Source organism: Urocitellus parryii, chromosome 6, assembly GCF_045843805.1.
Source record: "Urocitellus parryii isolate mUroPar1 chromosome 6, mUroPar1.hap1, whole genome shotgun sequence".
In the NCBI taxonomy this organism is placed as follows: Eukaryota; Metazoa; Chordata; class Mammalia; order Rodentia; family Sciuridae; genus Urocitellus; species Urocitellus parryii.
The window spans coordinates 120,890,542-120,991,844 of record NC_135536.1 but is presented as its reverse complement, the minus strand read 5'-3'; the positions used below and the strand labels follow the sequence as shown (position 1 = coordinate 120,991,844).

The following is a 101,303-nucleotide window of genomic DNA, read 5'->3' as shown; positions in this document are numbered from 1 at the left end:
GGCACTTAGAAATATTTGTAGAGCTGTAAAAATCTAAGGACCGATCAGTCGTTGCCCGGGACTGAGAATGGAAGCAGGGACTGACTGCAAATGGGCACTAGAAATATTCCCATGTCAAAAACTGGATTGTGGTGATGGCCGTTCAACTGTTTACATTTACTAAACAATCATCGAACTGTACACTTACAGCGAGTACATTTTTTTAAGCCTTTATTTTATTTATTGTTATGTGGTGCAGAGGCTTGAACCCAGCGCCTCGCGCATGCAAGGCGAGCGCTCTACCACCTGAGCCACAGGTCCAACCTCCAGAGGGTATAGTTTAAGATATATAAATTATACCTCAATAAAGCTGTTAAACATAAAAACTATGATTTGTGGAATGAGTAAATGATTTCTCGGTTCACGGGATTGTAAACTCCCGCGCGTGAGAGGCGCGATCTCTCTCCAACTCTAGAAAACCGGCACTTCGTACGTGCACAACAAACATCTTACTGAAACAGCGAATCAATGAATGAAAAAGGTGGTGGCTTCCCGGAGATCCTGGACCCGCCGCTTCCGGGTCGCAGAACTGTTCCTGGATCGGTGCGTCACCGCGAGACGAGCCCGGCGATTGGCCAATAGGAACAGCAGGGAGTGAGCGCGGAGAAATACCAAGGCGGGCCGGAGGTGGGGCGGGGCATTGGGGGCGGGGCCACGCGGGGCGGGCTCCGGAGGCCGGTGGCGCGCACGCGCCCTACTACCACCGCTGTCGCTGCAGTGAGAGAAGCTGGAGCGATGGCCGGGTCCGCGTGGATCTCCAAGGTGAGTGCTGGCAGGCCGGCATGTGCAGGCTGGCAGCAAGAGCAGGCAGGCCGGCGAACCGCGTGCTGGGTGAGGACGGCTTACGGGACCCGATGGGCAGGTGGCTCGCGGTCCTCGTAGACAGTTTGGGAGTCTGTTCTCGCTGCTGCTGCGAGGCGCTTGGTGGCCGGCACCCAGGGTCTGGGCAGCCCTGAACCCGGACAGCAGCGCCTCAGGCGACGACGACGTCAAGGTCAAGGCGGGGGTACCGGCCCTGCTCCGGATATTACCATCGACCTTCTCCAGGGCCACCGCCTGGCCTCGCGAGCCGGGGAAGGTCACGGAGCCCCCGCCTGGGCTCCGCGGTCCTGGCTGCGGCCCTGCGGATGGTACCCACAGCCCCAGAGCACGGCTCAGGCCTTTCTGGGGTCTGCTTGGCTCTCGGCAGGATAACCGCAGGATCAGGCGTAGGGAAGTGGGATTTCCCAGGTGAGGAAATCCCGGGGCTGTTTTTCATGCCAGATTTTGTCCTCCTTGGAGTTCTTCCCAGTCCGACTCTGTGCTCTTGTGTCTATTTCCCCTTTAAAGGGCACAGGGCATTTACATCTTGGCATTACTATTTGAACCCTGGGAGAGGGAGACTCACAGCGTCTTCCTTTTACCTGTTTATTAGGGGAATCTTGCGATCTGGAAAGCTCAGTTGCTAGAACTGGAAAGGATTTCAGATTATCTTCGCAGTTCCTTGGTTTTTCAGAGGAAAGAACCTAACAGATTTGCTCAAGGTCACACAGGAAGTAGGTGGCAGAGCTGGGAGAGGAACCCAAGTGTCTTGGTTCACATTTTCAACCTTTTTTAAAAATTTTTTTTCCCCAGTACTGGGTATCAAACCCAGCAACACATGCGTGCTAGGCAAATGCTCCGAGGTAGGCAGATGCTATAGAGCTACCTCCCCAGCCCTCTCACTTCCATTCTGCCAGCTCTGTGGCCAAGGTCACATAGTAAATTATGTGTAGTACAAGGAATAACATGATTTATTAGTCTCCTGTTGCTCTTAATGGGTGGTCCCCTTGGAGTCTACCATAAGCAACTTAATTTTTCTATAAAACTTGTTACTATTTTTCTCCTTTTTTTTTAAGTTTAAAGATAGGTTCAGGGATACACTGTTATTTAGTGATAATATTTCTACACTGGAATTTAGTAATCCTAGGTTTAAATCCTGGCAGTGCCATTCTTTGGTTGCATGACTCTAAGCAAATTACTTAACTTCTCTGAGCCTTAATATGCACATCTGCAAAATATGTGTACTTGTGTCGCCAAGTTGATGGAGAATTAAATAAAATAATGAATGTGAAAACACCTAGAACATGCAGAAGGAACACAAAAATATGAAGCTTTTTTAGCCATCAGAATATTTATGTTGGCAGTCATCAAGAACACAGTGGTTCGTGGGTATCAATAACTGGGTTTTTTTGCTCAGTAACTAGATTGACTTTGTCACTCTTCTCAGATTGGGATTTGCTTGGGATGGTAGCTGTTATATTTACTTCTAAAGGTAAAATAACCTCTGTTTCACTGTTAAAACAATCCCTCAATCACTGGGCTTGCACTTAACACCTAATTCATCTTTGGTAGGTACACTAAACCTTCAGAATGAGGGACTAAAGCAACACAGTTGATAATGAATGTGTTGATGAATTTGTTCTGCTTTTAGTGTGATCTGCAAGAAAAAACTCTCATATTGGGAGTGTAGAAAGCATCAATCTGTGGGTCAGAAGATGAAGTTCTCTGACATGAACCCCCAGTGTGATCTTTGGCAGAGTCATTTGACCTCTGGGCCAGTTTTTCCCTTTAGGGATTGGTGCTTCAGAGGTTGACCCTAGGATGGTGGGAGTGCTAAGTTGGATGCTGGGTTCAGAGCAGATCCTTTACTGGGTTTTAATTTATTTATTTGAAAAAGGGTATCTGTACCTTAAAAAAGCTTTTCACATAGAGAAAATAGAGGGGTTCTAAAGACTTCTGACTGTGAAATACTATAATGTCTGAGTTGCCATTAGCAAGCACTTATTGAGCCTACCCTACATCCATCCAACATTGTATCTATTATGTTTTTAAGATGGTGTATTAAGGTTTAAAAAGGAAGTGAGAAGCCAGGGATTAAGATGGCCCAGGGCCTGAAGTTCAGGGATCCAGTAAAGGCTCTGCAAGCCTGGCCTCAGTTTTCTCATCTGAGAATCTCTCTCTCCAGGTTTTATCAAAATACATAATGTGATATATATCTATATCTATATATATATAGATATAGATATGTGTGTGTGTGTGTGTGTAAAATAGGAGATAGGGCTCTAAAAACTCTTTAAAATTTTTTATTTAGTTGTAGCTGGACACTATCTTTATTTTTATTTATTTATTTTTATGTGGTGCTGAGGATTGAACCCAGTGCCTCATGCTTGTGAGGCAAGTGCTCTACTACTGAGCTATAACCCCAGCCCTAAAAACTCTTATTTTATTGAAGGTTCTAGGTCATTCTAATGTCTTTATTGATGGAGTATTGCTTTAACAGCTTGGAGGAAAGGTGACAAACATGGAAAAAAACTGTTATTGAGGAAAATTGTTTCATGTATTAAGTCTGGGTTACAGGCTATGGCTGTGGCACTGTGGCGGAGCATTTGCCTGGCATGTGTGAGGCACTGGGTTTGATTCTCAGCACCATGTATCAATAAGTAAAATAAAGGTCCATTGACAACTAAAAAAATATTTTTAAAAATTTTAAAAAAAGTCTGGGATAGAAACAGAAACATGATTGAGGCTGGCCTCGGTGTTTACAAAAGTTTATTGGGCACCTCCTATGAGGCAGGCAAGGTCTAGGTACTGGAGATTCAACAGCAAACAAATCATAAAAAAAATCTTTGCACTCTTGGGGTTATATTTAAAGTTAGGTTTTTGAAGTCTTGTATCACAAGGATGTGAGTCTATTTTGTGTGTCTTTCCCTCTTTACTGGATGAGGTGGTGAGGTGGAGAGTGGGGAAAAGAACTTTTAAAGAATAGCTTTTAATTGGCCTCTTGTCCAATAATCCACCTGCTGGGTAGATGCATCTATGTTCTAGGATGATGATTTGGCTGAGAGCTTGGCATAGACCATTCTTTCAACTTGGCCCTGTCTTTTATTTTCAATCCAGAGACATGACTATGTATATATAGGATTATAGAATATAATTCATACACACTTTCTTGAATATTAGTTTTTGTCCCATCATTTGTAGGGCCAATATTTCAACAAAGGTTCAGGCTCCATAAGGGAAGACTAAGATAGGATGTAACAGATGTCTCTTTGCTCTTGTATTTAGCATGAAAAAAAGTTACATTTAGCATTTTTAGTGAGTTTTAATGCCTTTATTATAATGTGACTTTACCAGTCCTCAAAGATTGAGTTATTAAAGTTTGAATTAATCTTTTAAAATTTATATTTTTGATGTATGATAATGTTGATTGGGGGACATTAACAGTGGTGATGTCTTGGAGTGGTGGGATTACTGGGTGCCATTTTTTGTATCTTTTTCTAGTCCGCCCAAATTAGCAATAGTGACCATATTATCTGTATTAGCAGAAGAAATAAAGTTATTTAAAATCTTCACTCTGCATGGCACAGGCATCAAGTGGTTAGGAATAAACTTTCTTAGATTTCAAGATTTCATCATACAGTGTATTTTCTTTCTTTCATTCTTTTTTTTTGTACTGTGGATTGAATACAGGGGCACTTAATCACTGAGTTACATCACCAGCCTCCCCCCCTTTTTTTTTTAGTTATAGATGAATACAATGCCTTTATAATTTTATTTGTTTATTTTTTATGTGGTGCTGAGAGTCACACCCAGTGCCTCACACATGCTAGGCAAGTTCTGTACCATTGAGCCACAACCCCAGCCCATTTCCAGCTCTTTTTATTTGTTTTTATTTTTTGGTACCAGGGATTGAACCAAGGGGTGCTTAACCACTGAGCCATATCCCCAGACCTTCTTTTTTCTATTTTATTTGGAGACAGAGTCTTGCTGAGTTGCTTAGGACCTCACTAAATTGCTGAGGCTGGCTTTGAACTAGTGATCCTCCTGCCTCAGCCTCGTAAGATGCTGGGATTATAGCTATGTGCCACTGCACACAGCTTTATTTTTTGAGACAGGATTTTACTAAGTTGCTTAGGGCCTCATTAAATTGCTGAGGCTGGCCTTGAACTTGGCATTTCTCCTGCCTCAGCCTCCCGAGTCCCTGGGATTACAGGTGTACACTACCACACCTGGCATAAAGTGTAACTTCCTAATATTCATAGGAGAAGAGTAAATGTAAAGTATGGTTGGAGATACACTGGTCAATGAGGCAGAAGACCTGGATTCTGGTTTTCCATTTTGCCAGATAGTTGCTGTGACTGTAGGCATATTGCTACCCTTTGGACCCAATGATTCCACCTGTGAAATAAATGAGTTGTGCTTTGGATTTCATAAGCACCTTCCAGGATCTAAAGTTATTGGTACTTTTCTTAAAGAATATGTTACCCCTAAATTGACCTGGAGGTTAAGAATGTTGATGTAAAACCATTCATATCAGAGAAATTTTCAGTATTTGAGCTTAAAAAGTATAGTTTTATTCTCAGATCACAGATAAAACATGAAATATTTAGGTTTTCAAATCTGAACAAGCTAGCTACATTGAGCTAAGATGTGATAAAGGTATTCCTGCGAAGTGCCCAAATTTGCAAATTTGCAGCACTAAATGTTGTTTAATTCTGTGGATAACATTTCTCTGTTGATATTAATGTAGGTCTCTCGGCTGCTGGGTGCATTCCACAATCCAAAACAGGTGACCAGAGGTTTTGCTGGTGGTGTGAGTATAATTATGTCTTTTATTTTTCCCTTTTAGAAGTTTCTCAAGAAAGATGCTCTAATACATCTATTATATAGCATTAATCTCCATTTATTTAAATCTAGGGAAATTTGACCATGCTTTTAATGTATATTAAAATTATTGGCTAACATATACACAAACCTATTAGGTCACTTGCATATGTAAAAGAATCATATTACAGCTGGCTATGTAAGCCTGTCACATTAATATCTTGAAGGAGCCTTGTTATAAAAATAGAATTATCCTTGAGCCTATTACTTTATTTCACAATCTCATTTTGGTAAGACAATTTTTTTTCCTTAAAACTAGTGCAAATTGAGAGAAAATTGTTGAGAAGCTTCAAAACCTGCTTTGCATTTTTAATTTGTGAGCTTTCCTAAAAACAGTAGATTGCCAATTAGGAATTTCTCAAATACTTATAAGCCCTGTAGGCTTATACTTTCCTTATACAGTCTTTATAGACTATCATTTTAGTGGATCATCTATTGCTCATTAAATCTGCTGCTTTTAGAATTCCTAGCATTAGAGTTCTGTGCTTTCAGAACTGATACCACATTTTTGGAACATTCTGAGACTGTGGGTCAGTGATTTCCTGTTCATTTTTATTTTATCCCCTTTTTATAGAATCTGATTTGATTTGAATTTCATAATTCCTATACTCCCATATAACATTTTATGCCATGAAGAATTTATAAGACCATAGTACATTTTTTCCATTTATTTACATTTTGTGCTGTGGAAGAAAATTCTAATTTTCTCATGGCCTGATGACATTGGGAGAACAGGAAGAAGCCAAAGGGTTCTTTTGGTTCTGCTTATGCAAAAAATGCAGAATGAGGCTTGCACTTCAAGCTCAAGGATGGCTAAGCTGGCATTTCAAACATGTTCTGAAAGCTGATAAAGATGATCATTGCTATCTGCTGTTATTTAATTTTCAGTTATCTGTTCTTTAAAAATATTAGTTTGGTGGAAGGGATTATTTTCAAGAGAAATAAGAGGAGATATTTATTTTTAAAAAAACTTCTTCAACTGTATAGAAAAATTGAGAATTAGTCCACCTGCCCAGGAGGGATCATTGGAAGGCAAAAGAGAGAAACTTCTTTCAAAAAACATATAGATCAAGCAACTGGAGCCTGTTGAAATGAAGTTCCCAACTAGTAAAATGATAGTTCCCATTAAAATCTTCTGATTTTCCCCCCTTATGTATTTTTATTTCTACATTTGAAATGCTGGCTAGTTTTGGACAAATCATTGATATTACATCATAAGTAAACTTACTGTTGTTCTAGGTCTAATTCAGGCTTTGCAGGTCTGCTCATGTTTTATTTTTATTGGTTACAAATCACATTGCTTATCATTTATATTATACTTACCATTAAGAAGGCAGTTTTTAGGGGAACTAAGAAAAGTGAAGGCCCTCTCTTGATGTAAGGCCTGTTTTTTTTTTTTTTTTTTTTTTCCTGAGTGTCAAACAGAGCTCTGATATTTTAGAAATGTGTCTGAAAGAGCTTTGTAAGCCTGAAGAAGTTGCAGAGGGAACTTTTCCAGGATCACATGGACAGGAAAGTTGTCTTCATGAGGAACTCTCTAAATTTTAGTGTGAGAACATTGTTGAAATGTTTTTGCTATCTTTGTTTTATAGAATTAATTAGTCTGGGAGCTTGTCTGTAAAGAAATATCAGTTGGGAGGTCTACTTGGTGGTTTAATTTATTTTTGTTTTATTTAAAAGAGCATGATTTGGGTTGTTAAAAACCTCTGAACTCAGATAAAGAACAGTCAGGGAAAAAAGAATGTGCTGGAAGATGGAATCAGGTTTCCCAGCCTCACACAGCAGAGGAGGAAGTGAGGGAGAAAAGCGTGGCAGTCCCCATGAGGAACCAGGAAGAAAAAGGAGCAACTGCAAATTCAGACTTGAGGTGTCTGAGGTCCAAAAAGCGGGCTTGCAGCCTTAACTGGAGAGTAAATCTGAGCAGAGAGTCACTGGAGGTGCCAAGAGATGTGCAGAAAACCTAAATAAGGATAAGGACACAGTATACATCAAGTAAATAGGAAGCAGAAGTCACCGGGACAGTGAAGATATTTAGCAAAGAAATTTTAGAGGGAAAAATATATAATAAAGTTAGTTTAATGATAAATTTTTAGTATAATTTTTGATATCAGTATAAAAGTGAATTCTTTAAGTAATGATATGGGTGTGTTTAAGGGAAGGAAGAATTTTTGGACTCTGGTTTGTCTTTAGAACCCTTCAAGGGGTCCACAAGGGGCATTGCTGCCCAGTTCCTCAGTGGTTACAGTTTATGTCTGGGGCAGCTGGGCAAAGCATGTTTCCTTCATATTGTAGAATAAAGCCCTGCTTCCTGAAAAAAAAAAAAATAATAGAATTGTGGAATATCTTGTCTATTGATTCCTATCTCCACTTTGATTGTCTTGGGGAAGGTTTGTCTATTTTCTTAGCAGCATTTGAATCTTTCTGAAGCACCCCTATAAAGTGGATTTCTGTCACTGATTTTTTTTTAACCCTTCAAAAATCAATTCTTACTATTTTCCTTTAATGATTTCTTGTATTCAGGTTCAGACAGTAACTTTAATTCCAGGAGATGGAATTGGCCCAGAAATTTCAGCTGCAGTTATGAAGATTTTTGATGCTGCCAAAGTAAGTTGGCTTTAAAAAAAAAAATCTATATAATAGCAATTTGTGGAAGAGTTTCTATGAACTCTTTGGATGAATTGCATACATTTATTTCCATAGAGTTGGTAAGGTCTGTTAGTCTCCATGGATTTTCAGTTTAATAATGCATGTTTCAGCATTATTTGTTACCCACCATTTTATTTTTGATATATTTCACAGTGCTTATCACTGAGAAGCTTAGTGTTTACTAGGTTTTAAAAATATATATATCCCTTTAATGGATATTCAATACAATATTGTTAATATAATTTACGCTGATATAAATTTTGCCAATATAGTTTTGTTCATGATCATGATAATACTTAATGACAGACTGAAGCAGTGGGCTTAGAAATAGAGTAAAAACTTCCAGACCTGTCAGACCTAAAATCAAATTAGGGCTTCAGCTCTTACCAGCAGCTGCCTCACCTTAAATAAGTTGTTATATCATTATGGATAAATTTTCACACAAGGTTATAAAGATTAAATATTAGGAATGTAAAGCCCTCAACTCAATAATCTCATCCTTCATGATTCCTGAATAAATGTGTTTTCTAGCTGTACCAAACATCTAAGTTTTAGATGGTCAGTGTGTAAATCTTAATGCTAACTTGAGCCTCTACTGCTTGACGTTCTTTCTCCCTGTGCTCTGACTGGAGCATGGCTACCTTCTGTCCTCCGACACAACAGATACTATCTGAGCTGGTGGTGCCAATGGCAGTGTGTGTGGCAGAATCTCAGCAGTGTCTTGGCACTTAGTCCCATAGCAGCTTTGAATTTGTTCTGTGAGCTACTCCCAATAATTCTTTTTATCTTTAAGCAAACAGTTCTTATTGCTTCTAAACAAGACCCCTAATTTGTATACTTTCATAAAACGAATGAACTAAAAGTAAATTAGAAACAGTGCCATGAAATTATTCCAATCTTTTCCTTTGTGACTAAATATACATAGACAATGAAATTAATGTGTTTTTCTGTTGTAAGAGAGGTGCAGTATATCAAATTCCACTTGTTGAGTTTTATTCAAATAGTCCTCCAGAGAAACATTTTTTCCCCTTACTAGGGATTGAACAAAGGGGCATTTTACACTGAGCTACATCCCTAACCATTTTTATTTTTTATTTTGAGACCGGGTCTCACTGAGTTGCTTGGGGCCTTGCTAAATTGCTGAGGCTGGTCTTGAATTTACAATCCACCTTCCTCAGCCTTCCAGGTCACTGGGATTACAGACATGTGCTGCTGTGCCTGGCTTGCATGAAGATGCCTTATACCCAATATTTCTTAAATAAGGAAGAGAGTCTAAGTGTTTTTAGTGTAACTTTCAAGTTTTTGGATTTTATGATATGCTTCATCATCCATATTTTTTTCTCTTTCATCAATGATTTTCTTAAGCCATCAGTTAGATTATGTCTCTGACAGCCTTTCATAGCTCCATGGTCACAGGCTGATTTTTGGTGGATTATTACAGTATATATTTTTCACATTTTTTTTTTTTCTAACACTGCATTCATAGTAGTCCAATTGTTTTCTCAGACACTTTCTCAGAGTCCTCAACTAGCCTGAGCCAGTTCTGCATTGAAAACTCTCAGTGCAAAAGCAGAGCTGGAATTCTGCAGGAAGCAGCCAGGAACATAAGTAACTTTCATAATCTCATTTCTACAGCAGCTCCAGGCAGTAGTGGTCAGTACCTGAAGCATTCTCAATCTGCTGATTTCCACCACATTCTGCTGGTCATAGTATAGGTGTTCAGAAACCCCAGGGCTCTGGCCATCATAGGTACAGGTGGTCGAGGCCAAGCCACAGCAGGCCAGGCAGAGAACCCAATGTGGAGGCTCTTGTTACTGTCATTGTTGGTAGTTTAAAATCTACTATATATTAAGTTATTGAAAGTAGTACTGCTGTATTTGTGGAACTTTGAACCCTGCCTGGATTAAGGTCCTTAAGCTCTGCCAAATTACCTGTCTATCTTGGTATACCTTCATGTCAAAACAGAGAATATAATTGATGTTTAGTTAAATAGAAAACTTTTAAAAAATCTTTTCTTTTTTTTTGGTGCTGGGAATTGAACTCAGGCCCTCATGCACATGCTAAGCACATACTGTATCACTGAACTATGCACCTCTCCCCCAACCCCCTGAAAGAGTATTTAAAAAAAAATTCTAATGTAGTATTTTCATTAAGACTGGGATGGGTTGTATTCTATATGTGTAGTAAGAATTGTAATACATACTGCTGTCATGTACTTAAAAAAATAAAATCAATTAAAAAAAAAAAAAAAGACTGGGATGGGGTATTACTACTTCTGGTAGCCCAGCCGTAGATTTAGGTAAATATTTTAAAATACTTTTGGGGGTTTAGGAAACTTGATGTTTTATTATTATTTATTATTATTCCTTAAACATGCTAGGTGAAATAATGTATAAAATGAAATAAGTGCCTATTATAATACTAATAGTTATAAGCTGAGCAATGAAATCCACTTAAATTATACAAACATTTTTTTTCCTATGTTTCTAATTAAAACTCCTATAGGTCTGAGGTTGTGGCTCAGTGATGGAGCACTTGCCTAACATATGTGAGGCATTGGTTTCAATTCTCAGCACCACATACAAATAAATAAATAAAATAAAAGATCCATCAACAACTAAAAAATATTTGGAAAAAAGCAAAAACAAATTCTAACAGAGGACGCAATGCTTATAAAGTGACAGATTCCCCAAGCAAACTGCAATATGATTGCTCAACTTGCTCTTAAGCTCTATAGGAACAAAGACCTTGTCTTATTCTGTACTTTTGTCCCTAGGACTTGCTCGATGTGTTGGTTGTTGAATATGTGTGTACATACACACAAGGATGTGGGTAGAAAGAAAGGGGACCCTGGTTTATACCTTAAGTTGGTGCCTTTAGGTTATATAACATTTCTGATTTTTTAAAAACAGTTTTATTGAGATATTATTCTCCATACTTTTCTATCATTAAACATATACAATTCAGTTTGATAGTTTTAGGTATATTCACAGAGTTGTGAAACCAACTACAGAATTTTGAAACTTTGTGTGCATGGGGGGTACTGGAGATTGAACTCAGGGCCTTGCACATGCCAGGCAAATGCCCTACTACTGAACTACACTCCCAGTCCTAATTTTGGAAAATTTTTATTTTTCTTATTTATTTTTGGTACTGAGGACTTAACCCAGGGGCACTTTACCACTGAGACATATCCTTAGCCCTTTATTTTTTATTTTTTGAGATAGGGTCTCACTATGTTGCTGAGGCTGGTCTCGAACTTGAGATCCTCCTGCTTCAGACTCCTGGGATTACAGTCCTTCACCACAGTTTCCAGCTTGAAAGATTTGACCAACCAAAAAGAAAACTATTACCCAAGAGCAAATTTTTATACCCTGATCCCTGATCCTTTCCCCTCCCTTGCCCCAGGCGACCACTTATCTACTTTCTTTTTTTTTTTTTTAAGAACTTAACCTTTATTTTACTTGTTTTTACGTGGTGCTGAAAATCCCAGTGCCTCACCTGTGCTAGGCAAGTGCTCTATCACTGGGCTACAACCCCAGCCCTACTTTCTGTTTCTATAGATGCCTTTTCTGGACATTTCATATGAATGAACTTCTATAACTTATGGTCTTTGGAGCTGGGGTTGTAGCTCAGTGGTAGAGTGCTTACCTAGCATGTGTGAGGCCCTAGGTTTGATTCTCAGCATCACCTGTAAACTTAAAATATTAAAAAAAAATATGATCTTTTATGATTGATTTCTTACACTTATTGTAGTATTTTCAAAGTTCATCCATGTATCAGTACTATAAAGTGTTTCTGTGAACCACAATTCTCCACTCCTTAGGATATTTTAATTACAGCCACCTTAAGAGTTCTTGTAAAGAAAATAAGTGAGCAGATGGCAACTGGGAACATTGACTGGGCCAGAATAATGTGGAGACTCCCTGTGGGCACGCTAGAGAATGACACCTCTGTTCTTATGCCAGGAACTATTTGGACCTTATTGTATGTGTTTTTACCAGTTGTGCCCCAAATTCCAAGTTTATTTATCAGACCATATGTTATAGAAGTTTATCATTGTAGTGTGAATGTCAGTCTCATTGAGTCTTTCCAGTTCACTGTGCTCTGGTGTGGCATCTAGGCACCTATTCAGTGGGAGGAGCGGAATGTCACTGCCATTCAAGGACCTGGAGGAAAGTGGATGATACCTCCGGAAGCCAAAGAGTCAATGGACAAGAACAAGATGGGATTGAAAGGTAGCACTGAAGTGGAAATGATGGTTATTATTGATTTCTGCTCCAGGTGTCACATTTTCAAAAGTTCCTGCACATAAGCTAAATAAGACCTGGCATCAATTAAAGTAAAGCAATCCTTTTGTAAAGTCAACCCTCGGAGTAAGATACTTTGTTTTTTGAGACATTCTTTTCAAACTCCAGAAAAAACATTGAAGTATTACTAGCCAATACCAATGGACAGTATACAGTATGTGTTTATCTTCAACTAGATTTGTCTTGTGCCTAATTTCTACATTTTTATTTTAATACACATTTAAGGTCATGATTCAAAATTACTAGCATGTGACATAGAAATTTGGCACAGGCTGTAAATCCATAGACAGATCCACATATGAATCTCATTTTGCCACTTACTGAGAAGCTTGGGCAAATTTCTTATCTTGGAATTGGTTTTCACCCTTCATTTTTGAATGACCCTTGTTCAGTGATTGAGGTTTGGATAATGTTGAGCAGCTGATACAGTGCTTGTCCTCAGGATGTTCTGAAGATGAGAAATGCAGTTCATGTTCTAGAAAACTCCTGGGAGGATATGTTCCTCCTTACCTGGATCTGAGGGAGTGGGTAAAGTTCGAGACAGAACACAGTTTATAAGGGGGCTTCTAGTGGGATAGTAAGACTAGAATGTATTCTGTTGTCATCTGGGTATTCTTTATTACAGGCCCTTTAAAGACCCCAATAGCAGCCGGTCACCCATCTATGAATTTATTGCTGCGTAAAACATTTGACCTTTATGCCAACGTCCGACCATGTGTCTCAATTGAAGGGTATAAAACTCCTTACACTGATGTAAATATTGTCACCATTCGAGAGAACACAGAAGGAGAGTACAGTGGAATTGAGCATGTGGTATGTTCACTTCAGATACTTTTCTGTTCTTAAGTTGCTTTCTGTGTACTTGGGACAATTGTTCAAATTCTCAGTTGAAAATGTCTCCCAAAGACAGCTCAGCTTTACCATGTGAGGAGTTGTGTGTGTTTGTCTTGGTGCTGGGTCTCTGGTTGACTCTACTCAAATGGAAGCCAGGAGGAACAGAGCTTGGTGTGGCTTAGGGTACGGGCCTGGGCATCTGGGCATTCCCCATTTCTCAGGTATGCTTTTGGGCAGGTGACTACCTCTGTACTTCAGTTTTGCTTCTCTGATACCTACCTCAGAGCCTGGTTTAATGTTAACTCCATTGACATACTATCTGTGTGATGTGGCCATGCTGGCCGACCCCATGCAAGCATGCCACAGTGATGTGGTTTACATGTGGCTAGCCAATGAGTTGTTGCCACATCCTTTCCAGTGTTCAGGGCTTTTTCTTCTTTCAGATTGTTGATGGAGTTGTGCAAAGCATCAAGCTCATCACTGAGCAGGCGAGCAAACGCATTGCTGAATTTGCCTTTGAGTATGCCCGGAACAATCACCGGAGCAATGTCACAGCTGTGCACAAAGCCAACATCATGTGAGTTCCTGTAGGGGCCAGTGCTCCATCTTGCTTTATTGAGGGGAGAGCAGTGACCAACCATCTCTTCTCTCCACCTTGCTCCTCCATCTAGTATATCTGAAAAAGAACCCTGTACCAATCAGAGGGTCCAGCATTTCTCTTCTGTTAATCTGCTATTTGCTGGGTCTCACTGGGTATATGACAGGAGCAAAAGGCAAGGGACAGAATTGAGATCCTGGAAGTTAAGAAGGGACTAAGGGTTATCTGAAGAGAAAGGTGGAGATGATTTGGGGTCCTCAGATGCTGTGTCCAGTTAGCAGAGGCCATGTTATTTATGCTTTAGAAGTAAAATAGTGGGGATGTTTTAGAAATGACCTCATACTCAGGGTCTTAAAATAGTGCTAATGCTGTCTGATATGTTCCTCTAAATAGTTCAAATTATCCTCATGCCCAGGCTATTAAAGGCCATCTCTGAATATATAAACACTTCCTAACAAAGAAAAGTATGAAATTACAAAATAGTTAAACCATTTAAATAATGAAATTAGATTAACCTTTAAAACAATTTTAATAATATTAATGGGGTCTGGGAATGTAGCTCATTGGTAGAGTCCTTGCCTAGCATGCCTAAGGCCTTGGATTCAATCTTAAGCTATACACACACATACATACAAGTTAATAATATTAATGGTTATTTCTTAGATCTTGCTGGGTTAATATTATAAAGATCTACTCTTCTCTATCATGATCAAACTGTTTTACATTTTTATTCTTTTATGCTTTCAAAGGGATCCCAAAATATTTTGAACTTGCATTTTATTAACTGCCTAAGAAACCATTTTGCCATAATGAAATCAGACATCTTAGCTTTTGGAACTTAAATTTCTTGCATATAATTTACTTCTTTGATTTGATCCTTTTCTTTCTACAAGCCTTTGTTTTTCAGCAGTTTTTATTTAATTAAATACAGGCGAATGTCAGATGGGCTTTTTCTGCAGAAATGCAGGGAAGTTGCAGAAAACTGTAAAGACATTAAATTTAATGAGATGTACCTTGATACAGTATGTTTGAATGTAAGTATATATTTATACTTTCCTTTCTTTGAACAGTGTGCATGGTGTGCAATTTTTGATTGCTAAACGCACAATTATATTCCTTGTAGATGGTACAAGACCCATCCAAATTTGATGTTCTTGTTATGCCAAATTTATACGGAGATATCCTTAGGTAAGTCTCCCCCTTTTTAAAAATTTTTTATTACCAATAATTTATAAATATTTGTGTTAGCTTTCTGTTGCTGTGACAAAATACCTGAGATAAATCAAGGGAAGAAAGGTTTATTTTGGCTTACAGTTTCAGATATTTCAGTCCATGGTCTCTTGGAGCTATTGTTTCTGGGCCTGTGTTAAGGCAGAACCTCATGGTGAGGAGGGCATGATTGTTGATTTGCCATGAGGTGAACCAACTACCTTTTGACATAATTTCAGACTTCTAGTAAAGTTACATGAATAGTACAAAGAATTCCCTTATAGTCAGCACCTAGATCCCCCAGATGTTAACATTTTACCTTACTTAATCTTTTCCTCTTTCTCTCTCTTTCCCTCCCTTTTTACTTCCTCCCTTTCTCCTCCTTTTTCTTCTTCCCCTATTTCTCTCTCTCTCTTGCACGCGTGTGCGCACACACGCACGCACACACACACACACACACACACGTACACAAATATGATGTTGGGGCTGGGAGTATAGCTCAATGGCAGAGTGCTTGCCTAGCATGTGTGAAGCACTGGGTTCAAGTCTCAGCACTACATAAAATAAATAAAGGTACGTGTCCATCTATAACTAAAAAAAAATATGATGTTGGCCAAATGGTGTCTTTCAAACCCATCTTTCTACCTTTGTTAGTTGGCATTTTAATATAAAGATAAACTTTCCTTCTCATTTATTACTTGTTTACTTATTTATATCAGTGTGGACTCGTGGTTTTCTGTTTTCTTGAGTGGCATGTCCATGACTGTCATCACTAATTGATACACAGATTGTTCCCACTTGGCCAGGGAAGCTCCTTTCCCCATGGCTCCTGGGTCCTTTGAACTCAGCCCTTCTTTGGGCCTCATTTTGCTTCCTGGCATAGTAAGCTGCTTCAAAATTATCTGCCTTTTTCTAATCTTAGCCTGGAATCAGCCATTGCTCCAAGGAATCCTGGTTCTTTTAGTGGTGAATAGTATTTATAAACTAAAATTTCAATGCTAGAGGTGAGATGTTTCTTTTTAAATGTTTTTTCTTTGAAATGTTTTTCTGCCCCCAGTGACCTGTGTGCGGGACTGATCGGAGGTCTTGGTGTGACCCCAAGTGGCAACATTGGAGCCAACGGGGTCGCCATCTTTGAGTCGGTAAGAACGCTCACACATAAGCAGAGTTGGAGTTGGATTGTCATGAGAATTCGGGAGGGGTTATCTGTATGCATAGGCTTTAACTTGGGAGTTTTGCCAATGTAAAAAAAAAAAAATGACACTTTGTGTATTTTTTTTTTTTTAATGTGGTGCTAATGATCGAACCTAGTGCCTCACACATGGTAGACAAGTGCTCAACCACTGAGCTACAGCCCCAGCCCCTGTATATTGTTTTTTATATAGCCTTGTTTTTGATAATTTCTCTCTAGATATATCTTTATATATCCTTCCTCACTTACAATACTTTACCAAAAATTGACTGGAAAAAGATTGTTGGTCTATATTTTTTGAAATTAAATTTAAAAAGTAGCTCTGTTTCTCCAAGGCTTTTCTTTTCTTCCTTTCTTCCTTTCCTTCCTTTTCTTCCTTTCCTTCCTTCCTCCCTCCCTCAGTACTAGAGATGGAACCCAGTGCCTCACGCATGCGCTGAGCAAGCCCTCTACTACTAAGCTATATCCCTCCAGCCCCTTTTATTCTTTAATTTTTATTTCTATGATTTGGTTCTTTTTTATTGGTATCGGGGATTGAACCTGGGGCCCAGCATATACTAGGCAAGTGCTGTACCACTGAGCCAACTCCAAGTCCTATTTCTAAGATCTGTGTCAGATGAATTGCACATAGTAGTTTTCAATAATTTTTTTTTGTTGTTCTTGATGAGGAAAGATGATTGAGACCCCAGCTTCCCTAGAAGTAGGCAGCTTGTTTTTTTTGTTTTTTGTTTTGTTTTTGTTTTTGTTTTATTACTCATGCTGGGGATCAAGTCCTGGAGCTTCTGCCTTCGAAGCCCATGTTCTACCACTGAGCTCATCCTCAACCAAGGGCTTCTTGTTCTTGTCTCTCTCTTGCTAATGTTACTTTTCTTGATGTGTAGGTTCATGGGACTGCCCCTGACATTGCAGGCAAGGACATGGCCAATCCCACAGCCCTGCTGCTCAGTGCCGTGATGATGTTACGCCACATGGGACTTTTTGACCATGCTGCAAGAATTGAGGCTGCGTGTTTTGCTACAATTAAGGATGGAAAGGTATCTGTAATGTGACCTACTTGTGCTAGGTAAAATGCATTTCTTCCATATGCATTATCTGCATAAAGGGTACACATAATAGTTCTTAAGAGAACCAGAAGATTTGACATTAAACAGGTATTCTAACTGTGGACTCCCTGAAATGTGCGCACACACATGCATTTTCTGAGGTGAGGATCTGAACACTTTATCTGAACAAGGTTAAGGAGCATTGATGGACAGTGTGCAATGGAAAGAGCAGTGGGAGCCAGCCCAGGTGCAGGCCCGGGTATCCTGTTGTTAACTGTATGATCTTGGCCAGCTCCTTTTCTTCTTAGCATAATGTTGTCAAAGCTGACCCCATTAATGAGAAACAAGGAAAGAAAGAAAATCTTATAATTTGAGATTACATTTTAGTCAAAATATAAGAAATGCAAGCTTTTGGGGTTTTTTTGTTTTTGAAGTGCTGGGGTTTGAACCCAGAGCCTCTGGCCTCTTGCATGCTGGGTAAATGCTCTACCACTGGACCACATTCTCAACTTGAAGCTTGTTTTTAATAAGCTGACAGTAACTTTAGGGGTGTTGTCTTTTTTCTGAAGCTATATTTGAAGAATTATGTTCTAGAACCCAGCTAAGAAATGCTTGACTTAAACAATAGACCTTCTTAATTGTGTAGAATGCAGATGTAAGATAATTAAACATATCAAAGTCTGTTTATAGTAAAGAGAGTGAGTTGTTAGAAAACAGATTGGTTGTATGAGAGATTTTTCTTGCAAAGAGTGAAATGTCAGAGTTAGTCATTTAAGTATTTCCTTGGTATTTGTTTCTCAGCCTCCAAAAATAGATCAGAGCCTGTCTAAAATTTTTTCAACTTTAAAAATTCCCCAAGGACTTTTCATGAAACCACTTGTTTAGATTTGTTTTCATTTAAATATCCATGATCAAGCACTATTTTTCTTAGGGTCTAATGTAAGAACAAAGGGAAAATTTTGGAAGATTTTCTTGGTTACTCCCTTTGTAGCAGGAGCATCTCATTTTTTTAGTGTTTTTGTGTATGCTAGCTAGTTGGATTTTCCCAGGCCTTTCTGGTGGGTGGATGGCATGTGATGGAATGACTTTGAAATGAGGAACTAAGCAAGTTATAGCAGGCAAGTTCCTTGCTCAGTTGGCATCTCACTGAGGGCTTTAAATAAAAAATCTTTGCTTTAGTGTAGTATGTGGAAATGTTTTTACTTTTGCTTTTTTCTTTCCTCAGAGTTTAACTAAAGATTTGGGAGGCAATGCAAAATGCTCAGACTTCACAGAAGAAATCTGTCGCCGGGTAAAAGATTTAAATTAATGTCTCTACAGATGGCACTAGCTGCAGTCACTCCCAAGGGACACCACCACATAAACCTCTCTCTAGAATACCTGCTATTATATGTGCATTTGGTTTGCTTGTTCCTTGACAGAGTACATTTTAGATCTGACCTTTTCTTAGGAAAGTCTGTGCAAAGGATGCAGGTGTGATGTCCCTAGGCCTGTTTTCAAAGGACTTTTTCCAAGTATTTCTTTTATTTATTAAATGTCTATCTGATAAACCTTTTTTGTAAACTGTACGTGGACTGTATCATTTGCCATTGTTAACCATTTTACACTTCAGTTAAAATAATTTTTCTTCAACTGTAAATATTATGATACAGATTAATAAGAGAAAACATCTAACTTTTTAAACAAAAGTCCTATTTTCTTTGGTATATGAAAATAAACTGGGATATTGGCATAATAGCACAAGATGACATAAAACTAAATGGGCATAAGAGAAACTTCTTGGGAAAGTTCATATCAAAAATAGTGAAATGATATATTCCTTGATGGTATGGAAAATAACAGATTTGTCCTTTACATGAATTAATATGAATAAAAATTTTAGATCCAAGAAATATATAATGAGCAATGTAATTTTGTTAATAAGATATATAATATATTGGGTTCAAATCCAAAACTGCATTGTGTATTCAATTATTTTGTTAATCTTAAAATTTAATATTCTTTGCAAGAGCTCTTAGTGAAGCAAAGTAATTCTTTTTCACTGGACACATCATATGTATCATGAATTGTCACAGCCTATGAGCCCCTGTACTGACACCCTGAGTTCAGGCCAAGGAGCTAACCATTGTGCACACTTACTCTTGCATGTCACTGTCTGGAAACAGACTGTACTCCAACTGGTACTGCCCAGGTGACACTGCTTAGTGGCCTGATCACTTTTTTGGCTGCAGTTAAGGAACTTGGGTTGTTGGCTCTTGATTTTGCATTTCAGTGGCTTCCCCTTCGCCTCCCTCTAAGCACCAAATCACTGCCCTCTGCCACAACAGCACCAGTAAAAGATGCCATTGCAGAGACAGGAGCTGACAGCTCAAGCTGATTGACAGAATCATGCCATAATGGGTCCTGGGCTTATCCGCTTATGACCTTCAGGCATCTTCTTTCCCCAGCCCCCTCTCTTCTGCTACAGCATGAATAGTTACCCTTTGGCCCCATACCAAATGCAACTCATGTCCTCCCTTGGCTCTTGTGTAAATCTGCAAACCTGTGGCTTTGCATAATGTACCCAGGTCACAAGGGTATTTCTTAACAACAAATATCCCTGTCTGGGTCAGTTTTTAAGCTTGTAACCAGACTTATAATCTTATGTATATTTTACTTTGTTTTAAGCTGCCGCTTCCTCTGATTTATTGGAATGTGCTATAATAATCAGTGGCTCTTGGTTTCACAGTAATAAAGAATTCCAAAACCAATTGAGATGTATGCCTTCTCTGCCTGTTTCCTGGTCAGGTGCCTTAGGGCATTTTGGCTCAGCTTGTTGCTAAGAATGGAAGGGGTGGCCTGGTGGCTACAGGCTAACATTAGAATTGGCGGTTCCACTTGACCCTATCCCTGCACCTTTGTTTATTCCAGGGCACTAATGGTGCACTAATGGTCACTCATGCCTGTTGCACATAGTCCTGTGGGTTAAATACTACTCTGTCCAGCCTGCTCAATTGACCCCCTCCAAAAAAAAAAAAAAAAAAAAAAATTCAGGTACTTGTTGACAGTTATGTTAAAAGTTTAATATTCAAATTACACATTAAATACAGCAGCAGTTTTATTAAGCATCAAGTCGGTGTGTGCATGGTAGAGGAGTGCCTGGTAATGGATAATGGAATTGGCAGTGTTCAAGAAGATTCCAGAGTAAGTCAGACCATTAGGTGAACTATGACTTTTTGCTTTCCTTGCAGCCCACACTAGTAACACAAGCTGTCTTCCCCTCATTCTTCTTCCCCAATAGCCTGTCACTGGTTGACCTGTTATGTGAGCTTGTTAAATCTGCCTGGAACTAAGGCCAAAAATTAGCCCTTTAGTTTTGGAAGGAGAACCAATCTCACTTGTCACCTGAACATGAAACAATTACTTAAGCAGGATTTAAACTATCCACACATGAGGCTTCTCAGATTTGTAGATGAAAGTGCCATACCCTGGCCTTGAGATAATAGATTTTGACAGTTCCCAGGCCCAGATTGAAGAGAATCTAGAGCTCAGGAGAATGCTGGAAAAGCCTGCCATCTATTCAGTAGAAACCACAGGGATGACTCCTGATTACTTGTTTTGCACTTGGTAAAAGGAATCGATAATATCTTTGTACTTCTCCAGAACTATGAGCCGTTTTAATTTCATGGTGGGACCTAAAAGAGAAATTGGAAGAAATGCATGAGAGCCAGGCTCTGATAACTGAGGTGTATGTCAAAGATGCAGACTTAGTGAGTCCCCTAACTCAGGAAGCCAGACAGGTATTGAAGAGCAGCTGAATATCCCACCTCCAAGACAGTGGGCCCCCCTCTGCATCACACCCCTTGCCGTGTTCCAAGGCACCCAGGTCTGTGTGACCTTGAAAAACAGGAAGCGATGTGATGTCACTTCCAGGAATAGGTTGGAAAAGACTACATTTTCCAGTGCCTAATAAAGTGTTGTAAACCACATGCACCTTACCCATTCCAGATCCTCAATTTATTGCAATTGTCTCGTAAATGAATACATGCCTTTGTATCCATGGGGGATTGTTTCCAGGAGCCCCTTTGAATACCTAAGTCTGAAAATGTTTTTAGGTCCTTATATAAAATGATGTACTATTTGCATATAACCTATGCACATCCTATATATTTTAAATCATCTCTAGATTACATAAAATACCAGATACAGTGTAAATGGTTGCTACACTGTATTGTTTATGGAATAGTGACAGGAAAGAAAGCATGTACTGTACATGTTCAATACAGACATATTTTTTTTTCCCGAAATTTTTCACTTGTGGTCTGTTGAGTTCACAGGTTGAAGAACCCATAGACACAGGGCCTATTGGATATTCTACAGATTCTATAAAACCACAAGTCCGTGCACTGAGTAATCGCTGTTCTCCCACAGGAGAGAGATGGTGTCATCCAAAGCCTTGTCTGAGACCCACTGCCCACGGCTACTTCCCAGCACTGCCATAGCCACTGTCTTCCCACACAGCCCCTGGAATAACGAAAAAGAAAAACCTACCCAACTCTCCTCCTGAAATGGAAAAGTCCCTCTCGAGAATGGCCCACTTCTGGATGTGGTAGGGCCGGGCTGCTGCATTGGCATTGACCCTCTGGATCCCCTCTTCAATGGCCTGATACACAGCTTCATCCTTCTTCCCCACGATTTCAGACACGGTGCTGGCTCTGCTGCCCACCCTCTGGCAGAACTCCACAGCTTGTTCAGTCAGATTATCAGTCGGGTCAGAGGTGTCTGGGTCCAGGGTGCACTGAAAAGCCAGAGGACAGATGAAGACCAAGCCTTGCTCTATAGGACACAACCCATGATCTTGGAGGTCTTATTGCTAAAAGCAGAGGTGTGGACCACTGTGAGCTATTTCAGAGATATGGGTCTATAATGAGCTGGATGTCACCAGGTTGGGCCCTGTGGTGTGGTGGAAGGGAATGTGATCTGAGAGAGACCTCAATGAAGTCATCTGTGAAACGGGGCTATCCTCCTGCCTGTCTGCAGCCCTGGGAGCCTGAATCCTTGCTGCAAGGAATGCAGATGGGCAGCAGCACTTTGCACAATGAAATGCACTGGCCTGTTGGGGACAGAGGAATTTACCTGTGTATAACTGCTCCTGGAGTGCCAGTGGCACTGACTGCAGTGATTCCAGAACAAAAAGCCTTGAGATCCAGACGTCTCCTGGGCTGAATGCAGATTCTGCTAGGCCCAACCCTTAGAGCACCTACCAGCTGCTCCTCCAGAGCAGTGTCCACCCCACACATACCTTCAAGGTGAGCAGCATGGACAGGAACTTCCTCTGGTCCCCGATCAGCATGGCATTGCTGATGATGGGCAGCTCCATTTTCACAGCCTCCTCAATAGGCACAGGGGGTACATTCTCCCCTCCGGCAGTGATGATCAATTCTGGGGAAGCAAGACCAGGCTGCAGCATAGCCTATAGTCCAGGTGCCCTGGCTAAACATGACCTGACCTGAGTCACAGCCTGGGAGGCTGGGAGAACAGGAAGCACTGCTGGGGATGCCTCTGGAGGAAGAGGCAGGGCCAGGCTCTCCAAAGCACCTCGTGCCTGCTGGGGAATGGCAGCAGTTTCCCAGAGGACAACTGCCCACCCAGTATTCCCACTCTTCAGCTCATCTTTCAAGACTTTGCCTGCTCAGACAGTGTAGCCCCAGGCCCCTTCTGTTCTTAAACAGTCCTCCTACCCCATCCTCTGAATAGCTGTGTTGTTCCCCTCCCTCCCTGTGCTTTACCACCTCTCCATCACTCACATGGCACTCGCCACACACCAGTCACCATGCTAGATGCTTCAACAGTCATTCACTCAATCCTCGAAATAAGACTAAGAGGGAGGCTGTCTTATCATTTTGCAGATGAGGAAACTAAGGTACAGAGAGGTTCAGTAACTTTTCTAAGATCACATACCAATAAGTGGTAGAGCTAAGATTTAAATCCAGTCCAGTTCCAAAAGTCCAAACCCACTCTGCTATGGTGCTTCTTGCTGTCCTTGTGTCTCTCTCGGTATGTCCTCCTCCCTTCCCATCTGTCCAGCTCCGTTGCCTCCATCAAGAAGCCTTCTCCAACTCTCCCAGCCACACTGACCTCACCCTTCTCAGAGCTCTTCTAGCATCCTTCTGCCCAACCATTAGTGATAAAAACCCTAAGCAGGTGAAATATGGAAAGAAACTTTTTAAATCTGATAAAGAATACCTATAAAAAATCCATAGCAAACATACTTAATGATAAAATGTTGAGAACTTTCCCTCTGAGATCAGGACTAAAACAAATAACCCCCATCACTTTTTTTTTTCTCCCTTAGTGCTAGGAATCAAACCCAGTGCCTTGTGCATGTGTGCATGCACTCACCACTGAGCTATACCCCCAACTTGACTGTTGCCAATTCTGTTCAACATTCCTCTGGAGAGAGGCGCTAACCTGTGCAATAAGGCAAGAAAAATTCACAAGGGATGAAAGAAAGAAATAAAACTGTTATTATATACAGATGATATAATTGTGTCCATAGGAAATTTAAAGTAAGACACACAGTACTGAACTACTATGTGAACTCATCAAAGTCATTTGATATGAGGCCAACTACCAACAAAAAAAATTGCATTTCTATTACCTGCAACAATTTCCCCTGTGAAATGGGGCTATGGGATTCCCCTGTTGGTGCTAGGGGAATGACACCCATTTGGGCAATAGGATGGAAACATCTTTCCGTGAAGGAATCTCCAATTTACTTTCCTTTCTCCACAGGATAATTCTTTGAAGTTTAATGTTTTACTTTAAATCTAATATTTGATTTGTGTGTTATTCTCTATCACATCTATGTTTGCATATAAAACTACATAAGATTAATGCCTTGAATGTTCTGAAGGTCTTGCCTTTTTGCTCTCTCTCTTGGGGGAGGGTATTGGAAATTAAATCCAGAGGCGCTGAGCTCCATCCCTAGCTCCTTTTCATTTTTAAAAAAATCTTAATTTTTTTTAAATGTCTCACAAAATTGCTAGGTTGGTCTCAAACTTGCTATCCTCCTGACTCAGCCTCCAGAGTTGCTGGAATTACAGGTGTGCACCACTGCACCTGCCCTTGCCTTGTTTCTCTCAGAAATGTAAATCCAGCTCTACCATTTACCAGCTAGGTGATCTTGGGTAAGTTACTTAACCTCTCTGGATGTCCTCATTAAGGCAGGGTAGTAATAGTCCCTGCCCTAGTGGAGAGTAAATAGAGTAAAATTATGTCAGGAAATGTGTGGCACGTAATAAGGGCTCAATGCAGGTAGCAGGTATGAATAATGGTGGAAGCAGAATTTCTCCCATACCTCACTGTGGCCTCCAGTGCCCAGCTGCAGCTGCCATGGGGGCTCACCTTTGAGGCGCCCAGTGATGTAGAGGAAGCCATCGGTGTCCAGGCGGCCAGTGTCACCTGTGTGCAGCCAGCCTTCAGAGTCTATGGCCTCACACGTCTTGTCCTCCATGTTCAGGTAGCCCATGAAGATGGTGCGGCCCCACAGGCAGATCTCTCCAATGCCCTCAGTGTCCTCATTCACCAGCTTCACCCTGCAGCCTGGCACCACCTTACCTGAGCTGAGGTGGAGAGGTGGGCAGGAGGGGGTCAGAGGATCCCATTAGGGAGCCTCAAGTCCCCAACCTCTCAGTCTTCACTGATGACCAGGTATCCCCTGCCAGGGTTTTGGGGGTTTAATGGGGGACTTAGAGCCGATAGGGCCAGCTAAAGGTTTTTCAATGAATAAATGAATGAAATGCTAATGTTAGAATTTGGAGCTCTGTGATAGGCCGGCCAGGGAGGGAGGAATTGGAGCACAGTAGATAAGCCTTCACACCACTCCCCAGCCCTGACTGCCTTCCTTGCGTACTGGAAGGCTGGCCCTGACCCCTGGCTCCCACCTCAACTGGAGCCTGGCCATCAGCTCTCCTGGGACCCCCTCCAATACACCCCGTTCTACTGGAGGCAATGGGGGAAGGACCTTCCTTCATCAAGAGAAGACTGTTCAGGGGATGCTTGAGCTGTTAAGGCTGTTTTCAACCATAGATCCACATGTCATAATGGAAAAGACCCCACTGCACCAAGGAGGACAAGCAAGGGGCCTGGCCCAAGATGATGATGTTGGCTCTTGGAAGCTCCCAGCCCAGGGGCCAGATGTCCAGTGTGGAAAGAAGAGCCAGCTCTTGGGGCACTCAATAGGTAGGCACACATGGGTGTCATCAGGGACATGCGGGCATACGTACATGTTACAGCTTGGGACCTCACCTATAGAGCCGGTAGTTGTAGGGGCTGGACATGAAGTGGGGGCCTGTGGTCTCACTGAGGCCATAACCCGCATATAAGCGGATGTTGAGGCCCAGGAAGAAGCGCTGTGTCTCTGCAGTCATGGGGGCAGCCCCGTAGAAGCTCTTCTGACACTTGGCAAAGCCCAGTGTTTGACGGACCTTGGCTAGCACCAGGTAATCTGCCAGTCTGGTTGTGAAGGGCCTCAGATCACTGGTGGGAGAGGAAGAATGGTCCATGGAAGAAAGGGAACACACAGTCATGTGAAAGGGTGTGTATTCCATGTGTATATACTGGCACAGCCATTCTGGTTGTCTATTCTAATTGTTGATGTCAATGCTGAACCTGTTGTTAAATAATTTGAATATTGGCCCTGCCATATCCTTGTATGAAAATGAAGATGCAAATACATATAGTTTTGGGCAAATATGCCTTGAGCCAGGAAATCAGATAAGCAGGTTCAGCTGTATACAGATACACAGGCAACAATCCAGATGCATGCATATTTGCAACCCTATAACACACACATACAGAGATTTTAAGTCTATATTCACAGACACACAGGTATAATTATACACACAAGTATGATCCTATTTGAGGTCCACAGATATTTGCACGCATATTCACTTCATGTGTATAAATGAAGCTGTAGGTGCATAGATGTGTCCACAATTCTCATGAAACATGATACTGTTTCATAAACATACTAGTAACAGAAACTATTGCTATTTAAAATTGAAACCTCACTAGATTTATACGGTTACCCATGTAACAGTACTTTGTGAGAATTTAAAAAGCAATCAGAAAGGGTGGGAATGCCAGACACGGTGGTGTATGCCTACAATTCCAGAGACTTGGCAGTCAGGATTGCAAGTTTGAATCCAGCCTGGGAAACTTAGCAAGACCCTGTCTCAAAATAAAAAATTAAAAGAGCCAGGTACTGTGGTGCATGCCTGTAATCCCAAAGGCTTGGGAGGCTGACAGAAGGATTGTGAGTTTAAAGCCAGCCTCAGCAACCTAGTGAGGCCTTGAGCAACTTAGCGAGACCCCATCTCAAAAGAAAAAAAAAGAAAGGGCCGAGGATGTGACTCAGTGGTACAGCGTTCAAGCCATAGTCTGTCTGTCTGTCTGTCTGTCTGTCTCTCTCTCTCTCTCTCTCTCTCTCTCACACACACACACACACACACTCACACACACACGGGTTGGGGGTTAAGGAGAGGTCTGAGTGGTCGTGTGGGATGCCTGAGAAGGCTGGAAGGGATGAACCTTCATAACAGTGGGCTCTTCTATCCCCACCTATCGAGGTCAAGGGACCTCAGGAGACTGGTAGGCTGCTGCCAGGAAGGTGGACTTCTCTTTAGAGGGAGACAGTCTTCCCATCCAGAACCCAAGATGCCAACTGTCCCCATAAGGGCTGCAATGAGTAAAGGAGTGCAAGTCCCACTTGTTGATGTGGCCTCTGCGCAGGGGTCCTCAGAACTTACAGGCCCCTGGGGCTGGGATGAGCCTATTGGATCTTTGGTGTATACTAGATTGTGAGCCACCCCTGCTGGCTCCTATCCCCTGGCCCTCTGTACCTGGTAGGGCAGGTGAGGTTCTGCTCTAAGGTCACCGACATGGCCCACAGCAGCATCTTACGACGGATGAAGCCGGACTGAGCCGCCACCTCCTGGATCTTTTCCATGATCTTCTCCCACACGCGTGGCACACCCATGTGGGAGGTGGGCTCCACTTCCCGCAGTGTGTTCACCAGGCTCCCCTGTTCACCAATTGGGAGAGTCAGGCCTCTGGTTCAGGGCCAGCTGGGTCCTGCATCTGATCAGGTGTGCACACACTACACAGCGCAGCTGCTGCACACACCCACACCCAGCCTGCAGCACGGGCTATTGGCTGTGGCTCAACAGTTGTCCCCTCACACTCCACTAATAGGAACTTGGTGTCATTTGGGTACCAGATGGCCAGGTGCTTCAGAAGTACCTTGGTCTCTTTCTGCCCCCGAGGTTGGTGACTCTTTGTTTGTCTAACTTAAATCTAATAACCTCATTCCTCTGAGTAGCAAATGCTTTAGGATTGAACATGGTCCTGAGGACATGTGGCATTGTGTGGGCCACCCAGATGCTGGGAGGAAAGCCTGCTGAAGGGTTTCTGGGAAACTTCTCTCATGGTTAAAATAAGAATCCAAAGAATAGGTGTAGTTTATGCAGCGGGAATACAGGGAGGGGCTGTGGCCACCTATGATCATCTCATGATCCTCCTCTGAGGAGGTCTCCTTGATGGTGCTATAGACCCAGCAAACCATTCTGACTCAACTTACTGTAAAGCCATCAGTTTCCCTATTTGTTTGGTCATTGGAGTCAGGCTATGCAATTTGCAGCTGGGAGAATTCTGCCAGATAAATGTACAAGGAACCAGCAGACCCACAGATGTACACGCAAGGTCCCAGATTGGAGTATGGATCAGGCATGCTCTTGCTCATACACTGGACACCCACATGGCAGAGAGGCAGACTGACCTTCAGGGCATCGGGCTCAGCAAAGCAGACCTGCGCTCCCCACTGGATGCCTGTCCACAAGTCATAGATCTGAGCAGCAATGTGGCTGAGGGGCAGGTAGCTGACCACCACCTCCTGCTGGACTTCCGCTGGCTGGATGTCACCAGCCTGGCTGCCAAATCGTGCTGTCCACGTGATCTGGAGGGCAGGCAGATGGGCCCCAGCAGTGTTCACAGCCATCTCTGGCAGTGCTCACAACTGTAGCCATGCTGGGGACTTGGAGCTACTTTTTTGGGGACCCACTGAGTGGCTACCCTCCCAGGTCATTCTGCAGTTCCTGGAAACAAACCTCCAGGGATGGCCTCCCCTCACTCTTTCCCCTCCCCATTTCTGTGTTCAGTCTGGACCATAGACCTGTGGGCTCTTACTTATCCCAGCTTCCTGAGCTGAGAACCTCCCCAGAAGTTATTGGGACAGAGCCACCCAAGCCGCCCATCTTGCCATCTGTCCTACATTGTCCTGACTCAGCATCACACCCTTGGGGTTCCCAGTGGTGCCCGACGTGTACACTAGTACGCAGCACTGGTTGGGCTGCTGAGCATCGATGATGGTGTCCAGGGTCTCTTCGGATATCTCTCGCCCCAGCTCCATGAATTCTTCCATCTGTGGCCAGGTGGGGGAGAGCAACCAGTCCAGATCATCTGGGTGGTCCCAGACAGCCCCACCTGTCACCCAGGGGTATACACACTACCCTACCGTATACACATTGGTTATCTTCTTTGGAGGAGATTCTCCGTATATCACTACTGCCTTCAGATGTGGCAAATTTTTCCAGATCTGCATTGATAGGGAAAGCAAACCAGGTTTCAGCAAGAAAAATGTTACTTTCTGAAAAGAAATCCCATTCTCCCACCAGCAACAGTCTGCTTGGCAGGCGCTGTGTGACAAAAGTCTCTGGGTTCCCCATCTCTGATCTTCGACCCCAGCAGAACAATTGCCACCCTTTGTCCATAGATTTACATCATGGGAACTTGGAAGCAGTGACAGTGGGGGCAGGCCGGGGCAGGGGAAACCACCAAATGATACAGGATCTGGGTGAATACAATGATCTAGCTGCACAACGGAGCACTAGGTAACTACAGGTTCTAGAGAGGGACAGTGCTAAATACTGGTATAGAGTGGGTTTTTTGAAATATTACTGACAAAGAGAATGTGTACAATAAGCATGTAGCATTCTACCTTTGTATAAGAAAGGAATACAACTCGAACATACATGAATATATGTGTATATATATATATGCAAACACGTATTTGCTTATGTTGTCAAAAGGAACCCTGGAGGGTTAAACCCCAAACTAACAGACTGTGTATAAGCAGAGAAAGAAACAGTGGTAAGAAGCAGGGGGGCAAGGATTCTTTGAGTGCCTCATAGAATTTTGATTTTGTCATCATGTAAATATTATAATCATTTGAAAAACAAAATTATGTAAAAGATGGAAACAACAATTCTCTAAGAGTCAAAAAACAATCTGAAAGAAACTAAGACTATAGACCAAGTTGGTGACATAATCATGCATATGCACACATGAGCACATGAGCACAGACACACAGAGAATTACATGAAGGGATTTTAAAACGGCGCACTTTGATTCTTCTTTCTTAGTGGAATGCACTCTAAGGACAAAAGAGAATTCCATACTTCATTCTGCAGTCTTCTTGTTGCGAATAATATCTACATTATTATTTGGAAATTATTTGATATATACCATAGAATTAGGTTGATGTAATTAGGAAGTAGGATTTTTAGGGACAGATAAAAGAAATGCAAGAATAAATCAAAGAAAGTAAGTTAAAATCCTTCCGTGTAATGTTTGAATCAGAACTATCATTGTGAACTCATTATATATATATATATATATATATATATATATATATAGAGAGAGAGAGAGAGAGAGAGATCAGAGCTCAGAAAAGTCAAGGTGGCTCAAATGTGTGAGACACTACACCAGAGGGGAGAGAACTATGTAGAGAAAGTTCCAGAAATATTTCTAGGGTTCTTCTTGAGCAGTGTTCATAGCCAGCTCTGGTAAGCTGGGTGGGCCCAGATAGCCCCATCTATCACCTAAGGGTATACACACTACCCTACCATAGTGTCCTACATTGTCCTGAGTCAGCATCACGCCGAGTCTTATCTACTTGCACAGACATAAGGGGAAAATCCATGAGGCTGGAGGAAGCTAAGGACTCGACTGATAAGACAAACAAGGAGGCACCTAGGAATTCTTCAAGCTTCCACCAACCAGTCATGTGGGACCTCCTGGGGCATTAAGCAGAGACCCAGAAGGGTCATGTCTACTGTGTGAGGCTAAATTAGCCTTGGTAGAGGCTATCTACACCAGTACTATAGTGCCTCAAAATGAAGTTTAGAAAAGAGAAAAATTATTTGTAGGACAATATCAAGACATCTAACATCCATGTAATTGGAGTCTGTCTCAATTTTTTTTTTCAAAAAAAATTTTTTAGTTGTAGATGGGCACAATACTTTTATTTTGTTTATTTATTTATTTATTTTTTTGCAGTGCCGAGGATCGAACCCAGTGCCTCACACATGCTAGGCAAGCGCTCTAGCACTGAGCCACAACCCCACCCCCCAAAATCTGTTTTAAAATGAAAAAAAGTCTGAGAAATTTCTGAGTTGGATTAAAACAATAAATCTACCAATTCTAGAATCCCAAGCAAAATAAACACCAAGAAAACCTATTCCAAGACCCAACACAACCAAATGGCTGAAAACTAGTGATTTTAAAAGCTGTCGGAGAAACAGGCACATTCGGTGGAGAGGAACAAAGATAGGAACTCACAGACTTCATACCAGAAACCAAGTAAATGGGAATGAGATCTTTAAAATGCTGAAAGAAAAGAGGAAATCTTGTCAACCTAGAATTCTATACCAGACGAAATTATTTTCTTAAATGAAGGCAAAAATAAAAACTTTTCAGACAAAGAGACGCTGAAGATATCTGTTGACATCCAGCCTGGAATGTCAGCAAGGGATGTTGAAGGCGGTTCTTAAGTCAGGAGGAAGACGATATCCAATGAAAACTTGGATCTGCACAAGGAAGGCAGGGTCAGGAATGGCAAAAATGTGGGTGAACGTAAAAGACCCTCTTCTTTTAAAATTTCTTCACAAGATATTCAACTGTTTAAAGCAAGAATAGTACCAATGTATTGGGGTTTACAAGCTATATGGAAGTACCATGGATGATGATAAAGACGGTGGGGGCGCAGGTGGAAGTGCTATGGTCTTCTGCATCAGAAGGGGATTGTGTCCAGGACTCCCCGGTATTGGAGGATACCAAAACCCAAGGATGCTCAAGTCCCTTACATAAAATGGCATGCTATTGCATGTAACTTTTGCACATCCTCTCACAGACTTTAAATAATCTCTATATGATTTATAATGCCCAATACAATGTAAATAGTTATTATTTATTATTATTATAATTGTATTGTTTAGGGAATAATGACAAGGGAAAAAGTTTGTTCACATTCAGTACAGATGCATTTCCTTCCCAATTTTTCCATATGAGGATGGTTGAACTGCAGATATAGAGGAACAACAGCCTGTTTTGTGAGTTCCACATTACATGTGAAGTGATGTGATATTTAATAGTAGTAGCTGGGCGCAGTGGCACACTCCTATAATCCCAGTGGCTCGGGGGTGGGGGGTGGAGGCAGGAGGATCATGAGTTCAAAGCCAACCTCAACAGTGCTGAGGTGCTAAGCAACCCTAAACCAAATACAAAATAGGGTTGGGGATGTGGCTCAGTGGTTGAGTGCCTCTGAGTTGAATCCCTGGTACACCCCCCCCCCAAAAAAAAAGATTATACCATGATGGAGGTTGGGGATGTAGCCCAGTGGTTGAGTGTGTGATTAACATGTGTGAGATCCAGGGTTCAATCTCTGGTAAACCTCCCTACCCTGAAAAGAAAACTAGAAAAGAAAGGAAAAAGAAAAGAAAAGCATAATGTGATAAATTAAAGATGTATATTTTCTCAGGAGATTGAGACAGGAGACAAGTTCGAGGCCAGGCTAAGCAACTTAGTGAGACCATCTCTCAAAATAAAAAATAAAAAGGGTTAGGGATGTAGCTCAGTGATAGAGCACCCTGGGTTCAATCCCCAGGAATGAAAAAAAAAAAAAAAAGCAAGCATATTGTAAGGTCTACAGCAAACAATGATATAGAGGATAGCTAATAAACCAATGGAGATAAAATGGAATACTAAAACAAAACAAAAACTCAATACAGAACAGGAAAAGGGAGAAAAGGAAAACAGAACAGGGCTGGGATATTGTAGCTCAGCGGTAGAGCATTTACTTAGCATGTATGAGACCCTGGGTTTGAGCCCCAGGACCTCAAAAGAAAAGATGGAAAGAAAGAAGAGCAAATGGGAGACAGAGGAAATAACCTAGTTATATGCTACCTACAAGACATAGCTAGGTTAAAAATAAATCTAAAAATGTATTCATGTAGGGCTGGGGTTGTGGCTCATCGGTAGAGCTCTTGCCTTGCGCTTGTGGGGTACTGGGTTTGATTCTTAGCACAGGCATAAAAATAAATAAAGACATTGTGTCCATCTACAACTAAAAAAATATTTAAAAATGTATCCATGCAAACATTGATCATAAGAAATTTGGAATGTCCACATCACTTGAGGCAAAGTAGTTTTAGAACCAGAATTATTACAATGGAGAGGGAAGGGTTAATTCATCAGGGACATAACAATCTAAATATGTGTATGTCTAATAGCAGAGCTCCAAAATCTGTGAGGTGAAAGCTGGTATAACTGAATGACAAAAATACATAAATCCAAAATAACAATAGAAGATTTCAACACTCCCTTTCTCAGGATTTGTTCTTGTGTGTGTTTGTGCTGAATATGGAATGCCACACCTCACATATGCTGAGCAATCTCTCCACCACTGAGTTACACCTCCAGCGCCTTTCTCAGTGTTTGATGGAACAAGCAGGTGAAGAATCCATAGGTATACAGAAGACTTGAATAACATTATAAACCACAGACCAGCTCAACATAATTAATATTTATAGAATACGAAATAACATATTCTTTCTAATCCTCATGGAACAATCGCCAAGATGGATCATTATTTCTTCTACCACACCTGCTCTGTGCAAACAGTATTTCAGGTACCAAAGAGCCTCAGGAGACAGCAAGTTCTTCTTTTGGAGAATAATTCTGGCTGATGCATTAGCAAATCAAATCACCAGCAAATCAACATTTTCCACCCCTCATGAAATAATTAGTTCAGCCAAAGCAAACCAGTGGATGCTAAAAGCATTAGGGAAAGGTTGCTAGGGAATGTCACAATGAAAGAGCAGGTGATCACCACCTGGGTCCAGATGTTGCTCAGCGTCACTGAGAATGCTAGCACCTGACATCTGAGTCGCTTGAGGGCCAGCATTATGAAGTACACAGCGCCACCTAGGGGATGTCCTTGCCAGAAAAATTCTCATCTGAAACACATCTAGCTAGCCCTTAGGAAATATAGAGGTTACAAGAACAAGTTAAAGGACAGCAAGAGAAGACACATCCAGACGGTGAAGCCTTCTGCAAGATGGCTGACCTGGCTTCAGCAGCACCTCTACAGCAGAGGTTCTCACCTCCAGTGTGCTTCAGAACGCCAGAAGGGCTGGCTAAACACAGTGGTCCTAGAATATCTTTAATAGGGCAACAGGGGTGAAATAGAATTTGCTTGACTCTGTCTCATAAAGGAATAATGGGTGATCTATTACTAGGGCTGTAATAATGAATGGTAAAATGAAGAGGAATGTGAAGAATTGTGTTCGAGTTGCTTTATCTACAAAAAATCTACCTCAGATTCATTCTAAACTAATATAAGTAATAGCTGAGAGATTAGTAATTATGGTTCCCCTCAGAAGGATACTTATCCTTACAGTAGTATGTAGCCTACAAATTCTGTTGCTATTTACTGTGAATAAAGAACAATTCTGATATGTCATGTGTTGATTTTCTTTCTTTTTGATTTTGGGGGTTGAAAGCCCTTTTTGTTTTTTATTTTGAGACAGTGTCTACACTAAGTTGCTGAGGCTGGCCTCAAACTTGCAATCCTCTAGCCTCAGCTCCCAGGTCAATGGGATTACAGGTGTGTGTCACTGCACCCAGCTGACATTTAATGTTTTAAAATAGGTATAAAAGTCATAGTAAAGGTCTAAGCCTATGTGTAGGAATAAACAGATAAACAATATGAAGGCTCCATTTGCAAGTAGAAATCAAATGAGTCAGTCATACATTATGTCTCAGAAAATGTGAGTGATAGAAGAAAATGTAGTTATTGCATCGGACTTATAACTATGGCTAGAAAAAAATGCCATGAGAATTTGAATGATGAGGCATACTCCTAGGAAGGAGCCACAACTTCATCAAGCCGAGATTTTAGATGGGACTGGTAAGTCAGTGAATGAGTGGTTGATAGTTTTGATTAGGGGGTAGGTTTTTTGAATGTTAGTTATTAAAGTTTCTATAGTTGAATAACAATGATGATTTTCATGTCATTAGTCATGGTTAGATTCCATGGAGAATAATGACACATACTATATTTTTATTAAGTATACTTAAAAAAATTCTTTTGTAGTTGTTGACGGACAGCATGCCTTTATTTAATTTATTTATTTTTACATGGTGCTGAGGGTCAAACCCAGTTCCTCACACATGCTACCTATGGGGTGGTCCTGCCACTGAGCTACAGCCCCAGCCCTTAAGTATACTTTTTTTTTTTTTTTTCACAAGATCTTCTTCAAAACCTCACCAATTCATGGTGGGTTGGGTTTAATTATTAGTGCAGGGAGGATTGGTTGTGGGATTGTGTTATATTTTGGTGGGTCTTTTTTAGGATTAATAGTCTCTTAAATTTATTTAAGGGGAATGTAATATTTGGGTATAGTACAGTTATAGCTATGGAAGGGTACCCTGAAACTAGAGGGTCTGATTTGATAATTTGAAGTGCTTTGTTGTTGGGATTTTTTTTCAAAGTTTCCATTTAGCAGATATTTTAAAATGTTTCTTATTATAGATGGACACAATACCTTTATTTATTTATTTATTTATTTTTAAAGAGAGAGAGAGTTTTTTAAATATTTATTTATTTTTTTAGTTTTCGCTGGACACAACACCTTTATTTTATTTTTATGTGGTCTTGAGGATTGAATCCAGTGCCTCTCATGTGCCAGGCAAGTGCTCTACCACTGAGCCACAACCCCAGTCCCTGTTGTTGGGATTTTTAATGGAATTATTAATAATTGTAATTTGTCAAGAAATGGAAATTGTTATTGAATTTAAAAAGTTAGAGCTCAGTTGGTAAGTGCTTTTCTAGCATATACAAGGCTCTGGGTTCAATCCCCAGCACCACAAAACAAACAAACAAATAAATAAAAATTTAAAAAAAAAAGAATTTAGGGGCTGGGATTGTGGCTCAGTGGCAGAGCGCTCACCTAGCATGTGTGAGGCCCTGGGTTCAATCCTCAGCACCACATTAAAATAAATAAATAAAATAAAGATACTGTGTCCAACTACAGCTAAAAAATAAATATATATAAAAAAAGAATTTAGAGGATTGGGTTATGTTTGAGGGTGAAGAACTTGGTTTCACTCATGAAGATTCTATGGGTGTGGCTGCACTGTATAGTTATGGAAGTTGGGTAATAGTTGATTTTTGTTTGTTATTTTTTCATTGTGATTAAAATTACTCATGGAGGGCTGGGGATGTGGCTCAAGTGGTAGTGCGCTCGCCTGGCATGTGTGCGGCCCGGGTTCGATCCTCAGCACCACATACAAACAAAGATGTTGTGTCCGCCGAAAAAAACAAAAACAAAAAATAAATATTAAAATTCTCTCTCTCTCTTTCTCTTTAAAAAAAATAAAATAAAATTACTCATGGAAAAGTGTTGAGACTAAGATTATAGAGAGTATAAATGATAAGAAGTAAAATTTAATTAGTCCCTTTTGATTACAGGTGAAGGTGGAAGCTATAATTTGAATGTGGGAGACAGATTTGGGGGTTGTTTTTTCTAGTCAATTAATTAAGTCCAGTATCTAGGAGTGGTGGTAGGTGGTGGATAATTGTTGGAAAGAATCCTAGAAGATTTGAAAATTTAGAGACATTAGAGTAGGGTTTGATTTTAAGATGAAAGGTCAGCAGGTGGAGTTTTATGGCAATGGTAAAACCTAAAGTATTAACTACTAGAACTGTCTATGGTGAGTAGGGTGATATAAGTATAAGTGGGACGGTTACGGGGGTGATGTTACTGAAGATGCAGATGCCAGCAAAAATGATGCCAATTGTGAGATGCTTAACTGAGTTGATTAATAAAAAGCTATTTTCATTAATACAAACTAATGTTAAAAATGGTGTCCTTGTAGAGGGAAGGAAATGATGCGTGTCCTCTGAACAGCTGTGAGGGAAGCAGCAGTGAGCATGACTGGTAGTGGTCAAGGTTGGTATAGGTGTGTTTGCTGTTGGTGGACTCGGTGATGAAGTCTTTGGAGTAGAAAATGCTAAGAAATTATGTTCCTGTGAGTGGCCAGCCCCACACGGGACCTGGGTGGGGCCTGAAAACTTGTATTTCTGGAAAGTTCCCATGCAATGCTAATTTGGGGACAACACTAGTCCATGGGAAATGGAAGGCAATGCTTTGCTCTTAATTAATAGTCACCTAAGAGACACCCCACATGCAATGTGTGGGCCTGCTTTAGAGCCTGATTCAAATAAATCAACTGTAAAACGATTGTCAGTGGGGAGACAGAAAGCAGAACAGTGGTTGCCAGGGGATGGGAGCAGGTGTAATGGGGAGTTTTTGTTTTGGGGGGTTATTTTTTTAATTAAAATTTTAAAACGGACACATGATAATTATACCATGTGCTTTTTGGATACATGTAATCATCGTGTAAGGATCACATCAGGGTACTTCGCATAATAATCACCTCAAACATTTAGCATTTCCGGTGGTGAGAACATTTCAAAATCCTCTTTTTTAACTATTTTGAAAGGGAGCTGTTTAATGGGTACAGAGTTTGTTTTGCAAGATGGAAAGACTCTTGGAGATGGACAGTGCCTTCTAAGAGATATTGCCCTGAAGATCTGGATCATAGCCTGAGCCTGTCCTGGGAAGGAATCCTGCTGCCATCTATTTAGGAGTGACTGGCTCCAGACTGTGTTTTTGTTTTTTCTTTCGGATTTGAGGAGACTTCCCACTAAGGATGAGGGAAAGCACCCACCCTGGCCTCTCTGGAAATCCTGTGGTCCTGGAAGGTTGGAGACCACTAGACCTTCAGGTACAGATGGGGAGACTGAGACCCAAGTGACATCTTCAAAATCAGAGCCAAGCCAATAAATCAATCTGAACTCTCCTCTGGAATGCAGGGAGACCTGGCAGACCTCACAGGCTTCTGGGTGCAGCTGGGGTACACAGGCGTCACCAGGCCACTACAGGCCAGAATGGAGCATGTGGGATGGAACCAGTCACTGGCCGGCTTTAAATGAATTAGGGAGAATTGTCAATGCTCCAGGAAAGATCCAGCTGGCTCAAGAGGTACTTCGAGCTCCTGCCATTGCCCATCATTGGAAGACACTGGGGTGCTTGCTCTGACTTGGAGTCACCCCCACCCCGTGGCAGCCCTCATCCCCATTCCCATTTAGACAGGATTGCTCAAGCTGTCAGAACCCAGAGCGGCCCTCATACACACATCCTTCCCACCAGCAGAGGGCCCCACTGCCCACCACTCTTGTTCCCCTTCTGGGGACACCCTGTCCTGAGAAGTGCCAGCTATGGGAGGCAGTGGGCTGCCAGGAGTCCTAGTCTAAGACCTGACCACTCATTTCCTGAGTGACCTAGTCCCTTTAGCTTTGTGGACCTCAATTTCCTGACCTATCAAATGGGTAGGTAACTATTGCTTGCTCCATGCACGGGTGTAGGTCATGGGAGATCGGAGTTGCTATTGAGGATCAGGGGAGACTCTGGATGGGAGCGGGGAGCATCCTTGGTAGGCTAGAGTAGAGGTCCATGATAACAGCCAGCCTCTGACCCCATGCCCACTTCCCCGTTCCCCCAAACCTTCTGGATCTTCTCCAGCTGCTTCTGTGTGTCGACCACAATGATGTTGGCACGGCAGTCACGGGCGATATATTGGCAGGCCTCAGGAGAGCTGGTCGTGTAGATGCCGGTGACAATGCCCCTGAAGGAGATCCGGGAGGATTCATATCTGGGCAGGTTCCAAGGGGGCATCCCTTGGCCTTCACTCCCCCATAACTGTAGCCCCCGGCCCTAAAGAGCTCCCATGGCCAGAGCAGCCAGGGTTCCCTTGTCATCTCAGCACAGCTGCCCCTGGCAGAGAGGGGACAAGAGGAAGGTCCCAGGGAGAGAAGGGATGTTGGGAGTGGGGGACCGCTACAAAGAGAAAGTGATCCTTTTTCTACTTTCTGCCTACCACCAACCCACTGGAGACACCACCCACCCCTACCCAGCCACTTACCCTGCAAATACTGTGCCCACTGCCGAGAAGAACCACTCTGGGGAGTTGAAGCCGAGAATGGCCACGCTGTGGGCTCGCTCCAAGCCAAGCTCCAGGTCAAAGGCAGACAGTATAGGTCAGCCAGGCAGGGAAGGGAGCCTCACCCCACCTCCCCTGTGCCCTGGGACCCTGCAAGTTTATCCCAGTCAGAGATCCCCCTGGGGGATCACACAATAACCCTTGTGCCCCCTCCCAGGGCTTTTCTAGGGAATCCAGCCCAGCACACGAGGCTTCCCAGGCCTCCTTGAATGTGATATCAAATGTAAAGCTTTATGGAGTTCCTGGTACATGAGGAAGGCTCAATAGATATGAAATCCTCAGTAGAGGTCCTAGCACAATGTATTCGTTCAATGAATGGGGATGTTTTTTAAGATTATGACTTCTAAGGGCCTCCTTTGGCAGGGAGTCAGGGAGGAGGCCTTTGAGGGCCCAAGCTGGAAGGCAGGTCTGGGGAGAGGAAAGGGCATGCTCTGAGGGGCTCCTCACCTTCAGGAAGCCCTTGGCGACTTTGCGGGCAATCAGGTAGTACTGAGAGTAGGAGACGTGCTCCCACTTGCCCTGGCGCTTGAAACCCAGAGCACTGAGGTCCCCATATTTGTCCAGGGCCTCATAGAACATCCGATGCACGGTGTAGGGAAGCTGTGGGCAGCAGGGGTCCAAGCGCAAGCGGACATGCCCATCGGCCTGAGTCGTCCATAGTGCTTCTTCTGCAGGGAAGAGACCACAGCTTGGTCAGGCCCTTTTGGGGTTGTCTCCAGGGGAACTGCTCCTGTCCTGGGAAGAACTTCCCTGCCCTACTGGTGCTAGAGGAGGAAGTCAGACTCAACCTTCAAAGATGAGCAGAGTTTAGGGATGCAGCAAGGAAGAGGAGAGGGAATGGCTACAGGAGAGCTGGGGGCCCCAGGGACGCTGAACTTCCAGACCTCGTTCACCCCAGCTGGGGTTTGCCTCCCAAGTTTGGGTGGCTGGCCGCGGAGCTTGCACTGTCTGGGAAGAGTAGGACTGTCAGAGCTCCAGGGTTTTCTTGCTTTCTGGGAATGGGTGGGGACAGGTTCAATTGGACAGAAGGTCAGAGAATCAAGGAGAGAGAGCATCCCAAGGACCTTAGGGGTGGTGGGCTGGAGACCAGCCAGTCCTGGTTCCTAACATGTAAAGTCTTCAGTGCTGGAAAGTAAGAGCAGCAGACTGTTCATTCCACCTCTCTTGAGCCCTCTCACCCAGGCTTCATAGGATGGGCTTGGAGAGGCCCCATTCACAGATGGGTGGCTGCAGCTCAGACAGGTCAGGCACTTGCCCAAGGTCACACACCAAGGAGTGGTAGAGTCAGGACTCCAACACAGGTGTGCCTGATGCTTCAGCCCATACTTGGGACACTTATTGAGGCACCACCCAGCCTCTGTGGCTTTCTTACTCTGTATGGCAGATGGGGACACAGACTGGCAGTTTAGTATGTGAGATTTCAGGCCAGCATCTCACCCCTGAGTCTGTTTCCTCAGGGGAAAGGTGAAGATCCCATTCTCAGAGTCGATTTGATGGTTGAAACAAATAGTGTACATCAAAGAGCCCTGGTATATAGTTGGTGCTCAGTAAATGCACTTTCCTTCTTCTTCCTTTTCCAAGTTCTTCAAATTGTTTGAAAAGGAAGGTTGGGGCTAGGGTTATGGCTCAGTGGTAGAGCGCTCGACTCGCAAGTGCAAGGCCCTGGGTTTGATTCTTAGCACCACATCAAAATAAATAAAATAAAGTTAAAAAAAAAAGGAAGGTTGGATGAGTGATCTGGACCCTTTCAGCATGACCACAGAGAAAGGAAGGGGCAGGGTTGGCCAGGACAAATGGGGTTGCACTGCTTTCTGCTGGCCAGACCCCCACCACTTATCCATTTTGGAGGTGGCTCTGAAGCCAGAATTAGACAGGCAGTCAGTATAGATAGGTAAATAGAGTCAGGTCAGATCTAGTTAGGCCAATTTTGAGTGAGTCCTGGGAAGCTGGAGACTGTCCCCTGAGGGATTGAAATATTCTTTCCTTCAGAGCCCTTCCTCCACCCTTATCAAGAATCTCCCCCTGCTCCAACCTGTTGCTAAGGTAACCTGTCCCAGGAATTGCCCCTCCTACAGGGAGCTATTAATTGTTGATTAATGTGTCCTGGGCTGCTCCATTCTGCCCTTCCTCCTTCAGCCCACCTGTTTCCTACCTTTTGGCCAGCCCACCCGAGCATTCCTGGGCCAAGTCAAATGCCTAGTCAGTATGCAGGAAGGAGAAAGATAAGGGGAAGAGGGCAGGAGAACAAAGGAAAACTAGGTCTATAAAAAGGCAAAGCACTCTTGCTTTTTGGGATACCAGGATACCAGCTATGGCCTCCTCCCTCCCAGAAGAAGTCTATGTTGTCCCTTTTTAAATAAGCCATGCTTTATATGCTGGCCTTGGCCTGCTTCTCTAATGTTCAAACTTCAGCATGTGAGGAAGCAGAACTCCACAGATAACTGGGGGTATCAGCACCAACAGGGTGCCCTGTCATTGGTCTTTATCCAAGTTAGAGGGCTGGATGCCCTCATCCCTTCTCTTTGATACTCTCAGGTTGCATGCAGACTCTGAGGTTGGCAGAGAGAGGTAATATCTGGGGTCAGAGGTAGGACAGACCATTTCTCTTCTTCTGGAGGGCCAAGTGTTGGGGACGAGGGGACATATCCAGATCCAAATAAGAGAAGAAAATATGCCTATGGCTACAATTCCAGATACTCAGGAGGCTAACGCAGGAGGATCACAAGTTCAAGGCAAGTCTCAGCAACTTATCAAGGCCCTAAGCAACTTGTTGAGGCCCTATCTCAATAAAAAGTAAAAAGTGGGCAGGGATTGTGGCTCAGCGGTAAAGCGCTCGCCTAGCAAGGGCAGGACACAGGTTTGATTCTCAGCACCACATAAAAATAAAGGCATTGTGTTGTGTCCATCTACACCTAAAAAATAAGATAAAATAAAAAAGTAAAAAGTGCTGAGATGTAGCTCAGTGATAGAGCATCTCTGGGTTCAACAATCTCCAGCTCCAGAGGCGGGGGTGGGGGCAGTGTGCCTCTGTATATATGAGGCAGGAAGGTGACAGTCTGTGGGAAATGCAGATTGGGCCAGGGGAGGGCAAAAGAGAGGTCATTCATCAACAGCGCTGTATTGGTAGAAGACATCCTCTACACCCTATCTGTTTGGGACTGAGTTCCCTGGGCTGGCCACTGCTGGAATCCAGTGCATTTGGGCTGCTGACCCTCCTCCAATCCCTCCTCACACTTCCCCAAATTCTTTTTCTACATCCTGCAACCTCAACCTGGGCAGACCCCATGATCAGCTTCAGAGTCTCCAACTCCTGCTTTTTGCTAAAGTCCACGAGAAAGCACAAAGATAGAAGCAGGAAGGACCATGGAGCCAGGGAAACTTGGGTTCCAAACCCTGATTCTGTCACTCCCTGCCATGACCTGACAAGCCATTCTCCTCTTGGCAGCCCTGTAAGCAGGTAGAATGATCTGAGAATGGGAAGGGGTTGGCAGGGAGAAGCTGGAGCTGAGACTTGCCTTGAAGCTGGAGCCCTTGTGCCAGTGAAGATGTAAGATGTACAGCCGTGTTGGCAAACAGTTTAGCAGTTTCTCAATGCATTATAGACTTATCACACTCCAGCAATTCCATTCCTGGTATTTACCCAAGAGAAACAAAAACACACATCCCTGCAAAGACTTATATACATATATTCATAGCAGCATTGTCTATAATGTAAACATTATATTGTTTATGTAAACATCGTTTATATATAGTCAAAAAATGTTAACAACCCAATGTCCATAGACTGGTGAATGGAAAACAAAATGTGCTTTATCTCTATAGTGGGATATGATTACACGCTAAAAAGGAACAAAGCTATACTGGCTGCAACATGAATGCAACTCAAAACATGTCCAGTGAAAGAAGCCAGATGCAAAAAACGATGGGTCATATGATTACATTTGAATGAAGTACCCATAAAAGACAGAAGCATATTAGTGGTTGCTTGGGGCTGGGGGTGAGAGTGAGGAGTGACCCCAACACAAGTGCAAGAGACCTTTTGGGGAGAAACATTCTAGAGTTGGATTTTGGTGGTGATTGTGCAAGTCTATAAATTTGCTAAAAATCTTTGAATTGCACATTAAAATGGATAAATTTGATGGCATATAAATTACAATTAAATAAAGCTGCTTAAAAAAAAAAAGGAAGAAGAATGTTTACCTCCCAAACAGTGCAAGGACCCTAGGGAAGGCCCAGGTAGTGTGCATGGAACCTGTGTCCTGTCTTTGCCCCTCTGCCAATTCTTCCTTCCCCAGCACTAAGTCTTCCTGCTGCCCAGCCTAGAAAAGGTAATTTCCTTCTGAGGCACTTATAGAAACTCATGCACCACTGCACTCACCTCTACCCCAGGGTTGCCAAGACCAGCAGAGGTAAGTTCAAGCCTTGTGATCTGGTCCTAAATCCTCCCTCAAGCCAAAATTCTTAACTTGAACATTCATCATCTTTTTTTAAATATTTAATTTTTAGTTGTAGTTGGACACAATATCTTTATTTTATTCATTTATTCTTATGTGGTGCTGAGAATAGAACCCAGGGCCTCAAATGTGCTAAGCGAGCGCTCTACCACTGAGCCACAACCCCAGCCCCTCATCATCTTTTTAAAACATTTTTTAATAAAAATATGATACTTGTTCTAAGAAACATAAAACAATTCAGTAGTCTATGATATAAAAAGTGATAGGTTTGGGGCTAGGATTGTGGCTCAGTGGTGGAGTGCTCACCTAGCACGGGCAGGACCCAGGTTCGATCCTCAGCACCACATAAAAATAAAGGCATTGTGTTGTGTCTATCTACACCTAAAAAATAAATTAATATTAAATAAATAAATAAAAAAAGTTATAGGTTTGTCTTATACAAATATAAAGCTAGGTTTTATTTTGTTGTTGCTGCAGTTATTATTTTTTAGTTATTTTATAAGTAAAATAAATATATTTTACAATATATTTATTTAACTTATTTAACTTATTTTACATATATATATTTACAATATATTATTTTTACTTATAAAATAATTTACTTATAAAACTTACTGGGGGGTGTGCTTGGAGCCTTGGGGCCTCATGCAATTGAGCCACACCCCCAGCTCTGCTCTGTGTGTGTGTGTGTGTGTGTGTGTTTTAGTTAGAAAGGGGGGAGTCATACTATTAACATATTAATCAAGGGTAGCAAACTCAAAATGCCCATGAGACGTTTTGGTGGCTACTGTATCAGCACCATAATAAATAATGTATAATAATAAATAATAAATGAATAAAGTGTTCTAGGATTTGCAAGTGAAACCAGAGGCACAGTCTTTATTTTCACAAAGAAACAGGCTCCTTCCTATCTTCCTTGAGATGCACAGCCATCAAGGTCCACATTTTGTTTCTCTGCCTTTGATAGAAACCTTGAACAACAAGATATTTCTCTATTATGAGAAAAGTTTCAGAGATCTATTGTACAACACGAAGGCTGTAATTAATAACTATGTTATATTTTTGATAATAGCTAAGGATAGATTGTGTTCTTATTACAAAAAAAAGTCTGTGAAGCAATGCATATATTAACTGGCTTAGTTCAGCCATTCCACAATGTAACATCCAAATTGTATGTATTTGTGGGGGCCAATATATTTGGAAATATATACATATTTCCAAATATATTGGCCCCCACAAATACATACAATTTTAATTTGTCAATTAAAAAAGAAATAAAATATTTTAAAAAGGAAAACAAAGCAACAATACAAGAGCAATGATAATTGTACTGACCAGCCTCAGTGTCAAGGAGACAACGGGGGACTGAGCACGTAGGAGAGTGTGTGCCCCATCAAAAAGGGATGTTGCTCCACAGATGTAGGATTGGTGCCCAGTAGGAGTGGAGACCAAGAGTTGCCAGAAATCTGTGCATTTATATTTTTTAATTATGATTTTATTTGAATACTTAAATATTTTTACAATATTATGTGCACTGAATCAAACATGGCCTTTTGCCAAAGTGTCCCTTTTTGGCTTTGGTGACATCCATATGTCTTTCTCTTCATGTGTGTAGGTTCATTTGGCTGCATAATATGCTATTATTGAAACTTATCAAGAATATCAAGTGGTTTCCTCACCTACTTCCCCATTGAAGGACTTGGTTATTTTCCAGTTTTCAGCCCTTGAGCTAGGATTTCCAGAGGCTAGATTTTTACGATTGGTATCACTGTATCAGAAGGAAAAATGCTTAAAACTTTTGGGAGAATGGTGCTGGGTGTCTCAACCAGGGCCTCCTGTATGCTAAGCATGAGCTCTACTCCTGAGCTACATCCCCGGTGTGTTTAAAATTTTAAGGATGTTTTTGGACATAGTTCTTCATCTAATCTTCTTCCTCTATTAACTACATGGCTCTGTCTTTTTCCTGTTGTAATCCTGGGGTTTTGTGTGAAGTCATCTCACATTCATCTTAGCCCAGCTGTTTCATGATGGATGTGAGAGCCCTGACCCCTATAAGACCCCAACAAGGCAACAAGGCTCACTGGCCAGCAGCTTGGCCCCGCCTGCTTTGTCGACAGGACCAGTGGAGCCAATAGGACCTGTTGAAGCCCCTAGACCAGCCAGAAGCCGAGACTCTATGGGAAAGGGCCTGCCCTCCCTTTCCTGAGGCCCCAGTATTTTCCACAAGAAGGATTTAGCAAAGTCACAACTTCTACCAAGCCCCTGCCATTGTCAGGTGGACTTTGTGCCATTTTGTTGTGTGCCCACAACCTTCTGTCACCTCCTAGATAAAGCTGTTGGTCTCAGAGAGACTGAGTGCAGGCAGAACTGGGATCCAAACCACACAGTCTGTCGCCCATACAATCTGTCTCCCAAATCCACCCATTCTCATCAGGCCTGCTGCCACAGGTGCTGATCTTCATGGTGAACCCCAGCACCCACATTCTCTGGGAAAGGACCATCATGCCTCCTGCCTAAGTCCTGTGCTGGGGTCCAGACAGAGTAACCTTGGGCAGCCATGGTTTCTAGCCACTGGCCTTTTCAACACTCCTGAGGCACCTGGAATGACCTTTCTAATTCAGAGCTGTCCTGCTCAAAAGCCTCCTCAGCTTTCCTTGGCCACAGGGTTACATCCACCATGGCCTCTCAGACAGGCCCTCCCCAAAGCGGTTCACTTGCCTTTCTGGGACTTAACACACCCTCACAGCCAGCCTTCCCAGGTCTCTTTCATTCCCTGCCTTGTGCCTTTGCCTGTGCTCTGACTCTGGCTAGAATGCCCTTCCCTGCATCACATGGTCACTTTCTACAGGGCTGCAGGGTCCACGCCTCCTCATTGAAGACTTTGGTGCCTGAGTCTAACCGAGTGCCCAGTCCTGGTCCAGCTGCCTCTCCTGCCACACTGGAGCTCTCCAAGGCAGGTTGCCTCCAAGGGTCCTGATCGCCAGCAGCAGCCTGGCCCAGAGCAGAGGCCAGAGGGTCTTTACAGAAGAAGGAGTTGGTCTCTTTCCATCCCAGTCCCAGGAGAGCTGGGCCAAGTGACTGTGTATCATCTTTCTCTGCCTCACCCTTGTCCCTGAGGATGGCCTGGTCATGAGGCAAAACATTTTGCTGTCCAGGTGCAGCGAGTGACACCTGCAGAGCAGGTGCACATGCCAGGACATGCCAGGCTGAATCGCCATCCTGTTGGGCCAGGTGAGGCCCTAGCTGTTCATTGTCCCTCTGACCTGAATCCACCACAATTCACTGGCCTCTCAGTTTCTGGTGTCAGCTGCTGAGCCTGCCCTTGGACTTGAGAACTGAAAGAAGGGAGGATAAACAAATCCCTCATCCTCCCTGATTCTCATGTCCATGAATTCCCATCTCTGAGCCTATGCTCAGTGCCCACTTCAACCTCCAACTCTGTGGATGAAGAAGAAATCTCTGGAGAATGAGTTAGAAAGCCTCAGCTCAAGCATTAGCTTGTGCCAAATGTAAGAAAGAGCAATCTGAAGGATCCTTGACTCTGACTCTGACTCTCACATGTGCTGAGCCTTGGATAGTGGCTCTGCTATCCAACTACACGAGTGAATTCAGGGCTCCAAGCCCTGGCCACAGGTCTATGAAATTGCTGTGCAGGAATGCAGACCAGCAGGAGTGTTGTGTAGGTGGTGAGTGACACAATCAGAGCTTCTCTCATACAGAGTTTGGAAGTGACTTGCAGATATCAGAAGGGACAAGCTTAGAAAAAGAGGTGGTAGAAATCAGAGCATAGTGTGTGGAGTGGAGAGAAGCAGAGGGTAGCAACGATGCAGAGAGGAACCATGCTGCTCCAGCAGGCAACCATGGAGGCCTACATCTTTCCACTCCCACTAGTCTCTTTCTGAGCCTCTTTTCTTCCCTACCTGTCCTCTTGATAACTCCCATTCCCGGAAGCCACCTGAACCCACTTACCAACCTCCCTACCTCCCAAGGATTCTCCTGAAGGAAATGACCTGAAACAATAAAGATATAGCCAGGCAAACAGGCAGTCCCCATGCATGGTGGGACCTAAATTGATACCCCTTTCCCAGGGATTATTGGCAATGAATATCAAAGGGCTTGAAAAAGGACTGTCCTTGGAACCAGGAACCACACTTTTAAGAAGTTATGCAAGGGAGACAACCAGAGTCAAGTACCCTAAGAATGTTGGGATAGGCATCTTTACAGCCCCAGTGCCTAAGAGGAGACTGGTAAAATTTATTATGGTAGGGCCATAGCATGGATTTCCATGGAGCCAGTAAAATAAGATGTTAAAAAAATACTTGATGATATTAAGAAAGGTTCACAGTACAGCATCAAGGTTAAAAAAGAAGCAAACAGCATATAACGTGTGTAGATGAAAGTGAAAATATTTGCATCAACATAGTGTGGCTAAGAGGCTTAGCATATTGTAGGGCCCAAGATTTGGCTCTCTAGCCTTTCTTACTAGACTTGGCCTCTGGTGTAAGCATTAGACTTGCAAAAGGTGTTAGCCAAAACCACAAATAAAATAAAGCATGTGATATTTCTACCCTCTCTGGAGTACAGCCTGAGCCCTCAGGAGATGGGTCATCCTTGAGAAGTGAGGGCAGGGAGTATATAGTACATGGAGACGGTGCTTTCACAGATAAGGAAACTGAGTCAGGGGAGGCATGGATGGCCAACATCACAGCAAATTAGGGGGAGGGTTGGGACAAGATCTAGATTGGTCCTGGAAACTGCCTTGTGTCCAGTGATTGGGGGGAGGGGGAGAAACTGGGCAGTGAATGTGGTATAGCTATGGGCTATGGTAGGTGGCTCAGAATCAAGCAGGAGGAAGGCATCATCCACCGGCCCAGGTCTGCTGTGGGCATCTCTCTTGGCCATCTATCTAGGGGTGAGTGATCTGCTAGGGCAGGTTGGGTTGTCAGTGTTTGAAGGACCCCCCATCACCCCCGTCAAAGTTCAATAGGGGCACAACCATCATCTCTGTCCCATGTCCAAACTAAGATCACTGCTGCAGTCATAGTCAAGAACACCACCAGGACCAAGTCGAGATCTCTAGCACCCAGCAAGGCTCCCATAATGCAACCAGAGCTGATTTCAAAAAGCAACCAAAGCCGGTGCGGTGGCGCATGCTTGTAATCCCAGCCGCTTGGGAGGCTGAGCAGAAGAATCACGAATTCAAAGCCAGCCTCAGCAAGGGCAAGGCGTAAGCAACTCAGTGAGACCCTGTCTCTAAATAAAATACAAAATAGGGCTGAGGATGTGGGCTCAGTGGTCAAGTGTTCTGAGTTCAATCCCCGGTACCCCAAAAAACAAACAAAACCAAAACAAACAAACGAACACCAAAACCAGATCTAAAATGCAGCCAGGAACCTAGCTAGCCCATAGCCTGTGCCAACCACCACAACCCCGGCACACAGCTCAGGAACCCACCTCACCCACCAAGACCAGGTGTCTGAGGGTTTCTGGTGGTCTTCCCCCAAGCCCAGGCTATATTTCTGCCACCTTCCTCTTCCTCCTGCTCTCTCTTATGTTGACCACTTGACTTGACTGGACCCTAGCCTTTTTTTTTTTTTTTTTTTTTTTTTATCATTCTGCCCACTGTGCTGGGAACAGCTAGGCAGGCAGAGATCTGTGTTCTCTGGGATTCTGAAGGGAGGCATCTGCACAGCAGAAGAAATTACTCAATTTGCTGGGAAGGAGAAAAATACCAGCTCAGAGAAAGGGAAGCCAGTAGGGGGTTGAGGGTGGGGTGGTGTTTTCTGTAGTGTGTGGGATCAGCTTTAGCAAAGAAGTGTATTATGCAGATGGAGGGATAGAACCAGGTGGCACTCTGGCCACGCACTGATCTCTGTCCAAGAGTGCTCTCTCAAGGCACCAGATGCTGCAGCCCCTCCTCCAGTGGCTAGGAGGGCCTCTCTCCACACAGGAACTCTGGCACCAGCACAGCCCCATGCCAAGCAGTCTTGGGAATATAGAAGATGAAGAAGTCACACTGACCTTAGGACATGACGAAAGATAAGGATAAGCCTGGTACAGAACAAACTGTCAGGACTTTGGCAATGTGGTACAGAATGTACTGACCGAATGGCTGCTGATTTTGTCCTGTGCTTGGTGGGAGAAGACCTTGCAGCTGTCAGCCACTTCCCCCCAGCCTTCTCGCTGAAGGGTCAAGAGCTCTGAGTTTGGGCCACTACAGTTACAGTAACCCTGAGCAGACAGATCCTTGCCATCCCCGGGCCTCTCTCCTCATCTGAATTACAGTGAGGATAGTCAAAATAATCTCTACAAGCCCCTCCAGGTCACTGTTCTAGGTTTGATGGCCTGCCCCCATGGTTCCACACATCCTGGCCTGGACCACTGAGTTGGGGTGCTGAGATGGGCTGGGCTGCCCCTGTGGTAGGAAGACTTAGGAGGAGACCCTGGGTTGATTGTCCACCTACTAGGGAGGAGTGAGGTCTGGGAGATGAGTTCAGACCTTCCTTGCACAGGAAGGGTCACAAAAGGGGACAGTGGGTGGAAGACACCAAGCAGAATCTGAAGAATGTCCAGGCAGGGGCAGAGTGGGTTCCTTGACCCCTGTGGAAAGGTGTCTCCAAGGATCCCCAGAGGCTGGCAGGACATGGATCACCACCCATTCCCATTTCACAGAATAGGAATCACCTACCCTTGTTTCCTCCCACTTCTGGGAAGTCCTTCCTACCTTCCTCCAGTCCCACCCCACCAAAGGCTGAAGCAACAGTAGGTCCTTTGCCTCCTTCTGTTCCTTAGCCCTCTTCTTGATCCTCAACCTCAGACTGTGATCTCCCGAAGGACAAGGTAGTATCCTGCTCCTTCCTGGTTCCCCAGCTCATAGCTCCAGCCCGAGACACCACTTATACCCTTAGGACATTGACGAGGATGGGAGCAAGGGACAGAGGGAGGCACAGCAAGATCCCTGGGCCTTCAAGAACCTTACTGGGCTGCAGACCAAGCAGGGCTGAGCATCTGGCTTCCTAGTCTTTAGCTCGGTGCTCTCCAGTGGGTGCTGGAATTTCCTAGGGAGAGTGGGGGTGGAGAGCTGGCCCTGGGCAGCACCTCTACCAGCTCTGGTCCCAGAAGTTGCTCTCCCTAGGTCCCCTCCCCTTCTTCAGCCTGGGTTCATGCTCAGCCTTGAAAGGCTAGAAAGAAATGTGTCCCAGGACCTGGCACAAGGCTGCCTTTGTGTAGAGGTCAGATTCCAGTAGCTCATGGCCTGGCTCACTGGGGCTGCTCCCTGGGAGCACAGCTGTTTGGGCAACTTGGAGCCTAGCCTGGGGACCAGAGTCAGAGACCCTCAAGCTTCTTGGGAATTCAAGGAGACTAGGTAGCTTCCAAGGACTCCAGGTGAACCCTGATTCCTATAGGCAAGACTCTAGGAGCTCCTCTGAGAGGCCACCAGCTCAGCAGTCAGGTAGTATGGAAGCAGGAGCTAGCCAGACCTGGAGGGGGACATACTGTGCATGACACAGTCAGTCTAGTTCCCAAGAGACAGGATGGCCAGTTAAGAGTTTTTTTGTTTTGTTTTGTTGTTGTTGTTTTTAAGTACTGGGAATTGAACTCAGGGGCAATGGACCACTTAGCCACATTCCAGCCCTATTTTGTATTTTATTTGGAGACAGTGTCTCACTGAGTTACTTAGCACCTTGCTAAATTGCTGAGGCATGATCCTCCTGTCTCAGCCTCCTGAGCTGCTGGGATTATAGGCGTGTGCCACCAAACCTAGCAAGAGCTCCATTTTTAGTAAACTGTGTGACTCAAAGAAAATCAGTAAGCCTCTCTGAGCTGTTTCCTCTCTCAAATGAATGGCCAATGTACCTTCCCCACAGCTGCCATAAGATAAAATGCAAGACTTAAGAAAGTCCCTTAGCACAGGGCCCAGCTCATAGTGAATGTTCAATGAAAGTTTGCTCTTCCTACTAAGGGTCAGTTCTGCAGGAGAGGACATTCAGCCTTATCCCAATCCTACAGATGCCCCTCTCCAGGTCTTTGAAATGGAAAGTTGCCTTTTCTAAATCTTATGAAAAGTGCGTTGAGAAAGAGCAGCTTCAAGCTCCCTCTCAACCTGTGACTGCTCCCATCCCCTACTCCAGCAGCACCTAGAGCCCAGGGCCCTGGGACTTCTGGGCAGACAATGAGGTCAAGGACTCCTAACTCCAGGCCTGGCACACAGTGGGCATTCAGTCTGTGCAGCCCCATCCCAGCACCTTCCCCTCGCCCAGGGCACCAGGGTTGCATTAGAGGACTGGGGAGAATGTGGCTATACACCAGGTCTGAAGGAGCCCAGGAGCTGTTCAGCACTGCTGGGGCATCACCTAGGCCCTGGGACCCTCTGCTCCCAGTGCCTGTTGACAGCCATGGTGCCCAAAGGCCCGTTAGTTCCTCCCAGACTGTCCCTTCCTTCTTAGCACCATCCCCAGATGCTGAACCCAAAGGGCAGACCATGCAGCTCAGACCCAGGCCTAGATGGACAAAAGGTTCCAAGGACACCTGGAGATCCTGTTCATCCCTGATATCCCCCTGACCCCCCAGTTTCCAAAACGCAGGCCTGCCTTCCTCTGTCTGTCCCTGCCTTCAGACTGGCAGTTCTTCAGGGGCAGAAATGGGTGTGTTTAGCTCAGCAGTCCCCAAAGCCCAGCACACAAGAGGAGGTCCTGGTGCACATTTAGCCAGGCCATCCCTGACAGTTTCCTGTAGTCCCAATAAACTAGACTGAAGTGGCCCTGCCACTGCCTCTGCAGTGGCCTACCCAACCTAGCCCAGCTACTCTCCAGCCCCTCTGTTTAAAAGCTGCCCACTCCTGTGCCATGGCTGCAGATCTGTCATGTGACAATGACTCAAGTTGAACAACTGAGGCACCCAGGGCTGCTCCAGGCACTTTTCAGGGGCTCCAGGGGACACTGAGCTTGCCACATCAGCCCCCTTCCTGCACTTGAGTTACAAGAAGATCAGTGCTACCTTCACACCCAGCATTCCCAGAGCCCCAGGGCTTCACTGTGCCCACTTCCCCTGAAACTGACACGTGCCCCTTGAGTGCCCCAGGGAAGCGATTAGGGAGTCTTGGGTGTCTGGACCGGAGCCAGCAGTGGGGCTGTCTGAAGAGGCCAGCAAGTCAGTGGGGTGCCCCACATCCTGGGAAGATGGACACTGAGGCTGCCTGGGCCTTGCTGGGCCCATTCCTGGCCTCCTCCTAAGCCTTTTAATCCACTCTCTGAAACCAGGGAGTCCCCACCTAGGCTCACTTCCTTCTTCACCTCTGAGGAGGGGCATGAGAGGCAACGTCCACCTCTGGAAGGCACCTCACCCCTCAGCCAGACCACCAAGCCCACCCCGAGACACTCAGCCTGGGAGAAGGACGTCTTGCCTGATAGTAGCAGCAAACCCAGCTGGAGCAAGGGGACTGGCATTTGGTCTCCAAGGAGCCGAGTGGCCTGGGGAATGGAGTGCCCAAAGCCCTGACCCAGGGTCTCCATTATTATACTTCTGTACACCTTAGTGTCCTCACTGAGAATGAGCATAGTAACCAGTGTCCTTTAACCCATGACGATGCTGAGATATAGCAGAGGAGGCCTGGCCCTGGCCTTGTCCTCTGCCCTCATCCCAGGTTCCAGGAAAACCTGGTCAGAAGAAACCCCAAGGAACGAGGACTCGGGACAAAGGCCTGATGCCTGCCCTGCTTCCCTGGCCCTCTGTTCTAGCCTCATCACTCTGCTGGTTCAGAGACCCTTGGAACTGGCCCTTCTCCAGCGGGTCTCACTCCAAACACTACTGCCCACTCCCCTCAGCCATTTGCCCTCTAGCTGTGAGCAAAACGGCCACACTGAGCGCAAGGACATTCTACAAGTCGTGCCAGTCCCAACATGGCACCCAACAGGCAACCTGTCTTCTCTGCAGCCAATTTCCAACTAAAGGCCCAAAGACAGGCGGCCTGGGGTGGGGGTGTCAGCCTGCCTGCTCTAAAGTCCAGCAACACAGGGAACACTCTGCCCCTGAGAGGTGACCCAGGCCAGGGGCAAGAGTTAAGATCCCAGGGCAGCACCGATAGCAGGAGGAGGGACCCTCTGTGTTAGGCACTTTCTTTTTCTTTAAAAAAAAAAAAGCTGTTGTTGCTACAATGTTGTTGTGCAGCCAATAAAGTGAACAAAAACTGTATTGTTCCTGTTATTATCTTTCAAATAACTTTTCAGGGTAAATGATAACTCTCTCTTCCTTGAGATGTACATATCTAAGAGGAAGGTCACTAAAAGAGCATGTGACTTTCCAGCCTTCAAAATAAACCCTGCTAGCCTCCACCCATCTTTCTGCCCTGTGCTCCAGTTATCCAGGCCAAAACCCCAAGGTGCTGCTTATCTGTGCTTCCGATGTCCCCCACAACCCCAGCAGCTGTCATTTCGCCTGGAGGCCAAATGTGCCCATTCCCTGGCTTCTCTCCTTCCCGACCTTACTGAAGAACTCTTCCCGCACTCTCTTCCGCCATGCCTGGCTCTGATGGTGTCAATAGTGGCCATGAGGGAAGAGCTTGGTGGGGTCCCTGGGAATGTGGAGATGGCAGGGTTTGTGCCTGCCCCTCCCCCAGTGTTATGCAGTGCTCGGCAGAACCCCTTGTAGCACCCCAGCGTAGTTCCAACCTCCCTCCAGCCTGCCCTGCTCCGCCCAGCTCACCTGGACAGTCCAGCTGGGCATGCTTGGTCTTCTTAGGGGTGGAGAACTCAAGATCATGGCTTAGCGACTCTCTGGAGAGCGTCTGCCTGTCTGTCAGGGAGCTGGCGGGGGTTGGGGAAACAGTCATTAGAACATGGTGCATGACCTGGGCTCCAGACTCTGACCCGGCACAGACCTCAGCACCCCCAGGAACCATCTAAGAGAGGGTCCCCACGGGGGCCAGGGGAGGAGACTTCAGACCTTGACAGGTTAACAATGCTCTTCCCAGCCACCCCCCATAGGCTCTAAAGGCTCAGTAGAAAAAGAAGTCAAGTCCCACTCTGCTCTAACATGCTGTGTGACTCTGAGCAAGATCATACATCTCTCTGAGTCTCAGTGTCCCTATCTGGACAAGGAAGGCGTTGGAGTCTGGCACTCTCCCCTCACCCCCCAATACCCACTAGTCCTCAGCCCTGCTTAGAAATTGAGTGGAGCCCAGGACATTGCTGAGATTCTCGGGGGTCCTAAGTGGGTCCCTAAATGAAGGCCTCATCTTCTCAGTGGTGCTTAGGGGTGCACCCCACGTCTGTTCACCTCATGGAGAGAACAGGCATAGACAGGGAAGGCTGGAGCCCAGTGCCATTCACCTTTGCCCCTGGCCCATATTTCTCTTGGTGGCCCTGGATAAAGGGCCTTTTCTCTTAGCCAGCACAGCTCTGACTCCCATTATCATCTCAGCTTCACTGTCCCTTATTGTTTACCTGGCTCCACCTCCACCTCCAGGGTGGATGAGCAGATACGTGTTAGTACACACCTCAGGACCGCATAGGGATGTAAGATTGCACAACCCGGAGGGACATTACGAAGTCATCAAGTGTGTAAACAGAGCACCCAGGAATTGTGCAGCGGGCAATCTGTGCAACTGGTCACAGCAACTCTGAGAATATGTCCCTGGCTCCTGGGAGTCCCATCTATGTGTCAGGGTGGGGTTAACCCCATCCCTGACTAGTTCCCAGGAAGCCAGGCCCATTACCTGCTCTGTACATTCAGCCTTACTCCTTGCTGGTACTGCAGGTGCAAACTAAGTTTCCGAACACACCGTGGCCCACCTGGCAGCAGTCTGCTTAAGAACCTGGGGTAGGTTTTAAAGCAAAAGACATCAGGAGGTTATGCAGGGGGTGAGACCGGGGGAGGGGAAGGAGTGGGGCACCGAGCTGGTCCCCCTTCTTGGGACCACAGGGCTGGAGCTGCTCTTCTGTTGTTATGGCAACCTGCTGCAGAGGAGACAGGGTGACAGCACATGTTTCTGAGCCAGGCCACTGTGCTGGGCAGAGGGAGGGGAGGTTTTCGGAATGCTGTGGGACTAGACCATCAGGTACCTCTTCTACTTTCCAGGGTTGTCAGGGACAAGCTGTCCTCACTGGGGGACAAAGGATCCTGTAATGTTCAAACTAACAGCCATGGAGCACTGAGCAGTGTCCCGGTAAATGCAGGGAAGTACACCAGGGGGTTGGGGTCCCCTGCTGAGCATCCAGGGAAGGCACTGTGAACTTGGTTAATGTCCTTGCTCTATGTCAGCCTGTATCTTCAAAAGATGGGGCCCAACAGCAGGACAAACCCTGTTCTTAGAGCTGATAGGCCTTTGAAATCACCAGCTGGTGGGCCACTCCCCAATTAGCAGAGACTGTAATCTCCCACCATCTTAACTGCCAGTTCACAAACAAGAGTGTTTTTAAACCCTTACCATTAAAGGTACAGGCAGCATTTTCCCCACCTGGTTTTAAAATAGCTAAACACTAAATGAAAAGACAGCCACCTCAGGAAGCCAAGGGCCAAGTGTGCTCACGAAGATCAGTCTTCAGTCTACGGGGGGGTTGAGGCTGGTGGAAGTGCCCCTGTCCCTGGGGGCCTCTTCCCTGGTATCTGGCACCCACTACCCCGAAATCTGTCACTCGGACACAGTTCTTGTCCAGCCACCCTGTTCTGCCTTTTCCCTCACTGGACCCTGGTCCTCCGCCAGTCCTTGGTGTGACAGGGACTGCCCACTTACCCTGGGGGCTGGCCCAGGGAGGCTCTTATTTAACTCTTTATGCTTACAGAATTTGGGGTGCCCAATGAAGAGAAAATCGAAACCTAATTTTCCCAAAAGAATTAAGCTTACTCCGCCCACTAGTGGCCCTGAGGTGGGTCCTCTGAGGAGGATCATGGGGATCAGCATGCGCTGGGCCTCGCTGCTGGCCCTCCCTGCAGATGTCTCAGGGCTCTACCCAGAGCTGACTTCCTGGCCCACAGAAGTGGGTCAAATGGCGTCACAGCTGGAACCGTCCCTTCCCAGCACGGTAGCTGCCTGAGCTTCCCTTGTCGTCGTTGGCAGAGGCTAGCTTGGTTTTCTTTCTTTTAATTTTTAATCCTTTCTGACATTTCTAGCAGTCACTTCTTGCCACTGTCCCCTGGCTGGCTTCTAGCCCCTCAGTCTCCCACCCCCTCTTGCAGAAACGAAATGAAGCTCGCTGGGATGGTAGGACAGGAACCCATCACGTTTTGCTCAAAACCCTATTGTCTTTTGGCTCCTTAGAAGCATTTGGGGCCCTTCTCCTGATTCTTGCTGCTATTTCCCACGCAAGGACAGGTGGCTCATAAATGGCCCCAGCAGGCGAGGTGACACTGCTGTCTTCGAGGTCCCTAATGAGCCTGTCAAGGAAGGCGATTAACACTTCATTCCTGTCATTCTGGAAACTCATACCCTCCTGGAATGCGGTGCTTCCGCAGTTGGCAGGTGTCCCAGAGGAGGAAGCCATCTAAAGTAAGAAAGGGACAAGAATGGTGGAGAAGGGCCTGAGGAGGCCGACTTGCTTCTGTCTGGGTTTTGAAATCCCAGGAGGGAGAAGAAGACCCTGAGAAAGGGCAGGTGAAGGCTCCCTTCCACTTGGTGAGGACTCGGTCCGTGCTCATTCCTGACACAGGGATGCACTGGGAGCGCCTCTGCTCACCCTCAAAAAACAGATGAACAAAGCCCGGCTTCCTCAGCACCTCCCCAGGGGCACTGGAGCAACATCCAAAGGCAAGCTTGAGCAAATGCACGTGGAGTGTGTGGGGACAGTGTGGCAGAGCTGGTACACCACAGTTCTCCCTCCCGTCTCTTCGTCCTGTCTTGCCACGACACACAGCCTCTCTCTTTCAATGCCTCCTTCAGGAAGCCCTCCCAGAATTCCCCAACAATCTCTCACCCCTGTGGCCCTTGGACACTCAGGTTTGGGCTTGGATGCTCCTGGAAACAGGGGTCACTCTCGACTCTGCTCTGTCTTCTGGCTATGAGTACTTGCTGTGGGAATTTAGTAAATATTATTTGGACCTACCCCTTCTCAAGCCATCCCTCTGTGTGTGACATGTAAATCACGGAGAGCCCCTCATTTTCCATATGAATTGCTTATGGAGGAGGACCCATTTCTCATTTGTTATTCTTTCTTCCCATTCAGTTCTCAGCAGCCACACCATGGCTCTATATGGAGTAGGTACTCAATAAATGTTTTCTTGAAACAACCTAGGATTGCAATTCACCCCAGGCTCTCTGTCTGCCTGGGTTCAACTCACTCTATTAGCTATATGACTGTGGCCAAGTCACTGCACCTCTCTGAGCCTTGATTTTCTAACTAGATTGAGGAGATGAGGTGATACCTGAAAAGTAAAAGTGTTTAGTGCACAGGGTGCTCTTGTTGTCACTGGTGGGTGCTCATGGACCTTTTTAAGGAATGAGAAGAAAATTCTCAGTGAAATGGGGAGGTGACTGAATGAGGTTAAAAATCCCAAACCCCAGTCTGGAGGTCCAGCAGCTATGCCAAAACCTCCTCCTGGGCGACAGGGTGGGGGCTGGGAGGCGGGAGGGAGGAGGGACCCTTATTTCTTACACAGTCCTCAGGATGGAGCTGGCAGACCTGAGCAGAAGCACCTCTGGCATGATCCCTGTGGGGCAGCTGCCGCCCTCAAGCTCACCCAGGAGAGAGCGAGGACCTCAGAGAATGTCCCCCGGCGTCCCCCGGGGAGAGCCACAGGAGCCCCAGAGAGGCCCAGCGCCACCAAACCGCCCTGCAATAGAGACACTGTGTGAGTCACAGCCCCAGGCCTGGTTGGGAGAGGGGTACTTGCCCTCCTTTCAGGACATGATTCACTGCTCCTGAGGCTGGCACCTGGCTCTAATTTACTGCCTCACAAGCCCACATGTTTGTAGGATCAGGCCGACAACAAGGGACACCTCACAGGAGGTGGCTGCCTTGGGGCTCTGGCCTCCCAGAGGGACAGTCACTCACCAATAAATCAAATTTCTAGGACTCCTGCTTTGCAAAGACTTCTGACCACCCTTCCCTACCTTGCCTGTTCTCCTCTCCTCTCTGCACAGGGTGTAAAAAAAGAATCCATGTCCTAGAAGGCCAAAGAAAATTCTCAATGGAAGGTGCTGCCTAAGTACCTTCCCCTATTCTAAAAGCCCCAAAGAGAGGAGGGGTGCCTCCTCCACATCCTATGGCCCTGGCCACATGGGCCAGCCCCGGCACTAGCTAGCATTCCCGATAGCCACAGCCTCATCTGCAAGCTTGATTTCACCCTGGCCTCCTGTCACCTCGCATGGCAGACCCCATGGCCCCCACCACCTGCCTCTTCCCTTTGGTTTGGATGGACTACCTCAAAATCAGGCCTCTGGCAGCTCTCTCCTGATTTCTGGCTTGCAGACCCCACAGAAGACTCAGGGCAGAAGCAGAGCCAGGGGGGTCTGGCTGTCCCGGGGAGCTCACCTTCCTCCTCCTCGAGGCTGGCAGGCACTGGGCTCGGCATCCCTTTGCTCCTACGGCTAAGCCATGGCAAGTCTGGGAGCCAGTCGCCTGGGTGCCCCAGGTTCTGGGTGATGAGGCAGTGGGGCTGGGCGTGAGTGGGGACCCGCCCCAGACCGCCCTGGGGTGGCTGTCAAGGTGTGGCCCCAGATACCTCTGACCCACATGGCACAGGTCCCAGCTGCCCACCTGTGTGACTCTTACATAAGAGGGACGGGAAGCAGGACAGGGACCTGCCAGTGCGCGTAAGGGAGGTGGTTTGTTGGCTGTGATCCTTGGCAGAGTCTTGGAAGAAATTGCTCCGTCTGCTGGGCCATTCACCTGGGAGCCACCCCCAGGCCTCTGGGGCTGGGTGGGAAGCTGAACATTTTGTGCACGTGCCATTTTTACTTCTCTCTCCCAAGGACACACACCAGATCAAGTGGTTGGCAGCTTGCATCCTCTCCAGGGCCTGCATAATAGGTTTTATCAGTAGTCCCATTTTCCAAATGAAGCAATGGAGGCCCAGAGAGCTCTAGACTTGCTCCCTGTTACATAGTCAGTAAGAGGCACAGCTGGTGTTTTAAACCCAGGTCTCCCCCACTGGCTCTGAAGCCAAGAAGACATCACTAGCTTTTCCCCTTACTTATTATTTGCATCTTTACATCTTGCCCCACCTCTGGTAATAAAGATTCCCATATCTTGCCCTTGGCTAATGCCCCCTCCACCTCCTTCTCCATTCCAGGGTCTAGGACATTTGTGACAACAGCCGGCCCTTTTCAGCACTTTCTAAAACCAGGACCTCTGCTCCTGGGAGAGCCCCTTCTCACCCTGTGGCCCTGCCTTCCCCTCCCCCCACTCCAGAGTTCCCTAGGGGTGACCTAGTGCTTGGCCCCTGTCTCCCTTGGAGGGGCTCATCTACCTTGTCTTTAATTATCACCTGGGAGCTATAACTCCAAATCCTAAACTGCCTCCAAGGTGAGTGGGTGTTTAGATGAGGGGAGGATGGCATTGGGGAAAATTTCAAATCCTCATTTTAAGGCCACGGGGCAGGGCATAGAGGCAGCAATGGGGAGAGGAGATTGTTGTTCAGTGGCCCTGGTGGAGAGCCCCCAGATTGCTATATGAAGCTGGTAGGTCAATGCTAGCACCTTACTTCAAAGGAATTGGGCCCTTTAACAAATTCCAATCCCATAGTGATCCCTGTCTATCGCCACTCAGGACACCTGAGTATTAGCCCACTCCTGGCCCTCATCCCTGCATTTCTGAGACTCGTCCTGCCTCAGATTCCCCTGGGGCTCTAGAAGCCCAAGCTATTTTATCCATACCCACCCTGGTTGGGTCACCCTCAAAGGAATCCAGACCTCTCCCCTGTCCTGGAGAGCTCAAAGTGAAATTGTTCTTCCTCTTTTACACTAACTTTACCCATCATAAAACTCATCCAACCACTCCATCTTGCCCCATTATGGTAACAAATGGGAGGGCTGAGCAGTGGTGTTCATGATTGGCTTGTCGTGGGTAAAGATTGGCAGCATAAATGTCTCCACTTCAAGGTTAGCAGGAATTCCATATCCAGAGCCTTAGCCCCTGGATGGCTTGATGACCACTGTGGATGTAGTTTCTAAATTGATGAGATTTTGAAACCTCAACAGTTGGAAAGCGAGCACATGCCTCCTTCTGAGGCCAGGAGACCTGAGAAATGTGTAAGTCCCCTTCTATCCCCTTGCAAAACCCCCCAGCTGGCCTACTCTGGCAGAGCCTCCTAATTCTTCAGTCCCTTCTTCCTCTGGGAAGCAGTCATAATTCCAGGTCAAAGCAAAGATGACTGGAAGATCTCCATCTTCCCATTGGTCGGCGTGTTTATTTGAAGCAACACGCTTCAATATGAGACCCCAGCTCTCATGCTTCTTCCTGAAGCTGCCCTGACTGATCATCTCCCAGGACACTAGCATTTAGAGACTGATATTGCTTTCTAAAACATAATTATATGCTATGCAATAAAAATATTAATTAACTTCTTGCTCCCAGAGTTGGGAATGATCTCTTCCTGTCCCAATGACTGACAGTTCCCTAAGGATCTTCTTTTCCTACAATGAATATTGATTTAGTGCTTTTTATGTGAGGGATAGAGGTGAGCAAGCTGGCTGTAGCTTACAGAGGATGGAATGAAAGGTCAATTAACACAGATGCATTCAAGGTCACTGAAGGATCATCAATCCCAGGTTGGGGTAGAGTACATTAGAGTTAAAGGGAGACAGATGACAAGAAGTGAATTTTGATTATTCCATGTGAGGCTGTGGGACAGTGGGGGAGGCTGGTGCAGAAGTTCACAAGGGGTAGGGCTGTGGGCTGAAGCAGTCATCTTCTGGGATGCAAGGTCTCTCTCAGAAACTGTCAGGGTAGGGCAGCAGTGGTCCAAGATATGTCCCACAGGTCCACCAGAAGGAACACATTGGCCCACTGAAGTCCTAACAAGACTGTTTATTGAGAAGCTTCACCCTCCAAAGGCTCACCCAGCTTCTCCTCGGCTCTTGCCTTGGTGGGTGGGGCAGTCTAGTTAGACAGCTCACTTTTAACCCACTTGGCAGTGCCTGGCGGGTCCAGCCCTTCAAGCCAAATCCCACTGACTGCTTTAAGGAAATAAATGTGTCATTCATCAGGTGCTACTACAAAGCCCCAAAACAGTCGGCAAGCAATGTGATTAGCCGCAAGACAAAGTTCTCTGGGCACTTGGGCCTCTGGATTCTAGCTCATACTCTGATTGTCATGTGATCTTGGGCAAGTCCCTTCTCCTCTCTTCGACTCCATTTCCTCAGATGTCAGAGACAAAGGGCCTCACAGTTTTCTGTCTGTGATTGATGATTTCGGCGCCTGGACTGATAGTCTGCTGTACCAAATGGAGACAAAGCTGGAAGATTTGGTGTTACTGGAATCCCAGGGGGCTGGGGAAATCAGGCAGGAATAATAATAATACTTCTACTAGCTGGTTGCTAACATGTATCCTGCATTTCCTGGGTGCTGGGTGATGTTCTATGCACCTTGCATGTACAATGACACCTCTGACTTTCACTATACTCTAATGAAATGCTATCACTCTCTCCATGTTACAGATGAGGAAACAGGTACAGATAATGGAATGGTCTTTTGCTTAGCAGAATCAGGATGCAAACTCAGGCAGATGGGCTCCGGAGATTATGACCTTATCTAACCATCTATATGCAAGAGCCTCAGGTCCTTTGGGTGATTGGTATGAAGGGGGTGGGAAGGAGTGGGGAGATGTAGAGAAAGAGGCATCTCAGAGTCCCCTGCTTCCAACCACCCGTCATTAGACCTTTTTATCATACCCTCCCCCATCAAATGTTTGGAAAATGCTGTGTAAAGGCAAAGTGCATGCATTAAGTCATAACTAAGCCATTTTCTTAAGTTGTATTTGTGATAGACACAGATAATTGCCAGTTGGTGGGTTTGATCAGCAGAGAGAAGGCAGTGTGAAGCTGAGAGCTGACATAATTCCAGCCCAAAGCAAAGGTGACTGGAAGATCTCCATCTTCCCATTGGTTGGCGTGTTTGTTTGAAGTAACACAAGCATGGCTTTGGGCATGTTCCTCTTCCTGTTAGGGCCTCAGTTACCCCGTCTATGAAGTGGGGGGTGGATGGGGACAGTGTCTAAGTACCAGCTCTGATGATAGGTGACGCTCCACGTTTCTTCCAGGGAGACAAGAGGAAGGAAGAGCACTGCCTGTTATTCCTCAGGCTCCAGAGGTACCTCATGGTGCAGGGTGGGGTGAGGCTTCTGCCACTGTGCTCATCTGCTCTAGAGGAGCCCACAGTCTACAGAAGAGGGTAAAGAAGAAAACCATACACCTGGTCTACACACGTGAGAGGTGTCTCTGAACAGGGCAGGTGAGAAGGGCATTCGATGGGGTCACAGAGCAGCAGGAGACAGGTCTAAAGAGGACTATAATTTCGCTTTTTCAAAACTGAGAACTCACAGTTATTGAGCACTGGCACTATCCCAATGGCTTTACATAAAATGAGTAAATGGTATTTACTTATTTAGTCATCTCAATCCTATCAGGGAGGTAGTGATTATGATCCCCATTGTATAAGGGAATGGAAGCATAGGGAGAGATGACATAAAGAGCTAAAGGTTGCTGGACATGGTTGTGTGTGCCTGTAATCTCAGAGGCTTAGGAGGCTAAGGCAGGAAGGAGGATGGCAAATTCAAACCCAGACTCAGCAATTTAGCAAGCCCCTAAAGCAACTTAATGAGACCCGGTCTCTAAATAAAATATATAAAAAGGCTGGGGATGTGGCTCAGTGGTTAAGTGCCCCTGAGTTCAATCCTGGTACCCACCACCTCAAAAGAGCTAAAATTTAGGCAGCTAGTAATGGCGATAGCTGGGATTCCAATCCAGGGAATCTGACTCCAGATTTCATGTTCTTAACTACAATCTGCACTGCCAAGGTTGAGTGAAGCTCTGTGGATCCCCTGAAGCTTCTCTACATGCCTCAGCAACATGGGATTTCCTAGGAACCACTGACTCAGAAAGGCAGAATGCTGTGACTAAAGCAATATTTTAATGTGCACTTTTGTCTTTTTTAATTGACATTGTAATCCAGGTATTCTTACATTTTTTATATCTTTATTTCATTTTTATGTGGTGCTGAGGTTTAAACCCAGTGCCTCATATGTGCTAGGTGAGCATTCTACCACTGAGCCACAACCCCAGCCCCTTGTTTTGTTTTTTTAGTACTGGAGACTGAACTCAGGGGTGCTTTACCATTAAACTACATCCCCAGTCCTTTTGTTTTTTATTTTGAGATAGGGTCTTACTAAGTTCCTGAGGGTCTCACTACATTGCTGAGGTTGGTTTCAAATTTGCAATCCTCCTGCCTAAGCCTCCTGAGTCACTGGGAAAACAGCCATGTACCAACTATCATGCCCTGCAATGTGCATGTATTTTAAAATTCTTCAAATCAGTGTAGTCCTGATATCATTCATGATATCAGCATACAACAAAAAATGACTAGACAGCTGAAAATTTTGAAACTACGAAACAAAACTAAGGAAAAAAGCAGTTAACACAAAGAAGCAAATCTTTCTATGACACAGATGTTGGAATAAGCATAAGGATTTTTTTGTGGGGGGGGGTACTGGGGATTAAACCCAGGGGCACTTAACCACTGTGCCACGTCCTTTTTAAATATTTTATTTAACTCAGGGTCTCACTGAGTTACTTAGGGCCTTGTTAAGTTGCTGAGATTGGCTTTGAACTTGTGATCCTCCTGCCTCAACCTCCCAAGCCACTGGGATTATAGGCATGTGCCACCAAGCCTGGCAGCACAAGGACTTTGAAGCAGTTATTAATACAAGTTTGAGAATTAAAGGAAAAACTAGACATAGGTGAATAAAAGGAGAATCTTATTATAAAAATGGAAGTATAAGTAACGTATAATCTCTGAAATGAAAACTTCACTAGATGGGGTTGATTTCATATTGAAAGCTGAAAAAAGAAAGTGTTAGTGAGATTGAAGGCAAAATGATAGAAATTATTTAACCTAAATTAGAGTAGAAAGAAAAATTATTTTTAAATTGAGCATAACAAAACATTGCTGAAAGAAATCAAAGATTTTATGTCCTTTTTGTGGTACTGGGGATTGGACTCAGTTATTTTTACTTTTTTTTTTCTTTTGTAGTACTGGGGCTTGAACCTAGGGCTTCATGCATGCTAGGCAAGTGCTCTACTACTGAGCTACATCTCCAGTCTTGAATCCAGTTATTTTGACATAGGATCCCACTAAATTGTGGAGGTTAGTCTCAAACTTGCTATCCTCCTATCTTGACCTCAGCTGAATTATAGGTATGCACCACTGCACCCACCCTGAAGTTTTAAAAATTAAGTGAATGGAAAGATATATAAGGATCAAGAAAGTTAATATTGTTAAGGTGGTAATATCCCCCCAAATGATCTATAGGTCAATACAATTTCTATCAAAATCCCAGCTGGCTTTTTGCAAAAATGGACAAGCTAGTCTGAAAATTCAAGAAACCTAGAATAGCCAAAGCAATCTTGAAAAAGAACAAAGCTGGAAGATTTCAAAACAAAATGCAAACCAGAAATAATCAAAGCAAAGAGGTACCAGCATAAGAGTAGACATATAGATGAGTGGAATGGAATGAGAAAAGCAGAAATCAGTTCAAATTTACAGTGAATTAATTTTCAACAGGGATGGCAAGACAATCCAATGGAGAAGGAAAGTCTTTTCAACAGGTGGGGGCAACTGAATAACCAAAAGCCAAAAAATGAAGTTGGGAGTCCTTCCTCACACCTTACACAAAAAATAATTCAAAAGCTAACAAAGATCTAAACGTAAGAGCTAAAACTGTAAAAGTATTAGAAGAAATTATAAATAAATTTTTGTGACCTTGAGTTAAGCAAAGCCTTCTTAGAAATAACACCAAAGCGCAAGCAATAAAAGAAAAACAGATAAATTAGACCTCATCAAAAATAAAACCATATATACTTCAAAGGGTACCATAAAGAATGTGAAAAGTACCAAGTGCTATGGTACACACCTGTAATCCCAGCAATTTAGGAGGCTGAGGGAGAAGGATTGTATATTCAAGGCCAGCCTTATAAACTTAGTGAGATCTTGTCTCAAAATAAAAAAATAAAAAAGGCTGGGGGTGGGCTGGGGTTGTGGCTCAGTGGTAGAGTGCTCGCCTAGCATGCACGAGGCACTGGGTTCGATCCTCAGCACCACATAAATATAAAAGAAAGATATTGTGTCCGCCCAAAACTAAAAAAAATAATAATAATAATTTTAAAAAAAGGGCTGGGGGTATAGCTCAGTGGTAGAGTGTCACGGGGTTCAGTCCAGTCTCTAGTACCACACACACACACACACACACACACACACACACACTCACACAGATACCGTGAAAAGTCAGCCAAGAAAATACTTGCAAAGTGGATATATGACAAGGGAATGATATTTAGGGTACATAAAGGACGCTTGCAATTCAGTAATAATAATAAATAAGACAAATAATCCAATTAAAACTGGGGAAAGGATTTGCATGGACACTTCTCCCTAGAAGATATTTATATAGACAATAAGTACTTTAAAAGTTGCTCAATATCATCAGCCATCAGGAAATAACAAATTGAAACTGCATCAGAGACACTTCATACCTGCTAGGAGTGCTGTAATTAAAAGGATAATAGTGTTATCCAAGGTGTGGAGAAATTAGAACCTTCATACACTACCAGTGGGAGTGTAGCTGCTTTGGAAGACAAGCTGTCAGTTCCTCAAAAGGTTATGCCTTGAATTACCATATGACCCAGCAATTTGGCTCCTAGGTGTATACCAAGAAAAATGGAAACAGATGTCTAATAATAATGTCGATAGCAGCAATACTTAGAATAGCCCAAGCATGAAAACAACCCAAGTGTCCACCAACTGATGAAAGGTAAACAAAACATGCTATGTAATGAAATATTATTCAGCCATAAAAGAAATGAAGTATTGCTACAAGCTACAAGATGGATGAATTGGGAAAACATTATGCTAAGTGAAAGAATTCAGCCACAATAGATCATATATTATATCAGTCCATTTAAATGAAATGTCCAGAAGAGGTAAATCTATAAAGATAAAATGTAAAGCCAGGAATGGTGGCACATGCTTGTAATCCCAGCTATTCAGGAGGCTGAGGCAAGAGGAGCACAAGTTCAAGGCCAGACTGGGCAACTTGGTGAGACCTGTCTCAAAATTAAATAAATAAATAAGTAAATAAGTAAATAAGTAAATAAATAAATAAATAAATAAAAAAGGACTGGGAAAGCAGTATGGAGATTCCTTAGAAAACTTGGAATGGAACCACCATTTGACCCAGTTACGTCACTCCTAGGTCTATACTAAAAGGACTTAAAATTAGCTTACTAGAGTGACACAGCCACATCAGTGCTTATAGCAGCTCAATTCACAAAAGCTGTGGAACCAACCTGGATGTCCTTCAACAGATGAATGGATAAAGAAAATGTGGTATATATACACAGCCATAGAGATGAATGAAATTATGGCATTCAGCGGCAAATGGATGGAATTGGAGAATATCGTGCTGAGTGAAATAAGCCAGTCCCAAAAAATCATAGGCCAAATGTTCTCTCTGATACATGGATACTAATCCACAACAAGGGAGGGTAGGAAGGGGAAGAATAGAAATTCACTGGATTAGACAAAGGGAAATGAAGGGAAGGGAGGGGGATAGGAATAGGAAAGACAGTGGAATGAATTGAATATAACTTTCCTATGTTCATATATGAATACAAGAACCAGTGAAACTCTACGTCATGTACAGCCACAAGAATGGGACCCTTATTAGAAGACATCATATTCCATATATGTAATATGTCACGGTATACTCTACTGTTATGTATATCTAAAAAGAACAATTTTTTTAAAAGGACTGAGTTATAGGTGAGTGGTAGAGAGCCCCTGGATTCAATCCCCAGTATAGCAAGGGGGGAAAAAAAGTAAATTTATGGTTTCCTAGGGCTAGGGAAGTCGAAGGGAAATGGGAAGTGATTGCTAATGGGTATAGGGTGTCTTTAGGGGATGATGAAAATGTTCTAAAATTGTTTATGGGGATTGGGGTGTAGCTCAGTGGCAGAGTGCTTGCCTAGCATGCATAGGCTCTGGGTTCCAGCCCCAGTAACACAAAGATAAAAAGTGATGGTTGTATAACTCTGTGAATATACTAAAAAGTATTAAATTGTACACTTTTTAAATGGGTGAATTTTATGATGTGTGAATTATATCTCAATAAAACTGTTATATTTTTTAAAAAACTGAATCAAGCCATAGTGACCTAACGAGATTATATCAAATGGTATAATATACATATACACACACATATATTTTTGGGTACCAGGGATTGAACCCATGGGAGCTTAACAACTGAGCCACATCCCCAGCCCTTTAAATTTTTTCTTTATTTTGAGATAGGGTCTCAATAAGTTACTTAGGGCCTCAATAAGTTGCTGAGGCTGGCTTTGAACTTTTGATTCTCCTACCTCAGCCTCCATAGCTGCTGGGATTACAGGTGTGTGCCACCATGCCTGGCCTCTCTCTTCTCTCTCTCTCTCCTTCCTTCCTTCCTTCCTTCCTTCCTTCCTTCCTTCCTTCCTTCCTTCCTTCCTTCCTTTCTTTCTTTCTTTCTTTTCCAGACCTGGGGATCGAACATAGGCAAGCTCTACCACTAAGCTATATCCCCAGCACTTTACATTTATTTATTTAATTTTTGAGACAGGGTTTCTCTAAGTTTCCCAGGCTGGCCTTGAACTTGTGATCTTCCTGCCTCAGTGTCCTGAGTAGCTGGGATTTCAGGTATGCACCATCACACCCAGCCAGGACTGGTTTCTAAAAAGTACAATGTGGAAGAAGTAACACTATATGATTTCCAATGCTACTTATAAAAAGTGATATATGTTTCTTCCTGACTCTCTTAGATCACAGAGTTTTGGATTCCTTTTTTAAAAAATACCTTTATTTTATTTATTTATTTTTATGTGGTGCTGAGGATCAAACCCAGGGCCTTGCACGTGCTAGGCGAGCACTCTACCACTGAGCCACAACCCCAGCACCACCCCCCCACCAACTGTTTTGGATTCCTGACCCACCTTGTCAGAAGTCCATCTACCTGGAAGGCATGAAATTGGAAATCATAAGGAGAAACCACATAGAAATAGAGTTGTCAAGGAGCCCCAGCTGGTCCAGGTCCTAGTTTATTAAGTCTTCCCAGCTCAGGCACCAGCCATTGAGTAAGGAAGAGTCTTAAGTGGCCCTAGACCCATCACAAGCTGCCATGTTGGAAGGACTCCAGCAGCTTTTGGGGAGGCTCACTGGCGGAGAACTAAGGTATCCAGTCATAGCCAGTATGTAAGTTGAAAATATACCCCAATATATCCACATCCTAATCTCTGGGGGGCCTATGAATATGGCCTTATAAGGGAGAGAAGAGAGAATTTTGCAGATGTGATTAAGGGGGAAGAAAGTCTATCCCGTACTATCCAAGTGGGGCCTAAATGCAACCACACATATTCTTGCAAGAAGGTAGCAGGGGGAGGGGCTGTGGTTGTGGCTCAGTGGTAGAGTGCTTGCCTCACATGCTTGAGGTACTGGGTTTGATCCTCAGCACCACATAAAAATAAATAAATAAAATAAAGATATTGTGTCCATCTACAACTAAAAAAAATATTTTAAAAAAAGAAGGTAGCAGTGGGTGTGCAAAATAATGGACTATTGAAACATTCAGCAATATGGATGACTCTCACAAATGAGTGAAAGGATTCAGACCAGAAAAGTGCATTCTCTACAATCCCATTCATGTGATGTTTGAGAACAGCCAGAATAGTGGCTGTTCAAAAGAGTGGCTGCTCATGGGAGAAGGGGGTAGACATGAAGGAGCTTTCTGGGGTGATGAAAATGTTCCATATTTCAATTGCAGTTTTGGTTACATGGATATATACATTTCTCAAAAGTCATCAAATAATACCCTTAATATATGTACATTTCATTGTATGAAAAATTGGACTCTGTGAATAAAAACTTCACAATCCATTCATTACATTTTACAGATGTAAACTCTGCAAATGTGAGTTCATAGTTCACAGCCCCTTGGGGCCAGAGTCTGAACAAGGCCCCAGACGTCCTTCACATGGCCGGTGACCCTTTCCATTTCCTAAGCACCTTCCCAGTCCTGTCTGGAGTGTTCTTCACAGCCTCTTTTGAAAGGAGTCAGAGCCAGGACCCAGTGTGAGATAGAACTTCCTCCCACCACCCATTCCCCAGATGAAACTGGTTTTTATTTTTTATTTTGTGTGTGTGTGTGTGTGTGTGTGTGTATGTGTGAAAAAGTAGGTAGCAAGCTCCTCTTCCCTGAAGGGATTCAAGTCAGAGATTGATAACAAGTGGATGTTGTAAAAGAGTGATTTGGACTTTGTGACCTAAAATACCCCACTGGCCTGGAGTCTGCCACTCAGAGGCGCTTGCCTGGGGACAAAGTGCTTAGGTCTAGCATCCTGACTCCAGGCAAACTTGAGTTTTGCTGCCCCTGGGCAACAACCGGGCAGCCCTGTAAGGACCTGGAACCAGCCTGGGCTGGTGTGTATCCTTAAGACTTCCAGATCTATTCAGATGTCTGGAACCCAGGCTAGTTTGCCCCAGGAACTCTGACTTCCGGTTTTGCCCAGGTCTTTATTCTGGCACTCTTGACCCCAGCAACTCACCTTCCTGTCGCTCTTATAGTTCCAAATCTGTCCTGTGGCCACAAGCCTTTTACTTTCTTTCTTTCTTTCTTTCTTTCTTTCTTTCTTTCTTTCTTTCTTTCTTTCTTTCTTTCTTTCTTTCTTTCTCTCTCTCTCTCTCTCTCTCTCTCTCTCTCTCTCTCTCTCTCTCTCTCTCTCTTTCGATTGAACCCAGGGACATTCTACCTCTGAGCTACATCCCCAGCCCTTTTTATTTTTTATTTTCAGAAAGAATCTCACTAAGTTGCCCAGCCTGGCCTCAAACTTGCAATCCTCCTGCCTCAGTGTCCCAAGTTCCTGGGATTACAGACATGTGTCACCACACCTTGCTAGAATGGGCTTTTAGTTTCTTAGATACTACAAGCTCCTTCCCACCTCAGAGCCTTTATACATGATGGGCTTTTTTTCTCCCTACGAAACTCCCCCCGCCCCCAGTACCTATGTATCTTTCAGGTCTCAGTTTAAATGTTGCTTTCTTAGGGAAGTTTTCTTTAACTCCCAAGACTAAGTCAGATCTCTGTTAGATTCCATCCATAATTTTTTTAAAAAAATTCCAACATTTAAAAAAATTTTTTATTGTAATATATATATAACAATAGTTGTCATTTTAACCATTTTACTTGTATAATTCAGTAATATCGATTACATTTTCTCCACATATTTTTAATCCTTCATGGTACCTATCACAATTATAGTTAAACAGATAGCTGTATAATTATTTGTTAATGTCTGTCTTCTCTGCAAGTCTGAAAACCCTTCATGGCAGGAATTTGCTTGATGTTCTGTGATATTCACCAGTGCTTAGCACAGTACCTGCCTATTCAACAATAAATAATTTTGAATACATGAATGTATTATTCTTAGGAAAACAGAAAACAATGAAGATAATAAATAATGAAGAAAAAAAGCCAATCATGTTCATCTAACGTGGGAAAACAGGTTGTGGGAGTGGGAAAGAATTCCAGAACTAGAAGGTCCTGGTATTCCATGTTCCGTCGGAGTAGCTATATCCTTTTAGATACATTTTCATTATGCTTGTTCCTCCTGGGATAGCACACTCCTGAGACTGGGCGCTCACTCTGTCGTCCTTGGAGGGTTTTGCCAGTGAGAAGGGCCTTGCTCGCTGGGCTTGCAGCAGCCTCCTGTGAGTGTCCCACATTCTGAGCTCTCGGTCTTTAGCAGGCAGGTTGGGACAGGCAGCAGGCAGCCCTTGTGAGTAGGTCAATTCAGAGCCTGTCATCCTTTCCTGAGCCAGGCAAGACCCTCCTGGGGCTCCCATCTCCTGGCCTCCAGCCTCCAGCCCACCCCAAGTCTAGCCTGCACTGCACTCACCACTATGAGCCCCCCAGATCAGGCTCTCCCAGGCTCTGCTGCTTCCACTCCTTCTCTGAGCTTCTTCATCAGGCCCCGGCTGTCCTCATGCCTCGCTGCCCCTAGCCTGGCCACACTAGCATCTCTAGACCCAGGACTAGAGAGACCCAACCTCTCTGGTCTGGTGATCACCTATGACTCCTCCATAGCACAGCTTCAGCCAGCACAGTGCCCCCTGCCTGCCATTCTGGGCATCCGTAATCTTTCAAACCCCGGATGTACTGTCCTCTTTTCAATTTCCTTCAAAGACTTTCCTCCATCTTGTGCTTCTCCAGGCTCAGTACAGAGGACTTAACAGGCCCAAGACCCAAGCCCAGGTCAACAAGTGTCCCTGATGGGTAGGCCTCAAAGAGCACAGAACACAGATTGAGCTGTGCCAGATGGGTCCAGCTGGGGCCCAACAGGTACTGCCTCTCTTGGCTCTGGCCTGTCTGCCTCTCTCTAGAGCCCCTCCCATTCCCAGCCCTGCAACTGGGATGGCACAAAAGGAAATTCACATGGGTCAGGCCAAGGTAGAGATCCTCCTCTGGCTCCCAGACTCCCTTCTCTACCTCCAGCCTCCTGCTCTGAAGTGCTGGGGAAGGAATGGGAGCTAAGTCCCTCTCAGGCTGTTGGAGGATGCAGGCTCACCTTTCCCCAGATGCAGCTGACTCTAGCTACATACAGGCAGGCCTGGGATGGAGCCTTGCTGCTACACTTGGCCTGCAGGGGCAGAGGAAGCGAAAGTATCACAGCAGATGCAGCAGCAAGTGCCTCTGACCTTAGAGTGATGCTTAACGAGGGTGCAGTGTCCTTTCCTTGCAGTAACTCTGCAGGGCTGGCAGAGCAAGTTTATCTGCCCCATTGACTAACAGCTGGAGGAACTAAGGCTCAGAGAGGCTGTCTTGCCCAGGGTCACAGAGTAGGTCAGGAGGGTGTCTTGCCCAGGTCAGGAGCAGAACTGGACTAGAACCAAGGTATGTGCCTTCCAGCCTTCTGCTAAGAGAGCTGGGAGGTGCTCCAGGGGTTACCAGGCCTGTGACAAGTTTTTGGAAGCACTTTAATATTCGCTAGTGGATACAGTCCATTCAACCTTTCCTCCTGTCATGGAGGTCAGGCCTTTTACTTGCATTTGCAGAAGGTGATATTAAGGCTCAAAAGGGTTCAGCAATGTACCCAAAGTCACTCGGTAAGAAAGTAGTAGAATTCTTATTCCAACCTGGGCTCTTCAGCCCTTCTCTTCCCTCTCTGGGTCCTGAACCTATTTACCCTGGCTTAAGGGAGTCCTTCCTGCCCCAGGCTGGGCTTTGTCCCAGGTTTGTCCACGTTCCTTTAGTGAGATTTGCAAAACAGTCCTAGACTTCTGGTTGTCTTCCACATCCTTCTCCCTGGGGGTCTGGGAGCCCAAGTGCCTGACCTTCCCCAGGAGGGGCCAGCCCTTATCAGGTGCCACTCTTCTGCACATGAGCCTCAAAAACCTCTCAAAGAGCTGGGCGCAACGGAGCAATCCTGTAATCCCAGCAGCTCAGGCCGCCCAGGCAGGACGATTGCAAGTTCAAAGCCAGCCTCAGCAATTTAGCCAGGCTCTGAGCAACTTAGTGAAACCCTATCTCAAAATAAAAAACAAAAAGGGTTGGGAATGTGGCTCAGTAGTTAAGCTCCCCTGGGCTCAATCCCAGGTACCAAATCAAACAAAAAAACACTGTGTTCCTGACCTCCCTGTGGCCCCTCGTTCTCAAGGTTCCTTCTTCAGGGAACCTTGAGAAGAGAAAGCGGCCTTGTTATATTCAAGGACTGAGATTTTGAAGCATGCGTGGGAGCATCGGGTGGGGTGGGTAAGCCAGGCTCTCTCTGAGCCCATGACCCCCAGAGAGAAGGATGTGGAAGACAGTCAGTGCCCAGAGAGATTCAGCCACCCCTGGCTGAGGAAGTCAGCTTTCCTCCAGGGGCTCTTGCCTCTCTGTGTAACTGGTCCATGTCCAGGGAAGGGCTGGTCCTGGGCTCTTGGAGGCCTTGCAGGTGTCTCTCCTCTGGGAGACAGGAGTCCTTGCTGGCTTGGGGAGGTTGTCCAGAGACCCAGGCAGCCTGCCCTTGCTAGGGCCTGTTTCTGATGACGCGTCAACTTTCACTCCCTTTCTACCCCACCCGCCTTTCTCCTACGTACCCCCGGAGAACAGAGACCACATTCTTGTAGCTCAAACACTGGTAGTAGTTTCCCCCCATTACCACCGAGAACTCGGATCCTGGTGCTTGCTCTGTTCTACCCTCCAGCCACCCATCGCTCTCCCATCTCCAGCCTCCGGGTCTTCCATGGCTGTGGTGTTCTCCTGCCTGCTGCTCTTCATCTCTTCTCTGATAGTCCAGGTCCTCTTGGCCACTCAAGGCGTATCTCAAGCACCCCCAGAGAGAGGCTTCTCACCCTCCTCCCCTAGACACAGGTCTCAGAGCTGTGTGGCCCTGGAATTCCTTTCTCCCTACTGCTGGGCTGGAGAGTCCTGGGGCTGGGACTATGTCCTATCGTCTCAGGATCCCCCCACTCCTGCGATTTGACAGGGCATGGGCCAGAGTGGGCATTGGCGAAGGCCTGACAAAGTGAATCCACTTCCTTGGCATTGCAGATCAGTAGGACATACAACTTGGAAGGGAAAACTTCAGGGAAACTTCAGCCACGGACCGCACTTAAGTACTGACAGCGAAATCGCAGCCGAGAGAGGCTCAGGGACTCGCCAAGGTCACACAGCACACTGGAGTGGAAACCTCTGGCTCCTCGCTGAACAACTTCTCCCTCACTGACCCCACATGCCAAAGCTCCCTTAAGAAGACAGGGAGACATTTTTATTGATTAAAAATTCTTTCTGCATGTAACTGTAGCCCCCAGCTCACACCCCTGGGATGTGATTCATTCCTCAGTTGAACCGCTCTTGGCCACTAGGGGAGCAGACACACTAAATAGTGCTCCAAATGACAAGAGTCTGCATCCAGTGCTTACTCCATCCTAGACACCCACCATCCAGACCCTTCCTTTCATTCTTTCCCAAGTGAAGAATCTGAGGCTCAGAGAGAGAAGAGGTTTGCCCAGGATCACACAGCAGCATAGAATCTAGAACTTGGCCCCATAGTCTTGGTCCACTGAGACCCAACCACCAACTCACCTGGTTCCCAAATTGTCCTGGGTGGTCCTCACACTCATGCCTTGCAGGCTCTCCTGTGTGACCTCTCCGCTATCCGGCATGCTGGGGTCCTTAAGGGTGCAGCTATGTCCGGCTCCAGAACTCTGTGGCATCTGCTGTGGGCATCTGCTGAAGGGAACTGGGTCTCCCACGACAGGGAGGTTGGCCTTGAGTGGGCAGTGGAGGCGGGCAGGGGGCGGAGGAGGCGGGGCCTGGAGTCACCCAAAGGGGCCCATTTCCTCTCTATTTTTAGAAGCTCAGAATGCTCCTCAACAGCAAAGTTGTTCAGGACTAAAACTTTCTTTTTCTTGGTGGTTTTGTTTCACTCAGGATGAGGAGAATTTCAATGAAGCCAGTGTTCTTTTTGATGCAAATCTGCCCCTGTTCTCCCAGGAGGTCTGGCCAATGGGCTCTGGGCTTCTGGGCGCCCCCAGAAAACCTTCTCACTGGCTTTAAAAGGGCCACTTTGGAGCAAAGGGTTCTCAGAACAAAACCAGACACTGAGCCTGGGGTGTCTGTGTACCCTGGTGCCCACACTGCCACCTTAGCTTCCTGGGATCCCAGTATACCCCTGGGGGGGGGGTGCTTCTCAGCCCACCTCTCCCAGCCCCTGAGCTGGAGACTGGACACCCAAGGAGGGTCCATAGCTCCGGCTCTCTGGGAGCCCAGACTGGGGGAGGAAAGTGACATCACCAACACCGAGGGCTGTCATGGAGTTCACAGAAGCATTTGCACTAAAGCGGACAGGAGAGAAGAGACCCCGGGGTGTGACCACCCAGTGACACCTGAATACAAACATGGTTCTGCCTCTTCAGCTAAGAGAAGGAGGAATGCTAACAGCAGGTTTTTAGGCAGCCATAAATACATGCGAGAAATTCGTGTAGGGCAGGGGCTTTCTCTGAATACCAGAAATCTCCCCTCTAAGATTAACTGTGCATTAGTTCCTATGTCTGCCATACCAAACACGATGGCTTAACACCACCAAAATGTATTCTCTCACAGTTCCGGAGACCAGAAGCCTGAAATCAAAATGTGAGCAGAAGCCCAGGTGTGGTGGCTCGTACCTATATCCCCAGCAACTCCAGAGGCTGAGGCAGGAGGATTGTGAATTCAAAGCCAGCCTCAGCAAGTTAGTGAGGCCCTGAATAACTCAGCAAGACCCTGTCTCTTAATAAAATATAAAAAAAGGGGTGTGGATATAGCCCAGTGGGTAAATACCCCTTGGTTCAATCTCTGGTACAAAAAAAAAAAAAAGAAAAGAAAAAAGAAAAAAAAAAGAAGGAAAGAAAGAAAAGAAAAGAAAGGAAGAAAGAAAAAGAGAAGAAAACATGAGCAGGGTGAGCAGGGCCAGGCTTCCTGCAAAGCTCTAGAGAAGATTCTTTCCTTGCTTCTCCTAACTTCTGGTGGCCCCTAGCAACCCGTAGTCTTCCTTGGCACATAGAGGCATCACTCCAGTCTCTGCCTCTCTCTTTGCATGTCTGTCTTCCCTCTGTGGGTCTAGGTCTCTGTTTTCTCTTCTTGTGAGGACACCAGTCATTGGACAAGGGAACACCATCCCTCATGATCCCATCTTGACTACTTTCATCTGCAAAGACCCTATTTCTAAATTAGGTTATATTCTGAGGTTTTGAGTGAATGTGAATTTTGGGGACACACAATTCAACTGTGTACAAGAAATGTCCATGGGGATTCCTCTAAGATATCCCCAAGAGGGTCAGTGAGTCTACCTGGGTTACAGTATGCTCTCTTAACAGGGGAAGGCAAGTGATTGAGAAAAAGCTGGACTGTGTCTGAGAAAATTCAGGGTACAAACCTCAGACCCCTGAATGCTGCCTCCCCCAGTCTGGGCTCCTAGAGAGCAGGAGCTAGGGGCCCTCCTTGGGTGCCCAGCCTCCAGCTCAGGGGCTGGGAGAGGTGGGCTGCACAGGAGGCCTGGGGTCTGCTTTGAGACCTGAGTCTTGCATAGACCACTACACCTTCCCTGCAACCTTGGGAAGGTCCCTGGCCCTCTCTGGGCCTCCTTTTAAACTGTCTGGGTCACAAGGGTGGAGGCCTGGAATCTGGCCAAAGTGACTCCCAGTTCCAACTGGACAGGAGGAGATGATGGAGAGAGATTTGCCCATGAGCCATGGTTATACCAAGAGGACCATCAAGATGAGTGATAGGCCAGTGTGCCACCATGTGAGAGGCAGCTGAATCAGAGGGAAAAGGATGTTGAATTCCTGGCTTTTCAGAAGCCTTGGTCGAGATGAAAGCCAGGGAAGTTATGTGATAAGGCAGAACAAGTTCTTCTGCCGGCAACCCTCAGATTCCTACAGATCCTGGGAACTGGCAAGGGGAAAGTTGAAAGGGCATAAAGACCCAAGCGGCTCTGGAGAAGACCTCCCTTGGGTAGATCTTCAAGGTCAGTGTGATCTGAGAGTAGTGAGGACCCTAGATCACCCAAGAAAGTGACAAGGATACAGAGTGCCCAGTAAGGCCACAGAAGACAGGTAGTTGAGGAGAGAATTGGCACGCTGGCAACAGAGGCTTGGGAACAAGATTCTCAGCAGTCACCCCGGGGACCAGGACAAAGGGTGCATCTCTCAACAAAAGGTCAATGCTGGGTCATGGTGCCAAAAATGATAGGGAATGGGGAGTCTGGTTTAGCTGACTTTAAAGATGGTGAATTTCTTTTTGGAAGGTAAATATAAATAACTTGCTGGTTTTTCTGTTGGCCCAGAGTCCCTCACACCCTCTTCTCTGGCTCTGCCCCTGGAGCAGACCCATATGAGGGTCTCCTCACCAGAAAACAGGCCTCGGGCTTCTGGCTGAGTTAGGCCAATGTGGGGTGGCAGCAGGAGAGCAGAAGGTGGCTAGAAGGAGAGGTGGGGGTGTGTTCCTCTTGCTCCGTCCCTGCTGGCTGATCTGGCCTTGTCCTCATAACTGCAGCTTCTGTCTTCTCCCAGCCCACTCTGGCTTTGAGCAGGACATAAGTGTCCCTCCTACAGATCCCCACAGACCTGAGTTCACCTCCTACCTCTTTGGTTTATGAATGGAACGACCTTGGGCAAGGGACCCTACCTTTCTGAACCTGAGGTTTGTCATTGTGAGGGTGGGCTGAAGTTGTGGGTGAGGACTGAACAGAAGATTGAGAAGGTGTCTGGACTGAGCCACCGGCTGGGATGGGCTCTCTGTAGCATTGTCACATGTGGTTTTCAGCCGCCCTCTCTGCCTCCTTCCTTCCCATTGGCACTCCAAGGAGTCCTAAGTCCTCTCTACTCCACACCAAGGCAGAAAAAATTATGACCAGAAATAGCTGGCCTAACTTGGGGTGAAGCAAATGTATAACAGGGACTTAGACTCCACTTTTGCCTGGAATTGTCTGGTGGATAGCTAAAAGTAGGATTAAAGATTTGGCACTTTTGCCTTCCTTTTATATCCATCTGCTTTGTTCTGAGGCACCCTGGATTCCAGAATAAGGTCTGATAGATAAATATCTTGTGACAATTGAAGCTACCCCCAAGCAACAGCAACACTTTTGGCCAGGAGCAACTTTCTTATTGGAGACAAGGTCCCCCCCCCACACTGACTAATCTGAGCTAGTGGACAGACCACACCTGATCAAGATCACCTCCTTCGCCAGGTGTGCAAAGCCTCCATCCCTTGCCTTCTTCCTTCCTTATCTTAGATTTCCTTTCAATAAAACCTCAAAGTCATTGCCACCCCCTCGAAGACAGGGTAAGGACAAGGGTCCTGTTGTCTTCCTGGTGCCGCTGCACTGATTAAAGTTCCTTCCATGATCTTCACTATTACCTTTCCTGTTGGTTTTTTGGGGCAAGTGGTTGGACCTGATTTGTTGGCTCTCCTTTAGTCAGGACCAGAGGACTCTCGTGACAAATGGGCATGCCAAGCCTGATTTTCTTCCACCCATTAGATGAGGATTAGTTAAGATGGGGCTTGAGATAGGAGAGGGAGGGTGGGGTGTGAATTGAAATGGAAAATGAGCCACATAGGGCAAGGGGAAATGAGAAGTCCTTGAAAAGCCAGAAAATGATCAGCTCAGAGGACAGTGCATGCTGAGGGTTGAGTCCCTGCCCACCTTCAGCCACGAAAGACTGGCTTTCATAGCCCTGGGCCTGTGTGAACCACCAGAACAGACTGGGGCCCTGGACCCTTTTGCAGGGATGAGGCCACAAAGGACCTCTTAGAATTCAGGTCTGTTATCACACTGTTCCTCTGCCAGAAGCTTCCAGAAGTTTGCCTTCTCTGAATAACAGCTGAAGTCCTTGCTTGGGCTACTGCCTTCTGCAATCTGGCCCCACCCTCAGCCCCTCCAAAGTGGCCCCCCTGCAGCTACACTACATCCTTGCTGCTCCTCAAACTCACAGGCACACTCTTGCCTCTGGGCCTTTCTTTTGGTGGCCCCCTCTGCCTAGGGCACACTTCCACGTGTATCTGCAGACTCACTCCTTCATTTCCTTCAGTCTTTACCTAAATGTCACCTTCCCTGACCAGTCTAAGAACCATACCCACCTAGCTCTCCTACCACTTTCTCTTTATTTTTCTCCATTCCTGTTCCCATCATCTCATTCTAATATGCCGTATGTTTTGTCATTTATCTGTCCTAGAGCACATGCTCCTTGAAGGCAGGGATTTCTGTCTCCTTTGTTCTCTGTCTTCAATCGTCCCCTCTTTTCTTAGATTTCCCTTTCCCCAGTTTTAGTTACCCATAGTCAACCATGGTCCAAAAATATTAAATGGGAAATGTCAGAAACAAACAATTCATGCGTTTGAACTTGTGCTCTGTTCTGAGGGCTACTTGAACACAATCACTGTGATGCCACAGCAATTAATCTGATGACTGAGATGACCAAGTGACAAACAGGCAAATAGTGGATATAGTATAGATATGCTGGACAAAGAGATGATTCACCTCCCGGGCAGAGGGAGAGGGATGACCGGATTTCATTACACCACTCAGAGTGGCTTATTGAGGATCCATGGAGCAGATCAGTGGCAGCCTGGCAGCCTGATGCCATGTCACAGAGCCTTTGTCACCCACCCCACCTCATCTCACCCCGTAGACACTGTTGCCTCATAGCGTCACAAGGTGAGTATGGTGCTGTAAGATATTTTGAAAGAGAAACCAAACTCTCATAACTTTTACTGTGATATATTAGTATAATTGTTCTATTTCATTATTAGTGGTTGTTCATTTCTTATGGTGCCTTATTTATTTATTTATTTTTGAGAGAGAGAGAGAGAGAGAGAGAGAGAGAGAATTTTTTAATATTTATTTTTTAGTTTTCAGTGGACACAACATCTTTATTTTATTTTTATGTGGTGCTGAGGATCAAACCCAGCGTCCCTCGCATGCTAGGCGAGTGCGCTACCGCTTGAGCCACATCCCTAACCGGGTGCCTAATTTATAAATCAAACTTTATTGTAGTACATATGCATAGGAAAAAACATAGTCTATATAGGGTTCCAAAGTTTTAGGCCCCAGCTTAAGGTCTTGGATGGATCCTCAGTGGATGGGGGTGGAGGGCACTGATTCCAAAGCAGCACCTAGTACAGAAGAGTCTCTCAATAAATATTTGTCAAATGAAGGACCTGTAACCCAGGTGTAAAAGTGGTGAGCCGCAGAGCCCTGCCCAGTGTGGCACAATAAGTGTATCCTTGTAGAAACAATTTCTGGGTTGGGGATGCAGCTCAGTGACAGAGCACTTGCCTATCATGTTTAAGGCCCTGGGTTGAATCCCCAGCACTGTAAAAAAGAAAAAAAAAAAACATTTTTGGAGTGTTTCCAACTAAAAAGGGAGCTGCATGAAATATACAGTAGGACTGAGATGATGCCTCAACCTGAGGTGATGGCTTTCAGTTTGTAAGCGTAAAAAAGGTTGTGAGAAAAAGATTTCAAAAATAAGTCATGGTATAGGTGTGACTGTGGCGTGATTATGAACAACAATCAATTGTAAGGCAATTGAATCCACCTGTCTTCCATGAAAGACACATTGTTTTCTCTTCTTCATTTTTCTGTTTTTTGTTTGTTTGGTTGGTTTTTTTGTTGTTGTGGTGGTGGTGGTGGTCATTTTATTGGTGCATTATAGTTGTACCTAATGATGGAATTTGTTGTCACATATTTGTACATGTGCACAATATGACAATATAATTTGGTCAGTATCCCTCCCCAGCACTCCACCCCCACCACTCCCCTCCTCCCATCTCTGGTCTCTTTCCTCTAGTCTACTGATCTCCCTTTAATTTTCATGCAACACCTGCACCCAACTTTCTTTTCCTTTTTCCTCTCTAGTTTCCACATATAAGAGAAAACTTACAACCCTTGACCTTCTGAGTTTGACTTATTTCACTTAACACAATGTTCTCAAGTTGCACCTGTTTTCCTGCAAATGAAATAATTTTATTTTTCTTTAGGGCTGAATAAAATTCCATGGTACATATATACCACATTTTCTTTATTTTTGTTCATCCATTGATGGACACCTAGGCTGGTTCCATAGTGAATTGCTATAAAATTCCATGGTGAATTGCTCTGTTATAAACCTGGGGGTGCATGTATCACTGTACTATGGGGACTTTAATTCTTTAGGATACATACGAATGAGTGGGATAACTGGGTCATATGGTAGTTTCCTGTCTAGTCTTTTGAGGAAACTCCATACTGATTTTCATAATGGTTATACTAATTTTCAATTTCACCAACAGTGTAAAAGTATTCTTTTTTCTCCATGTTTTCTCCAGCATTTATTAGTATTTGTATTCTTAATGACTGCCATTCTGACTGGTGTGAGATGAAACCTCAGTTTTAATTTTGATTTGCATTTCTCTAAATGTATGAACACTTTTTTCATACATTTGCTGGCTATTTGTATTTCTTCTTTTGAGAAGTATCTGTTTAATTCATTTGCCATTTACTAATTGAATTATTTGTGGGGGGGGCGGTTGGTGTTAATTTTTTTTGTTCTTAATATTGTTTAGAAATTAATCCTCTGTCAAAAGAGCAGCTAGCACAGATTTTCTACCATTTTGTAAGTTCTCTTTCCACATTCTTGTTTCCTTTGCTGTGCAGAAGCTTTTAAATTTGATGCTATCATTTATGAACTCTTGGCATTATTTTCTGAGCTCTAGGGGTCCTGTTGAGGAAGTCTTTGCCTGTGCTTATGTGTTGAAATGTTGATCCTACATTTTCTTCTAGGAGCTGCATAATTTATGGTCTGACTCCTAGATCTTTGATTCACTTTGAGTTGATTTTGTGCAGGGTGAGAGATAAGGGTCTGATCTCATTCTCCTGCATCTGGAGAACCAGTTTTCCCAGCACCATTTGTTACATTGTTTCTTGCACAAGAAGGAAATGTTGCCAATGTCTGCTCTGCTCTGCTCTGCATTGGATGACACTGTCAGAAGATTGCTGTGCTCACTGGTTTTCAACTTTAAGACTCAAGACCACTGTTTCCCAATCAAATTCTTAAGCAACTTCATGAGTTTTCCCGTATCCTGACAGGTACATCATTTAATATTCTTATTCATCTCAAATTTTTTTTTGCCTGCTGGGGACTGAACCCAGGGGATACTTTATTACTGAGCTACATCCCCAACCCTTTTTATTTCTTACTTTGAGACAGGGTCTCACTAAGTTACTGAGGCTGGCCTTGAACTTGTGATCCTCCTGCCTCAGCCTTTCTACTCTCTGGGATTACCGGCGTGAGTTATTGTGCCTGACTCACCTCAATTCATTTTTAAAATTTAAAAATGGAGTCTAGAATTATCCCAGGCAATTTTATCTGTGAATAGAATATATATACACACACACATACACTTCTTAATGTATATTGAAATTAACATGAGGTCATTTTTTAAATACTTCTTGATGGATAATATTGTATAATAGGACACTTATGGAATCTTCTACAGAAAGAGCTCCGAAAACTTAAAATTTTTGTTTTAATTAGTCAAAAACCTTTTTGTTTTCCCTAAAGTAAAGAATGGCTGGATGCCGTGGCACTTGCCTGTAATCCCAGGGACTCAGGAGGCTGAGGCAGGAGGATCCCAAGTTCGAGGTCAACCTGAGTAATTGAGTGAGACCTTGTCTCAAAAGTGGGGCGGGGTGGGTGGACTAAAGATGTGGTTCTGTGGTAAAGGGCCCCAGGTTCAATCCCCAGTACATACAAATAAAAAAAAGTTTAAAAATAAAGAATGTAAATGTTATTAATTTTGACAATTCAAAATAAAGGAACTGCTGAGAAAGGGTGGGAAGAAGAAGGGAGTGGAGTTGCTCAAGTCCTCATGGTGCAGGGGACTCGTGTTTAGAGGTCAGAAGCTATGACAGAACCAAAAATGTGTAATAATCAATCACTGGAGAAGGTAGACAGGGAGTCAGCCAAGTGCCATGAGCTAAATGGTAGGCATGCGTCCATTTCAGTGGGTGAACCAGGATCTAGCAGAGAAGCATACGCCTCAGACCCATGGAACCCTGCAGCTTTTAACAGCACTGGGGTTTGTTGTTCTCTTCAAGGTGCCTCTGGAACTTGGGCAGGAGGAGCACTGCTATGTATTTCCAGCATCAGTTCTGGGTAACTTTTTTTGTTCTGCGCATGTGTTACCGTGGCGACCAGGAGGAGCAGGAGAACTACTGGCCTTTGCTGACCCCTGCTGGCCCAGTGCCTCCACCCAGCCATTGCCCAAGAATTCGGCATTCTACTGCCACCTGGCCTGCACCTCAGAAACTGCCTTCCCGCTTTCTCGCTGCCCCCAGGATGCCTCGGTGGGCCTCCGCACTGCACCCTGGACCTTGGCTCTCTGGGCCCATCTGTGAGGCCCCTGAGTCCCGAGGGGGCCATGGATCCCAGTGCATTCTAGTCCTCTTGGCCCTGTCTACATGGATTGGGTGGGGTTCAGGTCCTAGGATAGGAAGCCAAGTCTCTTCCAGCTCCAGGTGAACCCAGCCGTTGGGAGAGCTCCAAGACCTCTCCTAGGATCATAGCTCTTTCAACAGAGCAGAACTTCCCTGTGCAGGGACAGAAAAACTTGGGTTGTGAGATTCTGGCCAGTGGGGACAGATCTGGGATTACCACCAACCACTGAGGATCAAGCCTTGGAGGAGGAAAGAGCAGCGAGATGGGAAGAAGCAAGGCCCACATACCCACCCACCCTCTGCAGACTGGGCCCATTGAAGTCTGTCCTCAGGATCTTGACAGTTCAGGGCAGAGCTGAGCTCACTAGGTTTTAGATTCAGGCCAAGTCACTTCATCTTCCTGAGCCTCATTTTTTAAATCTGTAAAATGGGAACTCCCAATTCCAAGGGGCTGAAACCAGCTTCAGTGAAAAGGAAAATTAAATGACTCAAGCAAGCTGAGACCGGGGAGGTGAGGGGTCGTCTGCCACCTGAAGAGACTCCCACCCCTCGCACCCCCGCTGCTCTCCTTCCTAGTCCTGCTCATAGCTCACTCTGCATTGGTCCCTGCTGTGGAGACACAGAGATGGGAGAGAGACAACAGTAAATTCCCTCCCTTTCTCCCCTCAGCAGCACAGTCAGAGCACAGGACCTGTCCAGAGGTCCTGCATGGCATAGAAAAGGACTCTGCTTTCTGTGCAGTGGTGAATGGCTCTGAACATCACTCACTACCTTCTATTTGCTTTCCTTTCTTTTCTGCCTCATTCTCCTTTTCCCTCACTCTGTGCCCTAGAATTGTACTCTCCAGAAAGGCTTAGGACATAAACTTTGCCTTGGGTATTATTTTCTAGGGAATCCAAGATAAGCTAGCTGCTTGTAAAATGGAGTCATAATAATTCCTATTCTGTGGGGTCATAGGGAGTTAAATACACAGAAAGCACTTAAAGCCATGTGTAAACTTTCAACAAGTTAGTGTTGCCAGGCGATGAGTGCGTGTGCCGGTCGTCCCAGCTACTCAGTACGCTGAGAACGAGAGGATTGATTAAGCCCAGTTCAAGGCCAGCTTGGGCAGCATAGTGAGACCTCCTGGAGCAAAAAAGAAAAAAAATAGGGTTGGCATTTGTTGTTTTTAGCACCCTGGTGCCCAAGAAAAGTCTGGGCCCTGGGACAGAGGCAGGTCATCAAGAACAGAATGGAGGCTTGGATGACTTTTCCCAGGGCACAGTGACAGAGCCTTGGGACTGAGGGTGCTTCCCCAGGCTGCACCCCTTGACTGGCTGCCCTTTAAGTTGGGGGAGAGGCCAGAGGTTGGAGAAAGGGCACTGAGTGAGCAGGACCTGGTTCCAGTCTGTATGACCTGGGAAAGGTTTGACTCAGAACCTGTTTCCAAGCAGTGTGGCAGCACACGCCTGTAATTCCAGTAACCTGGGAGGCTGAGACAGTAGGATCACAACTTTGAGACCAGCCTCAGCAATCTAGTGAGGCCCAAAGCAATTTAATGAGATCCTGCCTCGAAAAAAACAAAAACAAAACAAAACAAAACCTGTTTCCTATCTGTCAAATGACTACATGGATTAAACAAAGACTTACTGAGCACTTATCCCAGATGGGGTTTGAAAGTGTCAGCACTGGAAAGGCTTAGAGAAAGTTCCTCCAGCCCTCTGCCTTCACTTTACACATGAGGAAACTGTGGCATAGAGAGGGGCAATAGCCTGGCCAGAAGGAGGGAAAGGGCTTGTGGCATTGGAGAGAGAGAGAGAGAGAGGAGTGTGTGGGCCTAAGAGCTGGCCTGGGAATGCCTTCCTCTGGCACAGACCCCAGCATCAGTGATCCCAGAAGTGATCTGTGTCTGCTGTGAGTCTGGGGACCTCTCCAGTCTCTGTCTAGGCTGGTGGGTGTGGCTGTGAATGAATGTGGGGGGTGGGGGGGATGGGGGGGTGGGGACACTAAGGTGCAGGAGTCCTGAAAGGCCCAGAGAGCCAGGAGCCAAGGCCAAGGCTGGTTGGGGCAGAGCAGTACATCTACCTGGGAGCTGCTCACCTAAGCATGGAGAATTTGCTCCCCTGCTTCAACTCCATGTCCTTTTTAATGACAAACTTCTCAGACCAGGCTCGGGGGGGGGGGGTGTGTGCAAGTAGGGGGGCATCTTTGATGGATCCAAGTGCTCTCAGGTTCTAGCTGACCCTTGCTTCTTCTACCTCCTGCTCCTTCATGTCCAGAGGACAAAGAAAGGAAGTTCCCAGAGAATTTCACCCTCAGGGTGACTGCCTATTTTCTGGACTTCCAAAACAAGGAGGGAGGGGTGTTACCTACAGCCACGGTGCCAGGCACTCATGTCTAAGACTTAATGTGTGCCCACATCACACCTGCCAGGAGGCATTATTATAATCCCTGTAGTATGGATGGGGACACCGAGAGGGGTAGGCATGCGGAGGTCCCACAGCAAGCTAGTTACAGATGTGAAACTAGGACCCAGGAAGGCTGACCTCTGGCCCAGGTCCCCATCTCCCATGCCAAGACCTCCTAAGCTATGGTGTGCTGTGGAGGCTCAGAGGAGGGCTCTGTGGCCAACAGTTGGGGAGCATGTGAAATGGTGGCACTGACCAGAGCACAAGCCTTCTCTGAGGGGCCCAGTGGAACTCACAGTGCAGGGTCAAAGCTGAATGAATTATCACCTGAGAATCTAAAAGTCTTTTTTTTTTTTTTTCCTTTTCTCAGATAAAAATCTAGCTGCTCCAATAGACCACTCATCCCTGATAGGACTTTGGGAGTGCATTTTTTTTTTTTTTTTTTTTTTGGTACTAGGGGTTAAAACTTAGGTTGTTCTGCCACTGAGCTATATCCCTAACCCTTTAAAAAAAAATCTTTTTGTTTGTTTGTTTTTGTTTTGGATAGTCTTGCAAAATTGCCAGGGCTGGCTTTGAACTTGCAATCCTCCTGTTGTAGGCTCCCCATCCCTGGAATTACAGGTGTGCACCACCATGTTTAGCAGGGGGCTTCATTCTTTGTGGGGGCTTCTCAGAGGCAAAATCCAGACAAGCTTTTCCCCTGTCCCTAAGAAAGCAAAGCAAAATCCCCGCAGGGGAGAAGAACCACCCATCCTGGCTACTTGAGAACAGGTGGGGTCAGTGTTGATTAACCCTTTCTGAGGACCCCAAGGGCACAAGTCACTTCATTCCCAGGTACCTTTTCAGCATCTATAACCAGCTTCTCTTAGGACTTTACCATTTATAAAGAGGAGTCTCACTGCAGGGCTTCAGAAAGACGAAGAAGGTGATGTGAAGGGACACCATAGGTCCTCTAACTGCCACCTTTGAGGCATGGGGTCAGGTAGAAAGGGCAGATGCCCCATTGCCTCCTCCCCCTCTGGCTTCCCTCAGCTCCTCTGGAGGCCAGATACCTTACATTCTCTGACTTCCTTGTATGTTCCATGGAGATTTCCCTCTGCCGTTGTCAGTTAAATTGCCTGGTGCCATGGGGATGGGAGGTGGGGAGTGGGGTGGGAATGGGAGGTGGGATGGGGGGTGGGGGTGTCCCTACTGGTTGCATGCTCTGATCCCAGTCAGTTGCATGAATGTAAGTAAATGTGGCCATAATCCATCTCTCCATCCCTCTATTCCCCAGTACAAATTAACAAGCACTTGTGATTGCACTGGTGGACACCTTGGGGGCCTACTTGTAAGGAGTTACAACCAGCTAGGAAGTGAGCCATTGACACCAACAATGATGGAAATATTAGCATTTTTAAATGAAGCTTTTATTGAATATGAGGCTTAGTACTAAAGCATTTTATGCACGTTCTCTCATTTAATGCTCATGTAACTTAATCAAACCACTAATAATAATATTATTATTATTAATTTTTCAGATGAGGACCTAATACACAGACGTTAACTTGCCTAAGGTTGATCATACAGGCAGGAAGTGATGGAGCAGGCTTTGCACCCAAGCAGTGCTACCTATCAGAGCCACTGGCTGCATGTGGCACTGAGGAGAGAGGCCACTCTCACCTGAGGGTCTGAAATGGCTCCCTGGTAAACATGACTTTTCAGTGGGTCCTTGAAGGAGGAATCAGATGGGAGGTACTGAGTTTGTGGCCATGAGAATTCTAGGAACAAGATAGAAAGTGCAAGGCATGGACAGGACCAAGGAGGCACATGCAGGCCAGGAGAGGAGGGTGTGGACATGGAATGACAGAATGGGAAGTGCAAGTTTGTAGGTTTGAGGTGCTGCAGCTGGGCTAAAGGTTTGTGACTATGGTAGAGAGAATTATGACCCCTGGTGACACCTAATTAATTAAGGTATTAGGTATCATCTCTATTACCTTAAATGTGTGATTGTTAGCTTACATGTCAAAAGATACTTTGCACATGGGATAAGGTTAAGGATTTCAGGCTGGGATGAGTATTCTGACCAGGGATCCAGTGTAATCACAAATGTCCTAATAAGACAGGGGTAGGAGGGGTAGCATGAGAGAAGTGGCCATCAGCAGAGTTAAATTTAAAGATGCTGCACTGCTGGCTTTAGGAAGCAAGGAAGAGGCCATGAGCCAAGGAACAAGGGAGGCTTCAAAAAGCTGGAAAAGGCAGGAAATGGATCCTGCCCTAGAGCCTTACTAAAGAATGCAAGCTACAAATGCCTTGACTTTGGCCCAGTGAGACCAAATATGGGTTTCTGACTACTGGAATTGTGCAATAATTGGTGTGTGTTGCTTTCAGTCATTGTGAGTGTAGCCATTTGTTATAGCAGCCACAGGACACTAATACAGGGCATAATGCCTGAGCATAACTTGGGCACTGGGGCTTCAAGCAACATTCTTCAACTGGCATTTTAGAAAGCTGGATTCAATTTCACAAACATTTTCTAGCACCTTCTATGGTCCAGGAGCTATACTAGACCATGGGGAAAAAGTAAGGAGAGATGCAGCTCCTGCCTTGGGTGGAGCTACAGTGTCACTGGAGGGCATGCCAACTGCCATGTTGGATTACAGGTGAGTGCAAGCTGAGAAGATTATCACTAACTGGCAGCCTGAACAGAAACAGCTCCCAACTGGCAGCTGCAGAGCCTTTGTCCAGTTGAAAAGGAGCTTATCTGAAGGACTTAGAGGGGAGCTCTTCTCTGCCAACATGCAGAGACAGCCCAGTAGTAGTTGCTATAAAATATATGTGCCATGGATGCCCACTGCCTTTTCTCAGCAGGGCAGTCAGAAGGTCTCAAAGGCAACAAGGGATGGGGGCCACGAAGGGTTTTCCAAAGTACCAAGTGGGAGTCTACACTGATTAGGGGAGAGTCCTGGGAGAAAGCAAAAGGGGCATTAAAGTGCCACCCCCAACTCATCCAGTAATTCCACTCCTAGGGGTAAATCAGAGACACATGAGCATGCTGTTGCCAAAAGACATAGACCAAGATGTTATTGATGACAATCCAAACTGGAAACAACCCTAACGCCCACTGATAGTAGATTGGATAGATAACATGTGGTATATTCCTACTATGGAACCTAAACACTAAACAGCATTGAGAATGAATGGACTATTACCTCAGCAGTAGGGATAATTCTCACCAACTTGATATTGAACAAATGAAGCCAGATGCAGAAGCATGCCTGTTACATGGCTCTATGTGCACGATGTTCACAAAAAGGCAAAACAAATCTATGTGTTAGAAGTCAGGATGGGGGTAGGTGGAGTGGACAGGACAAGGATTGGGAGATGGCACAGAGGGTCTGCAGTGCTGACAATGTTCTCTTTCTAACTCTGGGCATGGGTTAAATAGGAGTGTTCACTGATCATTTATCACACTGTACACTTGTGATTTGTCCATTTTCCATGAATACATTCTATTACAATATATCTATTTTTTAAATTATTAATAAACATGCTTGGGGGTATTTTGGTGGCTGTGTGATGTAGGGTACATTGACGGCGTTACAAAGGCCAGGTTCTAACCTTAATCTGCCTAAGATGCTTTGTGACCCTGGACAAGCTCTCACCCCACTCTGGGTTCTAGTTTCCTCCATCCCAAACATGGGAGGGTAGTGTTGGATTATATGATTTTTGCAGAAACTCAGCAGAATGCTACAACTGTAGCCAACTTGACTTCTTATGAGAGAGAGAGAGGGAGAAAGAGAAAGAGAAGAAAAGAGCGAGCCCAGGATTTTATTGGAACTGGAGGTATTTTCCTGTCCTTTTGTTAGAGTGATCATGCGATGATTTGGCTGTACTACTAAACACCCAGTTATTTGACCTTGGTTATAGAGACAGGTGTGTGGTGGACTGGAAAGAACGTGGTGAGCTTTGGGATAATTCAGTCTGGATTAAAGTTTGGCAGGGTCCCATCTTAGTTGTGTGTGAGCTTGAGCAAGTTTCTTAACCTCTCCAAGTCTATGTTCTCACAGAAGCCGACAATTGCCCTTATGGGCGTTGTGAAAATGAAGGATGATGTACCTGGCAAAGCCCTTGATTTGAGTCCCTTGCTGGGACCAGACCAAAAAAGATATTTAATCATCTTGATATTTTGTTGATCCAAATTAAACAAAGCAGGGGTGTCTGGGAGAATCTCAGAGAGTAGACCCCTTCTTTACCTCGTCGTGGGAGAGGAGGCTCACCTTACTGAGGGGACTCAGGCCTGCCCCTGCCCTTGGGACCCTGGAAGGTATGGACTTAGGAGGGACCACAGAGTTAAAGGGCTGCTCTCTGGCCTGGGAGGGGCACAAGTTAGTGCCCTTGGGGCCTGTCTTCACTCTCTGTAGCCCTCCTGGTGCCTTGAAGACCTGCTAACAGCAGGTGCCAGGGAAATCTTATTGAGCTGAAGGAGATCCAAAGTTTCATGCTGTATTCAGCTCTGGGCCCCGTGATGTTAGAGTCTGGACTCCAAGGCGGGGTTCAGGATGGAAATATAGAAGAATCTTGTCATAAGAGGGACAGCTAGAAAAACTGCTGAAGGCAGGGCAGGTAGTTCAGAGAAGATTCCAGAGGTCTGCAGGTCATTGCTTTTTTTTTTTTTTTTTTTTTGGTACCAAGGATTGAACTCATGGGTCTCAATCCCTGAGTCACATCCCCAGCACTATTTTGTATTTTATTTAGAGACAGGGTCTCACTGAGTTGCTTAGTGCCTCGTCATTGCTGAGGCTGGCTTTGAACTCACGATCCTGCTGTCTTAGCCTCCCAAGTTGCTGGGATTACAGGTGTGCACCACAGCGCCCAGCGGGTCTCTGCTTTTGTAAATCTGATAGATTCTGGATTTTCTGACTGATTATGTGGATGCTATGGTGCCTCTAACCTTGACTTTCAGAGAATCCAAATGTGTTCACTATAATGATGTTTTCATTACATATATATATGTAATGTATATGTTTATGTGGAAAAAAATGAAACACATAGGCAAAAGAAGAACACAAAACTCATCATTTCAGCATCTGGAGATTGCTGTTGTTAACATTTGTGTGTGTATCCTTCAGATTCATATTCATGATCACCAGGTATATATGATCACTTGGGGATTTTTGTTGTAAGCAACTACACTACTTAAGGCATACTTAGTTACTCTATTAGGAAAATCCCAAAATAACAACAACTTTACATAACACAAATTTATTTCTTGCTCACCTAAGTACCAAACAAGGCTGGGTACAGAGATGTAGAAGTGCTAGGATGTGAATGTGTCCCCCAAAATTTCATGTGTTGAAAAATTAATACCCAAATTCATGTGTTTGGCATCTAGAGGTGGGACCTTTGGGAAGTAAACAGAATTAGATGAGGTCATAAAGTTAGCCCCTCCTCATACCAAATGGCAATAGTGGCTTTATAAGAAGAGGAAGAGAGACCTGAGCTGGCACACTGCCGTGCAAAACTCTCCACCACACTGTGATGCAGCAAGAAGGCTCTTACCAGATACTGGCATCATGCTCTTGGGTTTCCCAATTTCTAGAGTTGTGAGCTTAATAAATCTCAGTTCTTCATAAATGAGCCGGTCTGTGGTATTCAGTTATAGCAACAAAAAATGGATCAGCAGGCTGCTCTCGTTTACACAGTCTTACAGAGAACCAAGCCAAAGGTGGCTCTGCCCATTTAATACATGGTTTCCTAAGTTACCAACCAATAGGAAACCAGCAGATAGGGCAAGAGAGAGAGTGGAAGACCACTCAGAAGGACACCGTGGGCCTGAAGTGGGGTCCATACTATTATTTCCATTTGCCAGAATTCAGCTACATGGCCATACTTAACAAAAAGACTGTTAGAGGACTCACAAAATTGACAGGAGGCTGGGGTACCCGGTAGCAACTGGGCCCATCACTGTCACCCCCCGACCCCCATCCCATCTGCCAAAATTGTCTGCAATTCTTTCTTGGATTCTGGTGTCACTCTTTTGGGATCCAACATTGTAGAAGAGAGCATCTATCTGATTGAGGAAGCCCAATCATGCCCTCAAACAGGAGAGGCTGGGTTTGGCACCTTTACCTCAGCATGCAGAGACAGACTCTGACTCCTGCTGGGGTCTTCCACCCGCTTCACAGAGAAACAATTTTTCTCCCCCCAGCTTTATTGTAGTATAGTTGACAAATCAAACTTGTATTTATTTAAAATGTTCAGCATGATTTGATATATATTGTAAAGTGGTTATCATAATCAAGCTCATTTACACATCTGTCACATCACATTTTTTTTGTAGTGAGAACACTTAAGATCTGCTCTGTTAGCAAGTTTCAAGTACACAATGCACTATTATTCAATAGTAACCATGCTATGCATTAGATCCAAGAACTTATTCATCTTATAACTGAAACTTTGTACCCTTGACCAACTTCTTTCTGTTCCTGCCCATCCTCCTCAGTCCCAGCAACCACACCGCTTTATTCTCTGCTTTTGAGTTCAATGTTTTTAGATTCACATATGAGCAAGATAATGCAGTATTTGTCAATACTGATAAAAAAGAGACCATTATTCTAGAAGCTATTCAGAAAGAAGATTGGTGCTAGGTAGTCAAAATAACAAATTTTTATATTATATCACTCTGTTATTGGGCTCAGGACCCTGCCCTTTCTGGCAGTCTTACCCCCTCCCAGGCCCCACAACTGAGTGGCCTTAGCCATTACAGGATTTGTACAGCAATGGAGAAAAGCCAGGATATCAGATAAGTGGAATTGCCCAAAAGCCTCATGGAAAAGAGCCATGAGGAGTTCAAGCACTTGATGTAGCAAAGTATCACCAAGGTTAAGGCCTCAAATACACAAGGACAACTTGTCCAACTCTCCCCATCGTCAACCTACAACTGATAAAAGCAGCCAGAGGGACAGGAAATATAAGGCCTGCAAATGTAAATTTTACCTTCAATTCCTCAATTTGGAGATATTTTGTCTTTAGGGAACCCTAGTCCACAACTGCCAGTCCTTGAGACTCTCCAAATGGCATTTGAAATAAGAAGTACACGAAAAGATGCTCAATGTTGTTGGATCTCAAGGAAATGCAAATTAAAACCAGGAGACGTGACTATACATTTACCAGAAATGGCTAAAATGAAAAAGACTGATATCACCAATATTACTAAGGGTACAGAGCAACTGGAACTCATGTACATTGTTGGTAGGAGCATGCAATGTTAGAACCATTTTGGAAAATTGTCTAGCAGGTATGAAATAATAAATATGCATAATGCTCTCTGCCCAATATGTCCCTGAAAACCCCTGTAATTTCCTGAGCAATAGAGATGCTAAGAGAACCTTTTATTGTAATATTTGGTTTTTGACTCCAGTCCCTGACACAGAGCTTCTAAATCCCTTGGGATTCCTTGGACAACAGGAGCATCTTTTGTTCTAATAAGGTGATTCTTGGTGGGTTCCTGGATAGCCTCAGAATGGGAATTGGTTGCCAGGGGACAAACTATGTGATTAAAGTGTTAGAACTTTTAGCCCTACCCTCCTGACCTATGGGGAGGGAAGAATCCCCCAATACCATTGGGTTGAGTTAATCACCATTGGCCAATGATGTAATCAGTCATGCCTACACAATGAAACCTTCATGAGATCCACCCCAAACACAGGGCTCCAGTGGGCTCCAGGGTAACCGAAACTGTGAAGGTTCCAGAGAAGGGGGCAGAAGCTCTATGTCCCTCCACACATGCCTTACCCTATGGATTTCTTCCATCCAGATGTTCATCTGTTTTCTTTGTAATTTCCCTTATAATAAACCAATAAGGTATTTCCCTGCATTCTGTGTGCCAATCTGATAAATTAATCAAACACAAGGAAGAGTTATTGCAACCCCAATTTATATCCAGTGGCCTATAAATCTCTTTCTTCCCAGGTTACAAACCTGAACTTGCAAAGAACATCTAAGTAAGAGGTAGTCTTGGATTGAGCCCTCAACCAGGCAGCGGATCTGATGCTATCTTTGGGTAGGCAGTGTCAGAACTTCGTTAAATTAGAGAACACCCAGCTAGTGTCCACTGCAGAATTGCTTGCTTGACTCTTGGTGAGAAGAAACCCACACCCAGCAGTTAAACAGACTAATTTATTCTATGACTTATTCTATGACGCATTGTGTCCACTCCCATGTATTTACAGATGAGAAACGAAGCTACATGTTCACACATGAATTATACAAGGAGCTTTATTCATAATAGACTAAAACAGGAAACAATTCAAATCTCCATCATTAGACTAATGGATAAATAAAATTGTGGTATTCATTTGACATCATACTTATCAAAATGATGAACTACATACAGACACCAGCACAGATAAAGCTCAAAAATATGATGAGCAAAATCAGCCACATTAAAAGATTAGTACAGTATGTTTCCATTTATTTGGAGTTCAGGAACAAACTCAGTCTGTGATGGTAAAACTCAGAATATTAAGCAAACTTTCTAGGGTGATATATTTTATATTTTGATCAGGTAATGATCAAATGAGTATACATGTGCATAAAAAGTCATTGAGAAGTTCACTTAAGTTTTGTGTACTTTACTTTTATACTTTAAGTAAATACTATTAAATTTAAAAATTAAAAATTAAAAATCCCTATTGGATTACGGTAGTCCCTTTCAAGTAAAAGCACACTTTCCCCAGAGTTAGTCCCCTGCTTTTGGATGTGCAGGGAGATTTACTCCTTCTTCCTTGATAACAGGGGCTGGACTTGGACCCAGGGTCCCTGCTGGCCCCTCTATGGTGGTACAACACACACAAATGCATGCACGCATGAGCACACACCTGTGTACACATTTGTGAGCTGAGGAGTCTGAAGATGAAGTGGGGTGGAAATAAGGAGACAGCTCCACCTAATTCAAGCTTCTGCTCATCCCACAAGCTCTTTTCTCCTTGTTTCTTATTTTTCTCTTCCCTCATGGAATAACAGATTCCTCTTTGGCATCATGCCAGGTAATTTACCATCATCTTCCAAGGCCTTGCCCTTAGAATCTCAAACTCCTCTCTGAACTGTTTATCAACATATTTTCCCAAAGATAGTTTCCATTCTAAGAACAACTCAAAGCCAGCAATTTAGATACACAGTTTTAGATGCTAATTCACCATCATTATAACAGGACCGCTGCGACTCTATTTCTGAACAGATTCCAAACTTGCTCTCCCTATCTCCTCGGCTGGCAAATGGCACTGCACTATTCTGACAGGGCAAACAGGCTTCTGAGTGGGACTTGGAGCCAAGAAGGGTGAGCTGGGTTCAGATGATGGGGGGAACTTGCATGCTGAGGGAAGGATTTGGATTTGATTATTCTACTTGGGAATCCATCAAAGATTCTAGAGCAGGTCTGTGACTTAGCAGAATGGAACTTCTGGAGATTCCATAATCTGGAATGCAGTTCAATGATTGGAGGGGGATAGGCAGCTCAATGATTGGAGGGGGATAGGCAGAGGATGCTGAGGGATCACTTAAAGCAGAGAACAGGTCTGGGAGACTCCGAGGAATATCCACAGGCTTTAGTAATAGGGAAGGAGAGAAAGAGGAAAATAAGAGATGCTTTGAAGGATGAGCCCCAGGGTCTGAGGGGGAGGCTAATTCTCCTCTCCTAACCTAGACCAGTCTGTAACTTGCCAGGTGCCATCCTTAACACAGACCATTACTGTTGAGATAGGACTGACCAAGGCTGAAGAAAATTCTGAAGAAACCTTTAAGTGTAGCTTTAATACACACATGCAGAGTGCATCCTTGAACAGTGGCACCATTGAGACAAATGTCTCAGCCAGTTTTCCAGCCTTCCATCTTATCTAGCTTTTTTTATTTCTAAATATAATATTTCTAGGCAGATGCATGTACAGAGCTCTTTGTATCAAATAACAGTAGTCAACATTTACTGAATGCTGTGCCAAATGCCGTCTAAAGGCTTTTATTGTTAATATTCAATATTCCCCACAACCTCATGAGGTTGTAAGAGGGTAGGCACCCTCTTATAGATAAGAAACTGAGGTGGAAAAGTTAGATAACTTACTGAAGCAATCACAGCTAGGAAGTGGCAGAGTTAATATCATGTATTCAAGATACTGATGGGCTTATTTTCTGGGAAACAAACAAACACAGTAGGAGACAACCTAACAATGTGATCCCGGCTCAGCTTCTGACCAGTACAAGCCTCAGTGGGTCATCTTTAAAATGTAAGTTCCCTCATGAGTACACTTTTGGGAGCAATGGCTAGTTTACTATCTCAATTATGGGGATGGTTTCATGGGTATTTTTGAATATCAAAACTTCTCAAATGGTATACTTGATATGCAATTCATTGTGTGTTGATTATACTTTAATAGAGCTGTTTTTAAAATAGCAATTATGTGATGCAATTAAAATATTTGTAATATATCTACAGTGACTCTATAGTGACTTTGTCTTATGTGATTCCATTACATTGTTCAAGTATGATATTCAAAATTCATGGTCATTTTTGAGTGTATTTTTTGAGAATTTTGCTATGCCTCAGAACAAAAAAAATGTCTCTAAATTAAAACTAAGAGTTACAATGACTCAAGAAATGTTTTATAATCTGGCATTGCTGAAAATAGAACACAAAATTTGCAAAGATGCTGTTTAAAACAATGTAGTGATTTTTGTTAAAATAAGCCTCCAGTATTCTACATGAAGATTGCCAACTCCAAAATACCTCCCTAACCACCCAGAACTCAACAGAATACTATTCCTTTATGGAAACGTGGAGTTAGAGCTTTATTTCCACTCATTCTTGCCTTCTGGGTGGGAAGCAATGGGCCCCATCTCACCACAGTGACTCTTGCAGAGTTGGGACTCTAAAGGCATTTGTTTGTGAAACACTGGGAGGGGCTGGATATCCTCCCTCTGGACTCTGGAACTCAGGAGAGGGGTACCTGACCAGAAAACCTCAGAATTCTATCCATGAAGACCAAATACATGGCACTCTCTCACTTTCATAGTTTTTTCTTCCCAAATAGAAGTCCCTCCAACCCCTGGTGGCAGCAGCTCTGGGTAAAGGTCAACTTTTAGGAGGAATGGGTCTCTCAGAGAATAGGCCCAAACCCACAGAAGCATCACAGGTCACTTGGGTTTCATCTGTTCAAGCAAGGTTAGTTACAATTGGGCAACTATTTCAATGTTTATTCTTAGAAATTCCCAGGGCTTGAAGTGCTGATAAAATTGGCCCACACCAGGGATCACCCAGGGTGCTCAGACATGGCTAGTCTGCAAGCTCCTCAAGGACAAGTATGACCTTAATCTAGCACTATACTGTCAGTGCCCAGCACAGAGCAGGTGCCCAAAAACCTCACTGTGGGGAAATCGGTGAATTCTATTGTGTGAGGATTTGCTCTGTGTACCTGGTAAAGACACATTGTCTTCATTTGTTTTTACAATTACCCTTTGAAACAGGTGTTCCTCATTTTACAAAGCAGGGAATGGTGGCTCAGACAGGTGAAGTAATTTGCCTGAGTCATTAAGAGGTTGGTTTTCTCCAAGAAGTCATCTTTCAAGATTTTGAAATAATAGCCTGGATGACCACTACTGTTTTGGAGGCCAATAAATTATACTCTCTTATTGGAGGAGCCCTGTGTTCTCCCCTCAGTGCTCGATCCCCACTGTCCCTGGTCTCTCTACTGTCCAGGTACTGTCCTCTCTGCTCTTTCTTGCCACTCTGGCACTGCATGGTCTCAGTCCCTCTCATTCTCCAGGCTCTCCTCTTGCCTCTCTGTTAGCTGTTCTTCCTCTGCCCACTTGCTAAGGGCAGGTGTTCCCCAAGGCTTCTCCCTGACACTCTTTCTCCTTCTACACCCTCTCTCTGGGACAGTCTCTCATACTTGTTATGACCAGCTCAGACCTCTCCAGGAGACAACCACCTAGGCCCTGATGATTGCTGCTGGTTATTCCCTCCCTGAGAATGTAGCTTCTGCTCTCAGACCTTCACTAGCTCCCCAAGGTCAACAAAAGGGGAACAAACTTCTTCCCAAGGTATTCAGGGCTCTGGTATACCTGCCCTCATTTTCCTCCCAATTCAGAATCTTCCTCCATCTGAGCCCTGTGCTCTTTGCCTTTATTCTGCTGTCCCTTCAATATGGCTTCCCTCCCTGTGACCTCTGCTCAAGGTACTTCTACCTTACTGGTCTATAAAGTACATGCTCCTCCTCCAAGAAGTCCTTCCTGACACCCTTCCCTACCTAGTGTGCCTTCTCTTTCTTTGGGAGACTCCATGGAAAACCATGCCAGCATTCCTTGGGTGACACCTACTTCTGTGCTTGCTTTGATTCTATCACCCTGAGTCAGAAAGGGAGCCTAGCACTGGGAGTCAGGCAACAAGGCTCATTCTATGCTGTTTAGTGTTATCTATTCATCTAAGAGTTCCCCAGGGTAAAATGAAGTGATAGGACCGCATCAGCATTTCTCAAATTTCATTTGAGTACCACTATGCTTGCTTTTATTCTTGAACCACCAGTACTTATTTATCTTTTTAAAATCTAAATTAAAGTATACTTTATGTTGTTTACTGTGACTGCAAAACAAAGGTCATATGTAATAAAGGTTACAGTAAAAAAAAAACTAAGGTAACCACGAAAATAAACACATAATGGATAAATTTTTGTATAATGTCTCAAATTCTATGTAGAATTCTGGGAAACAATCTAGATCACCAAAGTCTTTGTCAGAGATAAACAAAAGTGGACACTAGTAGAAATGGTAAGGACCAATTTTCATCAGTAATGAGCACTGCATTAGGGAAGAGAGTTCAGCTTGAACTGAGCTCAACTTCTATTTGCACAAAAGCCACTGGGTCTTTTACAGGGAGGATGAGAGAGCTGGGAGAGAGACAAGCAGGGGTTCAGCAGAGTCAGGAAAATGAAAAATTACAAGCTAGGTTAGTGTAATTAATATTAAGCCAGCTGGATGTGCTAGCTAGCAATGATCAAAGTTAGGGTTCTACTGTCCCATGAGACTGGGAGACACAGGCCTATCCTCAGGTGTTGGCTGGAACAAACAGTAAATTCTTTTGCCAGCCTTGAGTTTTCTCAGGCAGGAACTTTAAGGGGGCAGGGTACTAGAGTCATCTAGAGATGTAGTCTTAAGCTATTAGAAACTATGTTAGTGTTCATACATGTAGATTGAGGTCTAGACCAAGAAGAAGGCTTAGAAGAGCCTAACTGAAGTTTGGTCAAGGAGAGAATGTCAGCTTTTAGCTTAGACAAAAGCAAAAAGTAAAAATAAAAAGTGCATCAACATGTGTTGAGACTACTTACAAGGTGCTTGATACGGTTGAAGTAGGTACGCTAATATCATCCCCTTTCAACAGGCTGAAGAAACTGACACCCAAAAAGGTTAAGACACCTGCCCAAGGTTACATAGCTAGAAAGAAGAGTAGTGCTGGAAATTCACAATAGCCAAACTATGAAACCAGCCCTGGTGCCTATCAACAGATGAATGGATAAAGAAAATGTGGTCTATATACACCATGGGATTTTATTCATCCAGAAAGACAAATGAAATTTTGTCATTTTCAGGAAAGTAGATGGAACCAATATGTTAAGTGAAATAATCCCAAATTCCCGATGAACAGCTTTGAGTCTTTGTCCAAAGGCAACTGCTCTACAGGGGCATATTTCAGAGGAAAACAATACCATCAACAAGTGAAACAAGTAGTTTAATTTCTTCTGGACATTAAGTCATTTGTCACTCCCATTGTACATGTGGAAGAGGGGGTTATACCCGCTTCAGCTATAAGACTCCACACGAGGCCAGGGGATTCCAGGGAGGGAAGCAGGGGCCTTCCACTCCCTGATAGTGTTGCACCTGCAGAATTAAGCCAAACTAAGAGGTCAAGGGTTGTATGTTTTCTCTCATGTGTGGAAGCTAGAGAAAGATAGGTGTGTGTGTGGGGGCGGGTACTTCTCATGTAAATCAAAGGGAGATCAGAAGAATAGAGGAAAGAGACCAGGAGGTAGGAGGAGGAGAGGGAGGGGGAAGTGCAGGGGAGTGACATTGGCCAAAATTATATTTTTATATTATGTGCATGTACAAATATATAAGAACAAATCCCATCATTATAAAAAACTATAATGCACCAATAAAAATTGTGGGGGGGTGGTGGAGTGTAATGCTTGGATTTGAACTCTGTCTTGCTGCTCCCAGAGTTCATAGCCCCATTCTCTGCTTCTAGGCTCTGACCACCCTTAAGCCATTCCTTTCTCCCACATGTCCATCCTACTCTGGTTCACAGTACTGAATGTGGACAAGTACATGGGGCTGCACAGTGGTTCTCAGCTCTGGCTACACATTAGAACCACCTGGGGGAGCTTTAAAAATAGGATGCCTGCATCCCGCCCCTACATGCCCTTAAGTAATTAGTCTGGGGTGCAGATTAACATAGGCATGTTTAAAGAAGTTTCCAGGTGATCCCTTTGAGCAGCCAGTTTCCCTAGAAGCCTCCACAGCTATCATTCTATACCATCCTTACAAGAGCCTTGTGAGAAAGACAAGAAGTTGGCAATAACTATGTCCTGCTCCTGAAGAAACAAACTCAGAGGCTGAGGCTCCTGAAGGTAATAAGATCAGTATGGAATCCAAAATTCCGGATGAACAGCTTTGAGTCTTTGTCCAAAGGCAACTGCTCTACAGGGGCATATTTCAAAGGAAAACAACACAGTCAACAAGTGAAACTAGTAGCTTGATTTCTTCTGGACATTAAGTCATTTGTCACTACCATTGTACACGTGTAAGAGGGGGTAATACCGGCTTCAGCTATAAGACCCCACAGGAGGCCAGGGGATTTCAGGGAGGGAAGCAGGGGCCTTCCACTCCCGGATAGTGTTGCACCTGCAGAAACCAAGGCCAGCCAGAGAAGAGAGGGCCTTATTTCTCTCTCTACCCATGATTCCACAGCAGCTCTTCATCATGGCCCCTGGGGCACAGGCTAAGAACGGCCTAGAGAAGTCGAGGACCTAATACCGCACCCTTCCTCATGTCTCCGGTGGTACAGCACTGTCAGGGTCCAGCTGCGAGTCTTCCTTGTATACCCAACACTGAGCCCAGTAAAAACCACTGCCTTAGTGGTTTGTACATTAACAAGTGAAGAGGGGAGAGGTGGTCTCCTACCGCTGGAAAAAGAGAGGTCACTGCCCACCCTTGGGAGGCTTGGGGGACGTTGCTGCTCACATCTGATGGGCGTCACTGCTCACAGCTGTG

General features: G+C 44.7%; 2 protein-coding genes across 2 annotated transcripts; one reads left to right on the top strand and one right to left on the bottom strand.

Annotated features, from left to right (window-relative positions):
• Positions 1-697: 697 nt before the first annotated feature.
• On the top strand, positions 698-20,310 carry Idh3a (isocitrate dehydrogenase (NAD(+)) 3 catalytic subunit alpha). Its single transcript, XM_026400549.2, has 11 exons — positions 698-801; positions 5,591-5,653; positions 8,245-8,328; positions 12,494-12,608; positions 13,306-13,493; positions 13,958-14,091; positions 15,044-15,146; positions 15,236-15,300; positions 16,379-16,463; positions 17,395-17,547; positions 18,782-20,310. Exons 1-11 carry the CDS (start codon positions 775-777, stop codon positions 18,863-18,865), a joined length of 1,101 nt encoding a protein of 366 aa, XP_026256334.1. The 5' UTR covers positions 698-774; the 3' UTR covers positions 18,866-20,310.
• An 834-nt stretch (positions 20,311-21,144) lies between these two features.
• On the bottom strand, positions 21,145-74,881 carry Acsbg1 (acyl-CoA synthetase bubblegum family member 1). Its single transcript, XM_026400542.2, has 14 exons — positions 74,751-74,881; positions 54,156-54,256; positions 39,448-39,668; positions 38,923-39,011; positions 38,505-38,625; positions 29,111-29,191; positions 28,868-29,017; positions 28,376-28,552; positions 27,441-27,622; positions 25,846-26,076; positions 24,943-25,160; positions 22,838-22,977; positions 22,087-22,333; positions 21,145-21,230 (listed from the first exon to the last, which is right to left on the bottom strand). The coding sequence occupies exons 1-14, from the start codon at positions 74,879-74,881 to the stop codon at positions 21,145-21,147; spliced, it is 2,175 nt and encodes a 724-aa protein (XP_026256327.1).
• Between the last annotated feature and the right edge of the window lie 26,422 nt (positions 74,882-101,303).

What these genes read in the sequence shown, in the direction of transcription:
- Idh3a (XM_026400549.2), top strand. Translation starts at nt 775, where the DNA reads ATGGCCGGGTCCGCGTGGATCTCCAAG. An exon ending in AGATTTTTGATGCTGCCAAA is followed by an intron (nt 8,329 to 12,493) that starts GTAAGTTGGCTT and finishes TGTGGCATCTAG; the next exon opens with GCACCTATTCAGTGGGAGGA. An exon ending in GAACAAGATGGGATTGAAAG is followed by an intron (nt 12,609 to 13,305) that starts GTAGCACTGAAG and finishes TCTTTATTACAG; the next exon opens with GCCCTTTAAAGACCCCAATA.
- Acsbg1 (XM_026400542.2), bottom strand. Translation starts at nt 74,881, where the DNA reads ATGCCACAGAGTTCTGGAGCCGGACATAGCTGCACCCTTAAGGACCCC. An exon ending in TGCCCAGCTGGACTGTCCAG is followed by an intron (nt 39,669 to 54,155) that starts GTGAGCTGGGCG and finishes TCTTCCCTGCAG; the next exon opens with AAGAAGCACTATGGACGACT. An exon ending in TCGCCAAGGGCTTCCTGAAG is followed by an intron (nt 39,012 to 39,447) that starts GTGAGGAGCCCC and finishes TTTGACCTGGAG; the next exon opens with CTTGGCTTGGAGCGAGCCCA.